Source organism: Lissotriton helveticus, chromosome 1_2 (assembly GCF_964261635.1).
Source record: "Lissotriton helveticus chromosome 1_2, aLisHel1.1, whole genome shotgun sequence".
NCBI lineage: Eukaryota > Metazoa > Chordata > Amphibia > Caudata > Salamandridae > Lissotriton > Lissotriton helveticus.
In genome coordinates this window covers 80,627,816-80,771,994 of record NC_136058.1, presented here as the reverse complement: position 1 = coordinate 80,771,994, position 144,179 = coordinate 80,627,816, and the positions used below count along the sequence as shown (strand labels likewise).

Below are 144,179 nucleotides of genomic sequence, written 5' to 3'. Positions count from 1 at the left end.
ACACTCCTCTTCGGGGAGGACAACATTAAATTAGTTGTGGCACCTTGAAAGGTTTCTTTACATGAACCTTCAGATTTAATGTTTCAAAATATGTGAGGCTATGCTTAACATGTAAATGAGCAAAAATACATTTGCAAAAAACGAGTACATATAATATCGCGGCTTGCGACGAAAATACTCAAAGCTATCAGTAGAATTCAGTTAGTTTAGGCACAATGCGTGGACTCAGGGATGAGTGAAAGAATGAATGCATAAATGACTGACATATCAAAGGAAATGTGGGGTTAAAGTGAAATCGGGCATGTCATTGGCCAATAAGGATGCTTTCTGAACCCTGATAAATTGGATTTTAAACATTTTGATGTGGCAGCATTTTAGGAAATCCGACACTGCTTTCTTCTTTACTGGAGGCCCTGATGAAGACCACTCTGGAGCTACTGGAGTGCTGAATTAAAAAAATGTAGGGGCATATTATCAAGGAATGGCGTTAAAATGATCGTCGCACTAGCTTTTTGTGACTCCAGTCATCCTGATCGTCGCTTTAGCGGCAGGAAACTGCCGCTAATGCGGAGATAATGGGCTTGATAGTATGCCGTAGAGAATTCCAATAGAAGCCCATTTTCTGGTGTTAACTTGGGCTTCTATTGGAATTCTCTACGGCACATTATCAACCCCATTATGGCCGTATTAGCAGCAGCTTCCTGCTGCTAAAGCTGCGATAATTTTAACGCCGTTCCTTGATAATATGCCCAGTAAAGTGTAAAATAGTGCCTAAAATATCAAAACCCCAACTGTGGACATCTAGCCACAATAGAGCTGGGCAAAGTTGAAAGATATGGATGATCGCGATAGAGCATGGTTCAGGTACACAAAGTAGTTTGGGCCGACTGCGTCTGAAGTACACAGCAGGCCATACGCAACAAGGCAGAATAGTTGTTCTGAGGATCCTAATCATATAGTTGGTGGCAGCTTGGAAGTGGAAGAAACGTCTGGAATTTTACCCCCCCACACACACACCCTCATAAGTGTCTGGAATTTCCTGCCTCCCTGCCCTGGTCCCAGGATGACTGGAGTCACAAAAAGCTAGTGTGAAGTTCTTGTGTTTGAGCTGAGGAAGTTGCATTAAAGTGCAAGTGGGGCTGTGCACAGTGCCGCTTCCCCCCTCCTGCCAGGATGGCCCATCCCACAAACAGCCAGTCCACCTACTGTGTGCCTGTCTGGGAGGAATACACAAAGGCCAACTGCCAGCTACACTTAGTCATGAGACTCAAAAAACAGGCTGCCAAATGGTTAGGACAGGAAAATGGTAACATATTCAAAATTGTGACTTAAAATCAGATGTTGCCATTAGATATTTTAAAATACAATTGCCTAGACAACAAACATGACACTTCAACCAGCTTCCAAACAAAAGTGATCACTTATTAAATGTAATAATGTAACCCAATGTTAGCCTATGGGAGTGGTAGGCCCCACATGGTTTTTCATTGCCAGGATATGAAAAACTTAAAAGTACAAGCACAACTTTTGAAATACAATGCACCCTGCCCTCTGTGCAGTTTAGGGCCTACCATAGGGGCTCACTTAGCTGTATTAAGAAGGGAGTTTTAGGCTTGGCAGGCAGAATTCTAGTTAGCTGGTGTATTACGAAGACTGTGTGGACCTAAGTACTATTGACAGACCCATCTCAATAATTTTCATCAAATGACAGGGTCAAAAGGGAAATACCCTGAAGTTTTCCTGAACATCTGGGGTTAAATGAAACTGCCTGTACCATTATACATTTGTAAACCGCAAACCTCCATGTTCAAACTGTGAGGTGCTCAACATCAAATGCATTTAGCATGCATTGAGCCACAGCCATTAGAAGTGCCTTAGCCCACTTACACTTATTTGAAAACAACAAAACGTTTTGATGGGGCCTTCTCTGTCTGGACACCCGTGACATCAGGAAGGGAAAGTCATCCCTCATGGAGCCCTCGCTAGACTCTGTTGGTGGCAAAGATCATTTAGAACAAAGACCTCCAGAAAAATGTCAAACTCCCACTGTAAAAGATTTCATTGAGAGGAATGTGCAGCTAGCAAAATGCCCATCTGGATCAGTCTTATTTGGCACCTAGGTCCAATCACTGTTTTACTATGAGGTTTGTATCCCAGATGTCCATGTCTGACTGAGAGCTCCTACAACATGCATCCAACCTCATGAATCCCTTTACAGATGCAGCATTTACGCTGGCCTTGCAGAAGATCCAGATTTACTAACAATGTGCCAAAAGAAAAAGTACCAAAGTGATGCGAAGCCAGTACAAGTACAGTATTGGAGGGATATACATTCCAATGCAAATCATGATTTGCGTTGGAAAGTTGCCTAAAGTATAGCAAAGTAACGCTATGTGTACATAGGCACACAGAAACTGACACAAATATACTGATGTAGGTACAATGACACAAGGTGAATGTCACTGGAACATGGGAAGACTGGCACGAGGAAACAAGTGCTCCTATCAGGACCCTGACATTAACAGTGAGGCACTGATATGGGGGGAATCGTCAAAAGTACATGGACTTTGGGACGCTGGAATGAGGCAACACAGGGGTACAGTGACACAGACTGGGGCATGGTGACATTGGGATATTGATGGAGTTGCATAAGTTGCAATAAGAACTAGGCCATGAAGATTAAGCATCTTAAAATGGGAGACCATGATCATTTGGAAACCACAGACATCAGCAAAAGTAAGTCTATGATCCCAAACAAACAACACAATACTTCAAACGCCCTTGCCACCAAATGAGCATACCACTGCAAGATGTTGTACCACACATTCTTTATTCTTATGGGAATAGAAAGTGAAATGACTGCAAAACATTGCTGGTTTGCACCTATCTGCTATTTCCAGTTATTTCACAGTGTGAACCTCCCCCAGTCACTATATTTGTGGTCCTATTACACTGTCTCTGCACTATCTGAACACAGTGAGTGCAATAGTGCAGAGTATTACAGTTCATCTATTGGCCCCGTGGAACAGCAGCCTGACCTCTGAATGGATGGAGTTTAATGCAGAATAAATGTGGGAAAACCATCACAGAAAGAGCCAAGACGGAGCCAAGCCAAAGATCTGGCTTGGCCATAAGAGTCAAACCTCAAGCTGAGCCATCAAAAGATTCAGAATGTACATTAAACAAATGTCATGAAACACATGTAATAAGGACTCTGCAATTTCTGAGTATCAAACGAAAGTACATAGGATTACATCACTGCATTGAGTGACAGATGAACAAGTTACTTACCTTCGGTAACGATATATCTGTAAGAAACAGTAGTTAGTATTAGATTCCTTACCTTAGAATATCCCCAGGCATCAGTCTGGATCCGGAAACTTTTGCGTAGCAGTACCCCTGCGCGTCGGTAGGCGTCGTCTGCAGGCGTCCCCTGCGGCTCCGCGTCCGTCGTCGGCGTCGTGCGCCGTGATGACGTCGCTGGAGTATATAGACGCCGCCTCCGAGCGCTGACGTCAGTTCTTTGTACACAGCTTTTCCGCGCCAGAACACGCAGAGCCGTGTGAAAACCAACACTGGTGCCATTTGAAACTAGGGCCCTGAAAGGGATGTCCTTAACCCTAGGTATCAGTTCGCAGAACGGGGAGGATGGGTGGGGCGGTAAGGAATCTAATACTAACTACTGTTTCTTACAGATATATCGTTACCGAAGGTAAGTAACTTGTTCATCTGAAAGAAACAGGTTAGTGTTAGATTCCTTACCTTAGAATAGATACCCCAGCAATACCAACCCCGGTGGTGGGTCTGCGAACCAATACAAACCTACACCAGAAAGTCCTGGAGGACCGAACGGCGAAAGAAGCCATCCCTCCGGACTTGACTGTCCAGGCAGTAGTGCCTCGCAAAGGTGTGCAGCGAGGTCCACGTAGCCGCCTGGCAAATGTCCTGCAAAGGGACTCCCCGGCCCAGGGCAGTAGTAGCCGCCGTGGCCCGAGTGGAATGGGCCCTCAGCCCAACAGGAGGCTCCTTCCGAGCCAAAGAGTAGCACGCTTTGATGCACAGAACGACCCACCGAGAGATGGTCCGTTTATGTACCGCCCTTCCCTTCTTCGCACCCTTCCCTTCTTCGCACCCACGTAGCCAACCAACAGTTGGTCATCCACCCGGAACTGGCGTGTGCGATCCATATAAAATGAAAGCACACGTTTTGGGTCCAGACGATGGAGCCGCTCTTCATCCTTTGAAGGATGTGGAGGCGGGAAGAAGGAAGGTAAGGTGATGGACTGCCCGATGTGAAAAGTAGAGACTACTTTGGGCAGGAAAGAAGGTCTAGTTCTCAAAACCACCTTGTCTGGATGAATGGACATGAAAGGAGGTTTGACAGAAAGAGCCTGGAGCTCACTCACCCTTCTGGCAGAGGTGATGGCAACCAGGAAGGCCGTCTTTAAAGTCAGGAGACGGAGAGGACAGGAATGAAGTGGCTCAAAGGGAGCGCACATCAAGAAAGTCAGAACCAGGTTCAAGTCCCACTGAGGCAGCACGAACGGAACAGGTGGATACATGTGCGTGATGCCCTTCAAGAATCTTGTTACAATAGGGGACTTGAACAAAGAAGGTTGATCAGGAAGCCTCAGAAAGGCCGAAAGGGCAGAAAGGTAGCCCTTGATAGTGCCCAGAGCAGAGCCCTGCTGGGCAAGAGAGAGAAGAAAGAGGAGAACCTCGGAAAGAGGGGCAGAGAGAGGGTGCACAGCCTTTGCTGTGCACCATGCCACAAATCTGTTCCACCGGCAGGCGTATACCGACTTCGTGGAGGGACGCCTGGCTGCCAGAATCACATCACAAACTTCAGGAGGCAAGTCAAATGGCCTCAACTGTCGCCGCTCAATCTCCACGCATGGAGGTGGAGACTGGACAGGTTCGGGTGGAGGACCGTCCCCTGCTGCTGCGACAGAAGGTCCTCCTGAAGGGGCAGGCGGATCGAGGGACCGACTGACATGCTGAGTAGCTCGGGATACCAGTACCTTCGAGCCCAGTCCGGAGCCACAAGGATAACTTGGGCCCGGTCGCGCCTGATCTTCTTCAGCACTCTGGGCAGAAGTGGTATAGGCGGAAAGGCGTACAATAGACCGCAACCCCACTCGCGCCGAAAGGCGTCGCCGAGCGAGTGCCGTCTTGGAAACTCCAACGCGCAGAACTGATGACATTGCGCGTTCTCTTCTGTGGCGAATAGATCTAACCAAGGCTCTCCCCATTGCAGAAAGAGGCCTTTCGCCACGTCCGAGTTCAGACGCAATTCGTGATCCACCGAGCACCGACGGCTGAGTTCGTCCGCCCTGGCGTTCAGAGAACCTGCCAGGTGTTGAACCGTCAGAGTCACACCCTGACGTTCCAGCCATTGCCAGAGACGCAGAGCCTCCTGGCAAAGGGTCCACGACCCCACTCCGCCCTGCTTGTTGCAGTACCACATGGCGGTGGTGTTGTCCGTGAACACCTGCACTACACTCCCGTTGACAAAGGGGAGGAATGCCTTCAGTGCTAGGCGAATCGCCCGCAGCTCCAACATGTTGATATGGAGCCGGGACTCCGCCGGAGACCAGATGCCTCTGATCTCCGCCTCTCCCAAGTGGCCTCCCCAGCCCTGGAGGGACGCGTCCGTCACAACTACGTGCTCCGGTTGGGGAAGGGAGAGGGATCTGCCTCTGACCCAATCGCGGTCCGTAAGCCACCACTGCAACTGTCTCGCAGTGCCCTCCGAGATCAGGACATGGTCGGATAGGTTGCCTTGATGCTGGGCCCACTGAAACTTCAGGTCCCACTGCAGAGCCCGCATCCGCCACCGGGCGTGATGCACCAGAAGGATGCAGGAAGCCATCAGCCCCAGCAGCCGCAGCGTCAACCTGACCGAAACCCGGGATAACGGCTGAAAGATGGGAATCAGAGCCTGTATATCCCGGACCCGCCGTTCCGGAGGATAAACCCCCCTCGCCATAAATCTAGCGAGCACTGGGGCAGTTTGTTATCTCACTGCTCAGACACTCTGTTGAAGGAGATACGAAAGCTGAATTTTAATCGAACTTAAACTTTTAAAATTGTATAAAATTGTATTGTGTGAATTTGGACTTGCGCATTTTAAAATACCCAATTTGTTATTAGCACACTTGTTTGCCACTTGCATCCACTGCAGCATACACGCGCTCGATACCTGCCGATTTAGGGCAAGGCACGAGCTTCAGGGACTCTGTAGCGGCCATCTTGGGGCGGGACAGAGCGGTGAGAGCGCTCTAGTGTCTGGGATAAAAGGAGCCCTCAGACAGAGTTTTCCAATCTAGCGAGCACTGGGGCAGTTTGTTATCTCACTGCTCAGACACTCTGTTGAAGGAGATACGAAAGCTGAATTTTAATCGAACTTAAACTTTTAAAATTGTATTGTGTGAATTTGGACTTGCGCATTTTAAAATACCCAATTTGTTATTAGCACACTTGTTTGCCACTTGCATCCACTGCAGCATACACGCGCTCGATACCTGCCGATTTAGGGCAAGGCACGAGCTTCAGGGACTCTGTAGCGGCCATCTTGGGGCGGGACAGAGCGGTGAGAGCGCTCTAGTGTCTGGGATAAAAGGAAACGGCCCTTCTCCGCGATAGCGGACGCGTTTTGTGGGCGCGCCTCGTCTTCGCCGGAGTCCAGCCAGAGTCAGCCCGTCTGTGCCCGTCCGGGCCAGGCAGGGACTAGGGGCTCAGAACGCTGCCCGTTTTATATTTCAGGTACGATGCTCACACGCGAGTCTCTCAGAGCGTTACGCCCTGCCAGACATGACAATTGTACAACTCTGAATCCATTGTATGCTGGAACACAAATCTGTCCTAAGTGTTCCCTTTCCCTGTCAAATTTTCAGCCTTATCCAGATATCTCGCAGGGCTCCCCTCATCAAATCCCTCGGCAGAAAGACTGTTCTAGGAATTTCACTTTTTATGTGGTAAATTGTCGTTCATTACCACAACATAAACTAGATATCTTCCATCTCCTAATGGAAGAGAAGCCCAGTGCGATATTTCTCACAGAGACCTGGCTCCATGATAGTGCAGGTCCTGATGTTGCTACGGCACTCCCCCCGAGCTATGCTATTGTAAGGAGAGATCGCGTTGGCCAAATAGGAGGGGGCATTGCCATTATTTACAGCAGAGATTTCGCATGCAATTTTGAACCTGCAGATATTCCTAATTGCGAAGCAGCATCTTTTAAAATTACCCTTAGCCCCAATTTCACCTTCTCTGGCTTACTTATTTATCGCCCACCAGGTAATAACCCCTCATGGTCTGATAATTTGGTAAATTTTATTGTACCTCATCATTTAAAGGCTCAAAATTTTACAATACTCGGGGACTTGAACCTCCACTTGGAGGATAAGAACAATACGACGTGCAAAAATCTTATTGATGACTTTTTGGCATTGAATATGACACTGCGTAATAAGGGCCCTACACATAAAGCAGGGCATTTGCTTGACCCTATCATCTCCAATATGGAAGAACTATCATGGCTAAACACAATCCCTATTTGTTGGTCAGATCATTTCCTGGTACTTTTCGCTATTTCTCTTCAATCCACTAAACGTCCCTCTATTACTCCTTCTGAATCTTTGAGGAGAAACTGGAAAAGCTTAAACCTAGATGATCTAAATAGTGCATTGAACAAAGATCTCCCATGTCTGGATGGAGACATGGAAAGCATAGCTGAGGCCACACAGATATGGCTAAGCGATGCAGTGAATGCCTGTTTGCCCTTATCCCGCTGCAAGGGAAAAGTACATCGTCCCCCGGCCCCCTGGTTCACAGAGGCCCTCAAGAAAGAAAAATCTACTTGTAAGAACTTGGAGAGACAGTGGCGTAAAAATTACGAAGGGCACCAAAAAGAGATCTACCGTAGGGCTAGAAATAGCTATCACTCGGCATGCATGAAAGCTAAAGCATGCTATGTCACCACGACCATAAATACAGCTATTAATAAATCCCAGACTCTTTTTAACACGGTGAAGGAATTGGCTGGAGAAAATTCAAGAGCAGATGCTCTCCCTCTTAGTACTCAGCAATGCCAGGACTTGGCGTCCTTCTTTACTGGAAAGATTGAGAAGATTGTCTCTAATATTGATAAAAATAGTATTACCTCCTTTAATCAAGAGGACACTTCTCAAATCTTTAAAGGCAACTGTCACCTTGAAGACTGGCCTCCCATTACATCGGATAAACTGAGGAAATTGCTTAAATCTATTAAATCAGGTTCTCCTCGCGATCCTATTCCAATCAGCATTATTAGCCAATTGGAGGATTCCACCCTGACACCCATTATGGAGACACTTAATGCGTCTATGGAACAGGCCTCTGTTCCCGCTTTATGGAAACATGCCATAGTCAGCCCTTTGCTGAAAAAGCCAGCCGCCGATCCTACGATATTGGCCAATTATCGACCAATATCGTTGCTTCCTGCTTTTTCTAAAATGCTGGAGAGGCATATTCATGAAGTTCTCTCCACATTTGTGGAAAATAATGAATTACTTCACCCGTCTCAGTCCGGTTTCAGGAGCGGCTATTCCACTGAAACCGCCCTGCTTGGGATCACGGAAAAAATCCGAGAGCTCAGAGATGATGGCCAAACGGTGGCCCTGGTCCTATTGGACCTAAGCGCGGCCTTCGACACCATCTCTCACTCCAAACTGCTCATCAGGTTGGGGGAGAGTGGTGTTGAGGGCAAAGCGTTAGAATGGATCAAATCATACCTATCCCTACGGACCTTCCAGATCACCTCCTCTGAGGCCTGCTCGGATGTTTTCTATTCTCCCCACGGTGTACCACAGGGATCTATCCTGAGTCCCCTTTTGTTTAATTTGTACCTCCGCCCACTAGCCTACCTTGCAGAGAACTTCGGTCTGGTTTTGATGACCTATGCAGACGACTCTCAGATTCTGTTTTCACTATCTAAATCTGACTCGTCTGATTCTTCTGCACTTAAAACAGGCCTCCATGAAATTTTCTGCTGGATGTCGTCCAACCAACTCAAATTAAATGGGGAAAAAACGGAGATCCTTCTCCTAGGGAACAGTAAAGATCTCTGGAGCGACTCCCATTGGCCGACTTCACTAGGCAAGCTTCCGACCCCAGCCACTCAGGTCAGAAATCTTGGGGTCATCATTGATGACAGCTTATCGATGGTGCAACAAGCAAATAAAGTGGCTGGCATATGTTTTACTATTCTCAGATGGTTACGCAAGATTGTCTGGATGCTACCACCGACCACCCAGAAGACCGTAGTCAATGCCTTAGTGACATCTCGGCTTGACTACGGTAACATCTTGTACCTGGGTGCAAACAAAGCAGTAATAAGATGCTTACAACTGGTGCAAAATACTGCGGCCAGACTGCTTTGCAGAATTCCGAGATATGCCAGGATCACTAAACATCTCAGGGACCTGCACTGGCTCAGGGTCGAAAATCGGATTCGCTTTAAAACCCTGAGCTACCTGTTCAAAATCAAAGCCGGGACTGCTCCCAAGTATCTTCAAGATCTTGCCAAGCCTTACCTACCCAACCGCAATCTTCGCTCAGTTACATCAGCGAACTTTGCGGTACCAAGGTACAAACGGGCTAGAATGGGCGGAAGATCCTTTTAATTTCTGGGTCCAACTCTTTGGAACACACTGCCCACTGCAATACGCAAAGAAGAAAACTATAGGAGTTTCAGAAAAAGTGTGAAAACCTGGCTGTTTGATAAATAATTTGCCTTTTGATCTGTTTTCTCTCTAGTTGTGTCCTGTGTCTTTGCTGTTTCGGCGCCGGGAAACCCTTTGTGGGTAGCTGTGCGCCTTATAAATGCTATAAAATAAATAAATAAATAAAAATAAATAAACCCGAAACTGCGCCGAGTCGAGAACCGCTCCGATGAAAAGGAGCTTTTGAGAGGGACACAGGTGTGATTTCGGCACATTGATGGAAAACCCCAGCTCGTGCAGGAGGTCTGCCGTCATCTGAAGGTGGTGGACGACTGTCTGGGGCGAACCCGCCTTCAACAACCAGTCGTCGAGGTAGGGGAAGACTGAAACCCCTAACCGGCGCAGATGAGCTGCGACCACCGCCATCACTTTCGTGAACACCCGTGGGGCGCTGGTAAGGCCGAATGGAAGCACGATAAACTGAAAGTGCTCGTGGCCTACCGTGAACCGCAGGTAACGTCGGTGGGCCGGCAGGACGGGGATGTGAAAATACGCATCCTGCAAGTCCAACGCCACCATCCAGTCTTGTGGGTCTAGAGCAGCCAAGACCTGAGCCAAAGTCAACATCTTGAACTTCTCCTTCCGGAGGAAGCAGTTGACGTTCCGTAGATCCAAGATAGGACGCAGGCCCCCCTTGTCCTTCTTGGGTACCAGAAAGTAGTGGGAGTAGCAACCACACCCTACTTCTGGCCCAGGAACGCGCTCGATGGCCCCCTTGGCCAAGAGGGCCGTAACTTCCTCCTGCAGAAGTGTCAAGTGGTCCCCCGACACACGGTGGTTCTGCGGTGGCATGGCTGGAGGAGTGCTCTCGAAGGGGAGGGAGTAGCCCCTTCGGACGAGCTGCAGCACCCACCTGTCCGATGTGATGGTGCGCCAGCGGGAGTGGTGATGGCGAACCCTGCCACCCACTGGCGTCACATGGGCCTGAAAGCTCGGACTAGGAGGATTTGGAGGCTGCTGCTGCGGGGGGAGGTGTGGCCTGACCTCGCCGTTGTCCCCGACCGCCTCCACGGCGCAATCCACGGCCGCCACCGCGTTGAGAAGTATTCTGCGGTGCGTGGCTGGCAGCACGTGTGGGACCGCCCCTTCCGTGGCCACGAAAGGAGCGAAACAAACCCGTTTGCTGGCGCTGGGTCGAGAGACCCAAGGACTTGGCTGTGACCCTGGAGTCCTTGAAGCGCTCCAGCGCGTGGTCCGCTTTGTCGCCAAACAAGCGACTGCCATCGAACGGCATGTCCATCAAAGTATTTTGGACATCCGCCGAAAAGTTGGCGGATCTCAGCCAGGCGTGGCGTCGAATCGCCACCGTCGTGGACATCGCTCTGCCCAGCGAGTCGGTCGTATCAAGACCACACCTGATGGAATATCATGCTACGTCTCGGCCTTCAATCATAGCCTTGCCGAGCTTCGCCCGTACCTCCTGCGGGCATTCTGGCAGACACTCCGCGACCGTATCCCACAGAGAGTGGGTGTAGCGGCCCAAGAGGCACGCGGTGTTGCAAGACCGCAGTCCCAAACTCAGGGACGAGAAGACCTTCTTCCCATACTGGTCGTACCTCTTTGATTCCCGGTCAGGCGGGCCGACGGAAATGCGGTCTGGGAAGTAGAGGCCTGGATGACCAGACTCTCAGGGGTGGGATGGGTGGACAGGAACTTGGGGTCGTCCGGACACGGACGGTGGCATCTGGCCACGTTCCTATCAACAGGCGAACCTGAAGCGGGCCTGGACCACGTGCCCAAAAGAACGTCTGTCAAGGCTTCATTGAACGGCAGCAGTGGCTCCTGTGGGCATGACTGCGGTTTGAATACCTCAGGGAGGATGTTAGGCCTCACGACCGCGACGGGGAGCTCAAGGTGTAAAGCCTTGGCAGCCCTCATCAACACCACTGAATAAGCAGCCCCAGCCTCCGAAGCCACAGTAGGAGGCGAGACAAAGCCAGGGTTAGGAGAGTCGTCCAGACCACTGGCGTCACCCAAGTCACCTGTCCAGTCCACGTCGTACTGACACTCGCGTGACAGAGGGTCCTCAGACCCCTCCCAACCCTCTCCATAATCTGCATCCTCACCATATTCAGAGTCAACGATGTAGACCGGCTCCTCGGGGTCAATGGGCCCCATCGGCGCCGGACTCGGCGTCGGACGACGCCGGTCCGACTCCGCGACCGGAGTAGGAGAGGGAATGGGGATGGCGCCGCCCGGAGCCGGCGCCGGAGCCCCGACGCTGGCCGGAGCCGGCGTCGGAGTCCCGGCGCCGCGCGGAGGCGGCACCATGGGTTGCCCCGATGGAATCGGCTCCGGAGAGGCCGGCGGACCAGCCGGCGTCGACCCTGAAGGGCCCAGCTGCGCCGGGGCCGGAGCCGCCGGCGGCGTCGGGGCCGGAGCACCCGACGGCGTCGGGGCAGGAGCACCCGAACCGCTCGGGCCCCCGGACGGGACCACCGGGCCCGCAGGCGCCGTAGGCCCCGTCGGAGGAGACAGTGCCCTCATGGCCATGAGGAACTCCTCTATCTCCTCACGCGACGCGCCTTGCCCAGGGACCGTCGGGTATGGAGCAGGCAGCGCCGGCGACCCACGCGGAGCCGCGAGGGTGGGGCCACCCGAACCCCCGGCCGCGTCGGGGGGAGTCGGGGGTACGATGACGACGCCCGACTTCTTGTGTCTCTTACCAGAGGAATGGTGACGACTTCCGGAGCGCTCGTGGTGGCTCCGCGACCGTTCCCTCGACCGCTCCCTCGACCTCCGGCCGGACCGGGACCGCTCTCGACGCGGGTCCGACACCCGGAGCTTGAGTAGCTTGCGGGACCGCTCCCGTCTAGCCTTACTCGTCAAGGCCCGGCAGTCGACGCAGGAGTCCACGTCGTGGTCCGCGCCCAGGCACCGGAGGCAGAGTCGGTGGTGGTCCGTGACCGACATCGTGCGGTCACACCCGTCACAATTCTTAAAACCGGGCATCCTACCGGCACCTTAAGAGTTAGATAGTAATCAAAAACTTTGGTCAAAAGACCGGAGTACTGCTCTTCGGATCTGCGCTAACTGGCGCGGAAAAAAGAAGAACTGACGTCAGCGCGCGGAGGCGGCGTCTATATACTCCAGCGACGTCATCACGGCGCACGACGCCGACGACGGACGCGGAGCCGCAGGGGACGCCTGCAGACGACGCCTACCGACGCGCAGGGGTACTGCTACGCAAAAGTTTCCGGATCCAGACTGACGCCTGGGGATATTCTAAGGTAAGGAATCTAATACTAACCTGTTTCTTTCAGATATTGAAATCTTTATCAAACTTGAAGCATTCATGAATACCACCATGCTGTAACAACATTGCCACAAGGTACCCAAGACATGTCTGTCATATTCTCTGTATATGTGGCTTATTTTGTTATTAAGGTGAATTAATCCCTTTAATTGATGGAGTTTCAAAAATTCTGGTTTTGTCTTTATAGGTGACTTTGAATAAACAAGGGTGGGTAAGGCCAATTCTGGCATTAATAGATCTTAGAATTGGATGCATTTCAAGAAATTCTTTCCATCTGCTTACCATTGTTCTTGCAGCATTTTGAATAAAAAGAAATCTTTTGATTTATATAGACACAAGAAACCAACAACGACAGACCAAAGTTAAGCACTTAAATTACCCACGGTCTACACAGTCCTCACAGACGCGGCGGTCGAGACCTGTGAGATCTGGACCTTGATGTCTCAATAAAGTGCATCCATTTTGAACATTCTCCAGTAATCTCGTTTTGGATATCGTGGATACCGCATATTTGTTGTTTCAATATTTTTCGGCTCACTTGATTCATAGCCCTGAAGAAGTTCCTTGGCAATAAGGGATGAAATGCGTTGGCTGTTTGCCGTTCTCAGTATGATTTTTTGGAATAAAAGAAGACAAGGGAAAACTACTTCTGGATTCTCTGTATGATTTTTTGGAATAAAAGAAGACCAGGGAACACTACTTCCGGCTTTGATTGACTTTTGCTGAGTGCACCTTCATTATTTTGTTAAAAAAAGATCTTTTGTCCAGACAAAAGCATTTGCTTCCTTTGTTTTGCTGCTCAGAGAACTTACATCAAATCAGTAAATTGTAGAAAAAGAACAATACCTCTAGGTCTTAACAAGCCATTTGATAAGGCAACCTTATTCCCCGCCAAATGAGCATTTTGTATGTTAGGCCAGAGTCATTGAGTAAACCAATAATTTTGAGGATATTACATTTAACAAAATAAACCAAATCAGAACCTTCTGCTCCTTCAGAGAATCCATAAATTGTTTTGCATATTGCAATTTTTCAAATCTTCTATTTGCTTTTTGAGAACAATAATCTCCTTAGCCATTAACTTTATCTGGGCTATAACATCGTTGGCCTCTTTTACTCTTTGTTCTACCTCTGATGTCCCTGACTCTAGGTTAACCATCTTTCTTCAATCCTTTGAAGGGTATGGTTTGTTTTCATGATAACTAATTTGACATTTCTAACTTCTCTCATTAGATCTTCTAACATAGATAGAGGCAGCGATATGTTAGATGATGATGGATCTCATATTTTGTCATTTAGTTCCACTTCTAGTCATTTCTTTGTGAAGAATGGAGGCTAAGGTAGTGGCTGTAAATGGTTTAGTAATAGATGAGGTTTGATTGTCCATTTTAATTGGTAAGGGTTCCACCATTGTGCCTGGTGTTGGTCAGCAGAACTTTTGTGACCAAAATACAATTTCTTGTTGCTTCATTTTGCTGGTTTTGTCCTCCATATCCAAGTCATGGAGCCAAGTGTCTACGATTTTAACCATTGGCAATATGTGAATTGCTATTAGTGCAGAAAAGGAGAGACAAAAATACTTATGGAATAGGAAAGATTTAGGATTTCCAAGGGCAGAAATGTTTTTTTTATAAAAAAAGGAACCCTCCTACTTGAATTGCTGTAAACACATTTTTCTAAATCCTTCCACGTATGTCATAGGGCAATTTGAAATGTGAAGCTTATAACCACTAATTGCTTTTTATTTATTGGGTTGGAATGAACCATCTTCCAAAAGTTCCTTAATCTGCTCCCTAGGTGCATCTCTTAATGTTTTCTTGCCTTCGCCAACTTAATTGAAGAGGTCGAACTTGCATCAGGAAGCGAATATCCACAAAAAGGTGGCCACAGTGGATTGGCATGAAGAGCGGCATTGTAATGCAGGTAAGATATAACAGAGTCCACACTAAGGAGCATAAGAGGGAATTACCAATCCGGTCGCCCTCCACTCAATACGAACAATATAACTAATAGACCTGATTGTACTCGGACACACAAAAACTTTTCAAGGATCCTAGGGACAGGATATTGATATCTCTGCCCAAACACTGGCTTCTAAAAAAGACACCAATAGCAACCAGACCTGGGTGTTCAATTTTTAATGTTCGGCAGTCCACCCTACTTGTACCCCCGCTTGGTGTGTATACAAGAAGAAAAATAAGTGCAAGGTCAGAAAGTACCTCACGTAAGCATCACAAAGGGAGTTGCTGGTAGGTACTCACAAGTTTGCTCACGTTTTTCATCATTGGTGACTTTCGTGACCGTGAAAAAATGAATAAAGTGTCAAGCCTATTTTAGGAGGTGATGTAAAAGAAAAGATAAAAAAATGATATGTGGACGAATGCACAAAGAGTGCTTGTGTCGTTCTATCCCAACTAGACCCCGTGGTGAGAGAAAGGGTAAACTTGCTTCTCCAAGCTAAAAATGAGTTGTGACTCACTTGCAAATAAGCCTACTTTATTGGATGCTGTGAGCCCACTCAAGGTTAAAAAAAGAACAGCATGTTTCGGACCACTTCAATTAGGAAAGGCCAACATGTTTCATTGCCAAGTACCTTGCAGCAATTTCATCAGGGCTTGGGGCCAGTCTTCACATCACTGGTATTTCAATCTGAGCCAAGGGTGACAGGTGGTTGCCATCAAAGTTCATACCGGCACCCCACCTCCTAGGGAGTCTCCTCCATTCGTTAGCCACACATTCCCTTTGGATAAATGCAGTCACCGCCAGTTAACTCCTTAATCAGGGTTTGTGTATTGCCAGTAACTGCTTTAACATAGACCTGGACTAGGTTGCAAAAACACAATTTGGCACTCCCCAGCCACTCCGACACCCTTACAGACCACCGAATCCACCTTGAAGAGGAACGATGCACTGCAACCTTCCACAGAAGCTCAGGGGATCGGAGCGCTAATGCGGGGGCGGGGGTAAACCACTGGCCAAAAGCACCCCTTGCAAGCCTATGGTTATCCTGCACACAAGCTCTCCATCTCTAATGGCGCTTGGCACAGCCAGGACACCATCACACTGAAGACTAAGAACTGTGAAAAAGAAATAAACAAGGCAAAAGTCCCTTTCTGCCTATGCACCAAGGATCTGGAACAGGATTCTGTACCTACCAGAAACACAACAACCCTGATCCAATTTATGACACAGTTGAAGATGCACCTCTTTAAAGAACTTTACATCACAATGCAGTAACAGTATACTTATGCTCTCAGAACTCTGCAATTTCTCCTACCGCTCATTGACTTTGTTTGCCTTTGACCCTGTCCACTGTCCACTGCCAAGGGTCTATGTTTGGCTAGGTTACAGCTCTTCAAGGAGATGAATACATAGTGCAGCATGGCTTTAGACAGATATGTTCAATCACTGTTTTTTGTCCAGTTTTTGTAAAGAATTCCAAACAAAAAAAGCACACCTTTACTATGTTCGACACTTCAGTATTTTTGCAACTTTTGTCGTAAAAGGACTGAATTAGGGAGCTAAATGGGCACTGCATAAATGTCTTGGCTTGGGTCCATTTGGACATGTCACTCTCCATAGTACAAGTTTAGAAACCAATATTTGCCTCAAGCTAGGTCTGAGCTTTGCTTGGCTCACCAAACTCTAGGGTAGACAGTACACTTAAAGAGGAGAAGGACATGATAGATTGGGCTCACTGCGTGTATCCAATTAAACGAGCAGCAATCTTATCTCTTAATTTCTTTTTCACCTGATCCAGCGCCCCTATAGAAATTCTGTCTCAAATACATTACCCTACATCAAATACTCACCATTAATCATAAATCACTCACAAGGCCCATTTACTAACGAGACAGATTTTGGGCAACTGAATCATGTGACCTAATTAATCAGAACTTATTCACAATCAGTTTATATACATTACCATGGTTTTAAGCAAATAACATATTAATTAAGTCAGTAAGGTAAATGGATCAACTAATGATAAGACCATGAATAAACAAGACCTGCTTGTTGTTTCAAAATCTTAATTTATTAACTTTAATCAAGTAAGCACATTGTATTTAATACTTTATTAATAATTTAAGTAGCTTCATTGAGGAATAGCACATTAGAAAGTAAATCAATAAGCATTCAAAGGAAATAGTCATTAACCCTATTGATCCTTACGTGCTCCAAAAAGTCCTTCAGCACGACACGCCTTTCTGGATTCAGGAAGCGAGAGACGCCCTCCCTCCAAAGGGGTCAGTTTTTATACCTTTTCTGACTAGCTAAAGTAACTTTATCACACATTCTTTCTGAAAATCCAAACTTCTTATTGGCTGAGCCATGTCAGTCCAACATTAGGTCATATTCTCCTGACCAAGTCCGGGGCCTCATCTTAGCCCTTATTGTTCTTAGTTTCTCCATCCTTTTTGTTTCCTCAAAAAGAAACATTCTCCGAGCACAAAACATTTCACTTCATAATCTTGGCAGGCCATGCCGCATCCTGTCCTTAAAAATGTCACCAAGAACACGTTCGACTCGACCACATTTACTTCTGCATTAAACGTTGTCATTTCAGCAAAATTGCTCTTTCAGCTGCGCATGAGTGAAGGCTTCACTCTGGTCAAGTTTCATATTCTGCAGCACTGGCAACCATTTTTCTTAGGCCCATTCATAAAACTAATGTTTAAACAAACACAAGACATCAATTAATGAAAGAATTAGAAATCTTTGTTACCCACCCTCCTTTGCTAATTATTAGCCCATTCATAAATATTACCTAGTCAAAGCAATTTAGTAACTAACATGATTCTTGTGCAACATAAAGACGAAAAAACAAAACATAAGCACACACAAATAAGCACATGCCATTAGTTAATACTGACAAAGACAATAGACAAGGTTAGTTTATTATTTTACAAACATATACTTGCAACAAAGAGCACATGTATTAGTCCCTCATGTCATGTATGCATTTTAATCTATGTTGGTTAATACATTTCACTTCATACCGATTAATACAATTATTTTATTATGGAAGTTTAACTTTGAGAGTCAAAAACAAATATATTTCTGAATCTCGCTCCATCACACCCATACCAATTGGCCACAAGCCATTAGAGTAACCTTCAATAAGAATCTTAAATGCTGAGACAGGTTAGCCAATATACATCAGAGCAAGGTATTTGAGCCCTATTGAAAAGAGTTGGTACGCTATAACAAACGTTCACAAGTTTGAATCCCAACAATGTCAATTCAGCCTTCCAAATTTGGTAAACAGAGTACCATTAAATTAGGAAATAATTACATAGCACTTAGTGCCCCTTACCACAGTTGTTATGTTCCTATCTAAAAACAAATGTATCGTTATTCTTATTAGAACACCCTTCTAGGAATAGTGAAGACTGTTGAATAGAAATATGGTAGCTGTTCAGGGAAAAATACCAGTGTTTGCACGAACTGTACAGCGGCTATGCAGAGAAGTGATCACACTGCCCAATTTAAATTATGCCAGTCCACTGTTGTGATGGTTACTTCCTATGACATGTTCGCAGTCTTGATTAGATGTGTAGATACTTTTCAACAAAGATATAGCAGCCATGAAAAGCAGGTATACATTTACCATTATTTCATGCAGTGCAGTAACCAAATTTGGAATTCTGCTCTCTTTGCAAGTGCATAATTAAGCTGCCTACTACCATTCACACATTTGTATATGTGTTTTTAGAGCGCAGCACATACGCAAGGTTCGTAGTTTGGAGGGAAGTAAATCCCACTTTGTGGTGGAAAGCCCTGTATACCATTTTTTGTAGATTAGGCAAGAACCCAGGATGGTAGGGTGGGTATACAACCTTTATAACGCAACTTTTACAACGCACTACCATTACAACGAAACTTTTACAACGCAAAAACTATTACAACGCATGTATTTACAACGCATGTTTTTACAACGTAGGTACCTTTACAACGTAAGTATTGGTAAGTATATAATTATAATTAAAATGTTATATGTTTGGGTTTTTGGGTAAAGGGGTATTTTTAGGGTTCAGGGTAAGTTTTGGGTTTTTGGGTAAAGGGGTATTTTTAGTGTTCAGGGTCAGTTTTGGGTTTTTGGGTAAAGGGGTATTTTTAGGGTTCAGGGTCAGTTTTGGGTTTTTGGGTTTTTGGGTAAAGGGGTATTTTTAGGGTTCAGGGTCAGTTTTGGGTTTTTGGGTAAAGGGGTATTTTTAGGGGTTAGGGTCAGTTTTGGGTTTTTGGGTAAAGGGGTATTTTTAGGGTTCAGGGTCAGTTTTGGGTTTTTGGGTAAAGGGGTATTTTTAGGGGTTAGGGTCAGTTTTGGGTTTTTGGGTAAAGGGGTATTTTTAGGGTTTAGGGTCAGTTTGGGGTTTTTGGGTAAAGGGGTATTTTTAGGGGTTAGGGTCAGTTTTGAGTTTTTGGGTAAAGGGGTATTTTTAGGGTTCAGGGTTAGTTTTTGGTTTTTGGGTAAAGGGGTATTTTTAGGGTTCAGGGTCAGTTTTGGGTTTTTGGGTAAAGGGGTATTTTTAGGGTTCAGGGTCAGTTTTGGGTTTTTGGGTAAAGGGGTATTTTTAGGGTTCAGGGTCGGTTTTGGGTTTTTGGGTAAAGGGGTATTTTTAGGATTCAGGGTCAGTTTTGGGTTTTTGGGTAAAGGGGTATTTTTAGGGTTCAGGGTCAGTTTTGGGTTTTTGGGGTACAGGGGTACAGGGTAAAAATAAAGTAAAATTAAATTTAAATTAAATTAATTAAATTAAATTTCATTATATTAAATTATATTAATTTCAATTAATGTACAATTAAAAAATTAATATATACTTACCAATACTTACGTTGTAATGGTATGCGTTGTAAAGGTACCTGCGTTGTAAAAACATGCGTTGTAAATACATGCGTTGTAATAGTATTTGCGTTGTAAAAATTTCGTTGTAAAGGTATGCGTTGTAAAAGTATGCGTTATAACGTCATATATCCCAAGTACACATACAGCAAATTCACGTGTTAGCAGAAAGTTGAAAAATAGAAAAGAATCACAAAGGGCACCATAAGAAAGAGATGTCAACGTAAGGAGCGGACTCTAAAATGGATTATGCATGCAAGCCATGCCACACGAGGAAGGATGAGGTCTCAGTGAAGTTGTCATCGAAGGCAGGAAAAGCTCAAAGTGGGAAAGTATGGATTTTGTGCCTAGCAAGTCGTTGATGTCGAATAGATGCTGCTCAGCGTCTGGCCCTGCTGAAGATTTTTATCTAATGACAAACTCTTTTGTGGAAGGCCAGTGGGACCAATCTACTGATTGAAGCGGCAAAGGGTTGGGCCACTGAATCCGATTTGTGGTTGCATAGAAGAACATAACAGGATTTGCAGAGGCAAACATACTGGCAGGTTGGTTACAGACCCAAAACCATTTTCAAAACAGATTCTCAAAAAAGTGTTTAAGCCAAGCTTTTAGGGTTAGGCAAGAGGAATACACTCCAACACCAGTCAAGGGTCCCAAGATCTCAGGAGCAGCACTTTTAGGACTCTTGCAAACAGAAGCCACCACCAGGATCCAGAGCAGATCCAGTTGAAACTGGTTAGCTTTGCTCTTTAAAAGAAAGTGGACTTCTTGCAGCTTTTATTTCCCTGTAACTTAACAAGAGGTCAGCCAAATGAGCCTTTGAGTCTGCTTCATTATCCTGGGTATAGGTAGGAGCAGGCCCAACCATTCAGGGTTCTCCTTCCAGTTCTAAACAGGTGCATTCCTTTTTTCGGTCTTCCACAGTCTAGCAGTATTCTGAAGAAGGTGCCCAGGGGTGACATTTTGCCAGAAAGCTAGCCTCTAGGTGACTCTTGGCCCCTCTCTAACCAATAGGGTAAAGGTTACCGGGGTATCTCTACCCACGTTTGCAGCAGTTCCTGTGAGCTCTACTGCAATAATCCTACAGTGCCCCTCTCAATCTAACATAGCAAACCCTTCTTCCCATGTGAGGAGGTCCTGTGTTCACCCTAGAGGTGTGGCCAGGGAAATGAGCACGCCCTCCTCTTTGGTCACTCAAAACCAGTCGGTGTTAGAACTTTTCCCACTGGGACTGCCTAACAGACTAAAGGGTGATGGGGGTACACAGGAAGGGGCAGGCCCAGGAGTTAGCTATATCTGTCTGTGACAGGGTAGGCCTCTGAAGTTAATTAGGTTCATGAGCACAGCCCAGATGGTCAGCCAATCAGAGGAGAAAAACACCTCCCCACACCCATGTCTTTATCTCTGCTCTGGGAGCAAGTTCACACATCATCAAGGAGCTATTCAGTTCCTGATGACAGTTGAAAGTTTATGGTTTCTAGCGGTTTTAGGCAGGTTAAAGGTGAATTTTCCAAAGTATCGTTAGTAAAAAGTAAAAGAATTGGTGCAAATTCGACTTTACCAATGAATTGGGTTGTTAATAAATATTTTAATAAGTCCAAGAAGAAACTATTTAGCAGATTCCTAGGCTCGGCTAAGAATATCTAAATTTGATAATTATCTCCTATTGCACAGCAAACCCTACTCCAGTGAAAAAAGCTTTTGGTGCCTTGCAACTATAATGACATGTTTTACTTCAAAACTTTACATCTCCTACTTTTAAATACCATGCACCTGCCTTATTGAGCATTAAGACCTTCTAAGGAGTAACTTATCGAATATTTAAAAGCAGCGTTTAGGCCGGTCAAAAGGGGTTGTTTAGACCGGTTGAATGTGCAGCTTAAACCTGCAACGCATTGTCACTTTAGTAGTGGCAAACTATGTGCTGCATTCCTCTAGTGACATGTTGTACCATATACTAGGGACTTCTATGACATTTAAATGTGCCAATTAAGACTATAGCCAATTTTGACATGTTTTGGGGGTCAGAGCAGATGCACTGGGTCCAGGTTAGCAGAGTACCAGTGCAAGCACAGAGTAAAAACAAAACTGCAGCTTCATTGACCCTCCCCCAAAAAGAAAATGGGGGGTGAGCGAGAAAAAAAGAGGCATTTTCTTACATAAATGCACACGTTTTCTATTTACTCAGTCATTCCTTGAGTGTTATCCCCTACAGCCACAGTAAAGTGGTATTGAAATTGTGTCCATCTTTGACCAGGGTTTCTAGGTAAAAGACACTTCTAATGAAATGTCTCTTTTTGTAGTCACCCCAAGTTTTTGAAATGAAGCTGCTGGTTTTTGCACTGTACAGAGGCCTGCTAATCAGACTTCAGTGCCTTTGGCCTTGACCTTAAAAGTATGTGTGTTTGATTGGTTGATACCCAATTGGCTTAAGATAACTTACTTGCAAGTCCCTAGTATATGGTACCCAGGGTCACCCCAGGAACTGCAGCACTGGTTGTGCCACTATGGGTGTGCCAAGGTAAACTATGACCCTTGTCTGCCACCGCAGACTGGAAGAGCAGTTTTTAAACTGCTAACTCAATGTTGACATTTAAAAACAATGGCAATGCCCTTCCTTTTAATATATGTAAGTCACCCCTAAGGTAGGTCTAAAGAGCCCTAAGGCAGGGTGCTGTGTATTAGAAATGTGTCTTTACATGTTCTAACTGAAAACCCATGATGGTTGTTTTTACTGTGAGAAAAGCTGGTAGCTCCATTGGAGAGTGCAGAGTTGCTAACAGCTGACTAGGACTACTATAGTTGATACTGAAAGGTATCAAACAACTGGTTACATTAAGCCGACTTGGTGCCCACACCAACGTTATTGTAACTGGTTGCAGAGTACAAGTTTTACATACTTGCCACTTTGTTATCCTAAATCCCCTATGCCAGTCAACGGTTGCACACAGTGTATGTCCCCAAGGTATCTTCTGCCCCCGGGGAGAGACGTGCAAATGGCTCCCAGGAAAGAAGGCAATAGCAGCCAGCATGAGAAAGAGGTGTTACCTCTGCCTGGCAGGAAGCCACACAGGAAGTGGCCCAAAAGGCGAGCTGGTAAAGAGAAGCCCCCTTTAAAGAGCAAATGGTGAACACTTGGGAGAGGGGCTGCCCTATTGTTTAGGTACTCAGGCTGGCACTCAGGCAGGAGAGGGTGTAGGAAAGTGGGTTTCTGTTGCAGTAACCCCCACAATTTTTTGCCAGACTACTCATACATTTTGACTTGATGTGTCCTGGGTCCCTGCCAATCAGGTTCCCAGGGCCTGTGTTCTTTCCCCAAAACAAACTCAATTGGCATCTCTAACCACAGGTCAGCCCCTGGTAAATGGTAACACAGGTACCCAGGGCACTGTGACCAAGGAAAACGTCTAAGGGCTGCAGCACTTCTTGTGCCACCCTTAGAGGCCCTGTGTATATATATATATATATTCTCTCTCTCTCTCTCTCTCCCCTCCCCCCCCCCTGCGTGTTTCGGTGCAGAAATAAGTAAAGAGTCGACCTGGCACACATCTCTGCGTGTATGCCTACAACCCACTGCCCAGGCATAGTCAGTCACCTCTCTAGCTAGGTGCATTATACCAGGGGTGAGGGTACAGGTGCATGATCCCTGTGCCCCTACAGCGTCTAAGCCCATTCTTAGACATTTTAAGTGCAGTGCTGCCATTAAGAGTATATGGTGCAGTGAGTTTGTCATTACGAAATTCACAGCACCAAGATGGCTACACTGAGAAGTTTGGTATCAAACTTCTCAGCAAATTAAACCCACACCGATGTCAGTGTGGGATGATTTATTGAAAAATGCACACAGAGGGCATCTTGGAGATGCCACCTGAAAAACTAACCTACGACTAGTGTCCAGGCTTAGTAGCTGCTTTCAGCTGCCACCGCCAGACATGTTTCTGGACCCCTGGGTCGAGAGCCTGCTGCTCTCTGGGGCCTGAAACAATGCATATCCTGGGACAAGATGCCAAGCCTCCTCCCCCAGGATGGGCAGGGTTCACGAAGGGTAAACTTCAAAGGCTTGCCGCCTTTGTGATGTTCCCCAAGTCAATTGCTGCTCTCAGCAACTGGTTCTGACCCCCACTTTGGGAGGGAGAACTGGCGGGGAAAAACAAGCAAGGAAGAGAGGTATGCCCACGTCTGCCAACTCCACCCCTCAGGTGGGGGAGGCGAGGTGAAGCACAACTCTCAGTCCACGCCATCTTGATGATGGCGGCGACTCAGCCAACCAGGGACAGGCACATGCCCCCCCCTACCTCTGTAGGGTCGCAAAATGGCGGGTGCACCCACCCCAGGGAAGGGACCCATTGGTCCCAGCCTTTTACCTACTTATAACACCCCTGAATCTAGTATTAAGGGCACCCCTGTACCTTGCTTCCTCAGATCCAGCCAAGAAATAAGAAGAAAAGAAGAAGGAACGAACAGCCATGCAGCAGCTAACAAGAGGAAGACGCCCACTGACTTGGCCCCAGCCGCACCGGCCTGACTCCCCCTCGAGCCTGCTCCTGCGAAATCCCGGTGCGTCCTGCAGCCAGCAACCTCAAAAACCCTGGAAGACCTGCCTGCCTTCACTTCCAAAGACTGCTTCTCCCGTGAACACCGGATTTGTTCAACTGTAACCTCTGACAGCTGCAGAAGACCGCGAATCCAACCCACTCTGCACCCGCCGAACACAGCCCGAGTTCGAGTGGGCAAACAACAACGAGGAGGTCACCCTGGCGATCCTGATCCGAGATCCGGTGACCCCTGACCTGCCTCCAGCCAACGCCTGCAGTTTAAATCCAGAAGGCCCCCCTAACTGCGACCAAGAGCTGGTAAGAAGATCCAACCCCAAAAGGGAGCGCAGCACCCGACGCCCCAAGGCCTCCTGTGCCCAAACCTGTGGTGCCTAACCAACCCTTAACTTCCCAACTTACCTCTCAAAGTGGTGGTCGCACTCAGAAGTCCTTAGTCTCCCTGCCTGCAGTGCTTTTGCAAACCAGAGGTGCTCCATTGGAAACAACAGGGCATCTGACGTCGAAACAGCACCCGGCCCCCTAGTGCTGCTGAGGGTGCGCGTTTGGTGCTAAATTGTTTCCCCATTTGCCCTGAACTAAAGTCCAGGAGCTTTGCTCCCACAAACCAGTGGCCGGCTAGCCAGCAGCCACCAACCGGAGGCCCCCTATCCCACATTGGATAACATGGGGTCCTCAACACTCCGCACCCGGCCACCCTAGTGCCGCTGAGGGTGTAAACAAAGTGCATCAGTGACCCTGGGGGACCATTGAGTCTAACCCCAGAACCTCAACTCCCACTACTGAATACTTACCTAAAAAACGATAACCAAATGTTCCTCCATAGGATAACATTGACACTATTGCCTGAAAAAGTTTCCAAATGTGGAGTTTTTAAACCTAAAGAAATTCTTTAAAATAGTACAATTTAACAAAAACGCTTTTACTCACCTGTTTACAGGAAATGTCCCAGTGCTGCATCCAGGCATACATCAGGGAGTAAGAAAAGTAATTCAAAAGTAACTTACCTGCTATTTTACTGAAAATCCCATTCAAATCTATGTACTGTATATACAAGTGATTGCATTTCACTGAAACAATACTGTAATTCAAACCATAGTACATTTACAATTGAGCTGTATTACAATCAGCATTTACTACTGTAAAATATGTATTGCTTACCTGTGCCATGATTGCTTGGTTCTAGAAATGAAATAACTAAAAGCATACTTTAATACAAAAACAATTGGTCTGAAGTTCAGTCTTTGAGCGTGTGAATTCATTTGCTGACAGTGTGTACAACAAAAACTTAACACTATCCTCTGATACTGCCTTACTATTTAACCACACTACCACAAATAGAGAGTAAGGTTCTATCTAACTTTACCTCTGCCTACCTTTGAGGTTCCACTGGATTCTGTGCACACTATATCTCACTTTGGTATAGTATATACAGAGCCAGCTTCGTACAGAGGGAAACCAGTTGTTAAACTGGTTTTCCAGGGACGTGTAGCCCCCTTGGTAGCCACACCTCTGGGTTGGTCTAGGGAGCTATGTGTGCCAAGAGAGGGGTCCAGCAAATTGGAGAGTAGCAGTATGGTCATCAGGAGGGACTGGTAGCCCTTTGGCACCAACCACATTCAACCCCGATGACATTTTCTGAGTGCAAAAAAGCGGCACCCCTGGCACTCAGATCTCCATTGGATTGGAAGGAGCCAAGAAGGACTGCACTGCTGCATGAAGCAATAGACAAAGACAGGCTGTACTGATGTGGTCTACACTTCCTGAACTTGGCGTCTAGCTAAGGAGACGGTGTCCTGCTCATGGAGAAGTTGTTTCCAGAGCCAAGACTAAGCAAGAGACTAAGAGTCAGTTGGCTGACCTCCTGTTGACAGGACAGGGCCATAACAGCCGACGAAGCCTGCTGGGGCAAGTCGGTAGTCCAGATCTTCACATTGCCACCACCCGCTGCCATGCGGCATCAGAGACCAGGACCCAACGCTCAAAGTTGCACCTGAATCTGCTGGACCCAGAGTTCAGCTTGGTCACCCAGAAGATGAGTTATCACCTGGTAGATGATCGAACAGTAACCAAAATATCAGGCAACTGTCAATGGACTTCAACTCCTGCAGCCAGGACTGCCTCACCCTGCCATGGACCAATACGTAGCTGCAGCAAGACCCCGTGGACCGCATCACATTCACAGCATCCTGTATCTCTTCCATAAGGACCACTGTTATAGGAGTCTATGGCAAGGAGATTTAAAAAAAAGAAATGCCTGGATCTCACTGAGAAACTGCTGCTTCCTTCGAGTCAACTGTTTCTGTGGACCTTACTGGTTTTATCTGACTGGCTCCCTACCAGAGTTGGTCCCTTACAGTGACTTAAAAGTAACTGAATTGAAACTTACTCCAAGTTCTTCTTTAAAAAGTTCCAAGTGTCAAATTCATAGAATCTGCTAATGATTGTTCATGGTTAACTGGTAAAGTGTATTTGTACTATACCTTCTTAGTGCGATTTCTCCGAGAACGTCTGGTCGATCTTTCTCATTTTGGTGTGTAAAATACATTAAAAAATACTGTGCCCGGACAACAGCCCGTGAATGAGGCACCGTCACGGTTATGAGTTAAAGATGTTATTGATAAATGGTAACGATTGTTGGAGAGATGGTAAGGGGCTAACGCATATTGATATGATATAATGTGTAAAGTTATAATGGAAACTCATGCGGATGCCATGATGTATGTGGTATACCAAATGATAATGGAGATCGTTACATTTTCTTTTGAAAAATTAAATAAAAATTTTACAAAAAAATAAAAATACTGTGTATTCTTATTATATATTGGTGTCAAATTTGAGCTTCTCGTGTATTTCTTCAAAGGCTTTGGTGCTGTTTAAATACTTTATACTTGTTCCTTTGTGTAAACCGGACTGTTCAGAGCCACAGCTACCCAGCGTACAGTTTAGGCTTAACAAACAAAACCCGGCTGGTCCTAAAAGGGTTGGTAAGTGTATTACACAGTGAGTTTGTAAAAACCAGACCATATAATATACCTAATTTCCTTACAAGTAAAATTTATTTCAATATCTTGAAAATCATTATTACAAAGATTTTGAAGTAGAGTTTCTATGGCCAATAAAAACGAAGAGGCCAGCCACATCTAGTTGCGCCATATAACTAACGGGAGCAGGTATCGCATGCTTATTGAATTAAATCATGCTGGTAGTTAACAATGGTGTTTCATTATATTTAACATTTATTTGATTAGTGGCAAATCAAAAACAAATCTCTAGTGCGAGGGCCAAGTAAGACACAAGGTTTTGGATCTTAGACTTTCAATGTGACCATGCTAGTGACAATCATTTAAAGAGGGAGAGATATTACAGAAGAATGAAAAAAATAGCTAAGGGCATGTATTCTAAATTTAAACCGGATGACAACTTTGGGGCAAGAGTTCTTTAGCTACAATTTTGCAATAAACATTTTCCTGAATAATCCTTTTCCACGGAGATGAAACATTTTGTGATTAATTGAAAAAAAGATAATGCAGTCAACACAAACCATATTTGCCTTTTGCTCTTTTAGCTACTGAAAACAAACGGTGTGCCAAAATATTTATCTACAGGAGCTACCTGCTCCAAGAAGACCAAGCACGACCCCCTCCAGATGAGAACACAAGCATCTTCAGGCCGGTTTTAGCCTACGTAGGCCTGATCAGTGAGGTACAGCTTGAGTCCTCTATGAGAGTTATCACAGGACTGGGGTCCAGGTGCAACCATTGCGCTAAGGGCATGAATAGCTACAAAAAAGGTGATGGAAGGAATGCTTGAATTTCAATCACAGCTACTGACAACTGTTCTGGATGCTTTCCAGTCCATCATATTCACTGTACCAGGCAGAGAAGAGCCATTTGAAAACCTCTCATGATCCTGCTCCTAAAGAAACAGTACAGTCCAGACTGCCCAGGAATATTTTTGTCAGCAGCAACACTCGATGTGATCTAAGGCAGTGAAGGTTTAGTAATAGCTTATATCAGTGCCATCGTATTTGGTTTAATTCAGCTTGCTTTGTGTGCCAACAGCAGTTCAAATAAACAAGCACTAGCCAAGCCAATAGATCTTGCCTTTAAAAGGTGAGGGCCTCCTTATTGGATTTGTTAATGCATGCTTGGCGATGGCGCTCCAATGCAACTTCCTTAGAATTTCCCATTCAGAAATTCATTGGACTTGTTGGAACAGTAAGTTCAAGAGGGTGAAATGACTGCTGCCGTCAGAATATGAGAACATATTTATTTTTAAACTCTATTCAAAGATCACCACTGTTCGTGCATGCATCTGCAACTAGATGAATATGTGGCCATTTTTAAAAATGTGACTTTACCAATTAAAGAATGCTGGTAGTCATTTTAGAATGGAAAATTAAAAAAGAAAATAGCACGGGAGTGCCCCCCTCCCCAAAAAAAGTGGGCAGACCGGTAGCACTTTTCAGTTGTAGGGTGTTCAGAAAGAAGAGTAGGGGGAGCAGGATGGGTAGGGGCCAATGAGCATAGGGAAATAGCTAGAGAGGGCAAATGACCACTGGGTGTTGGAGGGAACATAATGTTAAAAAATATAGCAAATGGGGCTGAGGCAGCAACAGATAAGCAGGAGTTGGTGGTGAGAAGTGAACCAAGAAAGAGAGATGAGATGAAAGAGTGAACAAGCAGTCAGGGAGAAAAAAAAAAACATGCAGGGATATAGGGTGCTGAAATGTAGGTATTTTTTTTTTAAAATGACAATCCCCTCAAGTCAGCAGTGGATGGATAAACTCATCCAACCGGACGCAAAGTAAAGCATTAATAGTTCAGGGGCGGTAAAAATAGACCAGGGAAGAATGACATTGATTAAGGGACAGAAAATTAAGCTAGACAAGAAAACCACCTGTGTATAAGCAAGGGCTTCACCCTAAACCCACCTAGCACTGTATTGTATTGTACATTAAAACCTAATAATGTCTTAACCGGACTTAACTCAGGTGGTTCAAAAACTAAGACTCAGTTTTCTGGGGGTAAAGAGGCGACTTCGGGACATGGGTCTCAAATACGCCATGCTTTTCCCGGCCAAGTTGAGGATTGAGCATAACGAACGGACCTATTTCTTTGACAAGCCCGAAGTGGTGGCCAATTGGTTGGACACTCTGCCGGCCCAACAAGATCTGGAGAGACAATCTGGTGGGGCTGAGGGTGGAAATATGGAACAGGAATAAGTATCAATTGTCTGGTTCCTGGGGTCGCTAGGGCATTTCCTATTGTGGTGGTTCTAATCTTTATGTGCAGTTTTACACAGATGGAATGGGGGGTCACTGGGCTACCGGAGGGTCTCTCTCCTCCTCAGCTTAACTTTTTGTAGTTTAGTTTAGATGTTGGGGCGACAGGCACACTGCGAGTTGGGGTGGCTCTACAGTCGGAGGCAGGGGTGCAGGGTGGGGGGTATTGTAACGGGTTGTTTGGGAGGGGGTGGTGGGGGGGTGTTGGTTTTCAGTTTTCAGCAAGGCGTTATATCGCAAGAAATGTGTGTTGATGTGCTGGACTCAGAGGGGGGGTGGGTTTTCTTACTGTTTCATGATGGGGGGTAGGGGGTTGAGGTTGATGAGCTGGAATGTTAATGGGTTGGGGGACAAGATTAAGCGCGGGGTAGTGTTGCAACTCCTGAAACGGCACTCTCCGGATGTGGTTTTATTACAAGAAACCCACTTGGTTGGTAATACATGTCACGCCATGAATAGAAAGGGATATCACTTGGTGGCTCATGCTGGGTTTTCAACCAGATCCCTGGGGGTTGGAATCCTTCTTAGGAACGCCCTTCCGTTTGGGGTGGAGTCAACGATTCTTGATGAGAAAGGGCGCTAGGTGGCTCTGTCAGGGCTGTGGGTGGGCCGCACACTTTCCCTGGTGTCTGTTTATGTTCCTCCTGGCCTGCAGTCTACTACCTTTGCTGACCTGGGACGGGTTCTTCTTGATCTCCCTGGGGGGTTTCTGATTCTGGGTGGTGATTTTAATCCTAAGACTCGCAGTGCATTGGTTAAGGCATTGGAACATTATTTCCGGGAAAATGAGGGTTCGGTTTCTTCCTCTATATCGCTTTGGGAGGCTTTCAAGACAGTCGTTAGGGGCCAGGCTCTCTTTAATTGCTGGTGTTAAAAAACAAAAGGAAGAGGATGCAGTGAGGATAGAAACGGAGATTGCTGATTTGGAATTGGAATGAGAGGTTACCCGCTCTAGATTGCATGTCCTGCGCCTGAAGCAGCTGGACTATAGAACGTTGGTAACGGATGGTGCGAAGGCCCTTAGTCGGGAACAACAGGGGCGTCTCTATGACGTTGGAGACAAGGCAGGCAAATTAATTGCATGGCCGGACAGAAAAGATAGGGCTAGTCGTGTGGTGCCAGAAATTGAGATGGATGGTGGGGCTCTGGTCACCGACCCACAAGAGATAGTGGCGTGCTTCGCTGATCATTTTCGCTCTGTGTACTCTTCCGTTTCGGATAGACCGGAGGAAGACTCATGCTTCTTGTTGCGAGATATTGCGCTCCTGTGCCTGTCTGAGGCGGACAGGGACCTTATGGATGGTAAGATCACTGCAGATGAGGTGGCGTTGGCAATGCGCTCCCTGAACTCTGGTAGGGCGATGGGTCCGAATGGTCTTCCGATCGAGCTTTACAAGCTTCGCCCGGATAGGATTGCTCCGTATTTGAGAGACATGTTCCTGGAGTCCCGGGATCGTGGTCTCCTCCCCCGCGATCTGCAATTGGCATCGATAGTAGTAATCCATAAGGAAGGAAAACCGAGGAATAAGTGCGCTTCGTATCGGCCTATTTCATTTTTAAATTCGGAACCTAAAATTCTTGCTAAATTGTTGGCCAATAGACTAATAAAGGTTATTGGCGATCTGGTTCACCCAGATCAATCTGGCTTTATCCCGCACAGGAATGCGGCGTTGAACCTTAGGCGCTTGCACGGGGTACTTGCGAGGGCCTCGACGCTGCGTGGACCCGCCATTTTGGCGTCATTAGATGCCACGATGGCGTTTGACACTGTTGAATGACCGTATTTGTGGGCGGTGCTAGCTAAATTTGGGTTCGGTTCCAATTTCATTAGCTGGGTGCGTCTGCTTTATGCAGACCCTCTTGCCCAGATTGTGGTAAATGGTCGCGTCTTGGAGCCATTTTGTCTTGGGCGGGGTACTCGCCAGGGTTGCCCGCTGTCTCTTTTATTCGCGTTGGCCCTCGAGCCTCTTGCGGCTTGGATCCGCTGGGAGCCTTCGATGAGGGGTATTACTTGGTCTCCGCAGATTGAAGATCGTATTTCATTATTTGCAGACGACATTTTGTTGCATTTGACCTCCCCCAGGAAATCTCTAATAGTGCTCTGTGATGTTCTCACTTCCTATGGTGGAAACTCTGGCTTGGTCATTAATTGGGCGAAATCCTATCTATACGTTCTTAGTGGCGAGATACCGATCCTACCGCGTAACTGCCCTATTCAAATAGTACTGGCGGATGCTACTGCACTTTCCTCTGGAATTTAAGAGTTTCACCCCTCCATGCCTCTTTTGTTTCTTTCCTCAGTGTGGCTTAAGCAAACACTCACTTCCCTGCCCCAATAAGAATTTTGTCCGAGTTTCTGCAATGCAGATACCTTCCTACTTAATGTCCTACCTAATTATTTTTTCAGTTATGGAATTTATAGATTTTGAGCTCCTTTTGTGCTCTAGACCATTCCGTTAGTTTGGACTTTACTTTGGGTAAATTAGACTCATTCATGTCTAGACGAGAAAACCGAAGACTCTTCTTTGAGCATCATATACTTTTGTTACTATTTTGTATTGCTGTGACTGAACTCCTTGGTTCCTTGATATTGGTTCGCTTAAACTTCTTCAGGCGGTTGGGCATCCCAGTGGGGATTCTGTATTTTTATATTACGGTACTAAGATTTGTGTATCTTAACTTGATTATTAATTTATAATAAATCTTCTTAACCAAAGTTACTGATTCCTGGTCCTTATTGTGTAAAGAAATGTGTTACACTGTTAATTGAAATTGATTGATGTCCTGTTCACTCCCATCATGTCTCGGCCGGAAAATAAGGTTAATCAGAGGACCATATTTAAGAAAGTATGCCCAGAGAGGGCTGTATCAGAATCAAGCTGTGCAACATACTCTGGAAGTCACATAACATACATTTTTAGTAACATGCTGTACATTATGTACAGCAGTGGAGTAGTGCCGAATCAGGTGCTTCTACCATAAATACCCACATTCAAATTTAAAGTGAACAAAAATGTATTCTATCAGCTATAAACCATTGTGTACAAAGTTGAATGTTCACCTACAGCTTGCAAAGAAAAATCACAAATGTGGTGGTAGAATATCAGTTTATTTAGCAATTTCTCTTCGTTTTCACGCCAATGTAAAAAAAAAATCAAATATATTAATTTATATGGCAAAAATTATAACTAAACTTAACACATTGTGACCTGAAATGTTGCAGAAATGTTACCTAAGGCTATCTGATCATTAATACAAATGCATTACAACCGACATTCAAGTCTGGATTTAGGTCTTGAGTGGACCCTGGCTAAAACACAGCAGAAAACGTCTTTTGCTGTACAGTTTATTTCTCATTGTTAGACACAGAATCATACTTTTAGACATAAATGCAGAGCATACTGTAGTAGAAAATGCCAACATGATAATGCTCAGTTAAGACATTACAGAATCATGTGAATCACTTGTCTTTTCATTGAAAGCATGATTCAACATATAAATACCAAAATGCAATTCTTTCATAAGATTACACAAAATCTGTAGGCCCAAGGATGGACAATTGACTTTATTCATTTGTCAAAGTGGGCTACTCTTGCAAAATGGTCAGAATATAGAGAAAATAAGAGTATAACAAGTGTGTGATGGATTAAAAATACCCACAAAAAGTGGGGCGGAGACTCGATATTCTTCACAGAAGAATGGCTAAATCTATGGGAGAACAGTTATTACTCTGCTATGGCAGCAAATATGTTTAAAAAAAGCTTGCTTTATAAAATACATTTGCAAGAACCAACTATAATCTGTAAATTTAACATACATGTGAGCAGGTTTGCCAAAGAATTCGATAACTCAATGATACAGTAGTGTTTATATTGATAGCACCTCAAATTGGATGCATGAGACAAATTCATACCAAAAAAACTTTGTGTTATGAGCAAAGACCAATTTGTCAATTGAGCAACAAACAGTAATTAGGCTAAATGGCGACACACCAAGGACACAGATCAGCATAGGGTTAGACTGACAATACAAAACATTGGAATAAAGGCCCAACGTTTTCACTGCGATCACATTGCTGAGCTTGCACAAAGAAACATGTGCATCCCTTATCCGCAATCAGTGGAGGCAAGAAATAGAGGTTTGTGCTGCAATTTACAGTACTCCTATTCGATGGAACATGTGAGGGGTGCTTATTGCTTTCCGTCTGGCATCAATGGAAAGTGGGATTGGTTGGACTGGATTGTAATGAAAGTGCCACACCTGAATATGAATTGGTGCTTCATCACTCTAGATCCATGCTCATCTGGGTACTTAGTCATTGACATAGAGACCAGCATCGTAAACAGACATTTGTGCGCCAGTAAGTAAAAACATGATTTACAGTTATATAATTAAATGCCTTATATGTAAGCAAGGCAAAGGTCAGACTCTTACATATCACATAGTGATTTCAATTCTATGAATTATGAGAATATTAAAAATACAAGGAAAATATCGATCTCTGTAACATCGTGTAAAAGTAAAACAGCTGTTGCATCTTAGAAAATGCAGTCATGATGTTCCATTTAATTCCACACAAAAATAACTACCAGTGCACGTTTCCCTGCTTGGTTTACAGCTTTCTGTAACAGTTAAACAATAACAGACCTATACAACAATTGTAGGATTATTAATTTACACCGAGATATCTTTGCCAGCATAGTTTCAACGATCAGAGAAAATTATACTAAACATCAAGTAACAAGACATTAATCCTTCCCCTTCTGTAAATGCCCATAAAACATGTCTACTAGAGTATGCTAATTCATGGAAAAATGAGTTCCGTCAAGTTGTTATGTATGTATACACACATATCTGAAACAGGAAGCTTAAAAAACACTATCCACAGCCAAAAATATTTGTGTGCTAACCCAATCTTACAAAATGAGACTGGATACTAAATAACTTCTTGGGAAAAGGGTATGGATTCGTTATCACATTCTAGTATAGGTACTACTTTTCATGAAAGATATTCTGCTGCGAGGGACACCAACAGAAGCCATTTTTAGTTGATAATTGCGACTGAGTGTGACTGCGCTGGGTTTCAATTTGTTTTCATAACCACATCAATAACCTACGCTAGTGTATTCGTCCAACATAAATGGTCTCAATGACATTACTTCTACACTGACTGCTACATTTAGTGTATTCATCTTGCTTTTAATATTAAGTTATGGTAATATCCGCACTTTATAAAATATTTGGTTATAGTGGGAACATGTTGAGTTTGCAATTTTATTCTTTACTTTGCTTAAGACCGGCTTTACAAAGTACTCAAAAGTAGATGTACGCAGGCAAGGTGTCATTTAAAATATTTTGCTCTTAGTTTATGGCTCTGCTTGCCATTAGGTTCGAGCAGTCCACTTTCTATGGTTCTCGGATTATGGCATGGATAGACAATGTGAACTCTGCAATAGATACACCTGTGATAATTATAGGTCTGTATGCAGTTAATTCATTTATAATTTACGTCTGTCTGGAAAGTTATATTTCTATAAAAGATAAAATATATAATAATTTGGTGGTCAATAAACAGAATCATTTTTAAACACCTATTTCTACAGGCAAACAGGCAAAGGCAGTGATAATTCTACATTAGCGCATAGGTCCAGTAGGAATAAGTACCTAAACACAGGAATTAACATTTTCCTGTTACTCAACACAGAAGCAGAGTATTACAAGCAGAGAGCACATTTCTGTTTGTGTTTCACAGTATGAGAGAATAGTTTGAACCGAGTTTAATATTGAAAACGCTCTCATCTTTGCACTGTGCAACCAAACTTTCACAGATATGCAAGTTTTAGACATCATTACACAATTATATATTACATATATTTCAAATAATTGCAGCAGCCTGGAACCAGAGGACAATGCAATTTTTTAAGCGCAGCTTACAAAATTCATTTAAAAAATATTCTCTAAAAAGGCATCTTTCTTAATTGTGCAAAGTGAAATTTCCTTACAAAAAAACAGAAAAACACTAGATACGGTTTACTGTACAAGCTCAGTAACATTGGTAAAGAAAAAAGGAAATCCTGGATCTTCTTTCACCACCTGGTTAAACTGCAATTTTTCCCTTCATACTAGGCTCGGTTGTTTTGCTCAACTGATCCTCTGTGAAGGTGATGTATGAATACACAAGGCTTCCAGCAATGCTAGAAAGAAGTTTGCACAATAAATGTAAGTTGGGTGGGTCCAACAAGTTTTAAAAAGGCAAACACAGTGAAGCACATTCACGTTTTAATAGAATTGTTGAATCGGGTATTAAAGAAAACAAACACAAAAAAAAATTAAACTCATTAGTTTACATCACATTAGAAACCATGCTCATACTAGAAGACTGGCCCTATTTTTCCCATCTCTTACTCTTTCACCACTGGAAATGGTCAGCAGAAAAAAACTTATCAGTTGTTCATTTATTAAAGCTGGCACTTCTTCAATCATCAGTGTAGGTCTATAACATGTTCTTATATGAACTAAATAGTAAAAGTTGCAATGGAAAGAACACCCAAATGTGTTGGCTGCAAAACTAAAGTTGTAACAGTAGTGACCAACTGCAGGAACCACACCATGCCAATAAATGGGATCCTTGTTGACATACCACAGCGTGTTTTTTGCTAATATGTGCTTTCAGACTCATTAATGCTACACTAAGAATTAGAAAATAGAAATGTGAAAAGAAAACAAAATGCCCCGTATTTGAGAAATGGACAGGAAACACTAGTATCTAGAACCACGCTAAAAACATCACTCAGACTTCTTATTGTACATGTATGAACTGCAAAAGGTAAGAAATTCAGACGACAAGCCCAAATCTTATCAAAGTACAATGGCATTGCCAGCGATATCCCACCCCCCCCCAAAAAAAAAATCAATGCAGGCAGCCACTGTAGGCAAACCTCTGGCAATATAGCCAATTTATGCCGGGTCTGATGGCATAGTCCACTGTCGGGGGCCCGGGTGTGACCTCATGGTAACAGGTTCCAATCCTGGCGGGTTTACTCAGCCTTTCATCATTCAGCTCCATGATACCCTTCTGGGTGAATGTGCACTATACAAATATACGTCATGTTATGTATTGCACAACGACTGCTCAGCCAAACAATTTACAAAGACCTACTTTTTTAACTAATGTGTACATTGATCAAAGTTTTTACCTGATATTTAAACCAAGAAAATTGGTCCATGAGAAGATGTAGTCCCCACCAAAAAACATTCCAATATACGTAATTAGTATATTCTAAAAGAGAAATATGTAAAAACATCCTCAGTTAAGGCAGAAACAAATTCAGAGAAACATAATAGACCTTCATGAACAGTTTTAAAGCTTGGAGTTAATCTTCCAAATTGAAAAATAGTAGATAAACTTACATAATAGCAAATTACCACAAATTATTTGTCAAGGATTGATTACATTGGTCTCTCTCTCTGCAAACACCAGGACACTCCTCAATTTATTTTGTAGTACTATATTCAACTGAACAACTTCTTGCAGGATCATCAGTAAAAACAGATGCAATATTGAATCCTTGAATGAAATGGGCGAAAGACATCCTCGTATTCTGATGCATCTAAACTCTACTGTATAGGAATAAGAGATAACTTTCGGTATATAGGGCAACAATGTCTAATTTCAGTGAAAAAATGGCCCTCATAGAAACTTTAATGGCTAGCTACCACAAAAGCCCAGTGGCAATCAACATACAGAATAGCTTTGTAAGCCTGCACTGCGGAGAGCCTGATGCCGCATTCCTCCAAATGGTCTGGGAGTGCCCAATTCCCACCCCATTCAGGAAAACAGGGTTGGAAGCTTTGTCAGTCGCTTTAGAACACCTATTGTCTCAATTCCCTACGAACTGTCTTTTGTGTTGGTTTCCCTGACCTAAAGCAGAGGTCGCTACAGCCAGGTCTGTGAGACGCCAGTTGACAATGGCCTGGAAAACACCGGAGGGTGCCAACATCCAGGCCTGGTTGGCGGAGCTTCGAAAAGGACTTCTTGAGAAAGTGCAGTGTTGAAAAGAGAGGCAAACAGGGAACTGGAAGCTGGGTGGAGGCTTGGACAGAAATACTGGCCGATCTTTCCAAAGTGGGAAGGGATGTTCTATTAATTAGGCACATTACAGACTAGCCATAATGCCCACCCGTCTATGGATAATGTCTCATTAACACACGCTCCTCTCACGCGGTTTCAACCCCATACTAGAGGAGATCTTGTTCCCGAGAAATATGCATGACGAGGCATGCCTTATCACCCCCGCCCTGTACTAACACATACTCACTCAAGGACTGCGACTCACTCCCTAGTGTCTTCTATACTCCCATAGGGCTGGTTCATGGTTGCAAATATTTATTTTGTTTCAGTTGAACTCACTGCAGTATTACCCGACCTTTCATATTGCATCCACCACCTCCATGCGCATGAAGGGTTCTAAATTATAACAATTATGCATGTGAACCTTTTTTATAACACATTTTTATTGGTTTTCCATATATAAACAACAATGTATTGTCTGAAGCATTCAACACAGTAACATTCCTTCCCGGTCTCAGACACCACATTTGTTACAAAGTGAGAATTGAAGTCAGTCAATAGCTCGCTACACATATTCCTGCCTCTCGAGTGCATAGCACCCTTTGACTCACTGCCACCCTCCAATATCTGCATGTTCAGGGCCCTCTTCTAGGTTTCATCATTATACTACAGTTTAAGACAAAGCGATACAAAAAGGGTTGCTGGACGGAGCGTTTGAGCAAATCAAACACTCACCCCCAGTCAACTGATCTGGTATGCAAATCAGTCTGACCCTGTGCTTCATGGGAACAGTCCAGCCCGAACTGCCAATCCATGTCTTCACTGGACCGGAACAAGTTGACCGGGGGTGAGTGTTTGATTTGCTCAAACGCTCCGTCCATCATCCCCTTTTGTATTGCTTTGTTCGCCCTAAGTTGGCAGGGTATGCTCAGACGTGAGTCCCTTGCTCACTTTGCCACTAGATTCTTGATAGCCTGGCTGATGAGGATTATGAATCCGAAACTGGTCCCAGGATGCTTGTTTCCGGTCCAGGGATACTTCACTCTCGATGTCCCTACAGGTGAATCGGACTGTTTCGACCTGCTGGGGCGTGATCAGGACGCTCAATAGAATTCGCAGTTATTTGTCTCTTCAAGCACGCAAGCAGATTGCAGTCGCCCTTGTTGGTTCCAGGTTGGACTATTGCAACTCTCTTTACATGGAATCCAACAAGGGCCTCATACATCGACTGCAAATCGTGCAGAATGCTGCTGCACGTTTTGTCCTGGATCTTCCCAGGGCCTCTTCTGCTACTGCTGCGAGGAGAGACCTTCATTGGCTGCCTATTCAGCACAGAATCTATTTTAAAATTCTGTGTTTGACCTACAGAGCTCTCGAGGATGGACCTAAAGGCGCTATCAGCTCCCTGCTTACCCGTTATCACCCTACAAGGTGTTTGCGCTCTTCGGGACTATTCCAACTTGTTGTCCCCCGCTTTAAGCTCACCAGATGGGGAGCTAGGGCCTTCTCCGTCGTTGCGCCACAGCTCTGGAACATCTTGCCGATGGAGTTGAAGATTTTACCCTCTCTATCGCTCTTTAAAAAGGCCTTAAAAACGTGGTGTTTTTCCAGAGCTTACACAGGTTGAGCTGCAGGGTTTTTTGTTATGAGCTGGATTTGGAATTAGGCACCTTGACGCCCATTGGGCTACGTTTGCGCATGATAAGACCCCCTTCAATTCAATTCAATTCAGGGAAGGCATGGCTTGGTAGTTCAGGCTGGACTGTTCCCATGAGGCACAGGGTCAGACTGATTTGCATATGGCCATGTCTGAACTGGGGTGGCAGAGTGAGCTAAAGAATGGTGATGGACTAAACCCAGATCAGTTGACTGGGGGTGAGAGTTTGATTTTCTCAAACGCTCCGTCCATCAACCCCTTTTGTATCGCTTTGTTCGCCCTAAGTGTGGCAGGGTATGCTCAGACGTGAGTCCCTTGCCCACTTTGCCACTGGATTCAAGATAGCCTGGCTGATGAGGATTATGAATCCGAAACCGGTCCTAGGATGCTTGTTTCCGGTCCAGGGAAGGCATGGCTTGGTAGTTCGGGCTGGACTGTTCCCATGAGGCACAGGGTCAGACTGATTTGCAGATGGCCATGTCTGAACTGGGGTGGCAGAGTGAGCTAAAGAATGGTGATGGATTAAACCCAGATCAGTTGACAGGGAGTGAGTGTTTGATTTGCTCAAACGCTCCGTCCATCATCCCCTTTTGTACAGTTTAAGACAAGGCATCACACATCGGGTGAGCAGCATCCCTCTGTATCGGGCCCACTCTCCAGATATTTTATCATGTTTCTTGGGGTGACCTCTAGCTCCGTAAACCCTTTGTTCTAGGGCCCTACATTTATCAACTCTCTTTCTCCACTCTGCCAGGGATGGAGATTCTGTGTTTAGCAAATGCCTTTTTTTGGCCAACACCAGTCCTGGCCATAGCAAGGCTCTTTTGTAGCTCTACGGTGTCTGATATGCAGGAGGACGAATTTGTGATCCCGGGGAAGAGACCATCCCAAGATTCCTTTGAGCCATGCAGTCACATCTTCCCAGTATTGCGCGAAGACCAGGCATTTCCAACTCTTGTGTAAGAAGTCCCTAGGTTGTTTGGAGCAACAGAGGCAAAGTGAGGACGTTATTCGCCACAGCTTAGCTTGGATAACGGAAGTCCGTTGAAGATATTTAAATTGTACGAGTCTGTATTGGGCAGCAATCACTGATTACCTGGGATAATTCGGGCTTCACACCAGTAGTCATCGTCTATTTGTCTTAAGTCACATGACCATGCCTCCTTCTGTACGTGGATTGTGTTCGGCATGTTGGGACTAATGATTTGCAGATGAAGAACAGTTTATGGTGGATAAGTGGGTTTAACAGTACCTGGGACTCCAGTGGGTAGAATTCTGCCAGATCCAATAAACCAGAGACGCAAGGCTCGAGTACATGTCTAATCCGAAGAAAGTGAACAAATGGAGTTTGGTGAAGCCCATACTCCCTTTGTTGATCACAAAGGATTTATTGGTGGTCATATTCATATCTCAAAGTGAGAAAATGTATTTGTTGAAGCCCTGTAATGTAGTCACTTGTGGGGGCACACCCAAAGCCATGGCAGGCTCTCCAATGGCAAGCGATTGCGCAAACCCAGTGCATAAAGAGTGTCCTTCCACATCTGAAACACTACCAATGTTGCAGGATGAAGTCCTAAGGGGAGATGGCTCCGTACAGGCCCTGTGCGACTGGGGAATTTCGCAGCTCCCAGCGCTTTAAGGTGTATGCGGGCAGTGAGTACCACCGAACCACCAGTCACTGAGTACTATCAATTGTGCTGCTCTATAGTAAGAGTAGATCGGGTGTAGCTAGACCACTATCGTAAGTAAATTTAAAGCACTTGGCGAGTGCAATCTCTGTCTGCAAAATTGAATATGTGGGTTTTAATGGGCCATGGGGAGTGAAGTGGGGTACGGGCAGAGGCAGACCGATCTGTGGACCCTCTCATCCAGGAAACGGGCCGACAGATCCTCTGCCATGACATGACAGCAGCCACGGAGTGACTAATTGTGTGTGCTGTGGACCCTATGCACCCTCCAGGAAACCCACGAAATACCGGGGGAGGAGGGTTAGGTGAAGGCAACCTACCTATTTTAGTTCGGGGTGAGCAGAGGGTGTTTTTTTCTATCTTGTGGTATTCTGGCTCCCGCATCCAGCAGCGCATGACAGAACCCCATGAACCACGTCTCCAGAAGCCGCAGCTCTGCAGACCGGGCCCATGGAGATGTACGCCCTCCACAGATGCCAGTCACACATGTTAACCTATGTTGGTACAGCTTTCATACTGAATGTGGATCTAAAAATATCATGGCTGTTGTGGGGACTGCAAAGCAACTACTATGTTTTTCGAGTTACCGGCAAAGTGAATATTCAATAAAATCAGTTTAAAACACAACATTGTTATGGACAAGCTCCGTTGCATATAAAAGGGAATTACTGGATAGATAATGGTTTTCTAGAGAATAGTTAGGACAATCTGACTCACTTATGAACTGCAATCAATGTTGGTTTTTAGCAACCTCAATGCTCTAATTACTTCCTCTGCAGAACAATGTTACAAAGATAGCTAAAGTAGATAAGACAGACAAAGAAAGAGAGACCGATAGATATAGTTGTGAAGATAGATTTGCAAAGATATACAGACAGGTGGATAGGACAGGAAATGGGAATAAAATGGTACAGTTTCAACTAGTAATATAATAGTTAAAAGTCTATATACATACTACATACAAGAGCACTGAGAGGATACTAGAAAGCCATGCAAGCAGTACATAATGACTACATTGGTTTACAGGTATAACTGTAGTCTCAATTAAAACACATATCACCATGACAGAGGCGCGTTCAGTTATATATGCACTTCATTTAATGCATACTAAAAAAGAGGATCACTTTACAAAGAACAGTCGAAAATGGGTACAATCTGGTGTACTGTGAAATAGCAGCAGTCAGATCAACAAAGGCCACTCCAAAAGGAATTTAAAACAGCTTTAGAAGAAAGAGCAAATGCTGTTAAAGTGAAGTTAGAAACAGTCAAGGAAGGAGAAGAGCAACAAAGAAGCTTCAGGGGAATAAAGAAAAAGGTTAAAAGCAATGGTAAAGAAATGGAGTCGTCGTAAAGTGTGAAATAAACAGAATTTGGAGAGTCTAGTTGTGAAACATTGGTCTGTTAACTGCCGATATCAAAATAGGAATTGCAGTGTAAAATTAAGCAAGCTTAAGAAAAACATTTACGAGCCACTTCATAGGCTATTTACATGGAAGTACAGGACCTCCCATAAAACCGCAGTCAGGTGAGAAACCAAACAAGAAGTTATACAGTACCTAATGAACGCAGTCAGAGGAAAAGAGCAGGCAAAATAAGTACACATACAGAAGCGAGCAAGAAAACACATGCACTCTCAAGGAGTGCTAAAAGCAAAGGACAAAAATAGTTTTCCAACTGTGAGCATTGGAAAGAAAAAAGGAAGCCAGTCAAAAGTATAGTAAAGAGGCTATGCTCCAAGGGAAGGGCAAACGCAAGAAGAGGAGAGCAAATAATCAAACAAGCAAGCAAGCAAATGAGAGTGACAAAGTCAACTGAAGGTAAGCAATAAGTGGGCTTGAAGCCTGCAATAGATCTTCCGCAACCAGACAACTTTAGCCGTCATGTAGGCAAGACCTAATAAAATCTTTTAATTGGACGACGACTAGATATACAGTTTTACTCTAGTGCTCTTCCTTTCAACAAAGATCTCTATAGAAACTTAAACTAAAGATGGCGGCCGTGTAGCAGGCAGACTGTAGTGCTAGTGGGCGGTGGCGGTAGGTCCTAGTATGTGACCCACGCTAAATCGGCTCCTGGGGAAAATCACTGTCGAAGCCTTCTACACTCCACCCTCCATCCTGCCCCACTCTACCCCCCTAGCACCCCCCCCACCCCTATTACAGATGCTACATTACTGCGGATCCCTAGGGTTCTATCGTGCAGGCGACACTCCGCGTCTGCTACAGCGTTTGGTCCAGAAGTACTTTTTGAGGCTGCTCACGCAATTGTCCAGAGGAAGCCTCGGGATGGCGCCCAAGGTGGTGTCGGCTGCAGCGGCGGCTAAGACAGCGGCGGCTGCCCGCAAGGCCCGTGGAGAGAGTGTGTTGGACCCGGCCGCTATGAGGGAGAGTCTCCCTTCTCAGTCCAGTCAGCTTCTGTCACCGGATCCGCCTGCACTCAGGAGAGGGAAGGGCGGAGTGGTTTCGAACAATCGCCCAGCGGGACCTTCGGTTGTGGAGATGTTACAGCGAGCGAAGGAGGCATCTTCCGACACAGTGGCTTCGGCTGGGACTGTCGGTGTTGAGAACAATGTAGGGAGAGCCGCGAAAACGCCAAAAAATTAGGAGGTGAGCCAGGCGTCTCCCCAATTAGACTCACAATTTATTCTTGAAAGAGAGACAGTCGGGTAGAATATGGGGGTGAACGGTAATGAGATGGGTAGTGGATTACCCCCACCTCCCCCGATAATACCTCTGCCGGAGTACCGACAGGCACCATTGCAATGCCCCCTAATGAGCAAATGAAGACCGTAGTGTTAACAGAGGGCTCTGACATAGGCTTGGAGAAAGGAAATAAGTGCTGGAGCATTGTGAGCGATGAGCTGGATTTACAGAACACTGGTCAGCCCCAGGCTCAGGAGAGCCAGATTAGATGTCAGACCCTGTCCGGACCGATAGTAAGAGCCTCAGTTGACTTGGCAGGGGAAAATGATAGGGGTGAGGAGGAAAAGGAGCCAAGTGACTGCTTTTTCTCTGTGTCAGAAGGAGCAGAATGGTCGGATGACATTTTGAGTACCTCACAAGGGGCTAGCAGTCTAGAATCAGATCTGGAGGGCAGTGATGCGGAGCTCCCTTTAACAGCCGTAAAGTCTATGCAGCAGATTGGTAAAGGGGGGGGGGTCATAGCAAGGGCAGGAAAGAGCTGGCCTGGGATCATTTATCATCTACCCCTCTTACGGGTTCTGCAAGGAAGGCACCCCTGGTAGAGGACGGAACCCCCCCCCCCCCCCCGCCCCACGTTGGATATAATACACCAAGCTATCCTGGCACACAGAGAGGAAGCGTGACAAGATAGCCGGAAAACGCAGCCGGTAATGAGGAAAAAGCAGGGAGTTGTCAGGAAACTCTCCAAGGCATTCTCAAATATGGGTGAAAGAGTAACTAATTAGGAGGAGAGAATTGTGGCAATGGAAGCGGATGCATCTAGTGCCGTATCCCTGGTGGAGGCACAGGGTGCTCAAATAAAAGATTTGCATTGGAAACTTGAAGAGTTCAAGAACAGACAGAGACGTAGTAATCTTCTGAGTGTTGGGTGTGCAGGAGGGTCTAGAAGGGTCCGACGCCAGGCGGTATATAAAATTGACCTATTTAAAGGAGCCTTTCCAGAGGAACTGGACGGCAGAGATTCAAAGAGCGCACCGTGTTCCACTAAAACTTCGAGCACCAGCAAAAGACGGAGACAGGCCCCGGGCTATATTCGTTTTTTTGTAAATTTCCTCCTGCGACAAGCTATCTATGATAAAGCAAGGCCTGATGCTAAAAGATCAAGTGGTGGGGTCTCTTTCTTCGTCCGGCCGGATTTCTGCCATGTAACAGTCGAGAGGCGCTGGAGGCTGAGGCAGCTCATAAAACCTTTTCAGGATAGAAAAATTCAGGTCTATTTGGTTAATCCGGCACAATTAAAAGTAATTAACCAGGGCATCACCTTGCATTTCTCATCGGAGATAAAAGCTAAAGAGTACCTGGATTCCCTGGACAAATAAAGATGGTCTATCGGCTTTTACGTTCTTTGGAAGGGGGGGGGAAAGAGTGTATATTGTCGTAATGTATACAATGTATGAGGGGGTTGGGAGGGGGGAGTAGGTAGTGTAAACTGAAGCAGTCTGATGATTTTCTTTTCAGGTTAGGTTTGATAATTTTCTGTTTCTTTTTGGCGGATACAAGGGTTTGATATATTGCAGAAGTTGGTATATGGGGAAGCCATCACCCACTAGCACAACATACATCACATGCACAGACCTAGGTCTGAGCGTCCCTGCAGGGTGGAGGGTCGTATTGAGCAAGGGTGGGGTGGCATGAGGAGGAGGGTGGGAGGGAAAGGGGTGTGGTGGGGGGGGGAAGGAAAAAAAGAAAAAGAAGATCACCTGGTGCTATGTTTTTTATGTTCTGAACATTGTGTTATATGCTGTATATTGTGTTGGGTTGAGAAACTGGCTAGGTGTTGTCATATTAAGAAGTAATGGGGATGTTTACGATTTGTTCGAATAATGTAGGGGGTCTGAATGATTGGTCTAAGAGTCAAAGATTGGGGCACTTTGTAAGATCTAATCAGATAGATGTAATATGTCTGCTGGAAACCCACCTTCCCTGGGCTAAGAGGCATCTATTAAATATCAAAGGTTTTGACCTGCTGGCATGCTCCACTCAGACATCAACTATAAGAGGGGTGGCAATTTTGGGTAAAGCAAATCTGGGTGGAATTGGACGTTGCCTGGTAGATACCTGGGGGAGGTGGGCAATTGTGGAACTTAAGGTGGGGGTCACACTGTGTACAATCTACGGTTCCAATCAGGATGAACCAGAAGTGTTTGACAAATTAGAGATAGAACTATTGAACTGGCCATCCCCCTTATTATCTGTGGAGACTAATATCTCTGCAGACTTTACAGATAATGATGTTATTAAAAATTATGTGGGAAGTAAACCCAAGGTATATAGAGCTTTGTGCTCTCTTATTAGATCTTATAGCTTGATAGATGTTTGGGGGTTTAAAGAGCGGTATAACTCAGGGTTCACGTATTTTTCATATCCTCACAAAAAATATACCAAATTGGACTATTTTCTTATTTCTTCTATTGAGGCGTCGAAGGTGGGTATTAAAAAGCTTCCAAAATTGATCTCAGATCATAACCCATTAGTTCTATCATATGAATCAGACAAAGCTTTTAAGGCTAGCTCTAGTTGGACATTTGAGAGGAGATTGTTGGTGAATCCTAAATGTGTTGATCATTTAAAGCAATGGGCTGTAAACTTTTTTGATGCAAATAGGTTTAGTGCTCCCCGCAACTGCGTTTGGGATTCCTTTAAGGCGGCATTAAGGGGGGAAATGTTCAGTTTCTCTGTCAGACAGAGGACATAAATTTGGGAAGAACATGAGAAATTAGTGGGGCAGCTAGTGGAGGCAGAGGAGCAAAACTAGAGGGATATCATAGGCGAAACTGAGGGTGATGAATGCCATAAAAAATGTCGACTATTAAATCCGAATATGAATAAATGCATGGCACAGAAAAACGCTGATGATTATCAGACAAACAGGGGCAGGATGTATGAGACTGGGGAGCTGGCTGGGAAGTTACTGGCATTGAAAATATGGCAGGGATTCAGTAGGAATATATCTAAAATTTATGAAGGAGATCAGGAGTTTGTGGAGCCTGCTGATATACGCAAGGTGTTTAAGAATTTCTATCAACCACTTTATAAGGAGGATGATATGGCAGGGTCTGCTAGCACTGGGCTTGAGGATATGTGCCATAGTTTACCGCAACAGGATAAAGTAACACTAGATAATGATTGGACTTTAAATGAGGTTGAAGAAGCCTTGCAGGAATTGGCGGCAGGGAAGGCCACAGGACAGGATAGCATTCCTATTGATGCATATAAATGTCTGCAGGAGGTGATAGCTCCATTTTTACTGGATTTATTTAGTGGCGTAATGTGTTCTGGAAGAGCCCCAGTCTCTTGGAAAGAAACAAACATCATCGTTTTCCATAAAAAGGGTAAGACCAAGGAAGATCCAGGCTCATATCGTCCAATATCCCATATAAATACGGACGAAGGTCTTGGCCAAGAGGTTAGGAAAGGTCATTGGCGGTCTGGTCTCCCCGTGGCAGCAAGGGTTTACAACGGACCATATAAGGCGGGCCATCACGCTCTTTGATGTGCAGGCTGCTGCGGGAGGACGGATCGCCATGATCCTTTTGGACGCGGAAAATACCTTCGACCGCGTCACATGGAAGTGTTTGTGGGGGATATTGGAACAGAGGGGATTTGGCCCTAATATAATGAGGGCTATAAAAGCTATCTATGTTAATCCAGTAGCAAGAATTCAACTAATGGGTGGTAGCTCAGAGGAAATTGCTATCTCTCGGGCGACTCAACAGGGATGTCCCTGCTCGCAAATTTTATTTGCCCTGCACATTGATCCCTTGGTCAAAAGGATTTTAAGCTGTGAAAACATCAAGCCAGTGGTTTGTAACAGGTATGAGATGAAATTGATGGGTTATACCGACGATTTGGCTATAATCACAACAGAGCCAGAGTCGGCCATGGCTGCCCTCATAGGGATTACTACGGAATTTGGTCTGCATTCAGGGTATCATCTTACCGAATCAAAGACCCAGATGATTTGTTCACATAATATTTAAGCGGGATGCTAGATAACTGCACTCTGCAGTATATCTGGGGGTTAGGATTAGCTCTGCTATCGATCATTAAAGAAAATTTCTCGCCTTTGGTTAAGTCAATCACGGCAGAGCTAAAAAGAATAGACTGTATACATTTGTCTATAATAGGTAGAATCAATGCTCTCAAGATGACCATGTTCCCCAAAATACTATACCTTTTTCGCTCTATCCCGCTTATGGTGGGAGAGGAAGTGCTGAAATCTATTGAGGCAGTCTTTGCGAACTTCATCTGGCAATATGGAAAAACTAGACGGTCTCTGAAATATCTTTCACTCCCGCTGGACAAGGGGGAGTTGGGGGCTCCTAACATTAGATTTTATCTTATGGCCTGTCTTTTTAGCCAGATGGCAATATTGTTAGACTGTGCCTCAAATGTGGCTTAGTCTTCTTTAGGGAATAGATATCCCCCTTCCATTTTTTAACTGCTTTTAGGCAAGGAAGCTGCCGGAATACTGCTCCGCAAGACTGACAGACGTTATTATAATAAAAAGCGCTATAAAGTTTTGGATGTGCGTAGAAGGTTTGGAAATGTATTCAGAAATATCTGGTAATCCCAAAATGTAACTACTATACTCCACTTTGGAACTACAATCTGTTTCCCCACTTTAGCACTGATAGGCTATGGAGATCGTGGGGGTGTCAAGGGATTAGAAGATTGGGGGATTTATTTGACGAAAATATTTTGATGAATTTTAATGAGATCCAGTGGGAATATGGAATATCAGCTAATCAAAGTTTTAAATTCCTGCAAATATACCAAACGATTACAAGAATTAGGCCATGTATTATTCCACGAGGTAAAATTGATGTGGTGGAGTATGTACTGGGTGGGGGTAGTAAGATTAACTTGATTTACAAAGAATTAATCTCAACACTTCAAAATGATTTGGATAAAGTTGAAGCAGCATGGATGTTGAAAATTAGTGGACCCAGATGCAGACTTAGATAAGGCGATGCAACTAGCTGAGAAATTGTTCCGCTCTACGAATCTGAGAGCCCAACATTATAAGACAGCATTTAACCTGCATTTTACACCAGCCAAGCTATATGGTTGGGGCAAGAGGGAAGGCGATAAATGTCCAAGATGTTCTGTGGGACCTGCTGATCTTATTCACATGTTTTATCACTGCAATAAGCTATCTGAGATTTGTATTGATATTCAGAAATTTTGGGAGGGATTGCTAGGTATTAAGATTAACCTATCCCCTACCCTAATGATTTTAGGTTATGATGGTAAACTACATCTGAATAAAGAAGAGGAAGCTTTTGTTTGTGTGTGTGTGTGTGTGGCGGTCCTCCGGATCATTCTGCCTGCAGGCTGGAAGGATACTACGGGCCCCTCCTTCCAGATGTGGCTCTCTAGATTGCTAGGGCTCCATAATATGGAGTCTGCTTTGTATTTGGGGAGAGGTAGGAGAATGAGAGAATTAGGGCAGAACCTCTGGGCCCCACTTAAAAATTGGAGGGATTCATGTTTATAGAGCAAGACTGTGATAGTCGTTATGGCCGGATGTTTTATTTGCTCTGCTCTTTGATTATGACTGTGTGATGAATTTCTGTATATAGCCTCCCTATGACCACTGTCCTCGTATGTTTTAGATTTTGTAATATGGAGTGTGTATTATATTATAAATGTGCAACTATTGTTTTATTTTTGGACTGTATTGATGAATTGCATCATAATAAAAATAATTAAAAACAAAAAAGAAAATTAAACTAAAAAAATACAGTTAAGCTTTCCAATAAGACTTCTATAGGTTGGAAAACCATGGCAACAATCATGCACGGATTCTAAAGCAGTTTTCAATAGAGGCATTGCAATTTAAAATTCAGGTTTAATGCAAACTGAAGCCATTATCTAGTGCAAACACTTTAACTTAAATTAGTTTGTTAAAAAGACATCTACTGTAGAAAGAAAAGGGAAAATTAAAATGAATTGTAAAGAATAAAAATAGGAGGCATTAGCAAAGCCAATAGGTCTTGCCTAAGAGCGAGCTAGTCACCTTGACAAAATCCTTTTAGCCATGTTGGACTGCAGTGTGGCTGAAAGATTACAAAAATACAGAACACACTATGATGCATTTTAGTGCTCTTTAAAAAAAATACTTTGGGGAGGGACAGGAGGCAACATGGGAGGTGCCAGAATAGCAACACAGAGGGCAACATAAACAACATAGGTTAGAATGGATGGGCTGGACCAAACAACAACACAGACAGTAATGGAAAAAGAGAAGGAGTGGAGGAGGGAGTGGGTAAGGAACAACATAGACAACAATTGTAGGCAGGTAAGGGCAAGGATCAACCCGGATTTCAATGGAGGAGGAGAGATGGCATGTAGGGGCAAGCAACATGGACGAAGGGAGAAGTACCACCTGAGAGAGCCAGCTCAAAAGACATACTCTGGTAGAGTTCTTAAACAAAATATATCTTTTTAAAAACTTAGCTCCTAAAAAAGTGAGTAGTGGAAGGACACAAAAAATGCATCCGTGCTTCAGGGGAGGGGCAAACACTAATATGAAGGAAGCCTACTGAAGCACATTTAGTCCAGTTAGACTTTTACTGTTAGTGACTCACTACCCAACCCTCTCATTGTAAATTCGTAGTAATTGGACCGAGCTTGGTTTCCCCGAGGTAGTGATGTTCAGATTTAGTTAGATAGTGTTGGGTGGTAGCGAACAGATCAATCAGATGGTTCAAGGGGGGGAAGAAGTTTCAATTTCTTCTTGATGTGAGGGAATGATTGATTGTCAGATAAATGCTGAGGCACCGAGTTTCAGATTTTGGGAGTGTTCCTGGAGAAGTAGGTGCAAGATTTTTATCTTAAATTTTGTTAGAATCAGGAGTAGCCTGTTAGAGCTTCCAAGTTGTCCTATTCCCGGCTTTTGATAAATTTATTTGTGAGATAGATTGGTTTTTCCGTATCGAGAGCTTTGTTGGTTACGCAACCAGTTTTGAAAAAAGATCGGGCAGCCAGTTGATTTGAAGAGACTACCCAGATAATTGTCTGGCTGCTGCGCGGAATGTAGCTTTCAAGGGGGCTAGGTGTGTTTTTGGGGCATCCGTAATCGTTGCTTTACTGTAGTCCAGCTTGGGGAGGAGCAAGGATTGTACCACAGTCTTTAGGTCTTTGATGGGGATGAAGGGTTTGACTTTACGGTGTTTCAGTGTGTATAAGACACTTTTATTGCAAGGGCATTGATACATTCTTTCGTGTTATGGTGTCTGCCAAGTGTAAACCTTAGAGATTTGACAGAGATGGAGATGGACAGATTGCGGTTTAATACTGTGGGGTTGTGAAGCCAGTTATCTACTGGGAAGGATTTTACTTTCAGTTGGATGAAAATAAGTTTTGTTTTGTTGGGGTTGAGCTTAAGATGGTTGTTGGTCAGCCAGGACTGAACCATGGAGAGAGTGCTTGTTTGGTTCTGGATGTATCTGACTTAAGCAATTTTCATGTAGAGTTGGGAGTCATCAGCTAGAGATGATAGGCAATTATGGCTTGTTTCAGAAGAATTGCAAGGACTTCCATGTAGAGGTTGAATCGGGCAGGAGACCCATTTGACCTTTGGGGGACTCCTTGTGAGACAGACTGGTGCTGCTTTTGTGATGGAGTTGCTAAGCTTGATTAGCTGTGAGCATTGGTTAAGGAAAAAGCAAACCACCAAAATGACAGGACAACTGATGCCAGCACGCTGGAATAGGGTGTTTAGGAGGATGTCATGGTTGACAGTATCAAAGTCTAGGAGGACTAGCAGGCAGGTCTGGCCATCATACAGTGATATGTGCAGGTTGTCTAGGATGGTCAGTATTACAGTCTCTCTACTGCAGCCTCTTCTGAACCCACACTGGAAGGTGCCGTGCAAGTTGTGCATACAGAAACAACAGTGGTCCCAAGCAAGGAGACAGGGATTAATCACAATAAATATAGACCCAGTCAGTTCTATATTGTCGAAGACATGCCCAGCCGGGCAGAGGTCTTCAAGGTTTATATTTAAATAAAAGTTTTGAAAGACAGAATTACGCCTTCAACAGTTCACGTGCGTGGGGCACAAGCCTGTACCCAACCACGACAATACATAGACACAGACAACATACACAAAAGGGCTTTGTAAGGCAAAATCAACAATCTCTGGAAAGTTATAGAATTGAACAGAGAGATTCTAGTTGGTACCATTACATAATTCAGTGTAGTAAATCATTATATAAGTATATGGTACACAGAGTCGACGACGTTTCGGACCCCCTTACTAGATGACGGGGTCCATCATCAGGACAAAACAATAGTTGCCTTTTTAGAATATGAGCCTCTTTAGCCTAAGGGGAGAAGGGGGAACAAAAGGTACAGTAAGTTTAACCACACACGAGGCTGGTGACATTTGTGTAGTGGTTATGCAACTATTCTGCTTATTTCCGAGGCGGAAAGAAGCGAGTGAAATTTACATAAAGGTGTCATCAGGCATGTGACTGAGTGGTAAAACACATGCTCAAAGTGACTTGGTGAGAGACATACAACTCTTAGGGTAGTGGAAAGATTACAGTGACAAACGGCGCAGTGTGACAGTCAGTTTCTAGTAGAAGTGTAAAAAGCTCACCAAGGGGTAGTAGACTTAAAAGCTCACAGGCGAGCTTGGGATAAGAATTGGTGCAGGACCGGTATTTAAAGGAATTATCCGTTTGGAAAAACTAAAATTGGAAGGGAAGGAATGGCAGCAGTTAGAGGGAGAGACAGCCAATACTGTGTGCCGACGGATGAAATTAAAATTAGGAAGGCTTACCGAGAGAATTGGGAACAAGAATTCATTGATCCGGGGGCGGAATGGAAATATTACCGCGTTTCCGTTTGTACCTGTATGGAAGGTTACATATTTTAAAGAGGGGAAAAAGGGGGGGGAGGAGTGACATACGATTACTCATGCTGGCGCCGAATTACTGCTTACCGAATGGTCCCGGGGTTATCGGGTGCGCCGAGTCGCGCTGGGGTACTGGAACAATAATGGGTAAAATCAGCCGAATCCGCTAGTACCTGTGTAAAGTTTGCATATTTTTAAGAAAAGGGGAGGAAGGGAGGGAGAGTAACCCATGACATATAATGCTGGCGCCGAGGTGTGGCTTACCTTAAGGTCCCGAAGTAACCGAAAGCGCCGAGTCGCGCTGGGGTCCTGGAACCAGGGGGTGGCCTGCGTGGAGTGAAAGAGCGGGTAAGGTCCAGAAAGTCATTGGGCAGGGTGAGACAACAAGGGCAAGGAATGAGAGTATGGCACGTCTTGATCTTACCGGGTCAGTCGGCAGCACTGGATTCCCTGGTTAGGGGTATCACGTGACCAGAGCCATTATAACATGGTTGGCCATTGGCTGAGTATGTGGCATAGAAACAAATGAGGGACCAAGAACAGGTGGCCATATTGGTTGAAGCGAGCTGCAGTCAATTTTAGGTGAAAGAAATGGCAATGCACAGGGAAGAGCACCACTCAGTCAGGTTAGGGAGATGGCGAGGAGAAGGAAGGGGTGCAGGGTCAGTGACATTTGTGAACAACAACAGTTTGTGAAAGAAACAATAGTGAAAAAATAGTGAGAAAACAACTGAGTATACATAGAATACATTAGTTCACGTGAGGCATTTACCAGCCTCTTTGCAGAAAAAGTTCCAGGTTCAGTTACCAAAGTTCTTTCAATAGAGGACCATAAGAGCAAGGTTAAATCAGTGTTGTCCAATCCTCTTGCTGGTTAAGACCAGAGTTTAAACTGTCTGTCCTTATTATCCATTTTAGCTCCTCCTTGTTGAGCAGAAGATTGAGGTCACCGCCTCTCGGTGGCAGTGTCACTTGGTTTATCACCGTCCAACGGATGTCGTTTTCCGAGTGCTGCTTAGCAGTGAAATGATCGACCAAAGGAGCATTTAGAGTCCTGCAACGTATCCTGCTCCGGTGTTGGGCGGACATGGATTGGTTGGAATGCAACACTATTCTTGTTGACAGCAATCCTTTCCACCAGGGCATCCTTACATGGAGACGTTATATAGATGATGTCTTCATGATATGGGGCAGTGATACCGACACTTTCCCAGCACTATTACACTGGCTAAACAATAACTGCAGTGGTTTGACGTTCACACTCACTCATAGCAAAACATCCATTCCTTTTCTGGATCTAAACATCCAGCACCAGGATGGGCTACTATATACCTCCCTATACCGTAAGCCAACCGAGAGAAACACGCTTCTGAGCTACAACAGCTGTCACCCTAGGGCTCTGAAAGATAGCTTACCTTATTCGCAATTCCTCCGTTTGAGAAGGAATAACTTCAAAAAAGAAGACTATTTTTCTGAAGCGAATACGCTGGCTATCAAATTACAACAAAGAGGCTATCCCCGCCGCCTCATAAAAAACTCCATGAAACGTGCTTGGTACTGCCCACGAGAGACCCTTCTGACACAAAATCCCAAACCCACCACTAACAAGCTGGTCTGCGTCACGACCTTTTCCAGTATTTCCAATAAGATCACGAAAACTATTAAGCAAAACTGGCATATTCTGAACTCGGGGCAATTAAACTGGGAACGCCCACTATTTGCTTTTAAAAAAAGCAAAAATATTAGAGATCACTTAGTGAGGGCCGCCCTACCATCCACCACTCCACCTAAAAGAACGATCGATGACCATTGGGCCACAACACCTCTTAAGGGCCATGCTAAATGTGGAACGTGTGTGGTCTGTGACTTCACTATTGAAGGAAAAGAATTTGTTTATAAGGAAACTAAAAATGTGCTTAAAACGTTTACAAACTGTAACAGCTGTAATGTTGTATATGCTATTCTTTGCCCGTGTGACCTCATTTACGTGGGCCAAACAAAACAAAAAATTAAGCTACGGATCGCCCAACACCGGAGCAGGATACGTTGCAGGACTCTAAATGCTCCTTTGGTCGATCATTTCACTGCTAAGCAGCACTCAGAAAACGACATCCGTTGGACGGTGATAAACCAAGTGACACTGCCACCGAGAGGCGGTGACCTCAATCTTCTGCTCAACAAGGAAGAGCTAAAATGGATAATAAGGACAGACAGTTTAAACTCTGGTCTTAACCAGCAAGAGGATTGGACAACACTGATTTAACCTTGCTCCTATGGTCCTCTATTGAAAGAACTTTGGTAACTGAACCTGGAACTTTTTCTGCAAAGAGGCTGGTAAATGCCTCACGTGAACTAATGTATTCTATGTATACTCAGTTGTTTTCTCACTATTTTTTCACTATTGTTTCTTTCACAAACTGTTGTTGTTCACAAATGTCACTGACCCTGCACCCCTTCCTTCTCCTCGCCATCTCCCTAACCTGACTGAGTGGTGCTCTTCCCTGTGCATTGCCATTTCTTTCACCTAAAATTGACTGCAGCTCGCTTCAACCAATATGGCCACCTGTTCTTGGTCCCTCATTTGTTTCTATGCCACATACTCAGCCAATGGCCAACCATGTTATAATGGCTCTGGTCACGTGATACCCCTAACCAGGGAATCCAGTGCTGCTGACTGACCCGGTAAGATCAAGACGCGCCATACTCTCATTCCTTGCCCTTGTTGTCTCACCCTGCCCAATGACTTTCTGGACCTTACCCGCTCTTTCACTCCACGCAGGCCACCCCCTGGTTCCAGGACCCCAGCGCGACTCGGCGCTTTCGGTTACTTCGGGACCTTAAGGTAAGCCACACCTCGGCGCCAGCATTATATGTCATGGGTTACTCTCCCTCCCTTCCTCCCCTTTTCTTAAAAATATGCAAACTTTACACAGGTACTAGCGGATTCGGCTGATTTTACCCATTCCGCCTCCGGACTATTGTTCCAGTACCCCAGCGCGACTCGGCGCACCCGATAACCCCGGGACCATTCGGTAAGCAGTAATTCGGCGCCAGCATGACTAATCGTATGTCACTCCTCCCCCCCCCTTTTTTCCCCTCTTTAAAATATGTAACCTTCCATACAGGTACAAACGGAAACGCGGTAATATTTCCATTCCGCCCCCGGACCAATGAATTCTTGTTCCCAATTCTCTCGGTAAGCCTTCCTAATTTTAATTTCATCCGTCGGCACACAGTATTGGCTGTCTCTCCCTCTAACTGCTGCCATTCCTTCCCTTCCAATTTTAGTTTTTCCAAACGGATAATTCCTTTAAATACCGGTCCTGCACCAATTCTTATCCCAAGCTCGCCTGTGAGCTTTTAAGTCTACTACCCCTTGGTGAGCTTTTTACACTTCTACTAGAAACTGACTGTCACACTGCGCCGTTTGTCACTGTAATCTTTCCACTACCCTAAGAGTTGTATGTCTCTCACCAAGTCACTTTGAGCATGTGTTTTACCACTCAGTCACATGCCTGATGACACCTTTATGTAAATTTCACTCGCTTCTTTCCGCCTCGGAAATAAGCAGAATAGTTGCATAACCACTACACAAATGTCACCAGCCTCATGTGTGTGGTTAAACTTACTGTACCTTTTGTTCCCCCTTCTCCCCTTAGGCTAAAGAGGCTCATATTCTAAAAAGGCAACTATTGTTTTGTCCTGATGATGGACCCCGTCATCTAGTAAGGGGGTCCGAAACGTCGTCGACTGTGTACCATATACTTATATAATGATTTACTACACTGAATTATGTAATGGTACCAACTAGAATCTCTCTGTTCAATTCTATAACTTTCCAGAGATTGTTGATTTTGCCTTACAAAGCCCTTTTGTGTATGTTGTCTGTGTCTATGTATTGTCGTGGTTGGGTACAGGCTTGTGCCCCACGCACGTGAACTGTTGAAGGCGTAATTCTGTCTTTCAAAACTTTTATTTAAATATAAACCTTGAAGACCTCTGCCCGGCTGGGCATGTCTTCGACAATATAGAACTGACTGGGTCTATATTTATTGTGATTAATCCCTGTCTCCTTGCTTGGGACCACTGTTGTTTCTGTATGATAAGCTCCCCGAGGTCCCTCGCTGATACTAATTGGGGTCCCCTTGTTGTTTAAATAGATAGTGCAAGTTGTGCAAGCACACATTTTTCGATGGTTTCAGCCAGGAAAGGCAAGTTAGTTATAGGGCTGTAATTATTAAAGTTGTTCTGATCAGCGTCTGGTTTCTTGATGAGGGGGGGTGACTTGGCCGAGTTTGAGGGGGGCCGTCATGGGGCTGCTTGACAGGAAGGAGTTAATGAAATGCTGTAACTGAGGCTTTTAACAAGTGCAGCAGGGGTCGGAGATGTGCTATGTCGGATTCATGCTGGTGAGTAAATTGAGGAATTTTTCAGTGATAGGGTTGAATTCAGTCCAAGTGACATAATTTTTCAATTGCAGGGGTTTGAGGTTGGTGAACCGTGCTTCTGAGAGGTGGAGACAGCCATCAGTTGGAGGTAGGGCTGTGGATGGACCCTCTTCACAAGGGGTGCATCTTTGGTGTAGGGTGGGGTTGGTGTCTCAAGAGAGAGTTCGATAGATTTTTTTTTAGAGAAAAATGTTGAGAATTCCTTGCAGCGTTCAGTTAATTGAATGTAGAGGGAAGGAGGAGGTGTGTTTGATGATGTTGAAGAGGTCTTTGGGTCTGTTCCAACACCACTCAGTTGGTCTCGGAAAAAGGAAGATCTTTTTCCCTGAAGATGTGTTTTTTGTAGTTTAGGAGTTCGGTCCGGAGGATCAAGAGATTGGTTAACGAGGGATGTTACCTACAGTTTCTTTCAGCCAATCAGAGTGGCCGGCTTTCTTTGTTAAGGTCTTTGTTAAACCAGTATCTTCAGGGGATGCTTTTTGATTTATTGAGTTTCAGAGGGGTGACTGCTTCAACGAGTTCTGCCATTTTTGTGTTGTAGTGGGTGGTCAGGTCATCTTCTGAGGAGAGATCGGGTGGGGATAGTACTTGGGAACTTACTAATGCTTCTAACTCGGCCTGGGGATTTGGTGTATGTTCCTCGCACAGTGCTTTGAATGGCTAGATTGGGGGTGGGCCATTGGTTGGATGGTATTGTGATCGGAAAGAATTAGATGGTGATTAGTCCAGTTAGATGGTAGGATGATAATTAGCTTGTTACACTCACTAGAACAACGAATGGAGCCCAGACAGCTGAAGTCAAAACAGCAGGACTGTGCCTTCAAAGTTTTGGTGGGAAAGGATTAGACAGTAATTGCAGCCCATGGGTGGAGTAGAGGCCCTCTGAGGAGCGCTTTCCAGAGAAAGCATGACGTTGCCATTTTAGATTGTCCCAGAATAGTATGCCGGATGGTTGAGACAGGGGTGGAGGAATAATGTGGTATTGTAGGTGTAGGTGCCTTACCCCAAAATATTCTATCCCCCACTTAAATGCCCGTGCACAAGGGAGAGATAGTGGAGAAGACCCTGAACCTACCTGGGAGGCGATGACGACGGACGAGATACCCTGTTACACGGGAGAAGACACCTGATGCCCTGCAAGGATGACCAAGGACTTTGATTCCAGCTGACCGCCAGGACTAGGATTAGTCTCTCCAGGGTCAGTGGTGGTGGCCCCCTTACGCTACCTGTGGACCAGGACCAGTTGGGTTGGGTGGGCTTGGGGATGTTCTGATGGATGCTTGCAGAGGGACTGTGTATGATGTGCTCCACTAGGAGTTAGGCAGAGGGGAAGGCTGCTGCAAGGAGTAAGACAAAACAAACTCCTAGAAAATGAGCCTTTTTAGAGACGGGGGGCTGATGTAAATGTTCCTGATGGCTAGTCTTGGCAACCAGAAGCAAAATGTGCCCAAGATTGACATGAATGGCTCAATTGGCCAGACATATGCAGCTTCAAATATTGGAGAGAAAAATGGACGCATAGCTATCCTCCACAGGCTTCAAAAACTACCCCCTGGATGCACCATGGTACAGGGGTTCACACAAACATATCTTAATTATTTAAATGGGGAGAAGGTGTGTGTAGGTGCCCCGATTCAGGCCATCTTTTGGCCCCAGGGACCTCATCCACAGGACAAGAATTACTGCGGACCCCATCCCTCGAGACACCAAATGAAGTGGCGGCCAGGTGTGTTGCCTAAACACCTTGCTAGTGTCTTCCAGGGACGCTGCGGGCCTTTCACCTCACCGCCCACGCAGGCAAGGGACACTGTTTTGCTACTGCTGAGAGCTGGAGCCCAGATGAGAAGCTACTTCTGTCCATAAGGCACACAAAGCACAAGAGCTGTGTGAGCTAACTCCCCTCCCAGCCCCCAATGAATGGGAGAACATGGGGGTGCTCCAGGTAACTGGTGGCATATAATTGTTTTCATGCAAATATGCCCTACATTGTATAGGTACGCTGGATGGAATTCACTATGTATTAATACAGAAATAGGTGGTGGAACTCTTGCATTGTTTTTGGATACCAACAAAACAAATCAACACAGGTTTGTTCACAATTAAACAAGTATTATTATGACATTAAAGCAAAAAATAAAGCCACTTACTTTAATGCAGCCAACTATTGTAGTTGTGAGAGCTGAATTATAATGAGTGCAAAGAACTGTAGAATACATTAAAATAAACCTGTTAATAAATAAATACGAATGTATGAGTGCATTGAATCAGGAATCAAACTCAACATAAAGAAAGCTGCAAGGACGATATCATTTAATATTAATAATCCTTCATTTCTGGACACAGAGACCAAATAATTTAGCACATTACAAAAATTATTTGAACTAATTAATTTCCTTTCCAGTTAGGAGATTAATCTAATAGATACAGGAAGGTAACCAAACAGCATATAACATTCTGTTTTAATAATTAGAACATCCCTTTACAGTCTGGGTATTACCTGTGAAACGTTTTCTTCCTTTATTGTAATTTCGAATCTGAACTCAATTCTTAAGTATGTGCACCATAGGAGGGATTTCTCCATGGCCATTTTCTACTGGGAAAAGATATCAGCTGAATGATGCATTCTGAAGCTCATTAAATTAAGAACCTTTTTCCCCAACGGAAAGATCCAATTTTCCCACATGAGCATGTGCGTGTTTACCAGAAAAACTGCAGTGCCATTTTAACCATTATTCGATTCAGATACTTGACAGATTTCATAAAATGTATGCAGAGCTGCATTGAAAGTGTATATTTACAGTTGTATTTCCCTCTTAAATCAAGGCCTTAGTTTTGACTTTAAGTTTAGCATACACATATCTATTTGAAAGATTACCAAAATGTCCCCATTACTCACTACTGAAATTAGGCCTTAGGACATTTCTGGCAACGGCACAGTCTAACTCTTTTAGAAGTACACTCTGTAACACTCAGAATTCCAAAACACTCATTAAGATTAAAGAACCTCAGGAAAGTATTTTCCAAGAGAAAGAAAAAGTCAAGTATTTTCAAAAAAACATTTCTAAATTAAATACATTTATAAATTGATATTCGCTAATTGATTTGCCAATGTTTCAAAGTAAAATCAAATAATGGTGAAAAGAAGCTAAATGTCTTAGTAGTCAAATCAAAGAACCCCAGTTTAAACCTACTAGCTATCACACAAGTTTGGGGACGCTTGTGAAGAGACAAAGTATAGAGATTGTTCTTCATGCTCCCTTTCATCAAAGTCCCAACAGCTTTGTTTAACTGTTTTCATTGCTGGGCCATTGTTGACCCTTGTTGGATTAATGAAGTCTAAAAATGTAAACAAATTTGTCACTGAAAGACTGAGTCTGGTAGAAAATTAGATGGCCTTACCTCTAAAGAATGTATTTAGCAAGTCTCGGATAACCCCAAGATCACAAAGCTTCCTACATTTATTTCAAAGTATTGATAGGTTTTAATGTTAGAACAGAAAGCCTCACTCTTCATTAGGAGTAGCGGTTAAACTCTGTTGAATTGTTTTTAAAGGCGAATCCCTAGGAAAATATTGCAGGTTTTTCTGGACAGCTCTTAAAAGACTAATTAATTGAAATGTGTTTGGCAAGCCAAGAGAACATCTTATGAATGAAATGTAGGGAAAAATATGAAAATTACATAACTTTGAGAACAAGAGTACACTTTAATGATATACTGTTCTTCACTAATAATGCGGGTACTCATCATCAGTTGACTTTATATCCCTCTATGAAATCTACAGGAACTATTTTTTTATATCCTGGTGTTTACTGTATTGCCATATCATGCACAATCAGAGAAAGACACACTTCTTACCCCAGTTTAACTTGGGCAATCTCAGGGTATGTACTCCGTGCCCCAAACAGATATTATTGCAAGATTGTCAACTCCCCAGACTATTAGCTCATCACTTCTGTGCAAAGTAGTAACTTTTCACCAAGCATTCCAGGTCCACATTCTCAAATAAAATAATAGTTTAGATCTCTGGCTGCTAATCTTCCCCCCCCCATTTTGATTTATTGTTTGTAACCGTTGCCCATAACAAATGAAAACAATATATACATATGTAAGAATTGCAAAGTTGCAAGAATGCTTTGAATACTAGTGGTTCAACTGTTAAGAAGAAAATGTGCTGGGAGAGGAAAACTCATGGTGCATTAATACAGGATTAAGGGTTCATACTTACCCCATGATACAGGACAAAGTGAACTGCACTACAAAAACCATATCTGTCCAACCTTTGTATTCCATAGCCTAAAAAAGAAACAAACAGGTTTACTAACAGATGAAAAGGTTTTCTGTCTTAATCAAAAATGATTTCTAAAGCGCAGCAAATCACCCGTGAGGGTCTCAAGGCGCTGGAGTTTTGTTGCTTCAAGGAGAAAACAGTAAAAAAGAGGCAAAAGCAGGAGAAAGCCCTAAAAGTGGGGCAAACGCAGAAAAAAGCAGGAGAAAACTCCGAAAAATGAGCGGAAGCAGGAGAAAGCACTCAGGAAAATAGGGAGGAAGCAGTGCGATGCAGCAGCACAGGAGAGCTGGGCCTGGGCCTGTCTGATGATGAATCAACACATTCTTAAAAAGTGAAACCAAACCTAAGCTTATAGGGCAGCATGGATCTCAACTTCAACAGCTAATGCAAAGACAATTCCATTTAAATTTGATCACTTCCAATACTCTTTCGACCCCGTATGGCGCAGCTTCCAATTAAAATGCTCAACACAGCAGATTGGTGAAATGTTTCGTACACTGAATGAGAACAGGACTTGAGCATTTACCATTCCAGTCAACGGTTACTTTAAATTGCATCTCTTGTGGATACAAATTGTGTTTTATAAGACATTCTCCCACTAAACTGGAAGCTTTACAGAAATGTTACTGTTTGGCAAAGTACCAACAAAAATATTCTTTTGGTGCATAAAATAAATTCTTGATATAGTATTGAAATTATGGCCAGAGCTCTCTCTGCCCCACGTAGCTTGGTGGTTATCTAATACCAATGTGCAATTGGGTAAAACCATCAAAGTGCCTCTTGTTCCACCAAGAAAACGTCTCCACACCCATTAGGAGAGGTAGTAAAACCGAAACTAAGATTTTCAATTAAGATTTCCAAACTCACTAGATTAATCATTAATATTAGGACACTAACTAGGTAGGCCACCAAGACATGGAGTAGTTTCTTACCTGTAACTCCAGTTCTGTAGTAGGGGTATCTCTGTTATAGTGATAATCTAGTGAATAGTCCCGCCCATGTGCGGGGACCCCGGAGAAATCAAAACTAATCTCTTAAACTGTCTTCTTTGCAGTCCTGCATAGACACTTAAGAGAAAATCAAAGACAAATAATGCAGCCTATAATTACAAGGCTACACTGGCCAGTACTTCAACTTAAAGTGAAAAGGATAGCCAAATAAAATCAAATTGTACACATATTGCCAAGTTTCACCCATAGAGAAACTTCCCTTCACCAAAATCCTTGAAATGATAGAGAGGAAGGGTTGGACAGACAAGCCCCCATAGGCTGCCATTATGTGTCTGGAAAAGGGATACCATGCCTTTAAGGAACTCTCCAGAGACCCTCGGTATCCCAGGATGCACAGCCAAAGTCCTTTAACTTTCAGTTCTTTTTTCTGGCTCCTGCTGGCAGGACCCTGGAGCATTGAGCTCTCCCTTTTTGGGTATTTCTTCAATTGTTGGCACTTTTCCAGTGTTTTGAGTGTTTCACACGACGTCTGGGGTCTTTCTCTTCCATTTGCTGCGTTTTTTAACCAGTTTTAACACCTCCTTTCTGACAAAAATGGCATCTTTATTCGACAAGTGCCCTGAGTGTGGTAGGAAGATGGCTAAATCTGACCCCCAGAGACTATGCATACTCTGCCTCCCTTCCACCCATGTCCCTGTGATATCTGTCACTCTTTCTCAAGGAGGACCCTGCGTGACGGGGAGAAAATTTGTCTCCAAGGTCTTGAGCAGAGGAGACATGAAGAACCAGGTGGGAATTCTGGGCATGGAGGGACTCAGTCATCGTCCTCTGCCTGTGCTTCGGCCTCTGGGGGCTCCCCAGTCAAGAAAAGGCACAGATCCCGGTCGACGTCGATAGCTTCGGCGTCGAGAGGTATGACCACCATCTGCTCCCCGTCGACCCAGGGCTCTGGGTCCAAGCGGCGTCGCCACTTGACGTCGAGGGGCAGGACGTCGAGACCTCGGACAAGGTCGACGTCTAGGACTTCACCGGCATCGACACACCATCGACGTCGAGATGAGTCCAGGAGGCAACGGCGCTTGCCGTCGAGGCTGTACCGCCGTTTGCCGTCAATGTCAACACGACGGTCGACGTCCAGAAGAGGCAAGTAGACGTCGAAGAGAAGACATTCGACGTCGAGGAGTTCATCGACGTCTAGAAGATCGATGTCAAAGTAGAAAGTCGAAGAGGTCGACGTTGAGGAGATTTTCAAGGACCAGGACAGTGTCCCCTGCCTCAGTGGTCAGTCTGTCGTCTTCATCGGCGAGCTCCCGGTCGCGGCGGCGCTCGGCCGCGAAGAGGTCTGCCTCCAGAACATCTTCGAGGCCTGCTCAGAAGAAGAGGAGAGTGGTGAGGTCATCGGAATCTAAGTATTCACGGACCTACTCACCTGGAAGAGATGGGACAAAAAATTTAGCAATCCCGAAAAAAAGTGAGAACAGAAGCAGCCCATCCCTGCATCCTTTTGAGTTGTGGAAACAGAAGAACGGGACAGTGATGCTAGATAGCTAATGAGTAGGGGCTTGCGGTCAAGAACACCACTCTAGATTTTCCTGTAACCGGTTCACTGGAGCTTTACCAAGGCCTGGAACAGTTTCATTATTCTTGTAGCAATACTGCATCTTGCACCTTACTGTTATCAGTTGGCATGGCTTGTATCCACTCAATGTTCGGAGTACAACCCTCTAATTTATTTTCCTCACCAATCGCATACCCATCTCCAAATATTGCTCCCTATCCCCTAGAATAAGTTGTTCCCCTAGTTATCAATTTCCAAAACACATGGCAATCCTTTAAAAAGTCGCCAGGCATAACCCATGTCATTCATTTCCCGTGGAACTTTTAAAAGGTATTTTTATTTTACATATGGATGCTGGCAACAGTCCCCATCACTATGTTGTCTCCATATTTTGCCAATTTATTTAACGTCATCTTCATCTCCCCATTCAAAGTAATAGGAAGAACTTGACAGGAATTTAAACAGGACCACTATCTGGAGAGTGTACTAGTTGCCAATACAAAAATAATCTAGGAGTAGCTTTTGTTTTACTTGCATCTCCAAAGATTGATGCAAAGTGGTTTGGAGAATCAAAGATTGGGCTGTTGCCGTTTAACTGACCCTCTATTGGTTGTGGCAATGAAAGGTTTCAGGGTAACATTAATAATTTCTTGTTGCCTGGGAGATTGTTATTAATAGCAGGTGGTCTGTCGCGTCAATGAATCAACCCAATACATCTTAAACATAGTCTCTTTTGGTGGCTCAATCTACAAGCCTATAGAAGCCTCCGACGAGCTGCTCCTCACGGTGTAACATCGGTTATTGGCCCAAAATGGATTCTGGCAGGAATTGCATGGTGTTTACTCTAACAAAACAAAAAGCAAATGGACATGCCAGAGGTTCTAGAACTGAAAGCTTCTTCCGGTGACCACTGCGATGAAAATATTCATGAGAGGGGCTGTTACGCTTTATGCCTACAGCCCATCTTCATTACTCGACTGATATCCTGTTTCAGAGTGCTGCACTGAACCCTGTGATAACATTCAAATTTGACCCTGAGAACAGGCATGGTAGAAATTAAAACAGCAGGTCTTGGACTCACTAATAAATCATTTCAGTCTTTGGATGGCCTAAAGAGCCAATGATGCTTCTCTTGACAGCACATCAGAGGAAAATACTTGGCCCCACTTTCAGACAAACTTGATTTGGGAATTGACTGATCACAACTGATCTCCGACCAAAGGAAGTAACATTTTTGATAACGCTGGCTGTAATAATCCATACTCGAGACAATGAGGACTGTCCTTATCAATCACACTAGTGCTATCCCATAGGTTGAAATTAAACTATTTCTATGGGGCTATAATGTAAGATAAGTACATTATTGAGTACATTTCATGAATTGGAAAAGAGTCCTATTTTAACATTCCATTCGTGCAAGTGCCTCAAACATCTGAAAAGTTTCTACACTAGCAGGGACAACAATAAGATTTGTGATTATATAGTCCCATGATAAAGGCTACAGGTGTTGGATACAATATGACTTAAAATAACCTCCTCTATAACTGTATTAAACTGAGTAGGCCATTTAGTAACACAATTAGATTCCAAAACTTCAGAACAAATATGTATTTGCACACATTACGAAAACATGATCAGTACAAAGCTGGTGTTTGCCTGGACAGCAGAACCAAATCACCCCTGCCTGCAAATGCATCTATTGGCTTCCAGTAAAAGAAAATGTGCCTTGAAAAGTTTTTGCCTCTTACACAAGGCACTTAATGGCCGAGCACTGCACTACCTTGTAAACAGTTAGCTCTTTCCCAAAGAACCAGAAGCCATAGGTCTTCTAATAAAGCTTACTGCAGAATCACCCGTTCAGGCATAGGAGATAACGTGGTCAATTCCTTCCACTTCCAGAGTCCTCACTTTAGAATTGCTGGTCCTTCATGAGATTGGGAAACTACTACCTCAAATTCAGAAAATCTTAAAAAACATACACCTCCTAATAGGCATCTAAATAATTGTCCTTTCCCACGATTGCCTAGATCAATTGCATTTCAGGTCCGACCGAGCCAGATGATCAAGGATGGCAAGATCTCCACCCAGGCAGTCAGGACTCGAGATCCATTACACCCCTTACTTAGGGTCACATTGAAGGTAGATTTTCTCCTGTACCCTTTATAGCTGCAGTAAGATTAAGTGGTTGCCATGCCAGTTTCAGCATTGGGACTATGATGTTATTTAACACATCCTCACACATGTCCAAGTAAAGCGAAGAGTAGTGGTTTACAAACCCCTCCAAAAAATAAATAAAAATATGAACAACCAAATGGTCTATTAAAATACTTGGAAAGTGGAAGGCATTTAGACACCAGAGGACATGTTGCACCCGAAGAGTCTGAGCAGACAAAGCAAGAGTAAAGTGATTTTTTATTGAAGTAATCAAGCAGCATTCTTAAAAAATACAAGGTGCGCTGCTCATGGTGGAGGGACACATGTACAGGAAAGACTACAGATCAGTGCATTAAGCCCTTTAAAGTCCGGGTCATTTGTCAACGTGGCACATGTGCACTAAATGTCACCATGTGGCAACGATTGCTTCCTTAGCAATGCAGACTTCAAAGGGTGGGTCTCTGTGGAGCCCTCAGGGTGCAAAGTCTGTACAACAAAGAGCGTTGCTATTGGTTTGAAACACAGTATTCCATAGCCAAATGACTGAACTGGCAAGACAAGTAAACTGGCAAGACAAGTAAACACGTACAGGTTTATTTCACGGAATCAAATCCTGGTGTTTGCTTGTCCAAGACTAATCAAATTAATAGATGTACCTTCTGTCCCCGGTCTTAGGAACTTAATATATATAATTAATCAAGGACAAAACATCTTGCTTATTCCAAGAAATTCACTTACTTTGAATGCTGTATTTTGAGCGTCACAAAATTACAGTGACCTCCGCGAGCAAAGGTCTCTTCAACTACGTAGAAATGGCAGGATTGCTCACTCATTTCCGTGGTTCATATCCTGATCTGGACACCAGCTCACTTGGAATCCTAAACACTAACACATATACAATATAAAAGCCAGGTGGGGCAATACAAGTACACTGTAGGAACCTGCTTCTTTACACAATATATCTCATTTTGATATATCATATAAAGAGTTCAGGGGTTCCCTTATGAGTGGACGACATCCGAAAATACACACAATTGTCAATAAATAAGACACACAGCTTAAGAAGGCGATCCGTACCAATGTATAAAAATAGCAAGTATCTTTATGTTTGTTTAGGCATCAGAAGAAAATTGTTCAGGTAAGTATGTTTTTAAATATGAATTCTTTTTAGTTCAAAAAGTCGAAAGCAGGCCCGGACTGGCCATAGCGGGCACCGGGCAATCCCCCGGTGCGCCGCAAGGGTGGGGGCCGGTTTTGGGCCCCTGGGGGCCGATTTTGTTGCAGGGCCGTTTTTGCAGCATAGCTGCAAAATCGGCCCTACAACAAAATCGGCCGAAAACCGGCCCTGGAAAAGCGCTCGGCGGCACCTCCAACACCCCGTCCTACCCCCCCCTCCCCCGAGTGGGGAGGGGGGGCCGGCCGAGCACTTTACCAGGGCCGGTTTTGGTTCCCAGTCCGGCCCTGGTCGAAAGTACAATTTCTGGAGGCTGCAATGTTATCCTATGGAGGGAAGGGTCAATGCAGCATTCAAGTACAGAACTGCAACTTACGGTACCCTTTTCCAGGAGTTAAGGTGAGTGGAAAACGAGGCTGCAGGCTTTGACTGTGGGGCCTGTCAGGCTGAACCAGGTTCAGGTCTCAATGCTCGGGAACGTATGGACACCTTTGGTCCTCTTCTCCACAGCCAAGGGGCAACAGGCGCAGAAGTGTCTAGGTTTTCTTACCAGGAGCAGTTACGGTAGAGGGGGCCTGTGTGCAGAGGCTGCAGGCGACGTCAGGGAGTCAATGAGAGGTTTCACCACACTGGACTGTCTCTGCAGGGCTGAGGGACTACGCTGACACTGTTTGCCCCCTTCAACTCCGGCTTGGTGCGACAGGTGCAGTGGGGTCTTCAGGCATTGGGTTTCTGTGGTCTCCGAGTCCCTCCAAGGGTTTCTGGATGTCTGCAGGATGCAGGCCCGCTGCTTCTTGGGAGGTCTTGGTTCCTGGGTGAAGTGCTGGCAGGTCTCACTGGATTTGGGAACTATCAGCTGCAGGACAGTCGACTTTTGGAGAAATTGACGAAGGCAGTACGCAGGCATGCAGGCTTGGCACCAAGTCAATTGCTGTATCTTTTGTTCTTGCAAGATGCAACTCTTCACGTCCTTCTTAGTCTTTCAGGTCGGCAGGATCTATTGTTCTGGTGCCAGGGGCTCCCCTAAATACTACATTTATGGGTAATAGGGGAGGAGTGTAGGATAGTAGCCAATGGGCTGCTGACCCTTAGGGTCACTATGCCCCCTATATGACCACTTCCTGTGGGAAACCGGTATAACCAACTCCCAGAATTCCCAAGTATGCCATCAGAAAGATGGCTACTTCTGAAAAGACGGGTCTATCTCAGTTTAGTCCACCTTACGAGTGGCACTGGCCGGAGGGAGGCACGCCTACATGACTAGCTAATTTCCCCACCTGTCCAGGTTCCAAAGAGGCTCTGGACAAAGAGGGTTGGATTCCTCTCCTGTGAGGGGGGACAGATTCTCATTGCAAAGGCAGCTGCTCTTTGAAGCTTGCTGACCTAGGAAGGTTAATCAGCAGGTCATCCTGTGGGAGGGGGAGGGGTGTGACAGGCTTATGTTCTGGGTCTCCTAAGAGAAAAAGGCTCTCGCCCTAGGAGGTCAAAACAGTGTCTTGGGTGGCAGGCTGGCAGACCAGAGGCGGGTAGGTTTTCAGAGGGCACCTCTAAGGAGTCCTCTATGTGCATGTATTGGTAAGTCCAACACTGGAATCGGTGTGGGTTTATCAATATAAGATGTTGGATACCAAACATCCCTATATGCAGTGAAACCATCATGTAGCCGGGGAACTCGTTTTCACCAGTGTCCAGCACATGTTCTAAAATGCCTTCCCTGTCCACTTGCTCTGGCAGTAATGGAACTAACCAGCACAGGGGCATAGCTACTGATGCAGGTATGCCCTCCCATGCAATACCAAGTATCCTGCCTTAAGGTTGCAAGTCCTGCAGTAAGGGTGACTTATAAGTACTACATGCAGTGTTAGGGGGCTTGGCAAAGAGGGATGTTTGTCAGGTTGTGTTTTCCGTTTTGTCTGCCCCAAAACACGCAGCCTGCAATAGCAGCCCTGCATGAGTTTGGTGAGAGGTCCCTTAGGGTGGAACAATTTGTGCTGCAGCCCTTGGGGGACCCTCTTTAGTACATCAGGCCCTAGGCACCAGGGGTAGTTAAGGTATTGCCAATTGGGGGAGCAAATGTGCAGATTTGGGAAAGAAATCTGGCACTGGGGACCTGGTTAGCAGGAACCCAGTGCAGTCCAGTCGAAATCACATCATGTACCAAGCAAAAAGTGGGGGTGACAGTGTCAAAAAGGAGTACATTTGTACACACATGAATATACAGTCATAGTTGTAGACTCTGCTTCTTCTTGAAGGAGAAAATAATACAGCGGCAATTCAATGCAAAAAGCCGGATCCACCATCAATATCTGAGAACAGCAGCTTAGGACAAATTATTAAAACTGTTTCTATATAGCCCTTTTTATTCTACTTGCTTCTCTTTTAAGTGCTGGATGCTCAGGCAGCAGATTGTGTACGGTAGAGCAACAGTACCAATAGGCCATTTGCACATTCCACAGTGCGATGAAGTACCCAATACATTCATGAAAAGGTTAAATCCCCACTGAATGCCAATCTGTGAGCATGCGGGTAAACACACAACTATGCAGGTGATCCATTAACCTATGGAGCTATCTGTAGTGATGGCATATTCCTTTATGGAATACGGGTTGTGAATACTAGGTATGTAAGCATAGAATGTGCTGTGTGTAGAATCCTGTACATGTAATCCCTGTAACTATGTGAGCAGTTAAGAATGTTATGATTTCATTCTCTGCAGCCAGCTCTGTGGAGCTGCATGTAATACCTTACGCTGATCTGTATGTTGCTACTTTTACTTCAATAAAAGAATACTGCAACTTCAACTTTCCAAATTCATTGATGGAACATTACTACAATTTTTGGCAACGAGGATTCCCACTAAAGACTTCATGAAGATGGATTTGATACCTTTACTTTAACCACGATCTATGGGAGTTGTGCTTTCTAAGGACTTTCTCTGATGCAACATCGATTTGTGAGTACTTCTATGCAGTTTGTAATGCGCTCTTTTTTTTTGTTCTCTTTCGTAATTTCGAAGTAAGACTTTGCCTGCTTCGGAAGTGAAATTGTGGCGCGTTACTGCGGCTTCACATCTGCTTGAAATATAAAACTAAGAGCTGGCTGTACCATAGAACTGAAACTCTCGTCGTTGGATTTTATTTGATGCCAGAGTTACGTTTTTAAGACTAGTTTGGACAAATTGTATTGCGGTTGGTGAGCGTTGCAGCGAGGGTGTTTTGCTTACCTTTGAATCTTGAGTGCACGCATCTTGAGCTCGAGGTGGAGTTCGCTTCTCCCAGCGTTCGCTGCTCACCGCGCACGAAGTCCACACTCCAGGAAATACGTCGGAATGCACGGAGCGTCACCGCGTTCAAGGGTCACGCACGGCGGCCATTTGAATGCTGAAAACTTCAGTTTCCATGGCAACCAGGCTACTTTGTCGTGTGAGCACCGCTGAATGAATTAAACAAACAAGCTGATTTAGTCCGTTTTTGGGCATCGGACGCTTGGGATTTAAAGGTATTTACTGACATTCTAGGCGAAGGATATGCATGCAGCATCGATTTCTTGAGGTTGTGTTTTTTTTTGTCTTCTTGAAGTGGAAAAGCTTTCTTCAATCTCCATTCTGCTGGAATATCTTGTTATTTGTACTTTGACTACAGCTGGACAGTGGACACATAGAAATATAGTGCGGAAAGATGACGACGGAAGCTAGTTCTTCGAGATCTAATGCTTCGGGGGACAGTAGTGTACCTAAACTTCAAATTAACTCACCAAAGGAGTTTTTATCTGTTCCAGGCGAACCTATAGTTGCATGGTTAGACTGGAAAGAATATTTTCTTAGCTACATAGCGAATTTAGAGGATGTTAAAGGTACATTTACTCCAGAAAGGAAGAAAAGAATGCTCCTGTATTCTTTGGGTCCTGAGGGTTTGGGTCCTGAGGGTTTACGCATTTTCAATGATTTACATACACAAGAAAGATCGGAGGGGGATTTAGATGTTTTTAAGGTAGCATTGTTAAACCTTGATGATCATTTTTCTCCTTCAGTATGTATAGGAGTTACTAGGCATTCTTTCTTTCATAGAAAACAGGAGAAGCATGAATCCGTTGAGGAATATGTGTCTGCGCTCAAGAAACTGGCCACCAAGTGTAAGTTTGCACAGTTGCATGAGGAACTTATTCGGGACCAGGTAGTCATGTATGCCAGAAACAAGAGTTTACAGGACAAATTATGGGTGGAGGGTGATAAGTGTCTTAAGGACATTATTGCCATGGTAAAGAAAGCTGAACTTTCTGAGAGGTGTGCTAAAGTTACTCTTTCCCAAGAAAAGAAGGTTTCCGAGGAAATTGTTGGGAAAGTTGTTGAAAAGAAAGTTGCGTATGAAAACTATAAGAATACTAAATTTGATAAAAAGAAATCCGGTTTTCCAGAAAAAAAAAGGGGAAAGCAATGAAATACAGAAAAAGTTTAGCACCGGGATATGTTACAGGTGTGGCAGCTATTCACATTCTGCTACATATGAAAGGTGCCCTGCTAAATCTGCAAAATGCATTGATTGTGGGTTGGTAGGTCATTTTTCAAGGGTTTGTAATCGCAAGAGCAAGAAAAGCTCAAAAGGGAAGGTTGCTTATGTTCAGGATACGTCCTCTTCGTCCTCTAGTGATACTGATACTCAGGTAAATTTAGTACAGAAGAAGAAGGTTGTACTTAATATTACTGGTGACTCTTCTTCTAAACCGTTGTGTCACATCTCGTTAGGGGGTGTTATAATCCAATTGGCTGCTGATTCGGGTTCGCCTTTCACTATTATTGCACAGGATGTTTGGAGGAGTAAATTTGTCAACAACATAGGAGAGTGGTTGGAACCTAGTGAAATTGCTGCTGAAAGTTACACTGGCCAAAGTATAGGCATGTTAGGTTTTAGAACTTTGATCTTCCGCTTTAAGGAAAGGCAATGAACAGGTAAATTATATATAGCTGAGGAAGGGCCATCAGTTTTGGGTTGGAAGGACCAGAAAATGTTAGACATTCTTAACCCGAATAGCAAAGAGCAAGTGTTGGTCTCTTGCGAAAGCGTAGACACTAAGAAGTGGGTGCTACAAGAATTTTCAGAGGTATTTGAAAACCGCATGGGAAAATTAAAAGGTTTCACACATCAGATTAGCTTAAAGGAGGGAGCGTGTCCTAAAGTCCATAAGGCAAGGAATATTCCGTTCATTATCAGGGAAGAGGTCAAAGGAGAACTAGATAAAATGCCTGCTAACGAAGTAATTGAGCCAATAGAGGCGGCTGAATGGGTTTCTCCATTGGTCGTTGCCCGGAAGTTCAACGGCAAGGCCCGTTTGTGTGTGGACCTTAGATATTTGAATAACAATATCCTGGTCGACCAGTTTCCTCTCCCCAGAATTGATGAAATGCTGGCCTTGACTCGTGGTGCAAAGTGGTGTCCACTCTGGATCTTTCGGCGGCATATCATCAGGTGGTGTTAGACAAGAATAGCAGGAAGTTTACTTCGTTTTGTACACCGTTTGGTTGTTACAGGTTTAAACGAATGCCTTTTGGATTGGCATCGGCCGCTGCCGTGTTTCAGAGGCTCATGTCAAACTTATTTGGCCATATTAGGCAGGTCGTTTTTTTCCAAGACGATATTTTGATAATGGGGAAGGACAAGGCTCAACATGATGCTCTTTTAAGAGAAGTTTTGTCCATTCTCAAGAACAACGGTTTGGTAGCTGAAAGTACCAAATGTAAATTTTCTGAAAGGTCTGTCATGTACTTGGCACATGAAATTGGAGGCAGTGGTATTAAACCCAAGAGTTCCCTTGTGGAGGCCATACTCAATGCTCCTGCGCCCAAGTCAAAGGATGAATTGCGTTCGTTCTTGGGTTTGGCAGAATTTTATGCAAAATGTGTCCATAATTTTTCACAAAAGACGTATGAAATGCGTTTATTAATGAAGAACAAAGCTCCTTTTGTGTGGAGTGATGGTTGTCCGAAGTCATTTAATTGTATTAAGAATGCCATTGCTAATGCACCTGCTCTACAAGGGTTTGATCCACTGGCGGACAATATTGTTACTACTGACGCCAGTGGTACTGGGTTAGGTGGTGTATTGTCCAATTCATTGATGGAACATTACTACATTATCCCACTGGCTTACACTTAATATGCTTAATTTCCAAGGTTTTACCACAATTTACTCCTGCCTCCTTGAAGAAACTAAGCAGTAGGTGGCTGCCTAACCAGGTTTTAAAGTAACTGAATGTACCTGTGTAATTATACCAAAGATTCCCTGCAACCCCCACCCCCCAAATAAATTGAGAGCCCTGATGATTCCACTTGTGTTACAAGCACACAACAAGTACCCTTCTCCCAACAGCAATCTAAAGGAAAGCAATGGCAAAGCCAAAATGTCTGGGTTTTATCTGCCAACAAATGTGACATAAGCAAGAGGAGGGCGAGCCACTGAAAGCTCAAGCCAGGCTTGAGTCTGATGTCTGGCTCAGCTCGAGGTGCTCGAGCCCATAACCATCCGAGTTTTCATTTGGCTTCTGCCTGCCTCCCTCCCTCCCTCCCTCTACCCAGGAGGTAGCATTACTGTCAGAGCTCCCGACTGCGCACTGGAGAACCAGGTTCGAGTCTTGGTGTTGGCTCAACATCCTGTGATTCTGGGCACATCACTTAACTTCCCTGTACGTATAAACAATGCATGTGACTGTGTGTAATGCAACTTGTGCTCATGTAAAGGTCAGCCTTCGGGTAGAGTTCGTGCTAGATTAAAAAAACTGCAGAAAATTAACTAAGAAGTAAAAATAAAGCCTTAATATAAGCAAAGACATATAGAGACATGTTTTCTGGCTGATTTGTACAAAGTGAGGCCAGGAACCCTGGAGAACGTGCAGCCTGCCTAATTAAATGGTGTGATCTTATGCAAATACTTTATTTCATAAAAACTTTTTTTTCATTATCGCATATGAAACACTTTCAAATGAGAGGTCAGACTACCAGCTGTACGAAACTATCACTTTTAACAAGTAGTTCTCAGAGCAGTGCAATACAGTGCCTTACTAATGTTAAAGATTCCACATGTTAAAGAAATGCACTTTTTCGAAGATTGAAGGAACTCTACCATATTTTACTTGATGTTTGTTGTATGATTTACATAGCAAATACGTTGAGGGCTCGGATTGTGCATGGGCTCTAAGATCAAAGACAGAACCTTGGCTTGGCTCTCTATGTTAATTTGTTGGCTCTCCCACCTCTAGTGTAAGCACATTAAATTTAGATAAGAAACGAAAAGCAGGCAGTATTGGAGGCTTCCTTGATTTTTATACCGTTATGTTTTTGCTCCCATTTCACTTAAAGAGAGCTACAGTTTTAAGGTAGCCTGTCATGCAGGCAAATGGAAATACTTGAGTTGATTCACTCAAACAGTCAATAGCATTAGGTTAAACATGAATACTCGACTGGGCTGAGCCAAGACAATATGCTGATGAAGGGCCTCTCCGCTGCAATGATCCTGCTGGATATCAGCACGGCTTTTGATACAGTCTCCCACGGTCTGCTCCTTCACAGACAAGAGGCATTTGGTGTCAGGGGCAATGCACTGCGCTGGATGACATCCTTCCTCTCCTCGCGAAACCTTTCAAGTCTCACAACAGACACACCTATCTAAGAGTATCCCCTGCCTCAGGGATCAATTCAGAGTCCCACGTTATTTAATCTATACGTGGGACCGCTGGCTGAGCGAGTGGTAGATCATAATGTGACCATTGTGTCATATGCGGACGACACTCAGCTGACTGTGATGCTTTCTCAAAACAGTGAACAGATAGCAATCCAATTCTCCAAGTGTCTGGAGGAGGTAGCAGCATACATGTCCAACCATTGCCTGAAGCTCTATGGGAACAAAACAGAGGTGATAATTGTGGGCAAGGCTCCAACTATTTGGTCATCAGCTTGGTGGCGACGTTGGCCCAACTACCTACCCCGAAAACAGAAGTGAAGAACCTCGGAGTGTGGTTTAACTCTAAACTGGCATTTGACAGCCAAATTCGGAAAGTAGTGGGGGAAATGCTTCGGGACCATGAAAATCTTGAGAAAGCTCCTCGATTTACTACCGTCTAATGCTAGGAAAACCATAGTACATGCCTTGGAAACCTCCCAAATGGACTATCACAATGTCCTATATCTGGATGCTTCTGCTTGTAAAAAAGGGCTGACTAAACTTCAGTCGGTGCAAAACGTGGCAGCCCGGCTGGTGCTAAGCCTCCCTAGAAGAACCTCCACAAAGAAAGCCCTGGCGGAACTGCACTGGTTGCCGGTGGAGAAGAGAATCTTACTCAAGGCAATGTGCTACTGTCACCGAATCCGGTCAAAAAAAGTCCCAAGGTATCTACAACCCGTGATAACACAATACACACCAAGCCGGAACCGAATATCCAAAGGTAAAGCATTGGTGACAGTGTCGAGAATATATAACGCAAGAATGGGTGCACGCTCCTTCAAATATCGCACAGCTAAAACGTGGAACACACTACCGGCGGAACCAAGAACCGATCTATGTGAAACTAGATTTTGCAAACATTTGAAGACATGGTTATTCTCAACAGCACACTAGAGTCAATGGCAGGGACCAGGGGCTGCTAAGTAGGAATTGTCCTTCGCTTCCTTTCGGAGTGTCTGCTTTTAGCGTGGGGACACACCGGTGTAGTAATCTTGTGCTCTATGAATGGATAAATAAATAAAGACAACACTGATGAAGTTTCAGGCCAAAAGGCTGAAAAGAGATTGGTGGAGAAAAACAATGCCTGAAAGGGTGGACTAAAGTTCCATGCATATTGTGAGCACTACTGGTCTGTTTGCACTGTTAAAACCCAGACCTAATAAAACATCCACATCTTCAGCAGTACAACACTGGGACTCCTCCCTTCATCAAGATGTGCGTAGGCTTGAATCAATTACTTTCTCAACACTTTTTGATTGTGGAAGTATACACCAGCTCACCTTCCTAAATCTCCTAGAACCATATATATCTTTTACCATTAGCGGAAGAGGACGTCTTCGAGCCTCTTGCTGGCCTTCAAATGATTGCATTTTCCCATAAAAGAGGTACAACTGACCTCCAGAGAGCACCGTTGCTGCCTTCTGGGAAACAGTCCCCAGATAGCTATTGAGTTGGCTTCACTGTACATTTCAATAGAATTGCAGGGAGATCTGGCTAATCCATTAGCCCCCTTCACTTCAATGAGATTAAAGCCAAAGAAATGAATGTGTAGAATTCTTCAATATAGCTCAATGGCCTGGGGTACTAAACATGTAGTAATGTAAGAGGTTTATTCTCAACTATGAGCAGCCAATTATTATAGTCCACAAGTATCCAATGCCAGTACGGGGTGGCAGCCAGACTATTATTGCAAAGGTCTGAAAACTAAAGGAGCAAAAACGATCAGTACAACTTACAGGGCATAGATTCACAGTGTGTAATTTGTACAGCATGCCACACTGCCAATCCCCACAATATTTACAAGTAATAAAATACGGGGCTAAGTGAATTCCCATAACACAGACACAGAGAAAAAGGCAGTATTCCCACCTCTCAAAGTTATATTATAAATATTAAAAGGCTATGCTGCAAGAGCAAAAAAAAAAAAAAAAAAAAGACAATTTGAAAAAAAAAAAAATTGAAGATGGTTAATCTCTTACATATGAATTTCCTGCACAATACTTCAAACGTTCCGCTCTTTGTGTTTTTGACCTGGTTTTATAGTACACGGACACATAATTTTGTACAATTCATGCACAAATATCAGAAGGCTGCGAGGACTTTTATCGAACAAAGCAACCCTTTTATCAGAAACCACATTTGGACATCCATGTTCCATGACGATATGAAGAAACAGTACTCCAGTACCTACCTACTGTTCAAAAGCATGTCCCAAACGTGTACAGACTGAAATGGTCACAATACAGGTTCACACTTTCAGTACTCCTCTATGTGGTAAAAGGCCTGCTCGGGTGTACAGAGGTTTGCTTAAAGACTGAGCAAGATATTCCTATCCTCTCAGTGAATACACTGCAGGCACAGATTAACAGCACAAAGGGCACATTTTACTCTACTTCTACTGGACGCGGAGCATAAAAAAACATAAAATCCTTTTCCAGTCAACATAACCCAGCCGGGGAGCTTTGGGACCATGTGAAAGGCAGGTTTACACAGCAGGTTCTCAGAATTCCAATGCCTTTCTCTGGCTCAATAAAGCTTGCGAGAGTAAGTGGACTTGCAGTAAGATGAGCTCACAACAGATGCAGGCACAAAATGATAAAGAGCTTACAAAATAACTGGAGAAATATAGCCTGTCGACGCCTTTTCAAAGAGGAGCAATTTAAGTTGCGTGCGCACAACTTGAAGACGTGCAAGGTGCAGATACGTTTAATTAGGTGGGTGTTGAAAGGGGAAGGGTACTAATGTCTAGATTTATATAGATAAAATAGGATTCGGTAATGAGTTCCCCAGATCTGGCTAGGAGGATATCACCCACAAAGGAGTACATTCAAGTTAAAGAATTAAAAGACAACTGCCCCTACTACCAACTGTTGGGGTTTGAGATCAGAATTCATGTAGTAAAAAATGTATTGATTAAAGAAAGCACTTAACTGACCAGGAAATTTTGTTTTCACACTCTTTTGCCTCCAACAAGTATGGGCACAAGAACTCACTGAATGAGATACATACATTTTCAAGCTTGCCCTCTTCAACAGATATTTGATTCAAATTAGCATAAAGGCTACCCAGTCGTGAGCATTTAGCAAGTATGCACACGAATTCCTTGCACATGCTGCAAATGATACAATTTCTGGTGCTTTGGGACTCAGCTGATCCATGTTTACGGATGTAAACGTTTATTTCGCCTTATCGTTTGTTAAAGAAGAACATGCGCCCGTCTCAAGCTAATGATCCATGGGAAAAGATGTGTCAACACATCTTCCACTAACTTAGTTATTGAGTTTAAACTATCCTATCAGATGGGTTTTTAGACGTAAATATTTGTTTCAATTATTTCACGCTATGCTAGCGGTGCATGCAAAGTTTAAGGGTTGAGGTCATTGATTATTGAAAGTAAGACAACAACCCACTTTGGCAGAGATTGCTCACAGCATCCAAAGTTTAAAACATGGAGCGCAACAAAGAACAATTTGGGTGAAAAACTACCAATCTGGGTTTTTGAAGAACGCTGGTAAGCACGACACATATGTAGTGCTCCTTTCATGAATACAAATATGCATTGTTTGACATGAAACAGAATGTAAAAAGTTTATCAAAGACAGTTCACAGCCTGTACATCGTGTACCTTCCTACCTTTTCCACATCTCCAGTGTAATAGGTTATGAACATCGTCGGAAGAATCATAAACAGTGCATTGTAATACAGTAGACCATATTTTCCCAGTTCCTACAATAAAAAAAAGTTTGATTATCGCCACCATCTCAATAAGGAACACTTGTTTCACTTAAAAAGTAACCTTAGACTACCAAATGCACAAACAGCAATGATACATTCCAAGAAGTTGAAAAAATAGATTTGATATAAAATACAGTGTATTCCAGTGTTGACAGAAGGTGCAGGACCAATAGTACCACAGACTACTTATTATCTACATAGGACATAATGTGGTAAAGAAGAAGGAAGCAAACAAACAGCTAAACAACTTCAAGTCAACTAACCAACTAACTCTCAAAATCCAACCGGTTTGTTGGGGAGGGGGAAAGAAAGTAGAGTCCAAGAAAGTAAAAAACATTATATACGCTTTAAAGAAGACCCTGGAGAAGAGACCTCCATCAATAGCGTTATCAGGTTTGACGGACCTTTCGAGGCTGGCCTACTACTGGGTCTTTCTTTCACTACTCAATACAGCCCATACTGGTATAATAGCTTGGACGGTTGATTATTTTATTAAGCAGAACACTCCTAAATAGATAAAGCACCAAAGGCCTCAAGCACTAATGTGGTTTGCCTTCGCAAAGCCGGTGAGTCAGGCTTTGCGACGACAAGACACCTTTTCACAATGTACAAAGCCCCTTTTTAAGTGTTAGAAAACCCTTTCCGGCTCTGGAAAGCAGGGATGGCAGTCTACTTTACAGGTTACCGTCCCTGCATTCACTGCCATTCAAAGACTTGCAACATTCCTGATGTAGAGGATTTAGTGGCTGGTTTGGACAGCAGGTATATTATTCCTGCATCCTCCACACATTAATTAAGGGCCCCTACTCAGTTGTTATCTTCATAAAAATGATCAAAACGCCTCTACTCCCGCCCTAAAAAAAGTCACACCTCAATTCAAGCCAATGGAAGAGTATTAACTCCTCCGGATTGGTTTCCAAATACCCTGAATGGAAAGCATAAATCCTGCCAAGAATGCCAGTCGTGAGCGCATCTCAGATGGAGTGGAGGCATCTTCTAAAGCAGTACACCAGCGACTGCTGGGGAATAATACAGGCGTTTGTCCTGTTAAAATTCTGTCCTGCAGTCATACACGGAGAACAACGTGTACCACATCCATAACTTGAAAACAACAACTTGGAGTTCCTGACTTAGATATTTTAATTCCTTGGCATAATTTAAAATATTTTATTACCCCAATTTCCACAGGGCCAAGTGCTGTGGATTAAGCTAGCCTTCTCCCAAAATTACATTTGCTACATACCTAAAGCCCAGAGCGTTTTGTAGGTTTAAAAAGTGCTCTCAATCTCGAACACACATGGTCAAAAGCAAACGTGAATAATGAAAATGACAGAGTAAAATAGGACGACCAAAAATTGCTCAGTAAGATGCGACAACTGCTCCAGACTGAATAAAAGCGAAGGTTTAAAGAGAATCGCCTACCTTAGAATCAAGCTTCTGTTTCACATATGCACCATTTGCTGCAGTCAAGACATCATTAACCAGGATAAAAACATATCCCTCTAAGTCAAATGCCAAGTCAGTACTGAAAACGAAATTATAAAAGGGAATTAAAAAAACATTTATCAAATAGCATTTGTGATAAACACATATGTTTCATCTGAAATCATACCAAACATAGCAGGAAAATATATAAAATCAGATTGTACGTACTACGCGGTCTCAGTTATTTCAACTAAAGGGCATTTGCAAAGTACTTGTAGGTTTCTGGTCAGTGACAATCATCGCAGAGTTCATACAGGGCCTTCCAGTGTAGAGAAAAAACCACTCTCAATCCAAACATGCATCGCCAACAACAGGTATTCTAGTGTGCACGTTTTTTGGATGTCAGCTGTGGTTTTGTAATCTACTGGCCATCATTCACGGAAGGGCCCACTTCTCTAGATAACAGTCCAAGGCAGAATAATGTACACAGGATTTAGGTAATCAACAATAAAGTCTTTACATCTTAAAAGAGGGTTTATTGTGTGTGGTCTCGTTCACAAGTAAATTTCACAAAGCATGTTATGGTCCACTTAACTAAAGAGGTTTGAGATAATTTGCCATTGCAGACAACTCGAAATATACCCATAATATGGGTGGGGGTGGCCAGGAGACATGAAAGGGGGCAAGGGATGCAAAATCAGCTCGAGCTGGGCCTCTCGTCAGGCGCACTTCCTGTGAGGCTGGCAACGTGCCTTTCTGCAGCTGTGCTCCGGTAATAGATTGCAGGCTTCGGGCAGCACCCAGAAAGACACGTGCTCCGTGTCTGCGCTTTATTAATATAACATGGTGGCATTCCTAGACAGTGGCTGCACGAGCTGCGAACAACCGAAAGAAGGCACGAGGCCAGGAGATTAGCAACGGAAATAAAAGAATCACTTGGCTTCCAGTTTTGTTTCGATGTTTCGATTTTTGAACAAAGGACAAAGGGTAGAATTGGTATTTCATTGAAAAGTAAGTACCAGGGCCCAATTTTTTTCCCAAAAGCCTCGCCACCGGCACTATGGAATGTCAGGAGTAGCAGACTGTTAAGTAACGATCCTACCTCCGCCTCCCTTTCGCCATGCCTCTTTCACCCAACCCTAGACAATCCCAGTCTCTTTTTCACTTGTTGCATTTTCTTTTTCATGCTTACTTTCGCCATTTATCACTTTCCTTCTCTTCCCATTCCTTCTCGCTTTTCTTCTTCCAGATCTGGGGCAAAGTCTAATAATGGAAAAATCAGCACCTCTACCCCCAAAATTAGCGTCGGTGGGCCCCACCAGTAAACACCAGTTCAAAATAAGCAGTGTGTATGGAAAGCCTATGTATTAGTCATAGCTCTAAAAGGCCTGAACGCCTAAACCAAAGTTAGTTCAGATTCTGGCAAAAATGAGCCTTGAGAAATGCCCATTTATGGTGGAGTCAGGCAGTAGTAGTCCACAGATTACTAGAAAACCCCTTTGCTTCAAAGTAAGCTTTATTCTAATCAAATTTGTGGACAGTCAAAATTCGGCTTGCTGTTCTTGTTGCGCGCTGCATACTTACTACGGCATCACTTTTGCATTTCACTACAGAAGTCAAACACAAGCAAAGGCCGTGTACTCTCGATGCCAACTGGGAGGAATCAATCGACAGGACTTCAATCCAAGAGAGCAAATGCCATTACCAGAGAAATCCCCTGGAGCAGGCTCAACTCAAGGTCAGCAGCACCTCTTGACACAGGTTATAGGAACCTGGAACAATTAAAAAACCTCACCCAAAGGAATGCAGATATTTACCTGTGCAAAAATATAAAGAAATATTTCGCAGGAATTGTAATGGCGGGTTGGGGAGTGGCATAAAACTGCATTTCACCAATGCTGGGTACTTTTAGGAGACATCACACAATCCCATCCTTTACACAAGACAAGACGACCAAAACACCGTAGCTGGAGTAAATAAAATAGCAAATTCTGCTCTGTGCCACATAGACCATTCATCTTCTTAAGATAAACCGCGTCTGCAGACATTAGGTTGTGGTCGTTTGTGAAGAAGCATTTCCTAACAATACTTCTTTACAACATTAAATTTCAACTGACGGAGTGAGTGAAGGAGTAGAATTAGTCTAGTAGTATTTATTAAATCAAAGAATGATTATACATCCATATTCTTTGCATGGCAAGGAACAAAGCTCATAATGAAAAGCAATCCCCTTTGCTTCTCTCTAAAAAGCTCTCTTGTTGAGTTACCGTTCAACTGCCTTTTCCAGTTAACTTGAGTAAAGTGCAGCAGGTAGTAAGGGGTGAGGACAGGAAAGATGGAGACCTTTGTCGAGGTTGCCAAAGCATAGGTGGACTAATGTGGAGGAGGTGTAGACTTTATTCAGTTCCTCCAGCAGGTATGACAGAGAGATGCTAGGAGGGCAGAAGGAGCACAAAGTTAAGATAGGCTGTAGACCGAGCACTTGCTTGGTAGGTGACGAGATTTCTCTAAGGGCACCATTGGTTTCACTGGCGCAGTGAATCTGCCAAGGATGGAAAGTGAATACCTCAAGGCACAGTTCGTGTCATGGTGAAATTCAATATTGGGGTGCCTTTGTAGTGGCAGGAAAAAGGCATCATGACTGGAGATGGAAAAGCCAGGAGATGAAACTTACCCCGAGAGATGTGTCCTGTGGATTTTGCTAGGCAGAATTGAGGATCACCAAACAGTTGGTCATAAACACACATAAAAATAGATATTTAATGTAATAAAGGCAAACACTGGAGTGGGGAGGGAAGTCTTTGTACACAAAGGCGCATCAAGTGGAGGACAGGTCCAGGCCAAATCACCACACCGGAGAGTGGTAACCTGGATAAAGATTCATCAAATAATCCTAGCTTATCGTCCCCAAAACTGAAGGACTCAGAAGTCAGATGGAGGAGTCAGGACAACAAAAGGAACCACTTGAAGTTAGAAATGCATGGAAAAAATAAATACCCAAAGTGCAGCAGGTTCAGGGGTACAACTGTACAAGGCACACTGCGATGGTGACAAACATGTCTTGAAGACATGGGATATCCTGAACAACTCATGCCGCTGGTGAAGCAATAGAGGACAATCACTGTGAGCTCATGATGACATTTGAGGTCCAGCAGCAGAAGGAATCGGAGGCTAGTGCCCTCTTGATACTCTCCTTACTTTTCTCTATTAAAAGACACAAACATGGACTTAGTTTGTTGGTGGAATGTTGGATGGCCCAGGAGCGGAGACGTGATTTGTAGCGCTCTAGAGGGTACTACGTGGAAGTATCCGGCCTCTTTGGCTGCTCTGTACAGGACTGTCACCCATGTTTCCCTTGCTCCATCCCAGTTATGTACAGACCCCTTGCACATTCCCATATAGCACACCCAGATTTGTCGCTCTCTTTAGGTTACCCTCGCCACTTTCATCCTACCTCGTGCTCCTCCTTTTTCAACATGCTCCGACTGCTTAAGACACTTCTAAAAAGTCCTGGGACACTTACTATTGATGGAGAATTAATAAAATGTGATCAAGGAACGGTTCTCCTGGCAATACAATAATGCAGTTTCAGGGTATTGTCTTTCCGTTGTATAGTTGCAAGTCATGCCATTATTTGCATATGTGAGATCGGTTTCATTGCAACATGTTACTAAGGTATCAAGGTTGTCATATGCTACTGTCTCATGAGGAGGAAGGCATAGTAAAAACAGAAATAAATGTTTTAAAAAACTGCCCAATGCAACGCTAAAGAGGCAAAATGGACGGAGGCAACAATTACAGGACTAGGAAGTTTCAAACGGTTCATACCTGCAGAATTTGATTAGCATGACTTTTCAGAGTCTGAAGTGCGAACAAGCTCCATGTGGAGAGTGGCCAGCTAGAATGCACCAACATGCCTTAGCATATGCCGCATTCCAGGCAAATACCAAACCATACTCCAGACGGTCATCGGACCTGCATTCCCAGCAACAGGAAGTACATTTGGCTAAAAGTGGCTCCAGGAATCGCGACGCAAGCGAACCATGCAAACTGCCAACCTTCACCAGATCAGAGGCCAACAACCTACCTTGGTTGCATAGACACCATCCTAAAATGTTGTCAGATTGTGCTGGCAGGGTGTTTTGGACTGTTAGTGGTTTCAGCCTTTTGTATAACGCACATTTAAACGTCATTTACAATCCAGGATATGGGAAGAGAAACAAGATATGAATGACTAAATCCATAAGGCAACAATTCCTGCACCGTTCTCTTTGCTTGCTTGGCGTTTGAAATGCATGCTTTCAGAAACACTGCAGGTTTGAGGGAAGAGGACAGGTGATTTCAGTTATGAGTAAATGGGGTGTTGAACATATAAGAATACAACACAAATGAGCATTTTACATTACAAGAGGTTGTGAATGACATGTAAAATATGTTTGGACTTTTATGATTGACTGGTAAAAACTATTTAGCATGGAGAGGTACAAGGTTCGGGTATCGGTTAGACTGTCTTAATAGAGTAAATTCAGAGTTCTAAAACACAGCTAGATAGTAATTCTGAGTGTCTTAAGATGCGCAGCTTCTGAAAAGTAGGGAATGAAATCTCACTATAGAGTCTAGACTAGGTTCCTTTCAGGGTGGTTTAGTTTCGGGCCCCCATTTCCTGGATGAAGGGGTCCTGGTCCAGAGTTTAACAACCCAACTGATGTGTTGTCTGAATGAAGCTAAGCGATGTAGGCATTTAAGGTATTGGATGAGCCAACTCACTTCAGAACAAGCATTAGAAATGCAATAGGTCTCGGATTTTTTTGAGTTAGAGCTAATGGAATTGTAAATGGCAATGTCTTTTAGCCGTGGGTTATGGAGTGTATGCATGTGGTGTGTAGTGGAAATATGTGTGTTGGATTGGAATATTAGGAATGGTGGCATGCTGCGCTTTAGTTGAATATGTTTAAAAGTAAAGGGCACCATATCGCAATTGCTACAATAGTTAATTGTGGATGCGTTAACAATTGATATGTGCACCGATGGGTGGTGCTGTGTGTGCCTGTAGAAATTATGCACTGTTGGCTGCTGGTGTGTGCGCCTAGTAAAAGCATGCACTGACGACTGGTGTTGTGTGTGACTGGTGAAAGTGTACAGTGACGGCTGGTGGTGTGTGTGTGTGTGTGTTTGATGAAAGCATGCACTGACATTTGGTGTTGTGTGCTTGGTGAAAGCCTGCACTGATGCCTGGTGGTGTTTGTGCTTGATGAAAGTGTACATTGATGGCTGGTGGTGTTTTCGCCTGGTGAAAGGGTGCACTGACGGCTGGTGGTGTGTGGTTGTGTGTGTAGTGGTTGTGTGTGTAGTGGTGAGTGTGTGGTGGTGAGAGGCTGGTGGTGAGAGGCTGGTGAGTGTGAGTGTGCTATGTGTGTGTGTGTGGGGGGGTATGTGTGTGTGGTGTGTGTGGTGTTTTGTGTGTGGTCTTATGTATGTGTGTGGTGGACTTAGTTTGAGTGCTCGTCTTCTGCACACTCACACAGTGCCCCTACACACTCATACACTGCTCTCCCTGCACTCATACTGTTCACCCTGCATAGTCACACACTGTTCATCCTGCACACTCACACACTGTGCACCCTGTACACTTACACACTGTTCACCCTGCACACTCACACACTGTTTACCTTGCACACTCACACACTGCAGTCACTGTCACTCTGCAGTCACTGTTACTCTGCAGTCACACTCACTCTGCAGTCACTCTGCAGGCACTCTGCAGTCACTCTCCAGTCACACTCACTCTGCAGTCACTCTGCAGGCACTCTGCAGTCACTCTCCAGTCACTGTCACTCTGCAGTCACTGTTACTCTGCAGTCACACTCACTCTGCAGTCACTCTGCAGTCACTCACTCTGCAGTCATTCTGCACTCGCACTCACTCTGTACCTGCACTCACTCTGCACCTGCACTCACTCTACACACTCTCCAATCACACTCACTCTGCAGTCACTCTGCAGTCACACTCACGCTGCAGTCACTCTGCAGTCACACTCACGCTGCAGTCATTCTGCACTTGCACTCACTCCGAAAAACGTTAATTTTGCTTGCACTTTTGTCAGCTAAAAAAAGTAACACTTCTATCCCACTTACATTGCTGAAAAAAACATTTCCAAAAGCTCTGTTGAATTACTTTTCTTTACAACATTTTGTGCAGACCTTTTCTCCTGCAATTAAACATTTCTAATTTCAAGAAAAGCGTCACCTTTCATCGTGGACGTGTACAGAGGATGGTTGTGGGGTTGTCAGCTGCATCTTTTCGCGGTCAGTACCTGTTTCATCCCCTGTACCGGGCCTTTCTCGTCGCTCCTCCTTTTATCCCCAGCCGGCAGGAGAGTGTCGCTCCTCGCGCATGGTATATGGGCATTATTTCACAGGTGGCGGCTCCCTCTCGCTCGCGCCGCTCCGGGTTTATTTAATCTGTCACTTTACAAGCGCACGCCCGCTGATTAGCACCAGGAAAACCGCCGTATACTCTGCGAGGGGGGGTCCCGACGGGGCTAGGGAGGCATAGCGCGAAGTTTTGTAGCGCTCTGTGTAATGGGAGGCACGTGGAAGACTCCTATTACAACACCCCCTGAGGGATGCTTTCGAGAGCGTGCTGTCCCCGCCTCCTTCACTTGAACTATGAGAACTTGACATCAAAATGATGTCGAACCATTACCTCTAAAGACCATTTAATACTCTGCTTCTGTAAATTACGCATAATTCAGTACTTTTTGCACAAAATTATGTATTTGCATTTCATGTAACTACATGAAAGAAAATTCTACAAACTCGCACAAGTCCTGGAGTGAAGGCAAAGTCTGTAGCAGCAAAGCTCCTGGGAAGGAAATGTCGACTTAATTCATGGAGGGCCCGGTGTGCGGTGCAAGAAGCCTCACAGGTGGGTCTCGGGGCCTCCGGGAGACGGCAGAGAGCGTGCACGGTGTGATCGTGGGCAGGCTTGTGAGATGTCTCGGTAAAGCATGGGTCAAAAACTGAAATCGGGGCTCTGTAGATGCGCCTTCCGAGTTTGAGAGGCTTAAGGTGGGTCTAATTATTAAAAAGAAAATGTACGGCAAGGATAGAAAGCGCAGTCATCGTGCTCAGCTTTCCACTACACAAACAAGATTTGGCGGGACGGGAGCCAGCATGCGCACACACACAGCTGAAATAAAAACAAACTGGAGACTGGTGCACGCGCGCCCAGCATCGGTCTTCAATTACCGCGGGCCCTGACAGCTGGTAATTGAAGACATATGCCCTTCTGCCCTCCTGCTGCGCGTGTCCGCACGGAATATGCACTAGGCGGAGCAACTCCAACGCCTATGGCCTATTGAGTGCTGGCTTGTAAAAACACACGCATGCGAGGCCCAATTGCCATGCAGCTGCCAAAAATAACCAGCAAAATTCACGAGCTTTCTGGAATTCATGGGTACGATTTTCGAAGCCCTCACAAAAGGACTCTTAAGCCTCGCCCACTTCGTGGGACGTAGGCCGAGCCCTAAAAAGTGCAAAATATGCGGCAGCAAAAAATTTCTTAGTCCTCCACGTCTACCGGTTCTATTACAGAGGCGGGGGTGCCTGCTGGGATAAGAGGTTGTAAGAATTTTGGGATCTTACTGGGTAACACATCACCCCCCCCCCACCTTGTTAAGAATACGTGGACCTTTTTACGTTTAAGATAAGTTAAATGCAATTTGTTTGCAATGTTCCAATTATTTGGATTGAGACAATATGGGTGCTGCATAATATATCCACCTTCCATTATCAGTTATAGTTCTATTTTAGTCAGTGATCCATTTACTGCCTTGCGCAATTTTTCTGGAGTGCGTTCACATAGGTGTGGACTTGCATGTCTCGACCCCAGCGCTCAATTTATGAAAAATTAAGTGCAAGCGCCCTTCTCAAGAGCCATTACAGTGTGCACCATCCATTGCCATTGCCAGTACCAATACAACTATTTATCATCAAGTACCAAAAAGTGTGACAGCTTGGACTATTCCAGGCCACCCAAAGCTACAGAAGGTATTTCTAATATATTTCATTGTTAAAGTGTCTGTTTTGCTCAAACTTAAAATTAGACAAGCAGCGCTATCAGGAGCTCTCCCTAGCGAGAGACACTAGGGCTGCGAGCTCATTTTACTGGAACAATCATTGTTGGAAGACTACTTGCAGAATAACTATTACAGGAAGCAGAAAGATCGAAATTTTATTTTCACTCGGGGGGCTTTTAAATTGATTTTAAAGTGGGTCATTGATTTAGGAACACTGACATTTCCTCCACACGCCTGAATTCCTCTTCCTAAACTCGCCGCTTTTTGTGCATCGGTGCTGGCGGCGGTGGGCGCCATTTTAGGTGTGGCTGGGGGTGCGCTCTAGTCGCGCCGGCCTCCCACCCTCCTTATTTCCTATATAATGTGCGTCATGGCCAGACGGCGCAGCGGGCTGGCGCAGCGGGCGCGCCGGATGCGCGCCGAAGCCGCGCCAAAGCCAAGCCCGTCTGCGCCCGTCCGCGACCGGACACGGCCCAGGGCCACAACCCCTGTCCCTGATGGCAGAATCACCTGGAGCAGGAGTGACTTAGTAAGTTTCTCCTCACATACTTGCACCCCGGGCCTCCACAGTATAAGGGTTGGGGAGATCGTAGGGTGTAAACACTGCCAATTTCACTTTAACACAACGCTTGATGACCACAGGGCTGGTGTCTCCTCGCTGTCCTGCGGCCTAATCAATGCCAGGTCGCTCAGCTGCCACAAGCACGATGTTTATGACCTCCTCATTGACAAACATCTCGATCTGCTGTTCATTACTGAAACTTGGCTAGATGCCAACTCTGATCCTGATGTTGTCCAGGCCTTACCAGACGACTATCAAATGGTGCGCCTGGACAGACCTGTAGGCAGAGGAGGGGGAATTGCGATCGCCTTTAAACAGCAATGGGCCTGCAAACTCGAACGAGTCAACTTGACAGGATGCGAGGCAGGTGTTTTCAGCATAAACATTGATGGGAGCACGACGATCAAGGGTCTGCTAGTTTATCGCCCTCCAGGACCTATGTCCAGATTCAAAGGCAACCTTTTAGAGTGTGTTACTGAATCAGCGATCAGGAGGGACAAGTTTCTGTTGTTAGGAGACTTAAACACACACCTGGATGACTCCTCAGATAAAGGAGCGGTGGAGTTCCGGGATGAACTTCACACCCTACAGCTGGAATTAAAGGGGCTGCTTCCTACACACAATCGTGGGCACTTGCTTGACCCAATATTTGCTAACTGGGAGGATGTCTCAGTTGCTCCCCCAGTGCCCCTGCCTTGGACAGACCATTTCTTGGTCCCATTTGCCATCTTCCTGCCCAAATATAAAGCTAACGCCCCCACCCCTCTCAACTATCCTCGGCGCAGGTGGGCAAGATTCTCCCTGCAAAAGTTTAATACAGCCCTCACCGCGGAAGGTCCCCCAGGAGGCAATGACGTGAATACAGCGAATAGGTTGCTCAATGACCGTATTACTGCTACTCTGGACTGCACAGCCCCGTTGGGACGACCCACCACAGGGGTTCAGAGACAAAGAACAGCTCCCTGGTTTGGCGAGGCGATGCGTTGCGCCAAAAGGGACTGTAAACGTGCAGAAAGGCAGTGGAGAGTGGCATACGACGACCGGATGAAAGAGGCCTATCTTGTTAAGAGACCCTCCTATCACAACAAGATCCGGATAGAGAAGGCCACATATTATGCTGACAGAATCCACGAGGCAGAGAACTCGGCTAGGGAACTGTTCAGCATATATAAAACTCTGGCCACCCCAAAAACCTCTATTTTAGAGGAAGATCACTCAGTAGCAGCATGCAACCGCATTGCGAACTACTTTGGGGACAAAGTGTCTAAAATTTACTCTGCTTTTCCCCACATACCTCCTGCAGCGGAAATGCCTGCAGACTTGAGTGATGAAGCCGACCAAAATCGGCTACTGAATTTCACCATCCCTTCACCGGGGGATTTAGTCAAAATCTGCAGATCTGTTAAATCTGGCTCCCCTCGGGATCCCGCCTCCCCTAAAAGGCTGGGAGACAGTCTGGAAACACTAGAACCCTATATCAGACACTTGTTAGATATCTCCTTCCTATCCAGCTCCATACCAGAGGATTGGAAACAGGCTGTGGTGCTCCCCCTACGTAAGAAGCCCAACATTAGCTTTGAGAAGTTAGATAACCTTCGCCCCATCTCCTTGCTGCCTTATTTCTCCAAGGTAGCGGAGAAGGTGGTAAATAAGCAGCTAATGAAATTTGTGGAAGGAAACAACCTCCTTCATCCTACGCAATTCGGGTTTCGGCCTCGTCACTCTACGGAGTCTGCCCTTCTTAGGGCCACCGAAACCCTTAGACAAGGTGCTGACGAGGGACAAACCATGGCCTTAATCCTCCTGGACCTCAGTGCGGCGTTCGACACTGTAGCACATTCCATCTTGCTACAGTGTCTGAGCAAAGGTGGGGTTAGAGGGGCAGCATTGAAATGGATTTATTCATTTCTTGCAGGCCGAGGCTTCCAAGTAAGGCAAGGTGACCAGTACTCTGAACGCATCTCTTTGGATCAAGGGGTGCCGCAGGGCTCGTCCCTGAGCCCAACCCTTTTTAATCTTTATGTTGCCCCGATCGCTACCTTGGTTGAGAGTTACGGCCTCCGAATGGTGTCATATGCCGACGACACGCAGTTGGTCATCTCCCTGTCACGTGCGCCCGGCCTTCCGGCGGACATCTTCAGAGCTTGCATGCAAGACCTAGCAACCTGGATGTCCGCTAATTGCCTCAAGCTCAACGGAGGCAAGACCGAGGTGCTGGTGGTGGGGGGAGACCAATCGGCGTGGACGTCGGCATGGTGGCCGCCGTGTTTAGGTCCAGTACCCACCCCTTGCCAGAAAGCAAAGAACTTAGGCATCTGGTTTGACTCTGACCTTACCTTTGGCCCCCAGATCAACCAGGTGGTTGGATCATGCTTCGGGACCCTCAAAAGTCTCAGGAAGGTATTAAAATTCTTACCTATCAGAGCCCGCCAAACCCTGGTACATGCACTAGTCACGTCAAAGATGGATTACGGCAATCTTCTCTACTTAGGAACTCTGGAGAAGAATCTGAACCGTCTACAGGTTCTTCAGAATGCCGCTGCCAGACTAGTGCTTAGACTACCCAGAAGAGCGAGATCCACAGCGGCCCTCCGGTCTCTGCACTGGCTCCCGATCCGAAGCAGGGTGGAATTCAAAGCCCTGTGCACGTGCCACAGGATTATCAACGGGAGATCTCCGCTCCCTTTGAAAGGACTTCTGACACCCTATGAGCCGTCTCGCTCCCTGAGATCTTCTGGCTCAGGACTCCTGGCAATTCCTAAGGTGTTCAGAGCTCGGATGGGTGGAAGATCTTTTAGGCTCCTCGCAGCATCAAGATGGAACAAGTTACCTATGGCGCTGCGATTAGAACCTTCAGAACCAATTTTTAGAGCCAAGCTGAAGATGGCTTTATTCATACAGTAGTTCCTTCCGCAATTGTGAGTTCCAGTAGGTGATTAGCTCTTTAGCGCGGGGACACGCCGCTGTGCGTCACCAAGCGCTCTATAAAACCCCCTAAATAGAAATAGAAAATCATGTAGTAGACTGTTATAACTGATGGCGTTGAGATTTGGGTAGCGGTGCAGAGGACCTGTAAACACTGGCTCAAGTTAAGCACTGCTCCACCTCAAATGAGGTGGTGGAGACTCCTACAACAGGATTTACAAGTGTGAAGTTGCTCTTAACTTTGCCACCATGTCAGATCTCTCTCCATAGGAAAGTATAGTTAGAAAGGAGTATTCTGGTTGGCTAGGGTTTCAACCTAAGCCAGGCAGAATCCACAATGCTAGTCAGGATAAGACGATTGATTAGACATCTAAAATAATTCCTGCTAACCCCCATGGTAGCTTGGCACGAGCTATCAGGCTTATCCCAGAGGCAGTGTGTAAAGCATTTGCACATAACAAACAATATTACAGTGAAAACACTACAAAAGGACACACCACTTTTAGAAAAAGACCCAATATTTATCCGTGGAAAACAAGACCAAAACGATAAAAATCCATCATATGTAATGTAATGTAAATTGATACTTGTATAGCGCACTACTCACCCGCAAGGGTCTCAAGGCCCTTGTACGAATACCGATGTGGAACCCATCCTGGCTTTCCCTGTGAGGTGTCCACTCCTGGGCACCTCCATGGTGGAGGCCAGGCATCCTTAGCGTTGTGGGGGCCGTTGTGGAGATTAAGCAAGCTATTGCCCAGAGTTGCAGAGTGGGACGCCATGATTGGAATAGGCACCGAGGCAAGAATTATCAGGTCCGTGGAATTTTTGAGCCCAAGACCCGCCGAGGCAGGGAATTGAACCCTGGTCCCAGGCTAGACCTCTGCATCAGGGTCTGCCGCTCTAACCATTGAGCCACACTTCTCCGTACAGTAATCCAAAATATCAATAAAGCAATAACAGACTTTACATACAATTCCTCCCCAAGTCAATAGCTCAGTCCGGGGTTTTCACAGTGTCATGAACAACAAATCCAACAGTTCTGGCCGACCGTGGCGTGACAGGCCAGTGTCAGGGGAGACCAGTAAAACAGTACCTTTGGAGATGCAGGGCGTTGGACCTTGTGGTGAGCTCCGGATGAGACACACGTTGCAGGGCAAACTCCTTGAGTTTTAGGTCAGGAGCATTGGCAGGCATGCGGTATGAAGTGGAGCAGTGTGACGTGCGGTCAGGCAGCAGGATCGGTGTCGTTGGGGATACCAGGACTCCTGTGTGAAGCGGTACTGTGCCCACAGGTCACGATGCAAGCAGTGGCTCGGTGGCGGCTGCAGACAGCATTAGTCAGACCAGAGTTTGAGATGCCCTCTGCGGTGCCTACATGTCACAGAGGCCGTCGTTGATCGCACCGGGGTGCCTTTTTCCACTGTGGCACCTGAAACATCCAGTTACGGAAGCCGGTACCCAGAAGATTTTGAAGGTTTTTTTTTTTTTTTTTTAAATTTTTTTATTAAGTAGAAACTTCCAATCATTGCATGTATTAATTCACAAACATTTGGCAGTAGAGCATCAGTTGCAGATTATTGTAAACAGGTATAAACTCAGACAATCAGATCAAAGGAACAATGAGTATTTCGGGACATTTCCATTTTCACAGTCGGAGATATACATAGATTTCCTCTGTATAAATTTCACCCACTTCACTTTTTGTCCCATTTCTTGGGACATCCCCTTGATTTAAACACTTCTTTTTCTGCAATCATGCATTTATCCAGTTCGACCACCCAGGCATTTGTTGATGGTCGCTCTGGCACCCCCACTTCATTGCTATTGCTCTTTTTACCAATTTGTAACCTAAGGTGACCAACTGTTGTTCCACTTCTGTGAGATCAGTTGCTTCCCAGATGTTGAGGAGCCCCAGTGGTGGAGTGAGGTCAATCTCTTTCCCAAGTGCGTCTTGTAGGTGTGCCGTTGCCCTCCCAAATGGATTGCAAGGATGGACAGTCCCATATACTATGGTAAAAGCTGGCTTCTTGAGGACACCCCTCAAGCAAAATGCATCCTGCCTAGTCCCTATTTTTGCCAGTGTGGCCTCATAGAAGTATGATCTGTGTAATGTTTGTTTTTTTTATATATTTTTATTGTTTTTCTTTGACACAAGATGCACGTATACATGTAACAATTAGAACATTTCGCCGTTTCATTTGGTATACATAAATTACATAAAAGTGTTAGGTGGATGGGTATTGAATGGCTGTTCGGATGGCCCAATGGGCTGGTAATTGGATCAAACGGAAGCGGTGTCATTAGCGCAGTTTACCAATCCTCATCAACGATATCTCTGATGTCTGCTTGCCACGATACCAGAGAGCCCGAAAAGGGGCCAGCAAGTTATTACATAGTTTGCGATAAGTTAAGAGAGAAAGCTTTGCTTGGGACTGATTCAGAGAGCAGCCGGTCTTCCAGTGGGGATGACTCTGAAAAGCCACCCACATCTGGAACAGCAGTCGTTAGGGCATGATGGATCTGTAAATTCCGGAACGACTCCCCTTAAGCCATTTTTTTATTTCTCCTGTAACTCCTGGAACGTTCCCTTTGCGGACAATGTGGCCTATGTTCGAAAGTCCACTCGCATCCCACTTGTCGAACCCTGGTTGGTGGCACAGAAGTCCTACCTTCTGAGTGTACTATAGAGGAGTGGACTGAGTCAGAAAATCAGCCCAGCCTATACGTTTGGGTAGCCTGGTGCCAGAGTTTCACTGTCCGGGCCGTGGGGCCCAGATATCTCCCAGTTAGAAATGGGATTTCTGGTTGGCTAAGGCTTGCGCCAAAGCCAGGCAGAAACCACCACTCTAGTCAGGGCTGGGGAGTTACACGCCAAAGATAATCCCTGCTCATCCCCTTGGTAGCTTGGCACGAGCAGTCAGGCTTATCCTGGAGGCCATGTGTAAAGTATTTGCGCACGCACACAGCAACAACATCCCAGGTACACACAAAGGGAAATCCACACAAGGTTATATAAAAAATAGCCTTTGTATTCTCATAACACAGTTAAAATAGTATTCACACAATATACACTGTGCCAACTGGCACTGGGCAATATTTACAAGGAGTTATCTACACATGACAGGGCCACATGGACCACTGTCAGAACCATCACAAAGTGAACTTGGTAAACGTAAAACAGATCATAAACATACAACCAGTAACCACTGGTAATCTCTGTACTTAGCATTAGCCTGTAACAAACTACATTATGCACAGTTTCACATCAGGTGCGAATTACATTCTGCGCCAACCTCACCAGCATAAACACATTATGCAATCATTTCTCAAGTCTAAACACATTAGACCCTAACCTCATACGTATAATTCACATTAGGGTCATAAATCACACAGTGAAACATAATCTCACTAGCATAAACCATGATATGCAAAACAACCCCATAATCATAAACCACATTTAGAGGTATAAAACAGGGTGCGTAAAGCATAATACATGCATTACATTTCCTAGCACCACATAATTTTTAGCACATAAATCACATTAGGGTCTGGCTCCCTACAAACCTACTAGTCCCCCTAGCCAACTGGCCATCTCAGAAAAGGGGCTCAAATGCCCTGTGTCCCAAAAGTCAGGACGCACTGCCTAGCAGCGAAATCCAATTGCGGCACAACGCAAAGCTAAACAGTGTAGCTGGCATCAAGTGCTGCGCAGCTGTGAAGGGATGAGGGCGAGGGAGTGCGTCTCACTCCTAGCTTACTATCCATGTCCCCCAAAGAAACCAAATGGCCTAAACGTTGCAGCTGCCCACTACTTGCTGGGCAGCTGTGAATCTCCACAAGGCCTGGCACCACTGTGCCGCTTCTGTCCCTCTCAGGGACTCTCTCAATAACTGCAAAAACGTGGGCACCACTGTGCCACACCACGGGGGAAAAAATGGGCCCCTCTGGGCCCTCCAGGAAATAATTATGCCCATCGTTGGAGCCCGCAGGCTCTAAAAATAACTATGCACCCAGGGAGCGCGCTGGCTCCTGAAACAATACATGCCCCCATGGTGGAGCCTCATGGGCTCAGGATACCACAATGCCCATCGGTGCAGCTGCCCTCTGCGAGCGGGGCAGCTGGAACACTCTTCATAGCGGGGGTCTGGCACCTCTGTGCCCTTCGGTCCCCCATGTGACACAGGAGCACATGCCCCCATCGTTGGAGCAGCCAGCTGCTATATGAGGCTGCTCTGACTGCCACGGAGCCTCCACAGAGACTCTACACAGTCGCTGGGGTGGCCCTCTACCAGACGGGGCCGCACAGCACCGTCAATGTGCCTGAAACAAGAACCAACACAACAGGGCCCCCATCGAGCGCCACTCACCTGCTCTGGGGGCAGGACTCTCTACGCGCCGCTCTCTCAGTAGACTCCAACAGCACGTGGAGCAAAGGCAGGCTCCGTCCCCTTCCGGTGGCCAGCCATCACCATGCGGTGCTCTCTCGCCTACACTGGAGCCCTGCAAACGCGGCGCTTCATTTCCGGCCACACGGTTCCTCCCTTTCCGTCCGCTAGGCCCCGCCCACAGTCAGGCAGGCTGTGGCGATTCCTTCGGTGGTAGAAATACAGGGTAGGCTCCCGGCATTTTAACCTATAAAGCAGGGTAGGCTCCTGCTATAAAGCTAACAAAATAAGCGGGGTGGGCTCCCGCTCGATCCTGAAGCACGGGGGGAATCCCTACAATGGGAATTCCCTCTATCCCAGATGGCAGCTGAGCGCTGCGGAGCAGACAAGCTCCTCTTCTTGGCCAAAATAAGAATAAAGCGCTCCCAGGGCGCTAGGCCAGCACAAAGGTCCTGAAGAGTAGCAACTGGAGCAAAACGTTCCCCACGGATTAAAAGGGCAATGCAGGGCCCAGGGAAGCAAGTCCTCCTGGTAGCCCTCCCCTGGGCCCCTGCAGCAGCACTCCCTGGCAGGAACAGCACACTCCAAGAACTGAACAACTTACATGAGGTCACAGCCCCTTCTTTTATACAGCATTTTACCTTTGTCTACCAGGGGCAGGCCATGGGATAACCAGATACAACTGGTTCAGGGGAGCTCCTGAGCACTCTGTTTCGCTCAGCTCCTCTCTCCTATTCACAGGACAGGCCAGGAACATCAGACGCACCACAGGAGGTGGAGCCAGCATTGTGGAGGGAAGGCATAGCCCTATTCAGGCCCCAGGTGCAACTCCTCCCTTCCACCTACATGCAGATCTCCTTATTCACCATCGGAAAGACTCATCCTGGTTCCTGGAGCCAGCCACACCATCCAGCACCTGTCACTCACAAGCCAGACAGGCCGTACACATCACACAGCACACAGCACACAGAAAAGCCAACTTCTAAAAGTGGCACTTCTCCACAAGTCACAATAAATCGGCGCACAGCATTTATTCTCACGAGTTTGCACATACCAAACTCGCCCCTGCACTCCTCATATCAGGAACTGCCAGGGCACACATATCCCCCATGCATTCCTATGGGAGGGCAGGCCCATCTGCCCACACATACACAGAGCGCACACACTTTACACTGAACCACAGTGCTAAAGTGCTAAGAGGCCTACAATCACCAACACCAGGTTACAGAAACAGGCTAGGAGAATGCAAAAAGTTTCGGGGTAAACCTGCCAAAAGGGCCAAGTCCAACACTAACTTTTTGGACCTTTGCATATAGGGCACCAAGGTAACCCTCCCTCCCCATCTGATACCTATCAAGCATATAGGCAGGGTCCATTGGAGAACGATACAGTCAATTGTTTACCACCACAAGCTGCGACGCCCAGTAATTAAGTCGCATTTCCAGAAGGGCAATCCCCTCCATCATACCACCCCTTAGTTAGTTTATTCACAGCTATACGGGGCGCCCTCCCATTCCACAGCAGTGACCTGACCTCATTGTCAATATTGTTAAAATACGAGTCTGAAATCTTGTATGGGCAGTTCTGAAGAACATCCAGGAACCGTGAGAGAGCGAGCATCTTAAACAGGGCCGCCAGGCCTAGCAACGATAGTGGCAGGGATCGCCAGTGAGCGACATCATTCCTAAGTCTAGCCAAAGGGGCAGCTAAGTTCCTTTCATCGATGTTGATGTTTTTGATTTCCTTGAGACTTCCAACAGGGGGAAAGCTCTACATCAAGCACTTGGAGATAATTAGAATGCAGAAAGAACAGTCCAGTCATTTCCATGCCCAGCTGCAGGCCAACACAGCAAAGTGGCAGTTTCTTCTCACAGCTCTTCTACCTGGCAGGTTCCTTAGTCCAGCAGTAATCTAAAGTTCTGGGATAAGGGCCACAATATTAATACCACATTTCCCTTCGAAGTTGGCACAAACAAAGTTCTACTTGCATACATAATCCAGTTCTGCCTAGATCAGGCCAAGCTCATTCCTGGGGGCAGAGCCATCATTGTGGAAGACAGACAGTCCATTCAGGGGCAAGCAACAAATCCTCCTACTACTACCCGAAATGCAGCCAGGTCTATTAAGCCTGGCTATGAGTCACCCAGGAATGGTAGGACACACTTCAACCCCCCTGGTGTCCGTCTAGTGTGAATGCACAAACCAGCTCGTGTCAGTCTAGAACCCAGACAGCGAATGTACAACAGGCAGGGGCACAAAATAGCCACCTTCTAAAAGTGGTATTTTCAAACACACAATATCAAAATCAGATTTACTCAAATATATATTTTTAAATCCTGAGTTCAGGAAGCCTGAACTCCATTTCTCGATCTTCTCCCAATAGAACAATATGCTTGTAAGAGGTTACAAAGCAACTCCCATGTCACCCTATGGGACAGATAGCCTTGCAATAGTGAAAATACGAAATACACAGTCTTTCCCTATCAGGACATGTAAAACACACCAGTACATGTCCTACCTTTCACATACACGGCACCCTGCACATGGGGGTACCTTGGGATTACCTGAGGGGTGCCTTACATGTAAGAAAAGGGAAGGTTTGGGCCTAACAAGTAGGTGCAGTTGCCAGGTTGACATGGCAGTAAAAACTGCAGGCAGACACAGTCGTGGCAGATCTAAGACACCTTTGAAAGGCTGCCTGTGTGGGTGGCATAATCAGTCCTGCAGGCCCAATAGCAGCATTTGATTTACAGGCCCTGGGAACACACAGTGCACTGTACTAGGGACTTCGCAGAAAACCACATAAGCCAATCATGGAAACACCAATTCATAAACACAATTTATATGAAGAGCATACGCACGTTAGCACTAAATAGCAGTGGTAAAGTGCCCAGAGTCCTAAAACCAACAAAAAAAAAAAAAACAGGAGGTCAAACATCTGGGGCTAAACCTGCTGAAAAAGCCAAGTCGAACCATAGTGAACACTATAAAAACTAATATTTGCAGGTAAAATTCAGATAAGCTGTATATTTGCTTTATGTGATCACTGATAAAATAAAATACTGCAACACATTAACTCAAACTATATGTGCATTACATAATTTGTTAATTTATAAAAAAAAACTGCAACACATTAACTCAAACTATATGTGCATTACATAATTTGTTAATTTATAAAAAAAAACTGAATAAAAATCCACCCTAACATTAAATATATACTAAATTTTGCTTAAAAATGTTTTAAATTCCTGTTTAAATGCACTTCCTAAAACAAAATTTAATTTGTTAATTAAGTGTATAACATTATTAAATATAAATTCAGATATACTAACAGAGGAATTGGAAAATAGGGGGCGGGGGAATAACGCCTGAATCACGCCACGATCAACATAAGGACATCTATCAAGTTGAATTAATCTGTGCTTGGTCCATGTTTCACAAAAAGGAAAGGAAGCAACACCTGGCCTAAGCTGGCCAATTAGGAGGCAGCAAAGAAGAGTTACAAAGAAGCTGCTAGCCCCCTTGTTAGGTCGAGCCCAGCGCAGCGCACATGTGCTGTTCTATGGGAGGCTTTTTGTAAATGCTCAAAATTTCTCTGTGCGACTCCTCCCACACATCGGATTGGCTTTTGCGTGTGTCTTTCACTAGTGTGTGTCGTTCCTTAACCATGCACCAACAGGCAGTCAAGGTCTCAGCCGTCTGCTTTACCATCTTGAAATGGCTTAGGAAAATAATCTGGATGCTGCCAGGCGACACCCAAAGATCTGTGGTCCATGCCCTTATAACATCTCGGATGGACTGCGGAAATGTCCTTTATTTGGGTTCTAACAAGGCAGTGACCAGACGACTGCAGCTGGTACAAAACTCCGCCGCGAGATTACTGTGCAGGATTCTCAAAACCACCCCCATCTCCGGCTATCTCCGCAACCTACATTGAATCAGGGTAGAGAGTCGTATCAAATTCAAAACCCTGAGCTATATGTTTAAAATCAAAATGGGCACGGCTTCTCAGTACTTAGAATCCCTTGTACGTCCCTACACACCCACTCTCCATCTACGATCTACAACTCATGGAAATTTTTACTGTACCTAGAATCAAAAGTCTCCAGGATGGGTGGGAGATCTTTCTCCTACCTGGGTCCTTCACTATGGAACTCTCTCCCCCCCCCGACATCTGCAAAGAGACCATCTACAAAGGCTTTTGCAGATCCCTTAAGACCTGGCTATTTAACCAATAGCTCTGTCTATCGGTATAAATGAGCTATTACCTGCACTTAGCCCGTCCAGCATCGGGATCCCCTTTTTGGGTAGCTGCCGCGCTCTATAAGCTCAATAAAACGAAATAAATGTAAGCAAGCAAATAGCTAAAAGGCGGGTGCATGTCCCACCTCTTTTTGTAATGTTAACTCCCACGGCGTTTTGCTCTCGGGAGCGTGCTGCAGCTGCATTCCTGTGCCCGCCCCCACCACTGCTCTTGAGCTGCTTGTTTTCATTTGCATGTTTGCACCCCGTCCCATTCTTCTTTGTTTGTTATTTGTAGTGGGGTCTGAGTCTCAGCTTCAGCTCAACATCCTGTGATCCTGGGCAAATCACTTCATTTTCCCGTGCCGGTCTTCCTCCCGAAACATTTACGTTACCGTGTGTAATGGAACTGGAACTTATGTAACCTACTCGGATACCGTCGGGTACAGTTTGCGCGATATAAAAACTGCAAAAACAAGTAAATACATGTGAGAGCATTCGGATTCAGGATAAAGACTTTTGAAAGCCAAAACAGGTTTATGGTAGATTTTCATAGTGCTTACTGCCCCTGACAAGGTGCTGAAATGTCAGTGACCGAAAAGCTCCCCTCTTTTTTTTTTAAACAACTTTATTGAGAAGTTGACAATAGATTACAGGACACCAGCAAAATGTTTTCAATAAAGTGAATCCCCTCAAAATGAGCGGGTGACAGTCTGGTTCATCTTATAGGTCCATTGTTGGCTCGTAAGTAGAACCTGATGTTAATAGAAGTCAGCTGCCCCAGCCCACCAGGCCATTTACCACCAACATACACACCAACAAAACAAACTACACACATACATCCCACCAACACACATCATATCACAACTCACCAATACATTCCACACCATGCCACTGCCCTTACATCACTACACTAATCAAAACTTGCACACAAACATTACAGTACTGAACACAGCAGCTACATTGCTCTACAACATACCTTAAAAACATTGCCAATATCTCTGACTAAACACTTATAAGGTCCCAAAGGCGAGACCTATTGGCTATGCCAATGCTTGTTTTTTTAAATATTTGTGCCTTGGTTTCTCAATGCAATACATTTCACAACCATTATTATCGCAGTATAGCATACACAGAAATATACGATAATTTCCCAATAGGTTTGTATATACACATTCCCTGCATGCCCCTTGTTATACACAATAGTCTTGTAGCAAGAGCGCATCCACATGCAGCGCATGCACTTTCACAGGCGCGACCTACAAAGACAAGAGGTGATCTACGCCTGTAGTTGTGTGAATAAAGTTTTGTAGTACATCAGTAATACTTCTACAGTACAAAACAGTTTTTGACTGGGATACCAAGATTTTAACAAATGGATCTACTTATTTATTTTTTATTACGTTTTATTGAAATTGGCATGTTAGACAGTAGAAACATAGCATGACACATATAGTCTGTGATACGCAGTGCGATAGAACAGCAAATACCTCCCAACCCTCATGCAGCATATGAAGTTACAGGAATATCACTTTATCCAATGTCATCCCCCTCATCCCCCCGACATCCTGGCGGTTCACAGATCTCCCCGCGGAAGGTGTTCCAGGGCCCCCAGATTTGCGACCACTTCTTCGAGCACCCCTGGACACATAAATAGGTATCTCAGTCACCATACACCAGTCCATGTCTCTGACCCATTCCGCAATGTTCGGTGAGGTCAGAGCCCTCCACAGTCGCGCGACATTCCGCTTGGCCACCATGAAGTCCAACGAAACCCATGTCCTCTCCTTAGCAGTAAGATCAGTGGGGTCCCCTACATTCAACAAAATCATCGATATCACCCCCTCCCAGAATTTCTGAATTATCTCGCATTCCCAGAGTGTATGGATGAAGGTGCCCTCCTGCCCGCAGTTCCTTGTACAACTGCTATCTTGGGCGTATCCCATATGGACCAGCGAGGGTCCACATAAGTATGAAATGGATCTATTTCTATACGACGGACCCAAACAAAAAAAAAAAAAGTTTGTGGTTGTACTTGGATGCTGAATGCAAAACTGCCCTACACATAGCTTCTAGTACAAGGTCGCAGGCTTGGGTGGGAGAGGGACTAGGCGCCGTAGATCATCCAAACATTTAATGCGAAACAAGCCTTTGAAATTTCCACTTATAGAAACTAGTTAAAATAATGTTGCGGTGAAAAAGCAAAACCGCTGAAACTTACACTTTATAATAAGCTGCACCGACCATAATTCAAGCATCACCACATTTTCCCCGTGACCTTGATCTTACGGATTACAGCTCAATTTACATCTTTGAGTAGATCACTGATGGCATCACATGACATCAGCAATGAGGAAGGTTTGGGTGGTACTGGTCCAGGGTGTGGCCAAAAGTTGCATTCTAGGACCAGACCCCAATCAAACACACGAAAAACACACACAAATGAAAAAGGAAGAGCAAAAGCGGTCCACACACTGCACCCAGTCCACACTGGCGCAGGCTGTGTGCACTTGGCTTATGTGAACCCAGCATTTAAAGGGTTACTGAAAAGAAGAAAAAAAAATCTGGACAGCTGCACATAACTAAAGACAGTCGAAGCTGCACACAGATGCTTTGAAGGAAAGAAGGGGGGGAAGGGGTTTAGAGTGTGGCACAGTGTGTGGTGGAAAGCCACAACAGTTCCCCACCGTGCAAGGCTTAAGGACATTTACAATGGGCTTGGGGTTACTAATTTTGGGAGTGTTAAATCTCCACTATAACCCGATTCCCACCGTCATCAACAGCGAGTAGCAAAAATAAAATAAGAATATACAAATTATTATGTATAAACCCGCTGTGAAAATACAATAAAGGAGAAACGAGAACCAAGGAGGGGGATACCTGGAAACGCTTTCCATTTTCTGTTTTAGGCTTTTTGAAACATTTTCACTTAACGCTGCATTCAACATGCAGCACGTGCCCTTCTATTCGGGCCCGCACCTACAAACCGAGGCTGCGATCGCCTTTGAAAGGTTTGCAGTGGAGCACTGGTTTTAGCCCTGTAACTGGCAATGGGTTTTCAGTTCAAATGTCAACACAGTAGCCGGAACAGAATAAGATGCGTGCTGACCTTGGTTGCCATGGAGCTACTCATGTAACCAATGAAATGGAAGGGTCATATGCATCAGAGACCAAACTTCCGTGGGCTACTTAGAATGCCATGGGCCATAATGCAACCCACGAAAATACAACTGCCCCAGCACCTCTGCTGGGTATTAAGAGATATTGCTAATCGCGGAGACTAGTGGTGTCCTCCCACGTAGTACTATGGAGTCTCAGGAGGGGACAATATCCGCCCTACCAGCAGTTGGGTCCGGACGAGGAGCAGCTCGAGATGGAGCATACCAACTAGGTTAGTGGGTGAGGAGTTCCTGTCCTTTCCAAGTAACATAATTAGATAGGTAGAAATGATCTCCCCCAATAAATGAAGTACTTGCACATGGGACTAGGTTCTATGTCCGAAGTGTTCTTTAGTGATAACCAGGTATTAAAAGACAGTCGTATTTTGAGTCCAGACAGCCCCTCACATTCATAGCCACCAGTGTCGCTCCATGGGGTGGTTAGGTACACCCCTACCAAACTTCATATATAGAATTACCTCTCAACTGCACAGGTTTTTATTATCATATCTGTAGTTCTCCAAACAACATGGAAGATGAAACAAGCTGACTTTAATAATCAAATAAGTGAGCAGCCACATTTCAAAACATATAGCACCCAAGACTGAATGCTAAATTATTAGAGTAAGTAGGGAAATTAGGCAGTTATCCAGATGTTAAGACACCTGAAGTCTAGTGAATTACTTTAATATCCTGGCTGTGAAACGGAGCTCAGCAGGCCTAAGCTTCCAGAGCTCTTCACAGCTCTCAGTGTACAGCTTTCGTGCATTTCTGGTACATACATGACTAGATTATTTTTTACAACAGACTCTCGTCAAACATTTGCATGCCCCCTGTGCATCAAAGAGCACCTATTTATGAAAACATTCCTCCAGAAGCAAAACTGCAAGAGAATCAAAGTCTGCTGAAACCTCTTCACCTGGAGCAGTACACCAAACTGGAAAGTAACCTGAGCATTAACCCACGGGGTACACTACAGATATTTGCCCCCTTCCACCAAGCCCTCTCCCACCCACTTATGTCCGAATGACTAGTAGCTCCAGCTCCTGAAGTGGGAGCCAGATATGTGTCTAGTGATGGTTCTCCCTGGCTGGAAAAACTGGCAGCTCACCTCACTGCGTTGGGTTTGATTGAGAAGAAGTGCTTAAGCCTGTTATGCAGCCATCATATTTTCAGGTTGTATGACGATCCAACGGAAACAAAGAACGCGCAGGAGTTTTCATCGCGGTCATAACATCGCAACGGCAGTCACATCGGCAATTTTGTCATCGCACGTTGTTGCGACGCAAATGCGGGCATTTGATTGGTTACCGTGTCACATCGGCGACATGACAACGCGATGTTTGAGCCCACACGTTTAAAATATTGTCATCCAATGCGTGATGCTCCTGCCCTCTGTTTCAATTGTTTTCCCCTTTTTTTAGTGCCCTTCTGCCCTCTGTTCCCAACACAGCTGCAAGTAATTTATGGGTAACCGTAAATTATACTATGTCAGATAGGTCAAACTACTTCAAACAGGCCGCAAAAACAGCAAATATGCATGCCACTTTCACAAAGTAAATTTATGTGTCCCAAAACCTGTGTCTCTTGCGCCAATGTAATATTTTTAATCAGATTACTCCCTTAGTATATGCAAGAGATGCATTAGTTAACCCCAAAATATATGCTTATCATTAGATGTACTAACTGCACTAATGTATCCTAAAATATAAACGTCTCATTTGCAGCAAACACATGAATTATGTCCACAAGTATTAGTTTGTGTATTAGTTTGTCATTTGCAGCGCATCTCAACATGTGTGGTTCACTCCTAGGTCGTTTTCACATCGCTGTCCATTAAAGACACGCCCCTGGCTTCCTTACTGCAGCGTCTACTCTGACGTACTGCGCCGGATTCCCAATGCCATGGACAGCCTTCGGTGCTGATGTGGTCAGGGGCGTAACTACCGTTGGTGCAGCAGGGTCAGTGGCACCGGCGCCCATCACACCCTGTAAATTGCTGTATTTTACTATTCCAACAGCCGTCAAAGGGGCAATTTGCCCAGCCTGTACCAAACCCCCTCGCATCCTTGCTACGGACTGTGGCAGTCGGGATGAGCATGCACAATTTGTGCATAACACTGTGTATAGGGCAACCCAAGCTTAATTGGTGTACAGTAGTGGAAATGAAAAAATATTCCGGGACACAGAAATTGACATGCGAGGAGTCATGAGGGATGGTGTCAGGCGCAGCAGAGTCAATGACACTATGAATTACATTTTTATAATCTGGGCTCCAACATATTAGCCACAAAGTAACTCCTTAAGCTCTTTTAAAATGCAGTTTATCTACCCTTGTTGGGCACATTGTACAGCCATCAGGTTTCACGGAATAACAGTGGTGAGGTAACTGAGGGGGGTTAATGCAGTTGCTATCTTATCTTATATAGGCTTATATAGCGCGTAGCTAACCCTAAGACGTCCCAGCACTGTGTGAGTCAAAATGGGTACCTTCAAATCTACAGTTGGGCCGGAGAATATGTTAAGAGTATAGCCACGTTCTGAGACGTTTCCTGTCCTCTGAATACGTGGGACCCTTAAGAGACCAGTGGTGGAAGATCTTAAATCCCTGCTCGAAATGTAGGAGGTTAATAGGGTTCTAATCATAAGGGCTCTTGTGATTTAGTGCCCTGTGAGCCAGACACAATTAATTGATCTGCAGTAAGGCCATGCTTACCCTGCCGAGGTTTGTCTACGTATTGCATAAGACACCATATGAGGTACCGGGTATGTTCTTTCAAAAAGCTATCCATTCATCCATCCGCCATCCATTCATCCACCCATCCATGCATCCACCCAAACAGCCATCCATTATCCATTCATCCACCCACCCATGCATCCACCCATACAGCCATGCATCCATCCTCCATTAATATTGCCATTTTGCCATTACCGGGTATGTTCTTTGAAGAAGCTATCCATTCATCTATCCGCCATCCATTCATCCACCCATCCACTCATCCCCCCCACCCAGCCATGCATCCATCCACCATACGGTGCCATCATCCATCCATCTATTCATCCCCCCCACCCACCCCCACCATCATCCATCCATCCGTTCACCCCCCCCCACCCAGCCATGCATCCATCCACCATACGGCACGCCATCATCCATCATCCATCCATCCATCCATCCATCCATCCATCCATCCATCCATCCATCCATCCCATCTTAAGAGCACCTGGCACCTCTCTCTTAATTGTTTTTAGTTATAAAGGCCATGAGAATGACACCTGCTTTTTTGTGCATCCGTGTTTTTTCAAGTAGTGACACCCACCCACCCTCACCATCATCCATTCATCCATCCATCCATCCATCCCCCCACCCAGCCATGCATCCATCCACCTTACGGCACGCCATCATCCATTCATGCCATCATTCATCCATCCATCCATCCATTCATCCATGGCATCTTAAGAGCACCTGGCTCCTCTTTCTTAATTGTTTTTAGTTATAAAGGCCATGAGAATGACACCTGCTTTTTTGTGCATCCGTGTTTTTTCAAGTAGTGACATTTTCCGTGACCTCCGTGCTTTTTTTACTCCGGAACATGGTGTTTATTTGAATAACTTTTGTGCATCCGCGTCTCTGCAAGTTGTGACATTTTCCGTGACCTCCGTGTTATTTTTACTTCTACATCGCAGGATCGTTTTTATGGCATGCGATGTTAATGTCATCGCGCCCTGCTCGCATGCGAAGTTAAAGCATGCGATGCAAACGATCCTGCGATGTAAAAGTCGCGGTGCGATGGCACGGCGATGTTTTCACCTCGATATTATTGGTGTTTCCCATATTTTCATCTTAGTCACTGCAACCTTCGAGGAACTCCCCCCCCCCTTTCCTAGAGGCTCGATCCCAAGCCATCATGAGGGGATGGAACAGACTAGAGTATTTCATCAGTTCCCCAGATTCCAGACGAATCGTCATACGTGTATAACCCAACTTGTTGCAATACAACAATGCGCCTGCCAAACAGCAGAGACTACGTGGGACGACTACTGGCAGGAGAAAGGACGCTATCCAAACGGAAGCACTGCTAACACTAGGCAGCCTTCAGCTGGAAGAGTGAAGTCTGCACCATTAAAGCTCGCTCTGGCCAATCCAAAACTGGGATGGGTGAAGCAGCCAACTCCATATAACTGATCAGCGGTATGGCTGATCATCTCAAGAACCTTCCCTCTGTGGTCTATGGTGGACTGAAAGTAGGCAGGGTACTTATTCATCTGAACTCGGGGTGCAGTATTCTACATAGGAGCCAGGCACAGGATCAACCCACTGTAAGCACCCTATAATGTGAGCTTATTTTGTTAAGGGGGGATGAGTGATCTTCATCACATGGAAAATCAGACCTAAGAAATGAAGCTCAGTTTCATTGGTGAGTACTAGTGTTCCCCTATATGACCTGTGTAGGCATCTAAAAAAAATAACAATAAGGCACACATGGGCGGAACGTATCAAAATGAGCATAATCCCGCAAGCATCACACTCACTGATCACTGGCAATGTGATGTCACCATTCTGCTGAAGAACAGAAGTGATATTCATAATAATTGATCAGTCTCAAGGAGACTATGCAAGTAGTTTCACAGACTCTGGATTAGTCGGAGCTGAGCTGCAGAGATAGTCAGCACATCACCACGGGAAAAGAACTATATTGCCCCAATGGCACCACCCCGAGGGACATTTCCCCATGAGCTGGGCACAGGCACGTTTCATTTCCCTTTAAGTCACTGGTGATGGAGACATCCTTGGATCATGGTGTCTGGTGACCATACGAGAACACTGAAGAGCTAAGGAAGCAGTGAATTGGAACATAAGCTCTTGAATATGAAGGGAGACCTTTCAGAGGGATTTCCTCAATTCCTTATGTACAGTTTGCTGAGTCATAAGACCATTTAAGGGGGGTGAGTCTCTAATTTTAAGAGAGGTGAAAAGTTGTTTCCTCACCACATTAGGGATTCACCTGGCTTAGAATAGACTAGAATATCGGGAATCACTCAGCAGAAACTATGGTTTATCTGGTCTCATGCCACATTCAGGTGTTTTGAAGGGATTGGAAAGGCTACCACATTAGTGGGGTGCGCGCACATTACCCCCTATGCGAAGGAGGGGTTTAGAGGATAGTTGTTAGCATGTCGTAGACTAATCACCTGAAAATGTGAGTTTCTAAGCTATGATTATTTGAAGTGCTACAAAGTGGGTTGTATCTTAATACTATAGGAATAGCGAATGTGGGTCATTCTCACAGATTGTATGGCATCACTCTAAAATTGACTAAACAACTAGGCAAGGAGACTCACCCAGTAGTGATAATCTGGAGCATGCAACTTTAGTTGGATCCCTCCCGTTAAGTGATCATGCAACTTAACTGCACCATAAAAAGCACTTTGTATTAACTCCGTTCTACCTAGCTCTAGTAGTAATGGACAAATACATCAGGCTCATGTGAGAACATGCCATCTTTCTAGCATTGGTATGCCCCTACTTTTTTTCTGAACAGCTGATGTGCTTTGACTGAGTGACCCCTGGGCTCCTGCCAACCAGGTACCCAGGGCCTGTGTTCCTTCCCTAAAACTGTGTTGAAACTAAAACCCAATTGGCATCTCTGGCCACCTGTCAGCCCTTAGTAAATGGTACCCCAGGTACCCAGGGCATGGTGACCAGAGAAGACCCCCGAGGGCTGCAGCACTTATTGTGCCACCCCCAGGGGCCCTGTAACCGGACACCCACACACTGCCCTTGCAGGCTGAGTGTCTAAGTGCAGAACTAAACCAAGAGTCGACATGGCACACATCCCTGGGTGCCATGCCCACAGAACTCACTGCCCTGGCATACTTCAGTCACCCCTCTAGCTGGGTGCCCTATGCCAGAGGTGTGGGCACGGGTGCATGAGCCCTGTGCCCCTACAGTACCCAGGGCCATTCCTGGGCACTGTAAGTGCAGTGATGCCATTAAGAGTATATGGTGCTGGGAGGTCGTCATTACGAACTCCACAGCACCATAATGGCTACACTGAAGGCTGACAAGTTTGGTACCAAACTTCTCAGCACATTAAACCAGCACTGATGCCAGTGTGGGATTTAATGTAAAATGCACCAGAGGGCATCTTAGAGATGCCCCCTGAAAACGTAACCTACAATCCACGTCTGGGCTGAGTGGCTGCAGAGGCTGCCACACAGCAGACCTGTTGCTTGAGCACTGGGTGTAGAGCCCCCGCTCTCCTGGGCCTGCAACAATGCACATCCTGGGTGAAGTGCTAGGTTTCCTCCCACAGGATGGGCAGGGGAAGCTTCAAAAGGCCTGCCGCCTCTGTGAGCTTCTCTAGACCATTTGCTGTACTCAGAAACTGGCCCCCACCGGTTCTAACCCCCACTCTGGCGGGAAGACTGGCAGGAAACCCTACGTCAGGAAGGGGGTGTGCCAGGCTGTGCCAACCCCACCCCTCAGGTGGGAGAGGCGAAGCACGCCCCCGGGCCCCTGACATCTTGAAGATGGGGAGCCCTGCCCATTCACAGCTAGGCTCCAGCCCCCCTCCCACAGGAGAGGAGCAGGTTAGGGGGTGTACCCATCCCAGGACAGGGATCTATTGGTCCCTGCCCTTGCCCTACCAGTAACGCCCCTAAATTTAGTATTTAGGGGCACCCTGAACCTTCCTTCCTCAGATCCCGATAAGAAAAGAAGAAAGAAGATCAAGAAGAAGACCCACGTGCAGCTGCTAACAACATGACGACACCCACTGACTTGGCCCCAGTCCTACCGGCCCGCCGATCCTGGAACCTGCTCCTGCTTAATCCTGGTGACTCCTGCGGACAGCAACCTTGGGACACCCGGAGGACCTGCCTGCCTTGACCCTCTTAAAGACTGGGACTCCCATAAGTAGAGGCTCTGCTTCAACAACCAACCCCAGCCAGGAAGCTCAAGATCTGCCCACTCTGCACCCACCGAGCCGGTCCGTGCCCGAGTGATCCAAGAACACGAGTACGTCCCCCCGGCGACTGGGACCCAAAGCCCAGTGCCCAAAGACCTTCCTCGACGAACCAGACGACACCTGCCGCCTCAGAACCAGGGACCCCTTCAACCGTGACCAGCCGAGAGTAAGATTTCCCGACACCCAAAGACATCCCTGCACCCGGCGCCCTGCGACCCCCTGTGCCTCCCTTTTGGGGTACCTACCTCTTCTCCAGGATCCCAACTTACCTCTCGAAGTGGTGGTCGCTCCTGAAGAATCACCGTCCCAGAGTCTGCAGCCTTTGTTCCCTTTTTACCTTTCCCATTGAATAACATTGAGCGCCCGACGGCTCAAAGGCACCCTGCACCCAGCCGCCCGAGCGCCCCTGGCAGCGCAACCTGTGCCCTATCCTACTTCCCCATTTGCCCTGAGCAAGTGACCAGGAGCCCAGCTCCCACAGCCGCGTGGCCTGCTAGCCAGCAGCCACCAACTGGAGGCCCCCTGCCCCTCATTGGATAACATTGGGCCTAACTACCTCTGCACCAGGCCGCCCCTGTGCCGCTGAGGGTGAACCAACTGTACCTACCTGACCCTGGGAGACCCCTGAGTCCAGAACCCTAACTTCCCCAGCCAAGTACTCACCTGGCAACCGGTAACTCACTTACCTGCCATTGGATAACATGGACTGGTTTGACTCGAAATATCTTCTAAGTGCCTACTTTTGAAAACTTAAAATATTCACATAAAATCAACCGAATTCCGAACTCCGAAGTACTCACCTGTGATCAGGAGAGAAGCCAGTACTGCATCTTGTCGTCCAGTACTGAACGGCAAAAGTAATCCTAGTCGGGTTTACTAGTAACTTGAATTTTCTCCATAGGAATCCATTGTGTGCTTTTCTGTGAAATTTCTTTTGTCCATTTTTGAAAACTTGACATATTCTTTAAAAATCATACCAAATACTGAAACGTAATTACTTACCTGTTTTAAGCTGAGACCCCAGTGCTGGATCTAGGAGCCCAGTACTGGATTGCAAAATTGTCTCCCATTGGATAACATTGCCAGATTTCTGTTGAAAAGCTTCTACGTGTGAACTTTTAAAATAGCTTTATATTCCTGAAAAAATCACTGCAACAACTAAAACGTTTTAACTAAATTGTTTTCAGCTAAGACCCCAGGACTGAATCTAGGATCCAGTCCTGGAACTACCAAAGTAATCTACAAAGTAATCAACTGTGTTTATATAGAAAAACCCATTGAGCTCAATGCTAAATTGTGTGTAGAATTGTGTTGCCTACTGCAACCCCAGTACTTATTTATTTTTATAAAGCGCGTAGTCACCCGGAAGTATCCCAGCGCTGAGGAACCTTAGAGACATAAACTGAGGACTGAGTTTACGAGAGGGGCAAAGGGCTAGGGGAAAAGATGTGTCTTTAATCGTTTCCTAAAACGGAGGTATTGGGGTTCCAGACGAAGATCTCGCGGGAGGGAGTTCCAAAGACGGGCCGCATGGACCGAGAATCGTCTTCCTCCTGACCGCGCTTTCCTAAACCTTGGGGCATTGATAAGATTTTCTGTATTAGAGCGAAGGGATCTTGTGGCTATGTAAGGGGTAATGAAGTTTCGGAGAATTGGAGGGCCTTGGTTGTTCAGGGTTTTGTGCACCAGACACAGGGCTTTAAATTTAATTCTCTCCCTTATGGGAAGCCAATGCAGGAGTTTGAGGGCAGGCTTGGCCGATGCTCTGGCCGGGGTGTTGGTAATGATCCGAGCAGCGGTATTCTGGATCCTCTGCAGTTTAGTCAATGTTGCTTCCGGGGCACCCAAATAGATCGCATTGCTATAGTCCAGTCTTGATATAATAAGACCCTGGACTAAAAGTTTTTGCGATTTCGGAGGAAGAAGGGGCAGGACTTTCCTCAGGGATTTTAGCAGACCGAAACAGGTCCCTACGACCTTTTTTGCTTGTGGGGCGAAGGAGAGTTCCGAGTCGATCCAGACACCCAGACTTTTCACCTCTGTCTTTGGGTCTGGGGGAGGGCCTAGACATGTTGGCCACATGTCCCGAGGAAGTGAGGTTCCTTTTGGGCCGAGTACAAGGACCTCGGTTTTTGCCCCGTTTAATTTTAGCGCTGATATATTCATCCAATGATGGACCTGCGTGAGGCAGTTGAGGAGATCGACTTTCTGTTGCTTAGGGTGGGACAGAGACACCACTAATTGTGTGTCATCAGCGTAGCTGATGACACTCACTCCGAAAGGGGTGATGACTTCCTCCAATGTGGACATATATATGTTAAATAATGTAGGGCTCAGGGAGGAGCCCTGAGGCACACCACATTGGAGGGGCATTTCGGAGGAACGTGCGTTTTTCTCCCAGATCTGATAAGATCGTTGTGTCAAGAAGGATGAGAGCCAGGATATGGCTGTGCCTTCTAGACCAACTTTTGCCAGTCTTTCGATGAGGAGCTGGTGGTCCACAGTGTCGAACGCTGCACTAAGGTCGAGGAGGATCACGGCCACTGATCCTCCCCCATCTAGCAGCGTTCTGGCTTCCTCTACCGCCGCCAGGAGGGCGATGTCCGTGCCCTGTCCTGGTCGAAAGCCCGTCTGGGAGTTTTTCAGTTTGTTGTTAACTTCTAGATATTCGGAGAGTTTTTCGTTGATGAGTTTTTCCGCAATTTTACTTACTCCAGGGAGTAAGGAAATGGGCCGATAATTCGCCAGGTTTTCAGGGTCCAGAGTGGGTTTCTTTAATAAGGCCTTTACTACTGCCTTCTTCCAACTCTGGGGCACAACTCCCTGTTGAAGTGACGTATTAATCAACTGGGTGAGGGCGGGGATGATAGAAGGGGCTACCTCTTTAAGGATCCGAAGAGGAGCTGGATCTCTGGGGGAACCACTTTTCATAGAGTTAAGCGTTGTCCGCACTTCATCTGAAGTGACCTGGCCCCATGTGGATAGGCCGGTGGGAAAAGTCGAGTGTGGAGAAACGGTTTCTTCCCTCGGGCACAAAGGAGGAATTGAATCCAGGATTAACCGAATTTTGTCCCGAAAGAAGTTGGCCAGTTGTTGGCATTTCTCTTGATCAGCTTTAGGGTCAGAGGGGGGTCCCTGATCTTGTTCTGGTGGTTTCGAAAGTTCTCTCAGGATAGCGAATGCTTCCTTCCCGGAGCCACCTGCTCTCTCTATTCTCTCCTGGAAAAACACGCTTTTGGTATTCCGGATAGCGGTTTTATAATTGAGAAGAGAGATGGAGTAGATATTTTTATTCGCTCCTGTTTTATCACGTCTCCATGAGCGTTCGGTCTTTTTGCATTCTTGCCGTAAGGCTTTAAGCTCTGGAGTGTACCACGGAGCAGGGGATATCTTTTTTGGTTGTTTAAGGGTAGTGATTTTTGGAAGCAGAGTGTCCAGGGACGACGTAATCCAGTCACTGAATTGTTTATCGGCCAGATTTGGGTCCGAGGAAAGCTCGGGAGTGGACTCGGTCAGAGAACGGGCCCAAATATCAGATGACAATTTGTGCCATTGGCGATCAGTAACCTGGGTTTTAGGAATAGAGTGCTTAGACATGGGAATTTCCCAGAAAAAGGGGACCAAAAAATGGTCAGTCCATGGAAGGGTCACCGGAGGGTCGGTGGTCATTGTTGGAATATTGGTAAAGATGGGGTCCAATAGATGGCCCTTCTCGTGGGTGGGCTCATTGTTCACCAGACCTACCTCTAAGGCTGTAAGGTCATGTCTAATGTCCACGGCCACACGATCCGTTGGGTCAAGGAAGTGGAAATTAAGATCACCTAGTAACAGAAAGTTGGAGGTGGAGGAGGCTAGTTGGGAAATGGCTTCAACTAAAGAGTTGGGGAAATTGCCTGGGGCCCCAGGGGGACGATAGGTCAGAAGCCCCGCTACAGTGAGGGCTGGAGTGATTTGGATGGAAAACTGGCCACACTCACAATCCTCAATGTCAGCGTTCGTCATCCTACAGACGTATCGTTGCCTGTGGATGATGGCTATCCCACCTCCCCTCCCTTTAGATCTATTTAACGTTTGGCAGAGATAACCTGTGGGGAGAGCTGTGACAACATCCGGATCAGTGCAATCAGAGAGCCATGTCTCTGTTAGGAACATTAGGTCGTAATCGTTATCATGGATTAGGAGGTTTATTTCGGTGGCGTGTTTCGGAAGGGAACGGCAATTGAGAAGTCCGGCTTTCAGAGCCGGTGTAGTGCTTTTAGGGGGGGGGACCGGATTGCAGTGTGGACAGGTCGAAAAGACCTTACCTCCCGTAACCATGTGGTAGCAGGTCAGGGTGGTTTTAGGACGTAGGGCTCGTAATGTGTCAGCTGTATACATCACTCGCTCCTGAGGGTCGCCTGGCAGAGTTACGGGGCCAAGGGCCGTCCGGGTCCGGACGGGCCCAGACGGGCTTGCCTTTGGCGCGCCTTCGGCGCGCTGACGGCGCGCCCGCTGCGCCCGTCCGCTGCGCGTCCGGTGATTGCACATTATTTTATGGGGAAAAGGAAGGGGGTGGGCGTGGCCTCAGGTGGGCGTGGCCTTGCTTCCTCGCCGTCAATGGCGGCGGGAAATTGTTTTTCAGGGGTTTGCTCGTTGCAGCGAAGGAGTCGCTGTTTCAGCGTGTCTCTAGCCCGCTATGACAGATTGCCGGGTGAGTGCGCTTTTAAAAGTACAGTTTTTAGTGAAGTGACACAAAATACAATGGTGATAGTTTAAAAACAAGTTTTCAGCGTTCTCCCGGCTTCCGCCTCAGGAGTTTCCAGGTTCTGTCAGTTACACGCTTCTGATCGCGTATATATGCTGAAGAAGGTGGGCGTGGCCTCAGGTGGGCGTGGCCTTGCTTCCTCGCCGTCAATGGCGGCGGGAAATTGTTTTTCAGGGGTTTGCTCGTTGCAGCGAAGGAGTCGCTGTTTCAGCGTGTCTCTAGCCCGCTATGACAGATTGCCGGGTGAGTGCGCTTTTAAAAGTACAGTTTTTAGTGAAGTGACACAAAATACAATGGTGATAGTTTAAAAACAAGTTTTCAGCGTTCTCCCGGCTTCCGCCTCAGGAGTTTCCAGGTTCTGTCAGTTACACGCTTCTGATCGCGTATATATGCTGAAGAAGGTGGGCGTGGCCTCAGGTGGGCGTGGCCTTGCTTCCTCGCCGTCAATGGCGGCGGGAAATTGTTTTTCAGGGGTTTGCTCGTTGCAGCGAAGGAGTCGCTGTTTCAGCGTGTCTCTAGCCCGCTATGACAGATTGCCGGGTGAGTGCGCTTTTAAAAGTACAGTTTTTAGTGAAGTGACACAAAATACAATGGTGATAGTTTAAAAACAAGTTTTCAGCGTTCTCCCGGCTTCCGCCTCAGGAGTTTCCAGGTTCTGTCAGTTACACGCTTCTGATCGCGTATATATGCTGAAGAAGGTGGGCGTGGCCTCAGGTGGGCGTGGCCTTGCTTCCTCGCCGTCAATGGCGGCGGGAAATTGTTTTTCAGGGGTTTGCTCGTTGCAGCGAAGGAGTCGCTGTTTCAGCGTGTCTCTAGCCCGCTATGACAGATTGCCGGGTGAGTGCGCTTTTAAAAGTACAGTTTTTAGTGAAGTGACACAAAATACAATGGTGATAGTTTAAAAACAAGTTTTCAGCGTTCTCCCGGCTTCCGCCTCAGGAGTTTCCAGGTTCTGGGGTTTACAAAGTGTATTGCCTTTTTGCAAAGTACTCATCTGAGACCTCTCATATTGAGAACAGTATATTTTGATACCTGTTGGTTCTAAAAATAAAACAACTATATCTTTGATATAACAACAATTGGCCTGGAGTTCAGGAGGGTGTGAAACCTTTTGCTGACTGAGTGTGTACAACAAATGCTTTACACTGTCCTCTGGTATGGCCTTACTGCTCGACCAAGCTACCACTTTAGAGAGTAAGGTCACACCTGGCTTTAACCTCCGTTATACCTCTGGGGTTTGTGGACTCTATACACACTGTACCTTATTCTGGTCCAGTGTATATATAGAGCCACTTTCTCACAGCTCAGTGGAAGAAGCAAAACTCTGGATGGGTTAATAGACTGAAGACCCTCAGATTAAATAAATGTATTAAAAAATATTGCCAGATATGTGCCTTCTGCCCCTATTAAGCTATTGTACCAAAGTATACTTAAGCCCGTACCAAATCGAATTAGGTCACTGGCCTGGTCGAAGTGAAAGAATGTAAAGAGGACTACCAGCGATTCTCCAGTATCTAAAAGTTACTATTCTGAGAGAGGGAGGCAGGGCTTTGCTTAGAATGGCCTTGCTGGACTCAGAGATTATCATAACGAGGTAAAGTGGTCCATAAAACAACAATACTATGGCCAGTTCAATAGGTACATCTGATAGACTTAACAATGCAAAAGGCTAGGTGGTGGGTGGGGGGGGGGTCGGGACAAGACATCCATTGCATTCCTTCAGAGATTTAAGGGTGAACCAGGTGAGGGAGCCTTTCAAGACACACATATCCAAATGCCAAATGTTTCAACATGTGGATGAAAATGGCCCTCCAGTGATTATAAAGAGTTTTTCTAACCAACAGGGTATTGGAAATCAGTTCTGAATTTAAAGTGGAGTATAAAGATTGAACGTGCATCAAGACTACCAGACTTAAAACAAATGGATGAAAAGGCCTACAACAAGGAAAGAGTAAAACGTTTTTTCATTTAACTTCAAGACCAAAGTGAGAAGTTATTTTAAGGAAGCATTGGTTTGGTGAAAGGATGAAATAAAGCAACCATGAGAACTACACCAAACTTCTACAAGGACAAAGGCCATCTTGAACTTTCCAAATTAACCACTTACTATAATACAAAACAGTAGTTAAAAATAAAATTTTAAAAATTGGTAAATAACTAATGCACTAAAGAAATCCAACACCAGTTTATAAAATATAGATTGCATTTTTTATATATTTTGAGACAACGCAACGAAAAAGAACCATTGGAGGGTTCCGGAGATATGGATTTTAAAAGGTACAGTAAATATGCTCTTGTATACGGAATCGTGAACGAGCACTGATAAATTCTAATAATTTGACGCTTAGCAACTTTTTGAGCAAAAACTTTGGCTAATTGTATTGCGGTCAGTTAGAATTACTTTGTTCAACCAACTCCGAGGGAGAGCCAGGTTCTCAGAAACAGTGAACTCAGTCGGGGAAGCAGTCTTCTGTCAGTTCCATGCACTTTTATCTTTTGCAGTAGGTTCCTATGAAAGTGGTCCTGATGCACGGGAAACAGGAAGCTGAAGATACTCAAGAATGTTGTGGATGAGATGAAGTCGACAGGGATCTTTTATGTGGCTTCACCTCTGTCCGGAGACAGTCCTGGTCGCAGGGGTCGAGGTCTCTCAAAGTCTTCCTGGTCCTGGTAGAAGTCCAGTCAGCACTGGGCTACTGGTATGCGGGTATCGCGGTCACAGGAAAGTCCTTCCCTGGGCAATTTTCTGGATGACCGAGCTGCACTCCTGGGTCCAGTGGACTCTGGTGCAACTTTGAGCTTCATGTCCTGGTCTCTGGTGCTATATGGTGGCGGTTGGCAGTGGTGTAAAGATTCTGGGCTACCAACTTGCCCAAGCATGCTTCTTCAGCTGTTGTGGTCTTGTGCTGTGAATAGGAGGTGTGCTGCGGACAGGAGGTCAGCTAACTGACCTTTGGAGCCTCTTGCTTCGCCTGGGCTCCGGAGAGGGATTCTCAATGAATAGGACACAGCACGGACTGTTTATTCTCCTTTGCTAGCCACCTAATTCAGCAGGTACAGTCCACACGGTTAGCTTCTCTTTGCTGCGTCCTTGGTGCAACAGGGCAGTCCGAGATCTGGGTTCTGGGTGCCCTTTCTTTGCTCAGAAAGTGTCCTTAAGGTAGACGCTGCCAGTAACCAATGGGCTACTAGGTTCCCTCCCTCCAGAGGATCACTTCCTGGGAAGTGTGGCATCTGACTATCCTAAGATGTACGATTCTGTCCACTACCAACATGGAAGAACCCCTCTCTCAGTGTCCAGATCTCCCTAGCCTATCCCAGAGGTGTGGCTACCAAGGGAGATGAACGTCCCTGGAAAACCGGTGTGGCAACTGGGTTCCCCTTCCCTATCCTAATGTGTCAGCCTGTCTGCCTAAACAATAGAGCAGCCCCTCTTCCCAAGTGTTTCCTGTTTGACCTTCAAAGGTGGTTTCTCCTTTGAAAATCATCTACTGGGATAATAATTGTGTGGCCTCCTGCAGGAGGGAGGTAACACCTCTCTCCTCTGCAAGCTTCTATTGTATAATTTCTTGGGAATGGTGAGCATGTCTCTCCAGGAGGGCAAAAAGCTGTCTCAGAAACAAATCACCATGTGCAAAGGTTGAGGGCATAGAAGTCTAAAGGCAACAAAGTGGCAACTTAACTTGTTGTGGTGAGCAACTTTTGCAATGTAAATTCCGACTCGAGTATCAGGCCAGGCTTAATGCAACAAGTTATCTGATAGCTTGGAGTATCGATGTTGGTAACACCATTCCAAAGCTAGCACAGCTGAGTGGGTCAGGGTGTAACTCTGTACTTGCCAACCAGGTGACCAAGTCTTTCCACACTAAGATGCAGTAAAAATAACAGTTTCACATTTTGACTGTCAGAGCATGTAAAATGCATGTTCTGTTCAGGAAATGTGCTGTGCCCTGCCTAAGGGTTTGGTAGGCTTAACATAGGGGTGACTTGCACATATGCCAGGGGGAAGACTGGCTTTGCCAAAATGTTACATGGCAAAGTTGGGCTAGCAGTTTCAAACCTCTCTTCCAGTCTGCAAAGGCAAACTGGAAGACTGATTTTACCTGTGTCACACCCAGGGTGTACAGGTTAGTACAGAACCTCGACTATATCATATGCTCGCTCTGGACCAAATCATGAATGCCTCTCTCTCCCCCCCTCAGGGTGTGTTCCAGAGTCCATTCAAACAGGTCAAGTCACCCCCATGCCCCAAAAAAACAAGAATGGACCCCAATGACTTTAATAACCTTAGACCCACACAAACCTTCCCTTCCTATCCAAAACACTTGAGAAATGTGTCCTCCTGCAACTAACCAGACACATGGAAGAATTCAACCTCCACGTTACTTTCCAATCATGATTCAGGACAGGTTGAAGGCACCGAAACAACAATGCTCTGTATTTTTAATGACATTCAAAGAAGCCTGGATGAAGGTGATGCCTGTCTCTTAATCTTACTGGACTTATCTGCCGCTTTCAATACGGTAAATCACCCAGCTCTACTTGAAACTCATATATTGCACAGGTGTCAATGGCACGGTCCTAAAATGGTTTACGTCCTCTCTGCAACATCACAATCAGCAAATAAAAATCCAAAGCGGTCTCTCCAATCCAACTCCTGTGACACAAGGCATACCCCAAGGGTCTATCATAGCCCCAGCCTTATATAATCTCTTCATGGAAACCCTTAGTGCCATTTTGAACCAAACAGGGGTCAAATACCACCAATATGCAGAAGACATAAAACTCTACTACAAACTCAAATCACCTGGCGACTTCCAACAACTGAACAACACACTTATTAGTTTACATTCTTGGCTCTAAACCAACCATCTTTAACCGAACCCCAAAAAGACAGAACTACTTCTGTTCTCCCCTAGAACACATCCTTTGCCTATTCTAGATTGGATTAAGAATCTGGATGCTCTTAATTCTCTTCTTACTGGAACCCCTAAAGGTCATCCGGCACCCATGAAAGCTGCTCTGAAGACCACTGCCTGACTTCTCACAGGTACCAAATAATTTGACCACATATCTCCTGCCCCCAGTAGTCTCAAGTGGCTTCCCATCGAAGGCAGATGCTTTTTCAAGACAGCCGGCATCACTCACAAAGTGCTTCATACAAAAACAACTAATACTTAGAACCCAGACTGTCAAGAGCTGGAAGAGCCAGACTTCTCAGAAGCTCTGACGCTCTTCTTCTCATTCTCCCAACTTTAAGAAACATCTCAATCCCACTCCTTCTCAGGTAATACTCTGAAGATCTGGAACTCGCTTCCTAAAGACCTCCGCTGTAACCCTTTTTTCCCATCATTCAAACATGAACTCAAATCTCTACTCCTGAACAGCTACCTCCACAGGCACACAAGCTGTTCTTCGTTCCTCTTGTTGATTAACACCTTCTAGATGGTCACATTACCTGCTCAATTTCCTCATTGAGATTTGCTAATTTGCCTTTTTTTCCCCCCTGATGGCCTTCTCCATATACCCTGTGTTTTTCTTTTGACTCTATAATCATTGAGTGCTGTACTGTCTTGTTACTTTTACATTAAGAGTTCCTTTTGCACCCCTTATAAACGTATTTATGTATTCGCATAACCAGTAAAGCACTTGGATAGTCTCGGGTCTAGCAAGTGCTATATATACACAAGTAAAATTAAAATGTAATGTAATTGCCCATTTATATCGCGCAACAATCGCTCCAAGGAGCATCTAGGCGCACAAGTATGGCCAACCGATGTAATGTAGCCTTGCTGCTTGACTTGACCAGATCAGGAATCACACTAGGTCTCTGGCAATTGTGTCTTGGAGTTTGAAAAGCCAGGTTTTTAGTTGTTTACGGAACTCTGTTTCACTGTCCAATGCTCTCAGATGTGCGGGGAGAGTATTCCACGCTTTTGCACCTAGTACCGCCAGGGACTTACCCCCTCGAGTTTTGAGACTAAACCCTGGAACGGTCAGCAAATTTGCATTTGAGGACCGTAGGGCTTGTGTTGGACAGTATCTCACAAATTTTTTCCTTAGGTATAGTGGGCCTAAGCCGTGGACAGCTCGAAAAGTAATTATCAACACTTTGAACAAAACCCTTTTTGTTATAGGTAGCCAGTGCTGCAATCCCTGGGATTGACCCTCTAACTTACCTGCCCTGGGTACCCAAGCCACCATAAACTCAGGTACAGGTAAGTTTGCTTATGCCAATTGGGTATATGCCAATGAAACACACGTTTTAAGGCCAGAGCACAGAGGTCTGATTAGCAGGCATCCATGCACTCTCACAGCCGAAAAACCAGTAGCATCAATCCAATAAGTTGGGGGGTGACCATACAAAAATAGGCAGTACCTTACAGAAACCCTCAGAGCGTATGCCTTATTCCTGTTCTAAAACTGCCAATTAAGAGCTAACAGCATTGCTTCCTTAGAAGGAGTATCAAAAAGAGCAAGCTTTTCATGGAGTGGCACTGAATACAGCTTCCTATGTTAAATCACTTGCCCTTTTCTTCGATACATTCTCTTTTTGTTCTGCATACTTAGTAGCTCATTGACAAAGCGCCCAAAGAAAACTCTGTAGAAGGATAAGTACTGCTAGACTGCAAAAGCCATCCATTTCCCTCAATACAGTTCAATACATAGCATGCTAAGAAGGTATTCTTGACATCTCAGGAGATTTCCATTATACTATACACTTGTAGTTTATTCACCTTGCCATGATAAGGGATAGATAAAACTTATTATAAGAAATGTCCACCTTGATTGCTTTCAACACATCTCTGATTACGGCAATGCCGAAACTACCCAAGCATACTCCTTTAATTGGAGAATGTAGTAAACCTAACTAATCACCCTTACAAATGAAAAGTTCCATTGACACAGGACCCAATTTCTACTAAGTCATGTATCAAGTGGGTTAAAGTAACTTACAATTTTAACACCACCCATAAGGACTTGCTAGATTGAAACCTCCAAAGAGTTACTGGAGCAATAAATGATGGCAGGGATTATCTTACATCCGACTGGGAGAAATAAGAAGACACAGTGATTTACACTTCATCCGTGTATGTGAATCAGCCAGTTTACTTCTCTCAGCTCCCCTGCACCCTGGTTTAGTGTGCACTATAGAAATGCAATGAATCCAATAATTACTCTAGTAGACATCCAGAATCCATCATTATAATCATTTTTGACCCAGATAAGTTTACCAACGTTTTATAAAAACTGAAAACTATCAAGCTTGTTTTTAACTGGTTATTTTTTTTTATATATTTTGTGTGGATTGTTCAAAGACTATGGATTTTTGAACAGGAGTACATATCTTTAAACATGCTTGATTTTTTTTCCTACGACACAGAGTTATAGATGGCACTGAAGTTTTTAACATGTCTCTTATGTCCATCAGTGCTTAATTTGTAAAAAAAAAAAAAAAAAGTGAAGGTGCTGAAAATTTTGCCAAGGAGGCCGCAGCTCACTTCTTCCTCCGGTGAGCCCCACTTTCAACACTCCCATTGCCTCAGTCTCTATCTTCTAACTTTGATCTGTTGTCTGTCCCCAAGTCTTTGCTCTAAGAGTCTATCCTCTAACCTCTAACCTCTCTAATTATTTTCTATCATCTTTGTCACACCTGGTGTGTTACCTTATACCCTGTATTTCTGGTTTGCCCTTTTTCCTCTTCACTTTTATCCATGCTCTGCTCTCTTTCCCCTCGATCTTGGCTCTTTGCTATCACTCTTCTAGCAGTGATTAGCTGTGTCTCCGTTTTATCATTTGTCTGCTTTTTTTCGTCTGTCCTGTCCTCTACATCCTTTTCATTCTATCTACTCTCTTCTTAATGCTCTCTTCTTCACATCATGGCTGCTTTCTCTTTGTATCCGATTTGCTCTCCTTTTCTTCTACTTAGCTCGGTCGTATCTCTCTCCTCTTCAGTTGTTTCTTTCTCCTCTTTACTCTTGCTCTCTCTCTCTCATCTATAACACTGCTGCTGCCTGTGACCCCTGTCGTCAGCCTATACATGTCCGTGCTATTTTGAACTCTGCGTTTTCCTGTTGTCATTCCTAAAGAAGTGGAAGGTGGCATGTTTTACTTTCTTACCTACATAGAGTGCAAAAACATAATGTACACCAAATGAAAATGCATTTTTTGCATATATTAATCAGTGCGGTAGGACTGGTTTTATTGCGAAACAGACGGCTGCTCGAGCACGGTCGGTGATGTAACTGCTAGTGCTGCCTGTAATTAGTAGGTCCAAGGATGGCAACAGCATCGCCATCCACTGCTCAGCTTGCTGTGACCCTGCCTGCTACAGCACATGCATTGTCCCCCAGCCGTAATGCTGCCAATGCCAGTAAGTATGGCTTTGGTGCCTACTGGACTCGCGCATTCACTCAGCAATTACCATGCTGCGGTGCAGTGCACAGATTCCACAGGTGACGCAATGGCGCACAAAAGTTGTGTTGGTCCACAGTCGCATCGAGCATGTTGAAGATAGCAGCAATACAGGGCTGCAGGAAATGCCTCTCTGGCTACGCAGCAAGTGGAAAGTCCACACTTACTTTTGTTTATTCTTCCTCAAGAGTCCTCACTCCCAAGTTCCAAATGAGTTCTTGCAGCTTCCTTGCCTCAACTCCGTCATGAGCCAGCCCCCAGCTACAATTATCCAATGGGAGGCTTACGCTCAGGCTGTGGCAAGGTGCAGCAGACTCGGGGAATAGAATGCAAGCCATAGTTTGTTGATGACTTCTTGGATTTGTGATCGGCATGATGATATCATCACTAACTTGGTTATACACAATCATGCCTGCCTGGACAGGGGTATGCTGGCCAGTCCATGAACATTTACCAGCCAGTCACCATGCAATGTATGTTATTTTTTTATTTTGAATTTGAACAATGAATATTGAGACCAACACCTGCAGGGTCAGAAATTGGAAAGAAGAAAGAAGTGCTGGTGCGGAGCACCTGAAAGCACCTGCTCAAATTAAGCACTGATACTACTGCAGCACAACAAAGGTAGCAGACAAAAGGGCTTAATGCACTTTTTATGACTAACTGCAAAAACTTAGGAAAATGTAACCCGCCATGCAAAGTAGTAGCTAAGAAAACAATAATAATCCCAAAACCTAGGTAATGCATCTTATTCCAAGCGGTTTCAACTGCCTATCTCAAATCATCCAACCACTAAAATTGTTACAATGATGCCACAGACCAACATTCCTTCTTTCTCAGAGTTATAGTTCTGGATCAAGACATCCCATGGATCACACCACATACTTGGCATTTGATGTTTGCTGTAACAATCATAAAGAATACCTTGCAATAAAGTACAACCCTTACCTGGCAGCTATGAATGCACCAAGTATCATTGCAAACACTGTCATCTGGATTCCACGTGAAAACGTCTTTCTGCAATCAGAAAAAAGAGCTTTTTACCATCTAAATAACATTACCTCAGGTTGAAAAGGTTTACAAAGCAGCAAGGTACCCATCTAAACCCTTTGCCTATTTTTAGGGGTGAAGACAGTGTTGCAAGATGCTATGGACAGGAAACAAGACAGCAGGAACAACTACTTGATTGTTTTAGAGAGATCATGGTTATAAAGCTTCCTTTGCAACTGGAATTGTTAGAGAAAGTATTTTTATCCTTAGTTATAGGGCTCAGGGGATTTGGTTGCTAGCGTGTTAGCAGTGGAAGCAGAAAGCTAGGATTACAGCCCCAGCGTGATATGGGCAAATAACTTCATCTAACTGAGCCGCTTTCCTTAGCTGTCTTTTTAATATTAAGAAACAAACAAAAACATGTTTATTAAGCGTTATATTAATAAGGGACACTTATACCGGGTAGGCACCAGTACATATTCGCAGAACAATCATTTCACTCTCTAAGACTGGACTATTTTATGGTTGAAAATACTGCTATAGTTGCTTATACGGGAATGAATGGTGGGAACATGGACACATCCAGCAGGTAAATTAAATATCATTTCATTGTGGGGTCTGAACCACTGTTTCTGCAAACTGTCTATTGTTCAGCCAAAGTAAGATCAAAGGCAGCCCCTATGAAGAGATTTTAATATACTACACATTATGTTCTACACGGACAATAGTTCAGACTTAACTTTTGGTAAAGAAGCAAAAAGAAAGCATTACTTACTTGAGTAAAATTAATTCTGCAAACATTGTAAACAGAATAGAAAACCGCCTGAGGACTGTAAACATTGGCAGGCTGCAAGATATTTGTCAAAGTTAGAAAAATAGCCACAGGCATTGCAAATATATACTTTGTTCATTAAGTTTTAAAAATAAATCTATTAACATTGGCAGCAATATTAACATTGGCAGCAAGTGTGTTAACGGTAGCATTTTACTTCCCCAAAGACACAATGATTTAACTTATTTTGTTATGATGATTTATAAAGCAAAAATGTGTACACCCAATTTGCCAACATGCACTAAATAAACCATTGGTACGCAAGTCCCTCATGGGTAGTCGACAACCATTCTCATCCTTGGGTATACATTCTGACCTGCCCCTTTCAAAGACTCAGCCATTTGAACTCAAGACTCTTGGAGTTCTTTCCTCCGCGGCAACTAGGACAGCTGGAAAACTAGGACGAACACCAGACATATCAAAACACACAGGAGAGTTTCTGATATTCTGTCTGCCACTTGAACGGATTACCAGCCATTCTCACAATAGAGGCCTCAGACCTGGATTTACAAACCTCTTGCCCATAAATTACAATGTTGTTTATGTTGTAGAGCCACATCATATTGTCGCTTAAAAATAGTTTATAGTTATAAATGTCAATCTGCATTTTAATGTTCTACACTTCAATTTTGTATGTAAAGGTCTCGATAAAAGATCTAGTCCAGGCTGAGCTATAGAGTGTCGTTTGTTGTGTCAAAAAGCATTATAGTTCTACATCTTCATAGAGGAAGCTTTGACTCTTCGTCCACAAAACCCCTTCGAAGCTTCAAACCCCGAAAAATATAACTGGCTACTAACATCCAAATAGCAGCCCAATGCATCAAAGATCCTAGGACACCCGCCTTTGAACAAGAGTTACTCACTAAAACATACCAGGAGCTGTAGACTGCCCCAGGAGATGGAGAAAATACATGACAAATGCTCTTATCACAGAGAACATAGGGCCAGATAAGTCAAATGTTGTATCAATTCTGATTATATGGAAAAACAGGTTAATGCATAAGGGGCTAAGAGAATTAAAAGTACTGCTCTATGGAAAGGCAGGTCATGATGTTAGAAAATAAATCAGTATAAGAGTAGCAAATAAATCTGGAGCAGGTGAACTGTAATGAATGTCTTTCAACAGAGTGCCTGAACTCCCCAAAAGCAGAGGACGGCATCCACAAACACACTTATGCCTGGAAAAGATCCTAATGTGTGCATGTATCTATTATATGCGGGCGACAACCGTTTTATCACTTTTGCAACAATGCACGTGTCCACCATACATATTAATTTGGAGTTAGATTACATAATTGATCCCACTTAGGTTAGAGTTAATGGAGTGAGGTAACGTTTTTGAGAGTGCATTTTTTAAATATAGAATTCCAGGCATCTTTCCAGTGTTGGCAATTGCAATGTGCTGAAAATCTAGGCTTAACCGTAACATGGGGGTAGATATCCATAAAAGAAGGTCTTTTGATCTGGCAGGTTCCAATAAACTTCTCAAACATGCCACCAACCTCCTTAATTAACCATCATCACACTGCAGATTAGCTTGTTTTATTTGAGTGTATCACAACTGAAAAATCTTTGTAGCCAAGCCACTAGATTTGTTTTGTATGAGTGTCAGTGTTCCCTGAAGGCACCAAGACTGATACAGGTTTCTTTTGGTGAACTTTTTGGTTGATCAAATTAAATGCTATTCCGAACCTGAAATCCGAGGTGATCCAAAAAGTGATTTCTTTCCAAACACCCGGTGAGTTCAAGGAAACTCCTCTGCAAAAAGTACCTATATCTCAGGAGTGATAATGCACCAATATCTTTTCAAGGCTTCGGAAAAAATGTTTTGGGGATTTGCTCAAATTCACAGGGATAGGGAGCACAAGTTCTAAAATCCTTTAAATCCCTTTGCAGACTAATACAAAGTTTCCATTACACACTAAAATGTAATCATACTACTCAGTTCCTTACCGAGCCAAACACAACATTCACCACAGGCTACTTTGGCCACTGACTCCCACTTAAAAAGCTTTACAAAACAACGAACCCATTCAGATGAAAATAAAAATTGAAGTGAACATACTTAAGTCTTTTTGTGCTAAACAGTCCTGTGATTTGGTTCCCAAAATACAGCAGAGGTAGTGGAAAAACCTGCAATCATAAACGGAGAGCAAGATATAGAGAGAGCAAAAGATACTGCAAGCTAACTAGCCGAAACGTCACATTAGGACATAAAAGATTTCCATTACTTGTTTAGCCCAAATACAGCAGGCAATCCACCAGCCAACAAAACATCTTTCTAAAGCAACTATTGCTGGCAGGATAAAATTCAGTAAACTGCAGGTTTTTTCATTCAGCAGAAATATCACAAAAGACCATTTGCTTCAAAAATCGCTTCATCAAGACACGTCAAAGTTTCTATTTTTAAATGATGGGGCACAATTACTCAACATAATCAACATTCGTACTTATGTCTCCGAAGACAGCCTGAGGTCGTCCTAAAGAGTTACTATGAAATGGATCAGCTAAGTTTCCCTGCCAATTCTCTCGATTAGTTTTATCCGGGTCCAAAAAAAGGTTCCGAAGAATTTTCCTCAACATACAACTTCAAATCATCCAGTTGTCTTATCTTCCTATTTAGGTTTAGTGTTATAGCTGCTGATCCCTCCTTAACTGAAGGCCATCCATGGAAAAGGAATAAGGAATATCACTACACTTCAGTCCTCATTTTATTCTCCTCAACCCACCCCTTCTCTCTTCTTTTCCTACTGTCTCCCCCCCTCTCCCGCTACCCTTTTTCTCCCCTCTCTTTCAACCGTCCCCATCTCCCTTACTCATCCCTTAATTACTCTCTTTCCTGAATTACCGCGTCTAACTGAAATGCCTTATCCCATGCTAGTTTTTATTCACTCTGTAATTTTGTTTTATTTTGTTTCAAGATGTTGATCTTGTTTATCTGTCTGTAAAGCGCTCTGACACTCCTGGGTCCAGTAGCGCTATATAAAACCTTTTAAATAAATAAATAAATAAATAAATTTACAAAAGTGCTGCAATGACAACAGATTGTCACTAACACCACGAAGACAAAGGGTTTTAAAAGGGCAGTACCTCTCCTATCACCCAAACTTTAAATAGTCCCCTGTATTGTACATATTACACATTTTTTTACTACTAGTTTGGAGCCTTGCTGCTGTGAATGCACTGCCTCTATTTAACAAGCAATGGCAAAGCAAATCGGTCTCGCGCTTTAAATGCTATTGGCTTGGTCAATGGTTCTCTACATTGATATACAGTAATTTCAAGATGGCTCCCAGTGCAGGACGATGAATGAGGAGGCACGGGTGGCAATCTAGGAATTTGTTTTCTAATAATTGAGGACGTCATTTTTTGAATACCCGTTTATGTTAACCATTGTGAATGTGCTTTCATAGATACTTAAAGCACACCAGAGTCTTTGCATTATTTGCACATTTACATGCATTTTAAATACACTGCCATCTGGCTATTCCATGTTGTACACTGCACATTTAGCCTAATTTTTCAAACCAGCATAGCCTTGTTCTGAAGTTGGCAGAACGAAAGTGGAACTTCAAAATTAGAGAAGTCAGGCTTTTGTCATCTCCTCCTCAAGGTCTTCTCACATTCATACTACAACAAGAGCCCAACACCTGCTCATTAATGCCCGATTAGAGTTTCTATTTAATCACGTGGCCTTTTCTCTGCTCTTTGTTTGTGAAAAAAAGTGTATGAAAACAGTGGTAATTGTATAGAATTTAGCATCACATGGCCCAACTGATCAGACAGTGCTGGTCTGCTGGAACTTGAAATATTTCACTGGGCTGCTATTTTTCATTAAACATGTGCTAGATTTTTATGAGCTTTTCCAAGTGTCTGAATCATGTGCATGCATGAGAATGTGCCATGAGGGGAGAAAAAAAAAAATAAGCAAAAAACGGGGAGAAAAAAAAATAAGCACAAAAGGGAGAGACGGAAAAAATATGCACTCACATGGAGCGCTGGAAAAAAAGGGCACTTCCTGATCGGAAGCAGTGGAAGAATTCAAATATTTACTCAGAATAAAATAGCTATGCTAGAGGGGTGAGACAAACACAAGAAGAGAAAGAAAAACTATTGAATAAGCAAACAAGCAAGTGAGAGGGAGAAAGCCAACCAAGTGATAACCAATGTGTTCACCCAGTGCTCGCTCCAAGTACTGGCACTGTACAAATTAGGCTTTCCTACAATTTTGTAGATGCGACCTAAAAAGGAATACCTGAAACAATTAATTTAAACATATAAAAGCAAGCATATACATGGACAGGAGCATTTGCAACTTGCACACACCAATTCTTTTTGCAGACATTCTGCAGAACGGGTAATTTGACAAATAAATAGCACATTCAATAGGCACAACAAGCTGTGCACTGTCGTGCTCACTTACATTACTCATTATAGGAACTTATAGAATGCAACAGCCAATAAGCTGAGACAAAGACACCATTGCTTATGGAGATCACAGCCACTGCAGTGCTTGCTGAATTGAAGAACTACAAGTACGTCACAGAAACCTGTGTTCAAATCACCCAGCCCTAAAACAGTACAACTTTCGGAAACAGAACCACTGAGCAAGTTCAGAAAAAGTGGTACTAACCCAGCATGCACCTATCATGTCATTAGCATGAAGTTAAATGAGTAATTGTGAAATGCTGACTTCAAATACCATAAACCATAGATTTACCTTCTTAGGGATACTCCTATCAAAGTCTGGAAAGTGTATTAAGCGGAAAATCTTTGCCACCCAGAGCACAATCACAGTAGCTGCCATCTACGGGGAAAGAATAGAAAATTTGACGGATTTACCTACCGCTCTACAGTTGGTTAACAAGGGCATGGGACAATAAAACGAAAAAAAATAAAAAAAACTTTAATTCAAAACGTACCTGGCCTAGTCCAACACATAGTGAGGAAGGAAATCTGCAAAGGAAGCATAAACCAAGGCTATGAGCTGCATTTTGCGAAATCTAGACAGGTCTAGAAGTTTTAAAAAACACAGCATGCATTCGACTGCCTCAAACACTATACAGCATAGTCATTTAGTTCAGGGCTCTAGAATTAAATAATTCGAGTAGTTTTTATTTAGTAGACACCCACCATATTTTAAAGGAGGAAGCCAGATTTGTTCTAGATTTTCAGAATATCAACATTTTTATGAGAAAGTTCATGATTTCTTAGCATGCAAAGCCCATTATAACTGCATGGGATGATGAATAAAAAAACACTCTTTCCAAACAAAAACTTGCACTTCTGGGCAGCTGACTCCGGACTAGCCTGCCGGGCAATGCTATTTATTCTTTACCATTAGTGGAAGCAAGAAAAGGGTGCATTCTTACTACTAAGCACAGTAAAACACTTTCAATGTATAATTTGGAAGCACTTATCCAGACTGCTGAGCAGCTTCACAACTCACCATTGAAAACAAAATACATAGTAATTAAAGTCACACTTTAAGCAGCAGCACTGTCATTGTTATCAATACAAACCTTGCAATTACTTTTCCTTTATAAAATGTTTTACCAGCATCGAATTTTACATATGGAAAGATGGCCAGGGTCCCTGGCCTGTTCACTTTTAAAGTATGCTCTTCATTAGGCCTGAGAGAAATATTAACTACAACAGAATAATTTCGGTAATTTCACATTACTCTTGATGCGAAAGTACTATAAATTACGCAATTACACCTGTTTGCATAATTATGAGTAATTTAGCACAAAAATCCCACTGCAAGAAAAACTAATTTAGCGAGTGGCAGCTGCTGTTTATGTTCTGTTGCATTTAGTGCTATTTAGTTAGCACAAAAAATGCATTCTCTGGTCCGTTTTGTGTTAAGAAAATATAGTTAAATGCTGGTTTTCGCTCCTTGAATAATTCTAGTAATCTTGTTGTAATTTTATGTAATAAGGCAACAGCAAATTATGCAAGCGACACCCGCCCAAAAGATACACATCAACTCATTCGTGATCACCATTTATTTAATGGTCGGCTCCTCTGTTTCTAGCCCTTTTTTAGGTCGAGCTTAAATAGCGCTGTCAGGCGAACTGTTGGAGGTGCTTTGTGGGGTCTGACTCATCCTTTGCTTTGGATTGGCTTTTGTGTGTGTCATTTAAAAATGGATGTGTGCTAATGGCGGATAGTTGGTGCATGTCCCACCTTTCCTTACTAGTTAACTCCCATTGAGTATTGCCGCTGGAACGAGCAGGGGCGCGCACGCTGCTGTTTTTGTTTGTTTCTGCCTGAACGTGCTTTTGATGCGCCATCACCCATCAACTAAGCTTTGCACAAACCGCACCTGCCCCACAGTCAGTGTACCTACAAAGCTCCACCCGCTCCTCCCTTCAATGCCATAGATGTTTTTCACACTTTGTTTCTGCCTCGCTTCAGACGCACAGTGCCTGCCCAGCTAATAGTGTACCTACAAATCTCCATCCACTCCTCTCCTCAATGCCCTTGTTTTCTTTTTCAAACGAGTGTAGCTTTGTTATATGATTCTCCTTTGCAAACCTTCCCCCATCAGGCAAGTTTAGGTTGGTGAAACTTGCGTTTTTAAAAGGGTTCCGCTACTGCCTAAACTTGCTGCTGCCCAAATAGATGAGAACTAGTCGTTGCTGGAGCCCCAGCTCGTTCGGTTGGCGATATAAAGGAAAACCTGAGTATGCATGACCCCATCTGTCTTACTGCCGACCGAGCACAGCTCATTATGACAGAGCTTCAAGGTCTACACATTTCCTTTTTTTTATCGTTTTTACTTAGTTATGCGTCTTTCAAGAGCCAATATAGGTTCTGTTATGCTTATACAAGGTAAATATTTTGTGAGTTCAGTTCAGCCCTCAGCATAGCCTGTTTTGGAAGTTCATGGAATAGTTCACATTTACAAAGTCACCTTGTTATCCGAGATGTTAAAAATCCCAATTTGGGTCAATTAGGTGTCGTACAGGCTAATATCTTTACATGAAAGCCTCTTTAAAAAAAATGTTTTATGCATAATGGAACTTCCAAAACTTTGATTGCCACATTTTTCATAATTCTATAATGGTATGTTGAGGTGCAATATTACGCTGCTGGGGAAACATTACTTATTTAGATACCATTTCGCTTGATGTGTTTATTGGGTAGTACAGAGTTCAGCCAGAGCAGAATGATCATAGGTTGACTCCATCAGTTTGAGTAAGGGAAAGGCCCTTTCCAAAAGCGACCTGCATTACGTTTAAGGCTGGTCCTAATATTTTACTTTTTAAGATATTTTGTTTACTTTCAATAAAACAAAACATGTAAAACAAATTGTGGGTAGGAAACCCTAGCAGTTTACATGCAAAATTCAGACTGGAATCGTATATCATAACATCAATATCCATTGACTCACAGTGCACAAAAAGATGGATAAACCTAAAAAGAAAAAGAAAGGGAAAAACTAGAAAAGAACCATGTTATAACGACAGTTTCTATATAACAGTGATGTGCAAGAGCAGCTCACGAGCTTCTGGTAGCTATAAAAAGCTCTCCTGTGTAGCAGGGAAAGTACACTCAGAGGAGTAGTGTTCAGGGCAATGCTTCAGCAGTTGCAGTAATGCACCTTCAGGTAAGGGAACAACATATTTTAATGTAATAGCCATTTACAGACTGCTTTAGATATTAGCCAACTGACAATATGCACAACACTGTTGCAAATAATTGTGATTTATTACATGCAAACATGGAGTAGTATACGTTACAACTGTTTTACACCACAACTTTGTGCAGGGCTTCTGTTTGCACAATGCAGAAGGTTTGCGCGACCTTAACTGAGGTGGGGAGTGGGTAGATCAGAATAGTTGTATATTTAAATATGTTGCACACCCAAGGCTTTTCAAGGGCAGGCGAGCAAACTTTATCCCAGCCCTCCTGCCCATCAAAAAACTTTAATTTGTTAGGATACGAACTCCATTTTGGCCAGCACCTATGAGGAACTGTCCTGTAGCGCTTCACCCACTTTTTTCTGACCCTCTACGCCAGTCTTTCTCCCTACTCCTCCCTTCTTCTCCACTCCTCTCACTTGCGCTCCAGGCATAAGGCCCTTACCTCAGTGTCTTTATACTGCTACCGCCCTCCTTCCTTGTAGGTAAAGCACATTACCATTTCCAATGCCAATTGCTAAACTCAAAAAACGAGAGACCTATTGCATTTCCAATGCTCTATTTTTGTTGCAGTTTACTGCTTTCGTCAAGTCTTTTTCTATTTTATTACAGGAGCCTGGTGACCTTGAAGTACTGCCTCCACCTGAACACAATGAATAATTTCTAAAGTATGTTCTGAAAGGTGAAAGGAATGCTGGTGTTTGTGTTCGGATTTATAGACTGTGAAGTGAGAATATTATAGTTAGTACTGTGCATGTCCGATTCAACTAAAAGAAAAATACATAAGAATAGTTTACTGCCAGGGAGACCATCTGTTGCAAATGTGTCATGTAGGTATGAAACAACAGGAAAACTTTGAGGGAAAAAATGTTTACACACACACACATACATACACACACACACATATATATATATTTTTCCCCAACAAAAGGTTACTCGTACTCCAGGAGATTAATTTCCAAGGTACTTTATTTCATTTGATCATGGTTAGTGCTAACCATCTAACCAAGATCAAGACCATCCTGGTCGAAACGTGTTGGTTAGCAAGTGGTGATGGTGATGGTGATGGCTAAAACTTTATGAAATGAAGTAGCTTGGAAATTAATCTCCTTGAGTGCGAGTAACCTTGTGTTGGAAAATTAAATGCAGAATTAGATTCCATGATACTTGCAGTATATTTAATTAGTAATTAACTGCTGCTATGGTCATCTGTAATATATATATATATATATATATATATATATATATATATATATATATAAAAATAACTGCTCCATTTCTTTTCACTTGTAAAGAAATACCGCACTCACAAGGGAGAAACCGGGCTAACAGCAAAAAAGACCGTTTATTTTGTGCAAACAGACAAACAAACGTTTCAGCACAATGCTTTCCTCAGTGTTACCACTTCGTTACACAAGGCACGTTTATAAAGCATTGTCAATTCAAAACTCAATAGGTTCACGTATTTTCAGACATTGAGATCGAGAAGGGACACTATCACTCCCTGCATCAATGGGCGCCATATTGGAGTGTCTAGCCACCCTGGTTTTTACAATGAATATTCATCATCATGTGAAAGGGTGCAGCGCGTAGCAAGTGAGAAAAACGCTTCTATTCATACAAATGTAAAACTTAACATGTACAAATACATTTAGTAATCACTTCGCTATTGTTGCGTTTTTGATCACTACGTTTCCTGTGTGTTGTCTCGCCGTGGATCGGCAAATGTCCCTTCATATTTCCCACACATCATGCCTGTGCCTTCCTTGCTCTGAGTTTATTTTGACAGATTCTCTCCTCGCTACATTCTATTTTTGCATGCTGTTATTTAAACTTATTTAAGTTCATTCTTGTTCAAGTCAACTAGACTTTTTCTTTTTTCACTCTTATTATCATTTTGGGTTTTATCGTAAAATTTCAAGACAGGATTTACAAATTAGAAATTAGAATATACTGCTTTCAATTACTCTATTACCTTTCCAGATTTATCATAATATTGGGTTCTTAACCTATTTATTTACCCAAATGTACCCCCAGTTCTTCACCGCAGTTTAGTCCTCTTGGGGACTTTGTAAGGAGGTCAATGATGTATCTTGATTCTAGATGTCTTAAACTGCGCAGTCTGTCAAGATCCATAAAGACAGTGTGAATCCTCCCGGGATGCCAATAATATCATCAATTGGAAGTCTAACTGAACACTTATTCAGATGTATTGATAATTTTTTATTTCCTTTGGTTGCACAGCTGGACTCATATACCAGAGACACTAAACATTTTTTGACAAAACTTTCCACTCTAAAATGGCACTCCAGTTACCTATTGATGGTGTTAGATATTACCAGCCTATACACATGTATAGATCACCACCAGGGTGTAAGAGCAGTGCAGTTCTATTTGGAAAAACGTCAATTGCGTTATGCACTGCACAACAAAATGCTTCTGGAACGTGTTGAGTTTTGTCTGAGAAACAATATTTTCCTGTTTGAAGACCAGATCTTCAAACAAATCTCGGGGACGGCGATGGGCACCTGTTTCGCCCCCAGTTGCGCGAACTTGTTCGTGGGCTGGTGGGAGGAACAGGTGCCCAGGTCGCTGGAGGGTGAACATCAGGGAAGAGTGGTGAAATGGCACAGATATATAGACGATGTATTTATCGTCTGGCAAGGCATTACAGAATCAGCTCATCAATATATCAGTGCCCTTAATGATAACAACTTAAACTTGCACTTTTCAGGTTCAGTTAGTCCAGTGGCAGTGGACTATCTGGACCTGAAAGTGTTTTTGGACAATAACAACATACACACAACACTGTTCCGGAAAAGCACGGCTGGGAATTCAGTTCTATTTGCCAGCAGTAACCACAGCAAAGCTCTTATACAGAGCATCCCCTAAGGGGGGTTTCTTAGACTTAAGCGCAACTGCACTAAGGGTCAAGACTTCAAGGCGGCTGCCTCGGAGAGCAAGGCGAGGTTTAGTGTCTGGGGTTACGATCACATCACACTGGAAAAGGCCTTATGTAAGGTAAGGCGTATTCCAAGAGAATCACTTTTGCTTGAAGATAACAAGAGAACTAGGGAACTGACTGAAAATAAAGGAAACTTTAGGACAATTACTCCATATTCTTCTGAAGCAAATTTCTTAAAGAAACTGCTCAGAAAAAAATTGGCATATCCTTAAAACAGATACCATCATTAAGGATGATATCCCTAATCAGCCCCTAGTAACGTTCAGCAAAGCGAGATCTCTAAGAAACATGTTGGTCAAGAGCCATTTAGATATTGTGCAGCCACAATCCAACACACTAAAAGACATGAAAGGATTCTTTCCCTGCAGTAAATGCAAGGCTTGTACGAATAGCAGAAGGGTTCTCACCTACACATTACCTGACACAGGTGAGATTAAGGAGATTAAGAAATTTCTAACCTGCAGTACCACATACGCAGTATACTGTTTAGTATGCCCTTGCGGGCTACAGTATATTGGAAGCACCATCCATCAATTGAAAATACGGATTCTGGAACATCATAGAGCCATAGACAAGGCTGATCAGGCATATCCTGTCGCTCGTCATTTTGCCGAGTTTCACAACAGCGACAGGAACAAAATACGTTACTATGGCCTAGATACTGTTCCATGGAGTCCGCGGGGAGGTGACAGACTGCGCAGTTTAAGACGTCTAGAATCAAAATACATCATTGACCTCCTTACAAAGTCCCCAAGAGGCCTGAACTGCGGTGAAGAACTGGGGGTACATTTGGGTAAATAAATAGGTTAAGAACCCAATATTCTGATAAAGATGATAAATCTGGACAGGTAAGAGTGATTGAAAGTAGGATATTCTAATTTGTAAATCATGTCTTGAATTTTTACGATTAAACCCAAAATGATAAGAGTGAAAAAAGAAAATGTCTAGTTGACTTGAACAAGAATGAACTTAAATAAGTTGAAATAACAGCATGCAAAAATAGAATGTAGCGAGGAGAGATTCTGTCAAAATAAACTCAGAGCAAGGAAGGCACAGGCATGATGTGTAGGAAATATGAAGGGACATTTACCGATCCACGGCTAGACAACACACAGGAAGTGTAGTGATCAAAAACGCAACAATAGCGAAGTAATTACTAAATGTATTTGTACATGGTAAGTTTTACATTTGTATGAATAGAAGCGTTTTTCTCACTTGCTACACGCTGCACCCTTTCACTTGATGATGAATATTCATTGTAAAAACCAGGGTGGCTAGACACTCCAATATGGCGCCCGTTGCTGCAGGGAGTGATAGTGTCCCTTCTCGATCTCAATGTCTGAAAATACGTGAACCTTTTCAGTTTTGAATTGACAATACTTTATAAACGTGCCTTGTGTAACGAAGTGGTAACACTGTGGAAAGCCTTGTGCTGAAACGTTTGTTTGTTTGCACAAAATAAACGGTCTTTTTTGCTGTTAGCCTGGTTTCTCCCTTGTGAGTGCGGTATTTCTTTACGAGTGAAAAGAAATGGAGCAGTGATTAAAGCGGATTGCCACGACCGCAACCGGCATCCGCCTGCGAGTGCACTGCAAGTATTGTGTGGCACGGAGAGCGTGGATATATATATATATATATATATACACATATATACATCGCTCCAACTGGTTGCGGTGCAACGAAACCTCCAAAGCACTTTCTCCAGTGCACAGACACAAAATGACGTTCCCATGCCAGTCTTGAGGTGATTGTGGTTTTATTCAATCATAAAAGTGCTGGGGTACATCACAGAGAACATCGAACAGACGCGTTTCGGGCGTGGCCGCCCTTGCTCACTGTTAGCGGTAAGGTGGACAAACATACATTTAAGTAGTGTAAGGTCAATTCGAAAAAGCGCGCCCAAATGTATACATATATACATACATACATACACACACACACACACACACTTACTAGTGTTGCTCATAACTTCTGTCCTTCATACATCTGCAGTCGTGTCAATTTCTAGGTGTTGACCCAAGCCCCAAAAAATATAATTTGCTACTGAAAGCAGAGAGGGCAGTTTCTTCTCAGCCAAATGTCCTGCATCTCTGTTCTGAAAAAAAGAGTCTTCCACAAACAGGTGTGAAGCATCTTCACTACTTTCCAGCAAATAGATTATTTTTTGTGAGTAATGCTTATATTTATAAATAATGACTGAGTCTATTGCCTCCGCACTGGGAGGGGTGGATGGGGTCTCGGTGGGGCCAGTGCCCCAGCTGTTATTGCCCTGCCCCCCAACCCCCTTGTGCCGGACCTCCAAGTGAAAGCTTTGGCACGCAAAAACATACACTGTCCTCTCAGCCTGGGTAAAGCGATGTTCTTCTTGTTTGCATTATACATTTTATTTTCTCTTGAAGAGTATTTGATTTTTCCAGGATGCCTTTCTCTAGGATTTTCATGTAACATGTTTTTCGAGTATAGTGGCTGTAAAAGGAGTCGTTTCTAGATGTATGTGTGACTTCTCAGTGTGAACTTCTCACAATGCACGTCAGTGGGTCATAAAGGGGTTCAAAATAAATGTTCATCCAATCATTGGCTCCTCTACAGAGTGCATAGCGCAATAGTCATGTGTGCCAATTGTAAATATGATGGTATGCAAAAGGGTGTGAATAATTTATGCATTTGTCGAAATATTGACATAGCGAAAGTTAAAGAAGAGACAGTACTTACAGGTGAGTTGGTAAGTTGTGCGTGGGGAAGGAGCTGCAAGGACATGTATGCAGGAGAGAGAAAGTGTGTGCCAAATTGGAGAGAGATCAGATTTGAGTTATGCAAATGTAGAGATTGAGAAAGATATCTGAAGAAAAAAGAGCCAAGTGTCTGATCGAGAGACCGCAGAAGAAAATGTGCGGTGACCTAGACAATCGGAAGACCACTACCCCTTCCACATACCTCAGGAAGTTTTAATTCATAGTCTGCTTGAAAAGTTTAAATGACTATATGTGCTTTTGTTTGCGAAAAGAAATATATTTATTTCTCACGTGCACACAATAGTCAACAATTTTCAGTTGTTGGTGCCCCCACCACTTAGGTGTGCACCTTGTTTGCCCTATAAATAATATTCACCTTTAAAGATGCCACCGACTGTAGCCAAAAACAGCTGAAATTTTCCGTGGTGCACACATTCAAAAAAATTACATAGAAATAAAGAGACTGCTTACTAGACTTGAAAGCATTCCATGTCCTCGTTAAGTAAACTAACCAGCCATCTGTTTCTACACTAAACGAGGTGGTTAACTTCCAAAACACAGCTAAGGTACAAGAAAACGAGAAATCCACATTCCGAGCAACAAGTAGGAGCATCCATTGTTAAAAGATAACTTTTGTTTAATCAGTGTCAAAGCCTTCGGATGAATTTACAAATTAAATGAGAGTTAAATATGATTTTAAGAATAAAAACGTATTTCAATTTGTAGGTTACAGGATATATGAGTAGAACGCAAAGGCAGGTTAGAGTTTAGTCCCAAGACTCCGAATGCTCACAGAAACCATGAATGATCCTCAGAAAATTTCAGAGTACAGTGGATCTAAAAATGCTTCATTAAGTCAGCTGAACTCGGAGACAAATGAACGACTGCTTTATACGTTCAGCTGAAAAGGGGGTATTTATGGAAACGTCTATACAGAAAAGAGGCATACAGAAAAAACACTTTTGTTAAAGTGCCTAAAACCCTAATAAATATCACGTTGTAATCGCTCACTGGCTGGAGTACAGATGTACTTGAAATGCAAAAATCTACTTTTGTCAAAAATAAAAATGAAATTGCTTCAAGACCCATGCACATAATTCTAATGCGCGCAGACGGGCTGGGTCGGAATCAGTGAGCTGAAAGGATTCTGTTCCCCGGAGTAATGCCCTGGGCGTCACTCCACTTCTTCAGGTGGGGTATAACAGCTCCCAGAGCTGGTCATTCATCGTAGCCCTAGAACAAGGAATGGCACTGTGCGATCGGCAGTGATGCTCGGGTTGCACACTGGCATGCTTCCAGGCAAGCAACACATGATGCTCTATTGCTGCAGGCTCTCAACTTTCCCAATAGGAGCTCAAAGTACAATGCTGCCTGGCTGCACTCCTAAATGTTGTGCAACTTCCCAGCGCGAGCCTCACCTGTAGCTGGTCAGCACGCTCTTGTTCACCACAACGATCAGGAAAGAACTAATGCCGTAGAAAGCGGCTGCGAAGAGCTTCAGAAATAAGGTTACCGTTTCGGCCGCCATCCCCAAACCCTCATCCCTGTATGCAGAGGATTTGGCGGCGTCTTCGCCTTTAACCAGCTCATGCTGACGTCTGCGAACTTCCGCCATGGCCTCAGGAATGCACTGAGAGTCGCGCATGCGCGATGACTGCCGTGGGCGGGGAGAGGGAGGGTGCCACGCAGTTCAAGCTCGGCAGACTGCAGTCCACACAAATCCTCGTCTACTTTACGGTGTATGCATGTATCGGCCATATCTCGAAGGAAACATTTTCAGCGGGATACTTTACAGTCGGCTACATCGGGATGTAATACAATAACCATGCCAAGGTCGCGTTTCCCAGTTGCTTGAAAAGGTTTCAGCTATTTTCGTGCTTTCGAAAATATGCACAATCTATTTTTTTCAATTAGAAAACGTTAACAATATATCACGGTACATCGTGGCTTTAAACAGGAACAATAAAACGTCACTTAAGAAGTGGATGGTTGTAGTGTTTAACGCATATGAGTTTCTTTTAAAATGTGTAAGTTTTTCTTGTAATTTTTAAATATCTATATGATCACTTACTTTTTCAATAAGGCATGTACGACCGGTTTCATCTGCTGATATTAAGACAAGAAAGAGTTAATTATTAGTGTTTATGTGCCGCAGACAAGGACGTCTGTCTAAGAGGATCACTTCATGTCAATTGCAACTTTTTAACTTCCATTGTTGTCGTTATCAGTTTTATTGACCAGGCATGTCTGCGTTTACAGTGGTTATCCATTGTGCACCTTCTGCCTTGGATGCCATACAGGTTTAGGTTCGTTATCTCCTGCCAGTAAACGTGATTTCGTCAAGGAATTAATTGTAAACTTAGAAAAAAAGCACCCCAAGGTTCTACTCTAAATGCTAAATCTGCACAGAACGGTAGTCCTTGTGTGCTTGTTCACCCGTTTGTTATGTTTTGTGTTGGATTGTTTTGAACTGCGTTCAGAAGAGCTTACTTTGAACGTTCTCGCCAAACTATTATATTTAACGTTTTGTTGACTTATGTCGTTAACATTGCTATGGCACTTTATATTATCGCTGCACTGTAGGAATTTCTCAGGCTGCCTTTTCGTTCATGAGTTAGTACCATCGCTCGCTTGTTTATAGTATTGATTGTATGTGTGGCCACCTTTTTGGAAAGCAAAAATACCGGACATTTTTTTATGTTTTGACATTCCGTAACGTGCAGGAACAATTATTTGAATATGAATACAACATTTTCGAGCTATCGCAACAAGAATTTTAGATTCTATTAAGGACACGGAGGCGAGGATTATGCTTTCTCATTTCTTTACTGCAAAACACAGCAGCCAATGAAAGTAAAACTACAGTATTGAAAAACCACAATACCCATGAGGCTTTGAACCACACCTCTATCATTACAATACATTAGCATACAAAGTAGAGAGACACTAATCTGGCCTCCTCTTTCTTTGCGCGAATCAGTCCAATTAGAACAAACAAAGTCTTAAACTCTCAACGGAGAGATGAACAGTTCCTGTAGAAATTCTCAACAGAGAATAATCCATAACCGACAAAGGTATCCTCTTCTGTCAAGAAGGTACAGTAGCTCCATCCGGAGTAGACACTCAACTCTTGTTAGAATCATTTCCTGAAACAGAAGCCATAGCTCCTCTAGCTGAATGAGCACCATAAACAGAAATGTCAATGCCAGCTTCTGACATAATCCATCGAACCCATCTAGCTAAAGTAGCCGCAGCAACCGGCTTGAATGGTTTTTGAACAGAGATTAATAACTGACCCAGCGAGTCAGTTCTGTGCGTAATAGTACGTTCTTCATAGCATTTCAAACACTGCAACACGCATAATTTACTGTTATGTGGAAAATCAGGATGCTCCACTGAACGAGACATGGTCTTAGTTCTTCTTGTGATTATAAAAGAAACACCCTGTGGAGAAAACATCCTACCAGCCAAGTCTAAGGCTTTAACATCTGACACTCTTCGACAAGATATGAGGCACAACAACATTGTAAGCTTGGCAGAAAGCTGTTTCAGGGACAGATCAGCATTATCTGGCCAGGATTCCAAGAGAGAGAGAACTTTAGAAACATCCCATAATGTTGAATACCTGGGTCGAGGGGGGTTAGCCACACGGACACCCTAAAGTAACTTACAAACCAGGGGATGCATCCCCACATGCTTACCGTCAACCTGATCATGTCCCGCAGAAATAGCAGACCTGAAATTATTAACCGACCTGTAAGCAGGGCCTGATTCTGCACATTCTGAAAGGAAATTCAAAATCTCAGTTACATTTGATCCCACGGGATCCACCTGTTTCTGAAGGCACCAACCCGCCCATCTCTTCCACGATGCAGAGTATCGTTTCCGGGTGGAAGGAACCCACGCTTGCTGCATAAAGCTGGCAGCCGCCTGTGAAAGTCCTGCCATGCTCTCATGTCTCCTGAGAACGTCCACACCATCAGGGTTAACTGATTCTGCAGAACCAACGGGTGACACAACCCCACTGGGTTCTGGAGAAGCGTCGGGAAAGTTGGGAGCCGGAAGGGAAGATCCACAGATAACTCCAACAGTGTGGGAAACCACGACTGAGTCGACCAAAACGGGGTCACCAACACTAGTGAAGCACTCTGACGAAGGACAAAAGCCGCCACCCTCGAGATCAGCGCAAACAGAGGAAATGCATAATTCCTCTGTTGCCCCCAATGATGAAGGAACGCATCCGTTCCCTTCGCCATCGGGTCCGGTCTCCAGCTGAAAAACAGTGGAAGCTGGGCATTGAGGTGAGAGGCAAAAAGGTCTATCTGACATGGGCCTCACATAACCATGATCTGAGCAAACATCGAGGGGTGAAGCCTCCAATGGCTGTAATCCCGAAGGAATCCGGAATTCTAATCCGCTATCTGATTGAGCTTCCCCGGCAGGTACTCTGCCACTACCGAGATCTTGCGATCCAAGCAAAAATGCCAAAACTTCACAATTTGGACCAGCATGCGGGACCTCGTCCCCCCAGGCGATTGATATATCTCACCGCTGAGACATTGTCCATTCGAAGCAGGATGCAACATTTGCTCTTCAGTGGTGAGATAGACCTGATTGCAAAGGACACTACCAGTAACTCTAGACAGTTTATGTGCAACTTTAGTTCTTCCTCTGACCATCGTCCTCCTGTGGTAAAATCCCCACAGCGATTGCCCCAACCCCATTGACTGGCGTCAGACTCGATGACCACGTCCGGAGCGGCTCCGAAGATTGCTCGCCAATTCCATGCTGTCATGTGTTCCAGCCACCATTGAAGCTCCTCTAGGGCTTCCGGGAAAGGGGAATGAGATGATCGTAATGAAACTTCCTTTGAATGTAAAAGTTTTTTAGTCTCTGAAGGGCCCTGTAATGTAAGGGTCCCGGGAATATGGCTTGGATCGAGGATGCAAGAAGACCCACAATCCTCGCTAGCACCCGCAAAGAAATCAGTTCTTTGGACAAGGTGGTTCCGATTTCCCTCTTTATAGACCTGATCTTGCTCGCTGGAAGGAGGAGCTGCGCTGAGGCTGAATCTATTAAGACGCCCAGAAACTCCATCTGCTGTTTCAGAATCATCACTGATTTCTTGGCATTCATGACGAACCCCAGATTCTATAAAAGGGACACCGTCCACTCTAGATGCATGAGGAGGAGGTCTCGATCCTGTGCTAGAATTAGCATGTCGTCCAAATACACAATGAGACGCACCCCCATCTCCCGGAGCCGGGAGACCACTGGCCTGAGAAGCTTGGTGAACACACACGGAGCGGAGGAAAGGCCAAAGGGGAGCGAGCGATAACGGTACCACTGCCCTTTCCATGGAAACTGCAAGAACTTCTGATGTGAGGGGTAAATCGGGACAGT

The 144,179-nt window shown here is 44.5% G+C and overlaps 1 protein-coding gene across 1 annotated transcript; it reads right to left on the bottom strand.

Annotated features, from left to right (window-relative positions):
* Positions 1-32,788: 32,788 nt before the first annotated feature.
* On the bottom strand, positions 32,789-140,429 carry SLC35D1 (solute carrier family 35 member D1). The gene is made up of 12 exons (XM_078668894.1): positions 140,195-140,429; positions 130,353-130,386; positions 130,151-130,237; positions 127,496-127,563; positions 125,374-125,445; positions 124,557-124,625; positions 80,124-80,226; positions 78,600-78,692; positions 61,359-61,426; positions 59,281-59,359; positions 36,895-36,977; positions 32,789-35,892 (listed from the first exon to the last, which is right to left on the bottom strand). Exons 1-12 carry the CDS (start codon positions 140,419-140,421, stop codon positions 35,796-35,798), a joined length of 1,080 nt encoding a protein of 359 aa, XP_078525020.1. The 5' UTR covers positions 140,422-140,429; the 3' UTR covers positions 32,789-35,795.
* Positions 140,430-144,179: the final 3,750 nt, after the last annotated feature.

What these genes read in the sequence shown, in the direction of transcription:
- SLC35D1 (XM_078668894.1), bottom strand. Translation starts at nt 140,421, where the DNA reads ATGCGCGACTCTCAGTGCATTCCTGAGGCCATGGCGGAAGTTCGCAGA. An exon ending in AGCGTGCTGACCAGCTACAG is followed by an intron (nt 130,387 to 140,194) that starts GTGAGGCTCGCG and finishes CTTCCTTTGCAG; the next exon opens with ATTTCCTTCCTCACTATGTG. An exon ending in TTTAGCACAAAAAGACTTAA is followed by an intron (nt 125,446 to 127,495) that starts GTATGTTCACTT and finishes AATATCTTGCAG; the next exon opens with CCTGCCAATGTTTACAGTCC.